The sequence below is a fragment of the Melospiza melodia genome, chromosome 6, assembly GCF_035770615.1.
Source record: "Melospiza melodia melodia isolate bMelMel2 chromosome 6, bMelMel2.pri, whole genome shotgun sequence".
NCBI lineage: Eukaryota > Metazoa > Chordata > Aves > Passeriformes > Passerellidae > Melospiza > Melospiza melodia.
Window position 1 is genome coordinate 65,180,219 of NC_086199.1, and position 142,130 is coordinate 65,322,348.

The 142,130-nt window shown below is 39.1% G+C and overlaps 2 protein-coding genes across 4 annotated transcripts; one reads left to right on the plus strand and one right to left on the minus strand.

The window, feature by feature from the left end:
* Positions 1-26,697: 26,697 nt before the first annotated feature.
* Positions 26,698-60,363, minus strand: APIP (APAF1 interacting protein). Of its 3 annotated transcripts, none has more exons than XM_063158773.1 (8): positions 60,259-60,363; positions 57,933-58,033; positions 55,035-55,083; positions 53,609-53,726; positions 52,421-52,556; positions 49,696-49,863; positions 49,039-49,161; positions 26,698-27,352 (listed from the first exon to the last, which is right to left on the minus strand). In XM_063158773.1, the coding sequence occupies exons 1-7, from the start codon at positions 60,361-60,363 to the stop codon at positions 49,062-49,064; spliced, it is 777 nt and encodes a 258-aa protein (XP_063014843.1). In that variant the 3' UTR covers positions 26,698-27,352; positions 49,039-49,061. The 3 variants fall into 3 exon arrangements, with proteins under 3 accessions (XP_063014843.1, XP_063014842.1, XP_063014841.1); XM_063158772.1 differs by lacking the exon at positions 26,698-27,352 and adding an exon at positions 38,905-39,925; XM_063158771.1 differs by lacking the exon at positions 26,698-27,352 and adding an exon at positions 47,545-47,991.
* Positions 60,364-60,710: 347 nt separating this feature from the next.
* Positions 60,711-93,842, plus strand: PDHX (pyruvate dehydrogenase complex component X). Its single transcript, XM_063158775.1, has 11 exons — positions 60,711-60,813; positions 66,831-66,914; positions 71,630-71,730; positions 76,453-76,652; positions 77,920-78,018; positions 82,706-82,877; positions 84,349-84,496; positions 86,366-86,424; positions 89,086-89,244; positions 91,390-91,454; positions 92,660-93,842. Exons 2-11 carry the CDS (start codon positions 66,854-66,856, stop codon positions 92,922-92,924), a joined length of 1,329 nt encoding a protein of 442 aa, XP_063014845.1. The 5' UTR covers positions 60,711-60,813; positions 66,831-66,853; the 3' UTR covers positions 92,925-93,842.
* The last annotated feature ends 48,288 nt before the right edge of the window (positions 93,843-142,130 follow it).

A 142,130-nucleotide genomic window follows, 5' to 3' on the forward strand; every position in this document is an offset into this window, starting at 1 on the left:
CACCAGCATGCCAGGAGGCATTTCATGGAGAAGGGCACTCTGCCTGGGGACACATGGCATACCCAGCAGCTGCCATGTAGTCACATTTGTCTTATGGACACTTTGTATTTTTTCCAGTAGGTTTGGAGGTGAAGGGTTAATAAAAGTTGTATTTACTTTCAAGAAAGTTTAGCGTTAGATGATAAAGCTAATCCAATTTTTTACTTTGCTGCCACTGTATGACACACACATGCACTTTGCCCTCCTACTTCCCCAGACTTTTCATCTGATGTAATTTTTAAACACACATACAATGAAAAGTTATGTGGTGGTGTTAAAACTTTTTTTTTACTGGTGTGTAGAAAGAATTTAATTCACTATGCATGGATAACCCATTTGTTTATACTCAAGTTAAGAACAAAGCCAGCTAATAAGCTTTGCTGTCACCTTAAATAAATGGTTTCACAAGATAATAACTCCATGCAGCTACGCCCAAGGACCATCAGCATTTTTGAAGACTCTTTATGTTTCAGAAAAAGAAGTCACACTGTAAAAGCCAGAAACACTGTGGGAGAGCTATTAAAAACTGGTATTTTGTTTGGATATCAAGTTTAAGAGTTACTGGGGACCTGTGGCCACAGAGGCTTTAAGCAGATCCCCCGCCCCACAAAGGGTGTACACCAGCAAGCCTTTCCTCAGCTTGGAGGAAGGCAAGGCTAGAAGTTGAGCTTTATCACAAACATATGTCCCAGATCATCCCCCATGTGAAACACCTTGAGCTTGATTGCAGATAATAGTCATAGCCTGTTCAAGCTGATTTGAAATCCTTCTGAAAGGGCAGCTCTGGCTCTCATGTCTTGTTTCTCTGTGCCTGTTTGTTGCCCAGTGTTTGAACCAGCGCTGCCAGATCCAGAAGTCACTCTGAAATGAAAAAGGGAAGGCTTTTTGTTAGATCTCCATATTCTGAGGCCACAGGATCATTAGTCCCAACTCAAGGGAGAAATTGGACACCTGCAGTCAGAGGAACAGGAGTGGGAGATGACTTCCTACCCCTTTAGCAACTCTTTCAGTGTAAGCCAGTTTGTGAAACCTCAAGTGATCACCTGCTTCATGGAGAGACTTCATGCGCATGTGTGTGAGAACCTAGGAAGTGTGTAAATATCTAAATTAGCAACACCTTTCTTTTAATTTTGTATGGTAATGAGATAATTTTGTGTTGTACTTTTATGATGCTGTTTCTCTGGCCTTAAGAGTGTTTTTGTGTGCTTATCAAAGCACAAATATCCAGGGACCAGTAAGACTGGGGCATGAAACTCTTTTAACACTAAATGTGGCAATCCAGGGGTATTGCAAACTTCCTCTGCTGAGCAATACAGCCAGGTTTTCTGGGGAGTCAGTAACACAGGGTACTTGTTTGAGAAAGATACCTCCTACTAGTGAGTGTCTTCACAGCATGGTGAGCAGGTCACATGAGTCACAAGGATCTCTGAAACTCTAACATCCATGCCTGAGGAGTGAGGGAAGAAAAGGAATCAAAACCACTGATAAATGGGCTTGGGATGATGTTGGTGCTTTTTATTTGTATCACCAAGATAAAGAGATAAAAGTACTGGAATATAACTTCAAAAGGAGAAACTGCAAAGATGAGCTTTGGGAATAACTTCTTGACTTGTCCTTCTGAAGGGCGGGTTGAGTAACTGGAGCTGCTTGGTCTGCAGAGCTGTTCCATGCTCACTATGCTGCAGTGCACAGTCAGAATTAAAAACTATTATAACTGTTATGACTGAAATTGCAGTGTGATGCATCAAGTCCTTTTGAACTCTGGATGCTGCATTTGCCTGTTAATATCTGAGAATAATTACTTCATCTCTCCTGAGAGAAGTGGTTGAGGCCCTGTCACTGGGCACCAGTAGGGCCTGATTTTCAAAGGCAGTGAGCAATCACCTATCCATGAAAAACCAAGATGGAAAATAAACTGCAGATAACAAACTGGTGCCAGCAGGATAGGATAGCTGTGAGCAGTTACATATTTTTTCAGTTTCAAACTTTTGGGACTGCATTATTTGTGTTCATGTGATATGCTAGTAAATATGTTGGTTTTTTTTTTTAAATACTCTGTAATCAACCCACACAGCTCAGTTCCTCTGCCAGTTCCCACACCTTCTTTCCTCAGCCCACTGAAAATTCTTGGTTGAAAAAAAACCCTAAGAAACCACAAGTGGAGGGGATCATCACACCCCTGCAAAGGCTTGGTTGCAGAAAATTAATTTCTCTTGGCTAGATTCTTCCCAGGGCTTATACATCTGCCCAAAGGAGTGAAGCAGAAAAATGCATCTGCTACCTAATGCTGAGCAGCAACTGCACATTTGGTTTTGGGTGTGGTGTCCAGGCCAGACATCTGTTCTGGGCACTCGAGCATGGGCACAGAGGTGATGTGGAGACAGCAATGCTTCTCTGCCTCAGGTGGTGGACACGGGCAGATGGGAACTGCCCTGTGAGGAATAGATGCTGCTGCTTCCTTCCAGGAAAATTAGCAAAGAAAATATGACTTTGAGGAAGTTTGTGGGTTTATTTGAAGCACGACAGCTACAAGTATCCTTTTATATCCTGCTTGAGGTAGTAAGAGGTCTATGGTCCAAATGTTTGGGGAGCAGAAGGTGAATTCCTTTACAGCTGAGGAGGCCAAGGTACTGCAGTAACAGTGCCCATCCTCCTTTTCCTGCTGTGTCCTGGTGAAAAGGCAGGTTCATGCACTGCAGTGGAAAGGGATAGCATGGAGAACTCAGGTTTTACTATCTTGAGATGTTCTGGAGTATGTTGGTTTTTATCTACCAAATGCAACAAAGCATAAATCTTAGCTATGACCTGGATCATTACCTGGATATGGAAATGTATCCATGACTCATATGTCACATGTGTTCATACATCAGTGGATTCCCAGAGAAATTGTCCTGTATATTGGAGTCCAAACTTGCCAAACACTTCAGCACATGTCCTCTCTTTTTCTCATTGGCAAAGGCTGATTTTTTTTCCTCTGGCTATTATTTTGAGATAATGGAGGCTTCATTCTTCTTTCCTTTAGTGTAATTGTAAATGTTTTTCTCCTAAATTCTGCTTTTGATAAACAGGGTGATGTGCTCATACCTCTGTGATGTGCTATGTGGTTACTTATCAAAGGACTTTGTTGTGTGCACAGGAATATGAAAAGAACTGTTTTGGTTGCAGTCACTTGGAGGGATCTTGTGGTGGGTGGTGACAACCATTCCAGACAGAGACTCTGCAGCTCATCACTGTGCCATGTCGTATCCAGACACAAATCTTTCTCAGTGCTTCAGGTGGTTGCAGCTGAAGCACAAAGCTGGCTTATGACAAATGTCTGTGTGGGAGATGCAGCTGCAACACCCATTCTTGCTGAATTATTTCTGGAGCGTGATATGTTTGAAAAGACCATTTCTGCAATGCCTTTTGCTCTACTATGCAGCTTTATTTTCTGCTCAAATGTGTGGAAAGCAAGTTTGCCACGGGGCCCCAGTATAACCTACAGATGAGACAGCTTGGGTAATGGTCTCTGGAGTTTTTTTCTCATAAATCTTTAACTCTACTTTGGGCCTGTCAGTTTTATTTCACCATGTAGAAACTATAACCGAGGTACTGAGCATGGTATGAAAGTGGAAAATTTCTGCTAGTAGGGTTTTTCTTGATGCATGACTCAGGGGAAAAAACAGGAAAGAAATACTAGGTTCTTAAATTAATCACAATGTTTTTTTGTGTTGGGTTGGTTTTATGCCTATTTTTTATCCAGAAAGCATGTTGCAGTTAAGTAAAAGCAAACATGACTTATGACTTCTAAAAATTTTAACATACTATTTTTTAAAAATATCTTGAAAGTTTTCAAAAAATATACTGCAATATATATAAAAAGCTTTTTTTTTTTGTTTGGTATCGATTTCTTCTATTTTTTCTTTTTTCTCTGTACCCATCTGACTAGTGAGAGCCTTTTGAAACTTTCCCACTGGCAATTCGGTTGGACTCCTGATCAGCATGCCCACAAAAATTAAGATCAGAAAAAAAGAAATGACACCTCAGAATGGAATGACTAAAGAATATGAACTGAATGTTTCACATCCACAGGTCTTTCCAAAATCTGTTCAAATGGTTCTTTGAGTTAACAGTGTGTTCAAAGAAGAAAATCAGAGCTATGGTAAACCGAAAATGTAAAAGCAGAAACTGTTCTGTAAAAGGGGATGGTGAGGAGAAGAGGACCAAGTCAAATGTAGGTCAGAAAGTGTAACTGTGGCTTCTCCAAAATTGCTACCCATATTCTATTTGCAAAACATGTGTAAAGCCACAATGGATTTCCAAGGACAATCCCAACCACTTTTATGCTGTGTCAGTGTGATAGGCTGACATTTCTTTATAAACAGGAAAGAGAACACATTAGGTTTACTGTGTTAGGCTTTTGACTGCTTCATAGATACTTTCATAAACAAAGCATGAAAACAGGATCCTAATGAAATTACTCTAAACTGTGCTCAAACTCATTGCAAAATTGTACTCCAGGAGTGGCTGTTAGTGATTCACTGACAAACTAAGTTGAATTAAATGTGACTCCCCTGTGATCTTTCATGGGCCAAGTACTATTCAGTATTTTCATTAATGACTTTGCTTATGAAGAAACAGAGTCAGTTTGCTGAGTTTGTAGGTCATGCCAGCCAGCCCTTTGAAGGAAAGGGTGAAAATTCAGGACAACGATGATACACTACAGAAGTGATAAGAAAATAAGTAAAAGGCCATTCCAGACAAACAAAAGCAAGAGCAATGGCTCAATATGTTGCACAAATATGCAAATTGCACAAATATGAGGTGGTAATGACTTATTGGATGGTTGTTTTGTAAAAAGAAGGAATGCAGTGTTGCAGTGGCTCACCGGTTATAAACGAGTTGGCAGTGCCATGCTGCTGTGAAAAAAGTGTATGAGAACTGGATATAAATAGGTGTGACAGCTGTGAGATAAGAACACTGCCCTTCCAGCCTACTCAGCAGAAGTGACACTAGCTTTAGGTACAGCAAGGTGTTCAGCTTTGGACACCGTACTTCTTTTAAAATTAAAAAAAATAAAAACCCAAACAAAACCAGTTACCTCGTAGTGCAGCAAGAAGGACTGGGAAGCTCATAAAGATATTTTATGAAGAAAGTTTGGAAAACCAGGGTAATTTTACAGAAGGATGGTAGCAGTCTTCAAACATGTAAAAAGTTGTGAGACAGAAAAAGATTACTCTTTCCCCATTACTAGTGAGACAAAAAAGCCAGAATTATAATGAATGAAATTTGGGTTACACGTACGCAAGAGATTTGTGATGGTGTGGATAGGAATCCCAACAGCAGACATTTGTAAGAACAAGTTAGACCAACATCTTAAGGAAGTGCAGATGATCTTTCTTTTGGGTGAGCGATGAACTGGCATCATCTTAGATCTTTTCCAGCTTGGCTTTTTATGACTTTGCAATATGTCTTCATGAATCATGTAAGCACCAATGAAACACAAATGTCTCCATGAAAAAAATATTTTTCAAAATCTTCTGACCAAGCTACATGCATTGACAGTTCATAAAGTTGGCTTTTGCTAGGATTTCACTGTTGTGTTTGGTCAATTTTTTCTATATTTTGCAAGAAATCATAGGCATTTCTTGGACGGAAGAGTAGCATGTGGACAAACCTTTTAAATGCAAATATGTGCAGTATTCAAACTGGCTGCAGAGGACAGGTGGGAGAACAGCTCACAATGACCTACTCTGAGTCATGCTTGAGCCTCACCTTTCTAAGCTGCTAGGTAATTGTTTACTGTGTACTGTTTCCCTGCAGGTGAGTGATAATGAAAGTTCAAATGTTAAAAGAAATTGAGAGGTTGTTGTTCTCATTACATTGTGGAGAGCATTAACCTAGATTGGCCTATGCTGCTACACTGGCAGCATCATGTGCTGCAGATAACTGCTGTCCTAGCTACAAAAAGATGCAACAAAAAATTTCCAGTATGCATCTAACACAATTTCATCATCCAGCCTGGTGCAGTATCCTAAAATACCTTTCAATCTTGCCTTCAAAATATTTTTGTCAGAAACAGAAGTACAGTAATCCTCACACCATTTCTATACACAAAAGAATGGCAGTTGGTGTTTTTGAGATGCTTATGTACATGCCTGTGTAGACTTGAGCTGAATCAACTTCCTCAATGACATACGAATAGATCCTGAATGCAAATGCATCTGCCAGGTACAAGCAGCTGCCCTGCTTGGGATTGTCCTTTCCTTTCATTTAGATGCCACGAAGCGCTCTCATTTCTTGTGAAATGCTTCTGCTGAAAGTGTTAGAAAATAAGGTTAAATTGGTTTTATTTATTTGTTAGAAAAAATTCTTAACCTTAAAAGATGAAAGGTAACATAGACATTTCTGGTTTGACAGAAGAGATCATCTACCAGTTAATAAGCCAGCCTAGTTGGCTTTTGTTTCATGAAAATTGAAACTTTTAGCCAATCCCATTCTTGTTGAGCAGTGGTAGACACTCAGTGAAAGGTGAATATGTGGAATTGGTTTTAAAAGAAACAGAACAAGTTAAAGGAGTTTGTGCTATTTTCTTTCCCTTTTCACATGTGGATCATCTCTTTTGCAATAGTTTCATTCTCTGGTTTCACTCTCCAGTTTTAGTCTTCAGCTGATTTCTTAACTAAAGAGAAAAGCTGAGAAATCTTACTATTGAACTTCCATATCACTATCAATAAAGCACCAAGGAAAGGAGATCTAGCTATCCAAAATGCAGCTGATAGAAACAAAACACCTTAGTGTTGATCTTCTAAGTTGAGTGATTCTTGCTCTGTAGGAAGGCAGTAACAAAAGCCTGGCTGCAGTCTACTAAGATCAATTATCTGAGGATCCTCTGTACTGAAGGAACAATTTTTGTGTTTGCGTGTGGGTTTGGGACATGCAGGATGTGCAATGCCTGTGTTGGGAGAGTCAGCAGACAAACACTGCAGGTCAGCAGCACACTCTGCACAACACTGCAGGAAGAGTAAAAATCCTATGCAAAGAAAGAGCAAGCCTATGCTGGCTGTGGTATCAGATCAGTTTGTAGCAACAACAGATAAGTGCTAATGACTAATTTACTTAGCACTACTAAGTTAATTCTATTACCTAGAACAAGGCTCTCTCTGCCTTGGCATTTGGAGAATTCCAGTGCAAAATCAAAAGAGAGATGATGGCCCAAGAGTTAACAAGAGGGAAACATCTTCCTGCACTTGCCAGACCACAGCAAAATGGATTTGGCACTTGGTTCTGTCATCCTCAGGTACATGCAATGATGTCGGGCTTGGATATATCAGTAATCAAGGACTCAGTCTCATGCTGCTATCTTCTGAGGATAACTTGCTCTCTTCCTGATGCCTAATAGGAATTGGGATATGCCTAATCAGACCAAACAAAAGATGTAGAGATTAAACTGCACCATTGGTATGCACTGGTGAGATGCCTGGAGAAGATCTCTCACATGCACCAGCTTCATTTCCATGCTTAAATTATTTACTTCTTTATTAAGTCCACTTGAATCAGCATTTCATCCCAGGAAATTAAATGTATGTGAAAGAAGAGTTGGCATCTTGACCACAAGATATGCTATAGGTGTGGATTTAAATACACAAGCCTGCAGAGTTAGATATTACTAATGAGGGAAATAGAGCAGAAAAATAATTTGCATGTGCTCACTCTTGGGAGAAAAAAAGTTACAGAAGTCCTAAAAGGTCAATGAAAAGAATTTAAAAGCTAAAAGAAAGCAGAGCTAAATATATAAATTCTCAAAGAGCTGGTAGATTTGATTTCAGCAATGTAGGAAAGGTGGCAGAATGATCTGCTTATAGTTATGATACTCACAGCTTTAAGACTCTCTGAATGTTTCCATCATTCTGAGAAAAAAATCTATAGCTTGTGAACAACTCTGTCCTCCCCTGCTCGAGACCAGAAGCAGTCATGATATTTTGGCATGAAATGTTTTATCTCCAGAAACCGCTAAGGTAAAATTGTCCTTATGATCCCCTGTAGATTTTATTATCATTTTAAAATCAGCTCCTGCCTCACCCCTTCTCAACTGCAGGATACAGGAGGAGGGCTGGAGAGATGCTGCTGGAGATGGCAGCCCTGATAGGCACCAACTTGGTGCTCCAGGGATGATGGTCCTGCATAAGCACCAAGAAGTTTCTGCTCCAGCAAGAAGTTTTAGTGATTCTTCACGTGAGCTGTGATAGTAGCTGACTGCTGCAGATGAAAGATTCCATATCACAATTACTCACTGCTCAGTTATCCAACACCCCCCAAGGTTTTAAATTTCTAATGAAAGCACATCTTGGTTCTCTGGAAAGAGGGCAATTTGTTAACCATGAATCAATACAATTGCCTCTTGCCATACCAAATAGTTCAGCCATGTTTTAAGAGCTTTGTAAAATCATTGTAGCAGAGAAACTGGGAACTTCTCTCACTGAGAGTTTTCTCTATTCTTTACAGAATCTAGGATATGATATAACCTTTCAGCCTGGATTTCAGTTGAATTTGTCAGTGAAATGAAGATGTCCGGAAAAATAAAAATTAAGAGGTGCGCCAAGTTTGTTATAGGAGAAATCTTCACAAACAGCTATTTGCATTCATATGAAGCACCTTAGATTAATATTTATTTAATTATTAGCTGATAACAGATTTACTTTGTTTTTGTAAAGTGAAGATGTAGAGGCACGTGGAGAATCAGTCATCACAACTGATGGAGAAACATTGAACCCTTCCCAGAAGATGACAAGAAGAGGTGCACAGAGATGCTGGGCAATGCCCTGGATACTTGAATTAAAAAAAACCATCCCTAAATGGGACTCATTGGTAATTGAGCGCCTCACAACCATCACAGCACCCATCACATAACTGAGCCTGGCCTAGGGAGGAGCAGCATATTTTTCTGAGGGCAGATCTGCAGGTTGGCACAGGGGAGCACTGGGGCTGTCCCAGGCCATATAGGCAGTGCCAGGATGAGGACATTCCTGTGGCTTGTTTCTGTTAATCCAATACATTTCTGTTCATCATATAGAAGAACATAGTCTAAACAAAAACCTGGCAGATGGATGAAATTTTTGAGATAGTTGAAGCAGTGGAAGAATTTTATAAATAAGCATAGGTGATCAAGTATTTGAGAGGTTTTCCCAAGAAAACACCAGCAAACAACTGCTTTTTAAAGGCTTGGAGGAAAGATTTGGGAGAGCAAGGGCAGGTCACTAGGGAGCTGCCCAGGAATAACAGTAGGATCTCTATGGCCTTTCCAATGCCTCTGAACAATATCCCAGCAGTGAGTCAGTGCCTGGTGAAGGCTGGGCACTTGCTGTTCCCATGGCAGAGTCCCTGTAGGTCACACAAACTTGTCCCTGTCCCCCAGTGTTTGCTCAGCAATGCTGTGGTTGCTGTGAATCAGGTGGCCAAAGGAGCTGCAGCTTTCTCCTGCGGTGACTTTGTTTCCCTTGGTTTACAGGCTGTAGTCATGCATGTTCCCAGGGGTGAGAGGGCACAGCTTTGGGCAGAAGGCATAGCTGATGGCTTTCTTTCTCAGCCCCTTGTTTCTGACCCTGCATTTCCTTCCATGTGAGCTGCAAAACGCTTGGCTTCTCTATTGGTGGCTGGTGGCATAACCAAATGGTTACCTTGAAATGTGGGTGTGAAGCCAAGTGCCTGGGAGGCAAAATTTGTGCCCAGGTTAAGTGTACCCTCCAGTTTCTACACAAAAAGATAATTTTATTAATGTCTAACATTTTCTTGTCTATGTTACATGTAATGATGGTAGAGCAAACTTGGTGAAGTTGCAAAAGGAGCAAGTTTATCTGATTGTATTTGTTTTCCTTCACTGTTCTTTCAAAAATAATTAGATGTGATTAGTAATATTTGCTGTAGCCTGGCAATCCATATAGCGGCAACAGATGAGATTCAATCTCAGGTGAAACCGTCATCCCCAGCTAATGTGTGTGGGAGAGGCATGCAGACAAGATTTTCAGCCCATTTATTCAGTTATGTAATGGCCTTTTAAACATTTTCCATTTATGGTCCCTATTTAGTTTACTCTAAGTTACAATGGCTTCATGTCAATCCAAGCCATAACATACACCAGACAGCCCAGCCATAAATCAGAGCAGCCTGTAAATCTCCTCTTTAATGAAAAATGTTCATTCCCTGCCCTTTAAAATGACAGTTGAGAAAATTATTAATTTTGGTTGCTACATTGAACAAACCTGTTCAAGGAGACTAAATCTTCACTTAAAACAAATGTTTCAGAATATAATAATGGTTCAGAAAAGCTTCTTTTTAAAAACATTTGAACATACCTTTTGTGTTATCTGGCTTCAATCATGATTGAAAGAACAAACATGGTGGGGAAAATCAGTCATGCAGTATAACTTCAAGCTCTCCAAAGTCAGGAGCACTGGCAGGCTCTTTTTGCAGTATTTCCATACATCTCATTAAATGAGGTTTGGATTGGTGTCTAAATTAGGATATTTATGGGGCTAAGAAAAACCCTGGCTCTAATGTAAACTAGTCACAACATGAGTTTCAGCAGTGTTTGCTTCTTTAATTATCTTCACTTTGGAGCTTCAATCTCTTCTTAACTTTTTCAACCACCATGTACCTAACACTGAGGATGTTTATTTCTTTTTATTAAATATGTCCATGGTGAATTATTTGAGCTTCAGTGTTGGGAGTCAATGCTTTTCCTTCCATTCCACCTCCCTCTGGGCCTCACCATAGGCATGAGCCAGAATGCAAACCATGAAGATGGGTCCCTAAAGAGTGTAACCCAAACCCTGTGGTACCCACCAAAGGGATGCTGTACCCCAGCATGGACTGTGCAGGGTTAAGCAGTGCAGTCAGGCCCTCTGCAAGGTGGATCTCACATATCTTCCCCAAAAATGAGAAGAAAAACTGAGGAACATGGTAATGCTGGTAAGAGCTCTGTTTTCAAGAAAATTGTTGTGATGTCCTGGGGCTCCCCTATGTCAGAGCCAACAAGTTCAGCTCAGGTGTGACTCAGGAGAGGGTGCAGTGTTGAGGTGCCCTGGGTCATCCTGAGCAGCCAGGCTGGGTACAGGCTTTTGTGGAAGCAGGGTGGCCACAAAATTAGCACAGCTGCTCTGCTGAACTGCCTGTGCACAGTGCAGCAGAAATCCATCCCCCGTGGTTTTTCACCTGCTGCCCAGGGCTGTTGTAGCTCCTTAATTAGCAGGGCTAGCCTCTTACATCATTAGGTGGATCTCTGTTTTAAGGGTGATGTTGCTTCTGGTGTTTGGACTGGCTTGCACAATTTTGCATGGTACTGCTTGTCACCCTGACAGACAAACTGAAACATCTGATCAGATCTTTTTCCTCTGCACTGGGCAATGAAAGGCACATGGACAATTATGCACCCATCTTGTCAAGGTAGACAACCCATGTGATAAGAAAACGTGCCAGGTAGGTGGGCATGCAGCTGTGTTCCATTTGGTGTGCTCAGGTACTGGTGGCACTTGAATTGTGTGTACATGGCCAGCAGCCAAACCTTCCTGGGAAATGGGATAAGCCTCTGGGCAATCAGCCCATGCAGCACTCCATGCAACCACTGCTAGGTCTCCAAGCTCTGGGGTCTGGCCCCTCTGTGCTGCCCCCTGTGTGCCTCAGGATGCACCCCCAGTGTCCTGGGTGCTCCTGGTGCTGCCTGGCAGGGCAGGCAGGAGAGGCATGGCTGTGCTGGGGCACTGCTGAGCCACCCTGGTTCAACAGCCATGGCCAGGCCTCAGCCTCTCCTGCTCTCCACCTTTTCTCTGTGGTGCACCCCACATTCTTTTTTAACCTATTTCTTCCTTGCTGCTAGGGACCCATGAAAGCACAGCAGGCCATGGGATGGATGTTAAGGCCCTGCCAGCAAACTGATTGGTAGTGTGTGTGCCTCCCTTCCAGCTGCAGGCAGAGATGGGGATAGAGGTCAGTCCCCTGCTTAAGGTCTCTGGACAGGTGCTCCCAGGAAACCAAAATGCTGCCTGCTCTGTCTGCCTGGGGGAGAGCAAGTCCCTTCCAGGGCATTTCTGAGGGATGTGAGCTCTGGTGGAAAACCACAGATCTCCAAGTTCCAAACTCCCACTATTTCAGTGTAAGAGGCTGGTCCAGCTCTCTGTTGGGTTAACAGCTGCAGAGGGAGCGTGGAACTGCTGTGCCTGTTTCTGTGCTAATAAACACAGACTGTACACTATATTTCTTCTCTGTATTGACTTTATCAGATTGAAATCTGGTGGGTCTGGTATATTTGTGAGAGCCTTGTGTGCATTGTTCTGCTGTTTGGTTTTGATAAAACGTGGTATTGTACTTGATGTTCTTTAGCTACGTCAAACCTTGCTTCATGGCTAATGCATGGCATTAGTCCATACCACAAGTTGTGCAATGTTTTACAGCAAAAATATTGATGCTTCTTGGGGATTAAGAGTGTTATTTCAGTGTAAGCTCAATTGAAGAAGGAAAGGCAGGATTGAGGGAAGAATAATTTCACTGCAAAATTAATTTTGGCAAGTTGGTTAAAGAAAAATCCCCTTTTTTCTTTACCCATTCAAGCATAATGTATTCATCTGTTTCTAAAAGCAAACTTTTTTTTTCCTTTTTGGTTTTAATTTCAAGCTGAAGCAAAAGAGTAATGATAAAAAAAGCAAAAGTTAAAGTTTTGTCTGGAGCCCTTCAGAAAGTACATCTAAGCCAGGCTGGGGGAGATAGACAATTATGTAAGATTTTACTATATCTGGTTTCTTTCCCATTCAATATTTCCTGTAAAGTCTCAAGAATTGGGAGAGTTCAAGCCAGTAATGTTTCTTGTATCTGACCAAGTTCCTATAATTCTGCTGAAGAGAATGAGATGTGAGCAGATGTGGATTTGGTCAATTCTGCACAGACCTGGCACTTGAACATAACCATTCTGGGAAGCCCTGATGGGAAGTAAACATGTATGGCCTCTGTGGTTATATCTGAGCTGCTAAATTGAACAGTGAAGCAACACTCCTTGCTTGATTGTTTATGCCATTACACTTTCACAGCATCCCTGGCACACTTTTCCAGCAGTTCCCGGCATGTTTTAGGATGGGCTGCTCCCTGCTAGAAGCGTGCATGGAGAGAGGGAGTCCGATGGTCCTGGGCACTGCAGGGTTTAGTTTGCCTGCAGGGACATGGTGGTGGGATCTGCAAACTGAATGGGCTTTGCAGTCCTACAGAAGCAGGGTGACAAAACCACCCAGCCCTTTGGCACCCCAGCTTGTTTAGCTGAGCCCTTGCTGAGCTTGCAGCACTGTGGTTTCTGCCTTTATGATGAGAATTTGAGATTCTTTTCCCCTGCCAAGTGGATAGCTCCTTGTCCTAGCAGTGCTGAATTTATGCTCCTTCTTTTTCCCAGCCAAGGAGGCCTCTGTAGTCTGGAGGGCAAGGACCAGTGTGGGTTAAATGGTCCTGCTTTACAGGAGAAATGCCACCTCCATTTCTACAGGTAGCAGCAAGATAATTCTCTCACATCCACCCTTTGGACTCTGATTCATGAGCTCTATGCATTCATGCTGGGCTGATAAAAGAGATTAGCAGCATGATGGGCTGCCACACCTGTCTGTCTGTTATTGCTCTGCAACAGGGGCAGTGAAAAGGCAGAGTGTCAGCTTCGTATGCTCTCCAGGTCATATGCTGATAGAGACAAACAAGCTGGTTTTTGCTTTTATTTTATGCTACTCTGCCTTAAAACAGTGTGTGGCAGCAGTGTGTGACACATGACCTCTCAGATAAATAAATAAATAGATTTTGAAATTTCATTTCCAGCATAAATTCTTTGAGACTTGTTCTGCCTTTTTTTTTCCTTGCAAAGCCCAGTCTCTACAAAGACTGGCAGATTGTTATTATCACTACTACTATTAACCACAGGGATAATAACAGCAGTGAATACCCACATGAACCAGATGATGAGTTTATTAGATGCCACAAACAATTTTCATCACGCAATGAAAACGTTTATGTCATATAGCTTAAATGCCTTGACTCCAGCTAAAAGCCAGACCACTGGCTTTCCTCCAGAGTATCTGTGACTATCCACAAAGTAATTTTGGGGTCAGTGTTGCACATTCAGAGCCAGGCTGTCTGAATCCACAAGTTCAGAGAAGGATGTTACGCACTTATGCAATGACTTATTCCAGCAGGATCGCTCCATCTGGCTCTAAAGCCAGCACTCATCCATATTACAGGGATCTCTCCCCACTGAAGTTTGCATGTGGTCTTTTTGCATATTAAATTCCCGAGTCCTCAGGTCATCATTTGCATCGTGTATCTTCCTCTCCTGGGCTGATGAAGTTGCAGTGTAACAACACCGAGGCTAATTGTTCCAGTGCTACAAAGATCTCTTGGAACAAAGCAGGTTTGCAGGATGATGCAGAGCAGGTGCTCTGCAGAAAACAGGATGTTCTCTTGTCCAGTGACAGGTACCACATGAAACCGCAGATGGTGTCCTTGGTATTGGCTACATTCATCTCTAGGTGTTTCAAACCTTCACAAAAAAGAGAGGCAGCATAGACAACCTCCACAAGTATCTTCCACATCTAATCCTACAAGCATAACATTAATTTATGTTTTGCATAACTATGTGTGTTTTTCTGGCAGTAGATCTGCTTCTATTTTATTTACACCGTGTTACAGCTGTTACTACATTCAAGGACATAGATTCTAAACTGCATTTAATCTCTATGGATAAGTCATATTGAACAGATGAAGGGAGGAAATCCTGCAAAGTCCAGTAAAAATATTTTCAAGTCATACATTTTTTTTTGTAAGATGTTGTAATTTACCCTAATGTTCCATGAAGAGAGATATTGCTGTAGCTGAGCTGCATAAGGGTTTTAAAGGTTTTACAGAAAGGTTAGACATTAAATTCCACAAAATTTCCATGAGGAAAATGAGAATATATGCTGTTATGGTGACTATTTTTCCTCAGGCTATAGTAAGAGAAACAAAACTTTAGCCAGTGAAAGCAGAGAAAGCTAAACATCACATGGCAGTTCCTTGCAAAATCTGTCCTTTTCTTTTAGCTGCAAGTATTAATTGGTGGCAAAGAAAAGTGAGTAAGGGGCAGTCGAGTCAGATATAGCAGTAACTTTATAAAGGGCCACTCAATTTTTAAAAGTAATTTCCATATTCATATGGCATAAAATATTTTTTTAATATAAGCTTTGTTTTGTTCCTGGAAACTTGTAAGTTTCCAGGTTGTAGTTGCAATCAAAATACAGTGAACAAACCTAGGAATATTAGAAATATTGCTATCAATTATTAATGAAATACTGACAAAAAAAAGACCTAGAAAACAACAGTAGAAATCAATATGAAGGGGGTTTTGAGGTATGATTGGAGGTTTTTTTGGTGGCTTAGTGGTCTCAAACCAAGATACTGTTCTTTGTGTTTTTTTGGTGCTTATATAAAGTATCTTCTTTTTCTTCTTCAATACGAGTAGCATAGGATAAAGGAAAACCTAACTAAAATGCAGTAATTCCAAAAGTGAACCTGGAGAAGCTGTGCTATTATTTTACCCTGAAAGAAAAACTGTTTTAAGCTAGCCTGTGAAATTTACTGTTTGATTCAGCTGGACATTCCAGGAAAATACCTTCCATAAAATACCCAAATAGTTCAACTGCAATCACACTGGCAACTGTAGCAGTATCCAATTACAGCACTCAATAGTCAAGCAACTTTGTTTTATAGCAAATACCTTTGATAGCAATTTCCTAGTGTTCGTTTTATGTTTAATTTAAAGCAGGCTCATGATAAAACATGGTTATAATGGCATGACTCCTTATAATATATATTTATATACTGTACCTCATCAGTTAAAAAAAAATCCCAGCAAACCAAGAGAAATAGTCATGCTTAGCAGAAGAAAGTGTAATAACTTTTTGTTATTAAAAAAATAACAAAAAGTCCAAATGACATGTAAATGAGCAGTTATCTCTTACCCTGCTGTGATGTCCAGATGAATAAACAAGAAGTAGTGTAAGCTTTTTTTTTTGTTAACAGATCATTCCATAGTTATATATGTTTGGTTCATTATGAGCTTGTGAGCTGTAATTAGGGATTTTCTAGGTGCTGTGCAATGATCTGGTAATTCATAGTGTTGTAGTGGCTCTCACATTAACCCCCTCACATACATGTGCTTCCAGTGCACTCAGTATTAGCAGCTAACTAATGAAGTAAATGAGCTGAAATTACTGCATGTGAAGAGTTAATTAAGAGTTTTTAATACACTTTATGATCATAATTTAGTGTGCTGCACAATTACATACCTGGGAAGAGTAGAGCTTTCAACCTGATCAGAGAATAATGTGGTGGATCATTTCTCTTTTATAAAGGCTGCTGATTTAGCATTCCTTAGAGTTGATCTCCATAAAAATAGATGGTAAGAACTAGGTAGAAATAATAACTAATTGCATAAGGCTTTTGGGATATGCATTTGCATTGCATATATTCAGGCCTACTTGCTAACTGCCATCTAAGAAATAGATGTATATATACATATGTGCCTTATGTGAATGGATGAATGGGTGATTCATGTTTTTCAGAAACTTTATAGACAGAAATTCAAATATTTATACTAGTTTTAGGAACACCACAAAGTTAGATTTCTTAATAGCTTGTTTTCTTTCTAGAGATAATGAATCACATTTTATGTTTCTTAACTACCTAGGAGTAGTTCATGAATAATCAGTCATGCAAAGCTGTCACACTTGGTTAAATAGCTCAGTCCTGTTTTTACTGCTTCAGTCCTTTATATCTTTAATTACCTTTATTTAGCTGATATGAATCACCTCAGAACACATACTCTCCTAGGCAGCCATATTTCTGCATGAATTCTGCAAAGCACTGATTGCATTTCTGGCTGAAGTGCAAAACCCAACAATGTATCTCTTTTTCTTTGGCATGGTTATGGGAATATTTTCCGTGGTTCTTAATCCTTTTATCTACAGAGAGCTTGTTCTTCCCCCTTCCACCTTCCTCCTTTCACCCCCTGCCCTCCCCTTTCTTAGACATATTTCACTGCATTGGTATTTTTGCTCAGTTGCCTTCTCATACAGATACACACATTTTTGTTTTATGCAAAGTCCCTTGTGGGAACACTTTTTCCAGCACCTTCAGTCCTGGAACAAAGTTCTTTGGATATTCAGCCCACAATGCGTTTGTGGTTCCTCTGTTTGCAGTTGACTCCGCACTCCTCTGTGCCCAAAGCACACTGACTCTAAAACCACCCCACACAGCTGGTCTGCAGCTGGCAGCATGGAACCTTGTGTTTAAGACAGCAATTCACTCAGAAGGGGCTTGATAATTTCAAACATAAACATTACTGACATAATAAATGCCTGAAAAAGCCTCTTGGCAGCCTAACCCACTGCACTGCTCGGTTCTTATAATGAAAAAGTGATGATGGGTTAAAGTCATAGCACCTAGAAAAGCCAGTTAGGGACTGCCAGAAACACTCTCAGGCTAATGTGAATGTCACTTTCCATTTATTTTTTCATAATCCTGCTGTTACAGTGGACAGACAGATTTGTTATAATGGCTAGTGTCTGGAGATTAAGCGTGATTAATTCTCCAAAATGAAAGGACTTCATCTTCATGCAAAAAGTTAATTAGGCTCTAAAAATTGTCTTGCAAATCTCCAAAGGAAAGACTGTCAAAAAACCCCAAAGAAGATAAACTAGCTGGATTATTTCAAGATGATAATTTAGTTAGATCCATTACTTCAAATTCTCTCCTCTTTTTTGAATATGTTTTAACTTCTTTTCAAGGACTGCAGCTTATTTTGTATACACGAATATAAACAAATGACTCTTCCTTGTTCATTGCAAGGGGTTGGTCTAAATGACATTTAAAGGTCCCAAGCCATTCAATGATTCTACTACTGTAGCTGAGAAGATGAGTTTAAGTGTCCAGTATTTCTGATTTTTTAACAGGCTTGTGACCAAGGACATGGTATTTCACATTTCTGTGTTTTGGACTAGGTAATGTGAGTATTCAGACAACCTTTCTCTTTCTCTTCTTCCCAGTCCCCTTGAGCTTTTATCTTGTTTTCAAAATTTTCCCTTGAAACTTCCAGCTCATGAGTAATAGGGAAACATGTATAAAAACAACACTTACTTTGAAAATACCTGCTCAGAGATGGCTGCATAATGTCAAACACATCAACAAGTCATTAGCACCCTAACCTTCTGATGCATGGTCTGACATCAGCCATGCCTGCAATCAGGCTGGCAGAGGCTGCTGTTCTGGCTGGTCCTGCTTTTTCAAATTCCTCTTTGCATATTCACTGCCAACTGCACAAAACTGATACGCCTTTTTGATGAAACAAAGGAAATATTATTGGACAAACTGCTGATAACAATGTGCTGTTATTTGCATATCTAAATGCTGGCTTGTGAGTAAGCACTGTAGATCTGGGAATGGGTGGGTTTCTGTTAGAGTGACTGAGACTGTACCTCTGCTTCAGTGAATAATACTCATCAAATGTCCTATTGTCTGTACACAGGAAGGTAGGGGCCACTCTTTCCAGTTCACCTCTCAGTACATATAGGAAAAACAGTAATTTTTTACTCTAGTGCGATTTTTCTTCTGGATGTTCCATGAATACATTGATAACTTTCATCCCAAAAAGTTACATGGAATGTTCGCAGAGGTATTTAACCACGTTTGAAGTTTCTGATCCCCACAACTGTGACTCCACTTGAGTGCAGTTTATTGATATTTCTAACAAAAATATGTTATCTTTTCCAAGCCTTGGACAATGAAGGTGATGAGATCATTTGTGCCTCAGTCTGAATGTTTTACCTCTTTAATTGGGATGTAGTTCCAATGTTTTCCCATTCTTTTTTTCATCCCTACCTACTTGCTTACCTCACTTGCCTTTTACAGTTCTGCTTCTCCACAATTTCAGTGATAGACAGCAATGTCCCCTGCAATTCCTCTTGTACTTCCAACACTTGATCTATTTTGGTAAACAAGATGCTCTCTTGCTCATTGTGCCAGGTACACCATGGCCCAGAGTGCAGGGCAGGGGTTTTATCCACCTACTGCTTATTTATTCCCTCCAAACTGAAGCATGCCCTTGGGAGCTAGCACAGATAGAACAGCTCCACATACCCACCCTTTGAAGGGAAAACCCCAGGTGAAAATCAAAATGAAACAAACTCTTTATGACCTATGGACCTGTTTCTTGTAGAACAGGTGTTTCCAACACTGGAAATTCAGGTGCTTTTTGCCCTGCTCCAGGCTCTGGAGGTGGTCCAAAGCTGCTCTTGGGAGACCCTGGTGAGGCAGGTGTATTTTGCATGCCATAAGCCAATGTGTCACTAGTCCACGGTCTCTCTGAACTCCATAATTTCCTGAAAAAAGGATCTTCCTTCCAAGTCCTTTGATGGATGAAGACCTTTCTCAAGGTACTGCAGCTTTCCACCCACAGAAGAGATTAATTTGGAAAATGCCAGCAGTGAGGCCTCACACTGGCAGCAGCTCTTCTGCCCTGCCTTTAGCTGAGCAGCAGGCGCTCCCTGTGCCCTCCCTGTGCACAGACAGGGGAACACGAGTCCTGTGGCCCTGTCACACCCACACCATGCCCCAGCTGTGGCACTGGGACATGAGGATGATAAGCAGGGGGGAGCCTGTGCCTGGGTTTCACCCTGGTGAGAGTTGTGCGTGTGTTGCACTGTCTGAAATAAGATTCAAGGGATCAAAGCCTCCCTGTCTCCCAGGTTGTATGTGCATGCTTTGCCACCAGGAAGGCTGTCCAAGTGGTGATACTGTTAAGGATTCTGGGACAGTGGGGATTGTGCTTATGGATGAAAATTCAAAGCTGTGAAGATGATATAACCTGTGGGACTTTTTAGGAAGCGCAGGAAGCAAGTAAGAAAAGGATAAATAAAGAATGGGGCTGATGGACTTTCTCCCCAATGTCTTTAGTTCATGCAACACCCAGATCTTTCAACTCTCATGTTCACTGTAAGAGCCCTTTGGAAAAATGGGAACTGGGTTGATGTTAGGAGTGCTGCACAGGAGACCCATCCATGGTGAACCTGGGAGCTGATTCCTGCCCTGGGTCTGACAAAGCTACTCATCTTATCGTGTTTTATTCAGCACTTTGTCTTTCCAAATGGTATGGGCAGTTTGGAAAAGTTGGTATGGGAGTGCTTTAACAAATAATCCCACAAAGTAGTGAAGGATGTTGATGGACAGGTCTGTTTAGTAGTGCCATTTTAAAGAATTCTCCACTCTGCTGTAACCCAACGTAGGCCATTTTCATTGTGCCCCTGCAGGACCTCCTCTGCTAGGGCTGTGGGAACGACTGGAATCTGAGTTTTTTCAGAGCTCTGCAGAAGACACTGCTACAGAGAGCAATGTAGCTTCTCTGGGCAGGGTAGGTATGACCGATCTGACCTGGTCTGCAGGCAGGATTGGGTAGCTGATGATGCCCTCTAGTGACTTCCTAAAGAGAATATGGGATGGAGCAAATAATGAGAGAATGTTTTTGAGCTGGTAAAAGACCTATGCTGATAGAGAATTCAGGGCCCCTGTCTTTATTTTTCTGTCTGACTGAATGCAATTATTGTATTTATTGCCAGCAGCATGTTAAGCTGCTCCAACGTAGTGAGGCCTTTGTGAAATATTGGGCTTTGTATAGTTTAACTCTTGACCCTTTTTGTTAAGGAATTCTGCTCTACTCAGTAGACTTTGCATAAAATAAAATCACACAGCTATACTATTCCTCTTTAAATAAGAAGATAAATTTTTATAATACAAGTGCTATGTTTTCATACAAATGTTATTACTCATACTATGTCTGTTTTCTTGCCAAGGGAAATTCAGATTAAAAAAATATAAAAACTGGATTTATTCTCTGCACTCATTTAGTGGTCCTTACTTAACTTTTGGGGATGTCTCCACAATTTCTTTATTTTTTTCCAGCTAAGTAAAATGGAATTTGAATCAGAGGTTTTACAAGAACAGTGTTAGTTTTGTGGGCAGTGCTTTCTGAATGCAGATGAGTCAGTTGTAAGGAGTGTAAGAGCAGTGGGTATAAAAGGTTGACAAGCAGCACGTTTGCATTCAAAGTACTCTGACCCACTCAGCCCCTTTGGTGTGCCCTCAGTGGTCCATGAACTGATCCTTTCTGCAGAAATGCTCTTGTTTGCTCCCACGTTCTCGTGTCTGTGCAGTTTTTCTTGTTTCCCTTGTAGCAGAACATCACAAAAGATCCTCCTCTGTGAGATCTATCACATGTACACATACTGCTTTAATTCTTGAATTACGATCAGAATTTTACTGTATCGTTTTTCTTGGAAAGAGACCTCTTTTGTGTGTGTATATGTGCATCTTCTCTTATCACTGAAAATATGTCAATGCTCAATAAAAAATTCCAAATCATTTCACATCCGAAAACTCCAGTAGTTTCCCTTGTTGTTTCACCATGGTTGTTCATGGCTTTGTTTAGCCTCAGTCTGAGGTGAGGGAGTAGGATAATGAGGAGGGGAAAATATATCCTCTTTGTGCTTGGCAAAGGAGCCACCATCCTACCCCTTCAGTGCCTACCATTTGTTCTCAGAATGTGTGAATATGGCCAAATATCTAACAAGCAAATATTGTACCAAATCTGCATCCTCTTTGTTTGCTTTACCCCTTATGTCTTCAAATACTCATCCTGCAGGATCTCCAGGATGAGGGGAGGGCTGTCCTCCTGCTCATGGGTTGTGCCCAGCCCAGCGTGGCCCTCAGCCCTCACTGTCATCTCTAGACCAGCACTGTACCAGTGGGTGGTGTGTGAGGTTGCAAGGGCTGCATGGGAAGCCTGCAGGCAAAATGAGCACCAGGTAGTATTGGTGAGCTGAAACGGGATGCAGAAAAAAGGGAGGGGACACTTAGAACAGAGGTGATGAATTGAAAAAGGTAGGGAAAGCAAAATTACGTATTTGACTTCCAATTCAACCAGGTTTTGTGTGTGTTCAAATCTTTGTGTGCCTCAATGCTCCCAAAGTCGGGGAAGCAGAGGTGCCATGTTTGTAAGAGTGACAAGGGCGACGGAGGAGGAGAGAAATACACAAAGCAAAGTGTGTTGGAAATGGCGCAGATAAAACCCAAGTAACGTGCCACAATGCGCCCCAGCCTTTTATCTTTGCTGTCACTTGCCAAGTGACCATCTGAAATAATCAGAGGCTATTAATTAGATTAGCAATAAGAATTCAGTAGGTGGAAAAGTGGGACAATCTGCTTACATTACACATGTCAGCACATATGACTTCTGTGCTAATTCAAGGTGTCTGTTTTGACAGCTCTTTCAAGCTGACAGAAAAGTGCTCTGGATGGAAAGAGGTGTACTTAATCTGTATTTCACTACTTACAGATCTCAATTAGAAGAGGGTAAAAAGTGTGTTAGACCGTGTACTAATAGGCCCTGTGTGAAAAGGGCATTATGCCTACAGAACCTCCCATCTGAGAGGATAAAGTGAGATGTGAAATAGAGGGAGGTGCCTCTATTTGTTTGGCTTTAGGAGTCCTCAAGTAAGACTGTCAATTATCGAGCTTAATCTTATTCTTTGATCACACTCTTTTTTCATGTAGTAGCTGTCCTTTTTAATGTACACAAATGCTTTAAAAAAAGAAAGCCCTACCTACTCGGCACTCTTATAATTCAAATTGTTTTCTTAGTAACTTTTGTGCACATGTTTTTATATATAGGTAATATTTTTGAAAGCTTGAGTGAGTCCATGCAGTACTGGAGGAGAAGAAAGCAAGCCTGTGCAGGTGAATTTGAAAGAGCAGGTCTCTTTAGGACATGTGATGTGCAAGCTTAGAGCTGTATGACATGGTCTTTACTGGCTGTTCTGCCTGCACTAGTGGGCATCCCTTCAGCTCTCACTCTGCCTGATTCCCTCCTATGGAAGAGTGCTCTTTAAGGGTGTGCCTGGCCATCATCACAGGACAGTTCCAATTTATTTGCTGTTTTTCCACATTAACAGTTAGTACAGATGGTGCAGGTGCAGGATGTCACACCTGTGTGCCTACATGGGGTGAGGAAGAAAATAGCTTTTCTCCTTGTCAGGCAGGGTGATGGCAAAGGAAGAAGACTTTCCTAGATATACATTAAATATTCGAGCAGGGATTGACAACGGAACAGGAGAATGCCTCACTGCTATGTCCCTTTAGTTTACCAGGGGAAAAAAAAAGAATTAATTAGTAAATTTCTTCTATTAGAAATTATTAGGGGAAGTTTTACTCATTTTCTTTATCCCAGTATAAGGGCTTATCATGGACCTGGAAAATTTATTTCTGAGTGTTTATAGTCCCTGTGTGTTGATGTATTGGGGTTTCTGGTTTTTTTTAGTATCAAGTAGTAATCTCTGAAACTGTGGTTTTTCAAGTACCTCTGTGCATGTACTCAAACCACAGGCTTCCAAGTTTATGCTTTTTCTTCATGCTGTATCTGAAAAAGCAGAATAGATAAAAGAAACTTATCACATTTTCAAGGGAATCAACACTTGGGAGTGGATGGCTCTTACATTTAAGCAAGTTGTTCTTTGCCTATTGTTGGAATATCACAGACAGACTGACAGGAATAGGTCTCTGCAGGCAGAACTGAGGGGTTTGGCTGCAAAGCCTGGATGACTGGGAAGGGTACACAGGAGGGCAAGAACCTGTGTTGTAATTGCTTAACTGACAGTTGAAAAAAGGCCGCCTTCAATTATGAACTAAAAAGTGCACAAGAAACACTGAGATAGAGATTCTTTAATCCTACACTTTCAGTCACATGATGGGACACGACCACACTTCGAGGCAATCTGATTTTCTTCCTATAGATTTAGGATTCTTCCACAATTCCCTAATTGTTGTGGAATGTTGGTAATAACAAGCAGGGCATTATCACTACATCTGAATTGTACAGCACCAGAATAGTTTGCATTTCTTTAGTCTCATTTACCATGGGGAATTTAGATGTAACCTGACTGGTGAACCTACATGATTAATATTCCTCTTTTTAGGCATGCAGAAATTGAGATGAAGTGTGCTGGTATTTTTTTTTCCTCCACACTGTACAGACTAGAAAAGCCTGAGATTGGAACACATCCTTAAAGGGTTAATTGCCTTAACCCCTAAAGTATATCTACAGCTTGCACAAAAAAATCTTCATTCTCAGCATCAGGGTCTTAGGCATAGTCCAAAGAAATTCACAGAAGGAACTTCTTTAATGGTTCTTAACTTCTGTGTTCTTTAATACAGAATAGGTTTTCTCAGGCTTTCAATATGGATTGCATTTCTAAGAAACACATTAAAAATGTATTAATACTGGGAACATGCATAATCTCCTATTCCTGGGACCTGCTTTGTGAATGGTTATTTGAGTGGTCAGATCACAGTTCTAACACTCCTTCTAGGGTCTATTTCTACAGCACACAGAATTAATACAATCTTACCTGCTGGTTTTGATTGCACTGTAAGACAGCAAAAGATTTGAACCAAGGCTTATTTGAACTAAATAAAAATTTTAATGCTTTTAAAATCTACACAGATTATTTCTAAATACCACTTCATTTTGAGCAAAATGTAGTATATCTTTTCAGTAGAAAGTGGATCTTTACTTTCTCAGAATTGACATCGGAGGAACTCTGCTCCTCTGGCAGATGAGGTTTACTAATTAAGTGAAAGTGTGTCATGCTGACTACTTTAAAATGCTTCATTATTAATATATCCTTTTTTTTTTCCTCTCAGAGGAACACATGTAAAATAACAGAGTGGTTTGGATGGTGATTACCAGACAGTGGTACACAAAGAACCAAACATATTAAAGACAGGAGGATTATGTGTGTGTGCTGGGTTTGGCTGGGATAGAGTTAATTTTCTTCAGAGTACCCAACACAGGGCTATGTTTGGATTTGTGCTGGAAACTCTGTTGGTAGCACAGGGACTGGAGCAGCTGTGTGGGGTTTAGTGCCTGGCTGGGCTTGAGTCACAACACAGTGGGTTGAACTCTCTCTGTGAAATGCTCTTACACTGTTAAAGTGCAAGTCACAAGAAGCAAAATGACAGTTTCTCCTTTCCATACAAATGTGAAAACAGCTAGATACCCTGTGTTGATAGATGGAGGAAAAAATTACATAATTTTTGGGTTTTCTGTTTTCTGCAGCATGGTTAGCAGTATGCCCAATAGCTCACTATACATTATGACCCCAAAAGTGTAAAATCAGTGTCACAGAGAAGTAGTTTTTGGTCTGATTGGTGAGATCTGGTGAGAGCTCGGGACCCTGGAGATATGGGTATTTTGTATTTCCTTCTCCCCTCATTATTATTCTGAAGGATGTGTGCTGAAATGCCCAGCCCATTGCCCAGGATCTCTCAGCCATCTGGTGACCTCTACTAGCCTTGACCAGACTGGAATGATTGTTCAGCCATTTAACTGTGGGAGATAACATTAGCCCAAGTTCTTGGCCGTAACCCCTCAGTTTCCAGGCTAGTGCATGTAGGCAAGATGAACCTATCACAGCTGTGGTTTAATGGGTAGAAACAATTAAGTAATTATAAATCAATGAGCTCTGTAACTCTGGCATTATAATAATTACATTTTAAAAGGCAGTACTTAGTTACAATTCAGGAATTATTTACAGGCAATAATTAAGGTCAAACTGACTTCCTCCTGTTACACAGAGCATTTGTATGAGCAGCATGTCAAACTATAAATAATTAAAGGCAAACCTAATTGCCTAGTGTACTGAAGTGTGTCATTATCCTAGAGATTATGCTCTTGTGTCTATCACTGGTTATATTTTAAAGATAAAATATGTCTTTTTTAATAAAAATGCAAATTGTATTAATATGTTACTTTTTGGTTAGAATGGTATAATTTCCTTCAGGGTTTTCTTACTCAACCCACAGGAAAGGGAATAAACTTACAGGAAAAAGAGTATGGCATATTCCATGTATGAAGCAATCCTATGAAGAAAGAATAGATGAGAAAAATTACTGCAATCATTTTACAGGATTATTCCCCACAGTATATTTCCCAGTGCTTTGTCTGGTCTAGTTTGCAAAGATGCAAATGATGTTGGTTTTATTGCTTCCCTTAGGGGAGATTATTCCAGTCTAATAACGCTCACAGTTAGGAAATTTTACTGATGTTCAAACTGTTTTTCTTTACCTGACTTTACCCCCATTGCTCCTAGTCATAAATTCCCACAGGCAATTCAGGATAGCTCCTCTCCTTCCTGGGTGTTCTGAGCCAAGCAACACACAAGTATTTCTTTTAATCTTCCACTGGAGTCTCTCTGCACGGTGGACACTGCAGCGTTGGAGAGCCTCCAGGCTTGGAAGCAGCCTCTGGTCCCTGCCCTGTGCCCCCACGAGGGTCAGGAGCTGGACACAGCTGTGTGCAGAGGTGGCCATTCCTGAAATGCTCACTCCACACGGGCCTGTGTCCCCATGAGGGTCAGTGCCTGGACACAGCTGTGTGCAGAGATGGCCATTCCTGAAATGCTCACCCCACACAGGCCTGTGTCCCCACCGGGGTCAGGAGCTGGACACAGCTGTGTGCAGAGGTGGCCATTCCTGAAATGCTCACTCCACACGGGCCTGTGTCCCCATGAGGGTCAGGGCCTGGACACAGCTGTGTGCAGAGGTGGCCATTCCTGCAATGCTCACCCCACACAGGCCTGTGTCCCCATGAGGGTCAGTGCCTGGACACAGCTGTGTGCAGAGATGGCCATTCCTGCAATGCTCACCCCACACAGGGCCGTCATGGTACCCACTGACCCATCAAGCATTCCCTTGCAAACAGATTTCTTTTCCAGTTAGAAGAAAAGTCACCTCCATGGTTGGTAACCTCAAGGTAAAGGAATCCATAGGATCAGCACACAGTCATAAAGGTAGGGAGGGATCCCAGGAGGTCTCTGCTCGGACCTCCATCACAGAGAATGGCAAACCATGAAAGCAGACCATGTTGTAGAAGGTTTGCCCAGATGGGTCTCAAAAGCCCTCAAAACCACACATTCCTCAGCCTTTCTCAGTGATCTGTTTGGACACTCCATTTTGTCATTGAGATACTTTTTCGTTTGCACACAGCCAGAAACTAATCTTGTCCTTGGTAGTCTCCAAGAATTCATTTTATGTTTTAGCAGAAACCGCAGTGAAAAATGGTCTCGTGAGCTTTAAAATGTAGAAGAGACTTCTCCAGGTTTGGGTCAGCAGGATGTTTTCAAGTTACCTTCCCTCTTTCTTTCCAGTCCACTCACAATTTTTTTAAATGTTAAACCTGGAAAAAAAAAAAGTCTTTGCATTAACATCTTAACAAAGCATATTTAATGCTTGTGTTAAAACACTTTGAATTTAGTCTTATAATTATGAGAGTCATTTCATAAAATGTTGCTAAGTTTCTAACAAAATACTTCACATTACATGACTATGGTTGTCACACTGTGCAGTGTTTCTGCATTATTTGTATGGAGAGTGGAACTTTCCACAGGGAATATTCTTCTCTCCTGTCATCATATCAACACCAGATGCCCTTGGTGACATCTCCTAAAGGGATTTACTTTCAGAGTCTGGTGTACAACAGAGACTCTGTCACCAAACTGCCATCCCTGTCAATGCTCCTCTGCTTTCTCTGCATTCCTACTGCTGAACAGGAACTGAGCCTTTTCCTGCTCCATCTCACCTCCTCTTTTTAATCTCCATGGCCACTGGATAATTAAGTCACTTATGGTTCCCTTCCCTGAAATATATTGCTGTATCTCAGAATTCTGGCAGACTTGATTATCACCTGGGAATTGTGCTCCTCCCAGATGGATGTGTCACTGATAAAGGGATAATACCTGTCCTTTTTGCAACTGCAAGTGTAGTGCACATTTATTTGAACTTTTTTTTTAGTCAACAATCTCTTCTTCTTGCAGTCTTTTGGAGATCCCTGCCTCTTCTTGCTCTCCTCTGTCACTTCCAGATGCCATATTTATTGAAGTGGGGTTATCAGTTCCATAGGCTCAGTATTTCAGTTGAAGTCTTACAAACACTGAGAACAGATATTTCATGTGTCTGTCGGGCTGTGCTCTGCTTCACACATCCGAGGGTGATGTCAGTCTCTCATTTTTTGGTTGTGGCTGCATAATCTTTGCTTGAGTGCAGCCTAGGCTTTGGTAGATTCCCTGCCTCCATGTACTCAAAATTATTTTTGAACAGTCAGTTTTGAATTGCCCATTCTCTTTTTTGTTGAATTGAACGTATCTGTGTAAGTGTAGCATCCTCCACCTGACCCTTTTTCAAGTTCTAATCTGTTTTTCTTCCAGTTTCTTGAATTTTCTTATTGATAACTACAACAGTCACATTGTTTTCAGAGGCTCTTCTCCATATTTTATTCTGAGTTAAGGGTTTTGTAAAATATAGTGCCCCATACACCAACAGAATAATTTGACTAAAATATAAAAGCCACAGTATTTGTAGTGGGAAAAATAGGCATTAGGTTAGGAATAGGTATATCTGTAAAGGAAACAAAATAGAATGCCTGCTTTATAAATTATTGCAAGGGAAAAATTATATGTCTTTATGATAAAAGGTTTCCAAAACTCAAGGATGATGTATTTCATACAAAGGCTGCCTAGGAAACTGTTTCAAAAATAACAAAATGAAAGAGTTATGTTCTAAAGGAAATGTGTTTATTTTTCATTTAACAAAATATCAGGTTGACAATAAGATTCTTTTGTGGAGATGTACAGATACGCATAGAATCCAAAATAATAACTTTGGGATACTGGAATAGCCTTTAGCAAAAGTATTTCAAAGGGGACAGGATTTTCAAAAACTTGGCTTTGTCTTAAGAATGAAATCAACTCAGCCTGTTCTTAAAGACTTGTGGCTCACATGGCTTTGAGCACTTCTGAAAATTTGCCTATGGAGGTGGATCCTGAGCACTTGAAAAAATTATCCTTGAGCTCTTTGGAAAATCTGGCTACATTTTAGACAAATGCCTGTTCTATGATCTCTTGCCCTTTGATATACCAAAGTTTCTCATTGCTATTTGATGAACTGCTTGCTGACAGATATTTATTAGTTTTTAGCTGACTTTAAAAAAATAAGGGGGGAGGGGAATTCTGGATTTTGTAGAGATGTGACTGAACTATAGAGGGAAAATAAAACAGCCAGCCAAGCAATCAATGGAATCTCTCAGTCTCTTGAGATGACCCAGAGGGTACAGTCCAACTGCAGGCCTGGAGAGACTTTCTTGCACTCCAGTCTTTAGTTGCTTTAGTCTTTAGAGCTTTCAAGGTTTTATTGATGCTACTGAGAAATGTTTGCATAGCCTTTTCCACCAGCAAGGGGTAAGAAAACAGAGCAACATTTTGTACTTATGCAGAGAATGGTTAGACAGTTTGGGAAGTATTTCACAGGTAAGTACCATATCTAATCCCACCACAGAATAAGTTTTTTCTGATAAAAGAAACAATAAGAGCATGTGTAGTGAGATGTATCCAATATTTCACAAAAAGCTGATTTTAAGTATCACTTACAATGGCTGTATTAATCTAATTAAGTGTAGCAGGCATTTATCAAGTTTTCTGGATAACATTCATTACATTGCATTCATGTTTTTCTGGTACACATTTTGACACAACGCATCATGCCTATTTTCCATCCTGACAGCATAAATGTTCACCTGGGCATTCTTTTCCAGCCTCCCACCCACTGAAGAGCATCTCAAGTGAATGTACAGAATACACATTCCTGTGTATTTAACTGACAATTAAAATTTTGAGGCTTCCCTGCATTTCTGAACATATATTGCACAAAATGTAATCTGGTGCAAATTCAGATTGGATCAGCAGGGATATCTTGGTTGGCCTGGAAGTGTCCTAGGTGAAACTGTAAGGTACCTGCTGTAATATACTCCCATGAGCAGAGGCTGATTCCTGCCAGACTGTCTGGAAGAACTCTGCTGAATTCTTTTTCATCCAGGTATATTGAAATGGGCCATTTTTTTTTTGAACATGCCTGTCTTGCTGTACTCACAGATGTTAAATTTACAAGAGTGGTAATTTCTGGACTAGGTGGTTAACTTGCTCTTGTTTCAACTACCAGTGTTATCCTGACTAATCAGTATTTAATTCTGCATTCCACCTCTCTATTGACCTTTGAAAATACTTTTTGCTATCAATCAGATAATAGCACATAGTAGGAATTATTTCAGATCTTATGTGGATGATTAATTCTCTGCTTTTCAGTCTGGTGAGAAGGATAGGCTTCTTCAATGCATTTCTCAAAATTACATTAAAGTAATTTCTGACTAATAGAAGTGGCAGAATTGTGCTATGGGTGCAGTGATCCAAGCTACATGATAGAAAACAACATTAATGCTTTGTTTTTAGAAGTTGTTTGCTTATTCCCCGTAGCCTCTTTTCAAAGATTATCCAAGAGATGCTTAACTACAGGAGCAAGGTAAAGATGTGATTGCATAATAGATATGGTTTAGGATGAGTTTTAATCTGTACTGAATCTTCTCACTAAATAATGAATGATATGTAGCTGATGGAAGAGATACCAGAGAGAAAGAGCAGCTGGTGTTTTGACTGATTCTATGATATTGTAATTATGTTTCTAAATATGTGCCAGGTTCTTTAACAATTCTAGCAAGGATTTATTTTATGTGGATGTAAATAAATACAGATTGTGGTTAATTTTCCTGTTTCCTGAAATAAAACTTTATAGGTGTCAGTGAAAACAATGAGATTGAGGCCTAGAAAAAAATAGGAGAATTTATTATTGGAACTGTGCAGGAAAAGTAATGGGGTGCTTGAGAGATTGACTGGGTAGAGATGGGTGATTTATAGAACATTTAGCAGGTTATTTCAGTCCACCAAAGGGTCTGATTTGTCTCATAAGCACATGAAAGCTAAAAAGTGACCAAGCTAAGGGCATGAGCCCATGGGGGCAGAAAATGACTAGATGGGTACATATTGTATGGGTAAGTCATTAATCAATTGAAAAATGCCTTGCAGATTGATGACAGAAGCTAAGCAGCAGGGAATACAGGGGGGAAAATCAAAACAAACAGATTAGATGTAATTAAAGAGCAAGGCAGAAGAGATTTGCATGCAATTTTTTTGACTCACCTGCTTGAAAGCTTGACCAGCATCATGCTTGGTTATTTACTGAATTACACCAGTACAGGGAACCAAAGCGCCAGATCTGGTCTGGGTTTAAGTAGGTGGTGAAGGGCCACTGGCTGAGTGAAAGCCCCTCACTGGCAGCAGAGAGAGGCTCCTGCCGGGGCTGAGGGGCTGATGGAAGCACAGCCAGGCCTGGAGCAGCACCCAGGGACCCTGGATCAGTGTCAGAGGGGCACAGAAGGTAAGGAAGGGTTTGCAGCTGCCAATAGCACACACTTTGTCAGTTTGAGGACATCTTAAATTATTATATTCTTAAGGGTTTAACTTGATTCAAATTTAGATACATATTTTAATGCAACATAAGTCAGATAGCATTGGTTGTCTCCACTGAAAACATAGAAATAAATGGAAAAGAAACAATCTTGTTCAACCCACTGTGGAAAAAGCTTGAGATTTTTTGTGAAATGAGGTCATATTTTCTATTTCACAAAATGGTTTTTTTGGTGGGTTGTTTTTCATTTTCTTCTTTTTTTTAATATTCTCTAAAACCATATGAGATTATAACAAATCCCATAATTTTCCATTTAAGTCTCTATGACAATGGTTATTGTGCAATTTGCATTTCAACATACAGTTATGCTCTCTGGACTTGAGCCCTACTGGAGCATGATCAACCTCAGGATAAACAACAAAGAGAGGATATAATTATATATGCTCACAGGAGATGAAAATTAAAACTGTTTTCAGTTTATAGCTGTCAAATGGGCTTGAGTCAATTAGAAAAATCATCTTTCACCATATGTTGTAGCAGTTAATTAATTTTAAAGTGAGGGATGATCACCTAGTGCAACTTCTTAAGCAGTTGTGCTTTTTTCAGCGATAGACAAAGTATTAAATCTTTTCCCTGCTGCAGTCCCTAGCAGCAGAAACCAGTCCTCGCCAAAATCATAAAATCTTATTCCTTATCCTCCTCTAAATCCCTCCTCAAAATGTTTTTCTGCTATGATGCTCATGAACCACTCCCATCAGTTAGACAAGTAGCGAGCTGCAGGGAAGTCTGTTTGCTTTACAACTGTAAAGCAGACTTTCCAATCCACTCCCACCTTGTTCATCTCTTTCATCCATTGCTTTTATCCTGCCTGATAAGAACCCTGTTAGATCTGTGATGCAGGAACTCTTTCTTATTATTGTTTGCAAAATACCTAATTAAATGGAATCCTTTCATTTGGGGTTTCTAGGTGCAACTATAATATAAACAGTAAATAGTAACTTTGGGATATTACCATTAACCCAAAAGTCTCAAAATAAGACCTCATTAGTAGGTGATGTGCAGTGCACTGGGGTGCCACAACAGAACCTCAGCACCAGACAAATCCTGCCCACTGACAAGGAGGAATGTTAATAGATATGTGGAACTGTGCCTGTGTGAGTCGGTACAGCCTGCCCTCAAAACACCATCCAGACTAGGATGTGAGAAAAAAAAAGTATTTCCATTGTAAGATATTTTGTAGTACACAGCAAAGTATTCTGTACATACTTAGGTCTGTTTTATTGGTTTTCTGGTTGACCACTTGCGCCCAAAGAGCCTCCCACAGTAACAGAGCTTAGAAATAAAGTGTAACTTGGAATTGCTCACACTGGGACCATAATAGCATATCTTGTCCTGCTGTGAAAAGTGTTTCATCCCAGAAGGTAAACCTTACAGGAGAGGTAGCTGGTGAAAGTGCTGGGTCACTTCTGTGTGACTGGGCTTTTTGCATGCCAACATGGCTGTGATATTGATAATTAAGTCAAAACTGGCAATGAAAATGAATACCCAGGGCATCACTAAGCCAAGAGGAGAACACTTTGTCTTTTGAGAAGTCTGTGTAACTGGTCATACCTGTTCTAAAATGAGTACATTCTTTGAAAAGCATTAAAGGAAACTGACCTTACCTTAGTGCCTAATCATAATAAATGACAGACTGAGTTAATTATTACTTGGCAATTCTTTATTTAAACTTTGTACTAAGATTCATTTGCAGTATATTCTTTCATGCAGAACATAAAAGATGTAATTGTGTGCAGAGTGGGAGTGGTGTTTCCCTAGGTCAAGTAAGGAATAATTCCTTTATATATTTGCCCTGTATGAAAAATACATGCAGGCTGTACATGAGTATCCCAGTTTATGGGACTGCTTCTAGTAATTGTTTGCACAAATTGAGGACAGTCACTTTCCTAATGCTTGGGTGTCACTTTTCTTCTTAGACTGTTAGAAGGGAGCAACATATTGATGTGTTTGCGCAGTGCAGCAGAAACTGGGTGAACCCTTCAACACCCAGTCTTTATCCTTGCCCACCACATGTATCAGTATTTCTGAATTAGCTGGTCTGATGACTCCATGCCACAGTCTTGTAGGACCTGGTAAAAAGTCCGGGCCCAGACTTTGCTCCCAGGCCATTGATTAGCCATCCCCTGGGATAAAACAAAGGAATTTTTGCTGAACCTTTATACTCAGTGGACTGAAGCTGGCTTCTGCCTTAAGAAACCTGTCACAGACACTGTCTCACTGGATCATTTTTTTTGGCCCAAAACGTGTGTGTAGCTTTTGTATGTGTCCCACATGTGTAGTTGTTGCACCAAGAAATTTTTGTGAATTAACAGAAGTATAGGACATGTGGAATGAAATGTAAGCAAACAGAAGCAGAAGTCAGGTTGGAAAACATTAATGTAATTTTCTGAAAATAATGCAGCATCATGAGAAAGGGGGAATACTAGCAAATAGTCTGGGGTTTTATTCTGCAAAGCAGGATTCTTCTTTTTATTTAGTCATCCTCTTTCCCCCTCCCTAGCTCTCCCACCCTCCAAATAACAAGTTTCACCTCCCTTCCTCCCCCATCCCCCCAAAATAAAAACTAAAAGACAAACCCTCTGAAAACTCCTGAACCTGACTTCCCTGGATAACCATTAGATTTCTATCAAAATCAATAGGATCCTGTTGAGATTGAGATAATTCAATGCCAAACTTGTAAATAATTCTCAGCCAGGCATGAAATATTTCTTCCAGCACATTGCTCCTCAAAACCCCTGCCTTTTCTCCCATCTTTGAGGGCTCTTCCTACAGCTCACAGCAGTATTTTGAGCTCAAAGCCCTTGGCCATTCCCTGCCTTGGGAAAGGTGGCAGGCTGGTGGCATCTCCCCGGGCTTGTTTTCAGCAGGGCATGAAGCTTGCCGTGCACGAGAAGGGTGAAGGAGCTGAGTCAACATCAACACAAAGGTTAAGAGGGAAAGTCAAACCCAACCACCTCAGTCATGGCTGGCTGATGTTTGTTAGCAGTGTCTGGGCTGGTACAGGTGAGCTAGAGAACACCAACAAAAGCCTACACTCCATTCAACTTTAGAAGTTTCCACGGAGAGGGAAAAGGAAGAAAAGTAATTGCCTTTGCTGCAGGGGATCAGGAGTGGTGTCTTAGCTGCGCTACACACACAGAAATAAGCTGTGAAAGTCATCTCTGGACATCCTGTGGGAGACTGGAACCACAAAGCTGCTAACAGACGCTTTAATTAGAGCTAAAGTTACTGGCCCTCAGGGCAGCTTCTTGTAGTAGCCTTTCTCTGGAAGTACTTTGGGTTCACCTTCTCAGCTCTCTGGGAGTCTCTGCTCTGTGGAGCTCTCATCTTAGAGGGGTCCAAGATCTGTGGCTATGTCACAGAGGAATGCAACCAATTACAGGGGAAGGAAACTTGTTTTTCCAGCGTAGGGAAAACGAATGGTGTGCCACAGAGTGCTCATTGTTTCATCACTGTTTTTTCTGTTATCAAATACTTTTATAAAGTAAATGTTTTTCTAAGCTCTACTATTTTTCTGCCCTTTAGATACTCTTGTTCTAGGTTCTTCACCCTATATGTTTCCTAGTGCTTTCTTCATGTGTGTGTTTCTTAATGTCCCCTTGGCATCTAAAGGCTTTGTTCTATTTGACTTTTTCAATAGGCTTCCTTTCCTCTTCTTTCTTTTTATTTTTTTCCTTTTTCTCTCTTCTATATTCCTCTCCCTTTCCCCCAGTATTGTATTTATTTATTAACTGTACTTAAACAGCCTCAGTTCACCACAACTGACCTTCTACCATGAGGGCATATTATACTGGTCACAATCTACAGAGCATAGCAGAAAGGAATTTTATCCTCTTTTCCCAGATAAGGAAAACATGGCTCCGGCCATTCAGTGTCTTGACCTAACCCATGAAGGAAACCAGATGCTTTTTGTGGTTGAGAGGAGGACAGGATAGAATAAGATAGCATAGAATAAAATATTATATTTCAGTTGGAAGGGACCTACAGTGATCATCCCTAGTCCAGCTGCTTGGCTACTTTCAAGGCTGACCAGAAGTTAAAACCTGTTATTAGGGAGTGTGCCTATATTATCATGGAAAGTCCCAAATGCCTCTGAAATACTGACAGGTTTGGGGCACTGACCAACTCTTTAGAAAGCCTGTTGAGCAAGGTATTTGACCACCCTCTCAGTAAAGAAATGCTTTGCAATGTCAAGTAAGGGTTTATCTCCCCTGACACAGCTTTGAACCTGCCCCAGCTGTCCTGCCACTCAGTACCAAAGAGAACAGATCAGCACCTGCCTCTCTCTTCCCCTTCTTAGGAAGCTGTGAAGACCAAGGAGGCCACAGCTCAACTTCCTTTTCTCCTCACTGGACAAAGCCAAAGACTTAGCTTCCTTGCTATAGGACATTCCTTCCAGCCTCTTCATCAGCTGTTTTGCCCTTCTCTGGATACATTCACATCCCTTCACATCCTTCTTAGATTTGGGGCCCAGAACTGCCCACAGTGAGCAAAGTGAGGTTGCACCAAAGCTGAATACAGTGGATTATCACCTCTTTTGACCATCTGGAGACGCTTTTTGATGCACCCCAGGATAGAATTTGACCTCTGGGCTGTCAGGGCGCCCTGCTGACTTCTGCTGAGCTGCTGCCAACCAGCACCCCCAGATCCCTGCTGCCACTCCTCTCCCAATTTGTACTTGTGCTCAGCGTTCCTCCATCCCAGGTGCAGAATCCAGCATTTGTACTTGATAAATCTCATCCCATTAACAGCAGCTTAATGCTCCAATCTATCCAGATGTCTCTGCAAGGCCTCTTGTCCTTCGAGCCAGTCCACAGCATCCCCCAGTTTGGTGGTGTCAGCAAACCTGCTGATGATGCATTCAGCTCCTGCATCGAGCCATTGATACAAACATGGAGCGAGACTGAGCCCAGAGCTGAGCCCTGAGCAATGCTGCTGCTGGATTGCTGCCAGGCAGGTGAAGCCCCCTTCACTACAACCCTGTGGCTTTCAGACACATCTTGTCCCAGCACACTGTGCACTTACTCACCCCACAGCTGGACAACTTGTCCGGAAGGACTCTGTGAGGGACAGTATCAAAAGCCTTAGGAAAATCCAGAAAACCCAGGTTGTTCATGAGTCCCACTGATACAAGGCTATCAGTCTTTTTTTTTTTTTTTTTTTTAAACCACACCCTCTATGTACACTTTGTTTCCTCTGTTGTAATTTTCCAGAGCGAACAGTACTCACCCCGGCCACTTTGCTGAGTGGATACATTTCCACCCATTCAGTAGCAAGGATCTCAGGTTACAGGATGTTTCATCAAATACAGAACACCTGTATTGCATAACTCAAGCAAGTTGAACAGTACACCCATCTTGAAATAACACTAGACACACAAGTTAATTGCATAGTTGCTGTGGGAAAAAAAACTCCACTAAAATTAATTATTTGGTGGTAACTATTCTGTGGCTCTATCAGCAGTGGCAATAATTTGCATGTTTAACTTAAGATAGCACGTTCAGTGTTTGCTATTTTCCAATAATCATGTAACTGACTGATATTTAAACATTTTAAAATTACATTTTGGAAGAATGCTTGCACAAAAAATCCCAAGCTAACACAGCAAGAAAATGTTACTCCCATGACCTCTCTAAACAAACTGACAACTTTTATCATAACTTATTAAAACACAAATGGAAAAAAATAGAGCGAGTATCCTTGTTTAATTTTATCCTTGTACTGCTGTAGGGCAATGGGGAAAGGTGCACAACTGGGGGAAAAGGAGGAAGAGAAGAGGTACTTGATTGACATGTATAAATGAAGATCAAACAGTCTTTTTTGGTTTTGTTGTCCTCTTGTGTGGCAAATGATTTGGTTGAAGACAGGTTTTTTGAGTTACATGGTGAAATTAATGCTCTATCTCATTTACAAAGCAAAAGGACTGTCGTCCTTTTACTCTGGGTGACATTAACTCTCCAAACCCCAACTTCTAATTCTGAGAGGTAGATAGAATCAGCTTCATTTAATTGGAGTGGAAATGACATATCCAATAAATCTAATAATTAGATTTGAAGTTTCTAAAGTGGACATAAACACTTGGCTGATAAGAGAGAAAATTTGATCTTTAGGCTCTCTAAAAACATCCTGGTTCAGGACAAAAACAATTAAGGAAAGAACCTTTTTTTTTTTTTTCAATTCTCTCAAAGGAAGTTTTGAAAGAATAGGTTTTCTCAGTGGATTTTAGCATTTATGGTTGCATGTTAACAGAAAGAGCCATGTTCCGCCTACCATTAAAAAAAAGTAGGATATGAATAAGAGGTTGTTTATTCAAAGCCTCAATGTATGCTTGTATTCCATGAAAAAGAATTATATTAAACCACTTCTTTTAGAATAGAAGACTTCACTGGTTACAATGATGCTGTTACACAAGTATTAAAAACTCCCTTCCTTTCATGCCACACAGAGGCTTCTGCTTTTATTTCAGGTGAACTTAACCCCTTTCTAGTCAGAACACTGCAGGATTTAACACTGTAACATTACTGCATTCACAAAGGCACTATGTATCTGTGTTACTGCATTACCTTGAAAGTGCATTTACTCATTTTTACACGTCAGCAGTTGAATTGGGCCTGGTATCTTTTTTTTCTGGGTGTCTGGAAGATTGGGATTCAGTGTCTTGAGTGCTAATGTAATACAGAGATCTTGCAGGAATAATTTCTAGTAGAAGCTCACAGCAGCTGTTTTTCTGTCTGTATTTTGTTAAGATGCTTCATTATTAATGGAAATTCTAAGGGAGTTGTTATCCCATATTAACACATAACAAGAGATTTCAATCTGTTATTGAGTCATAATAGCTACTGGCACAGTGTTTTTTTTTTGAGTAGTAACTGGTTGCAGAGCAACTTCTGGACATGTTCCTGCAGCAACACCCACTCTTCTAGGGAAAAGGATTATCAATGCAAATTACAGGGGTGTGTTTATTAAAGGTTACTAATTTGAAAAATGAAAAATTTGCTGAGATGAATGATTGGACCAAAGGAAGATTATAAGAAACATGGAAAGCAAAAGAGGTTTTTGTTAAAAGGGTGGCCTGGAATCTGTAATTGCTCATTTCTTTAGATTTATTCCAAAGTGCTTATTCAAACTTCCATTTCAAGATCAAGGACTTTTCTCAAGCTTCTTAAGTATTTGTATTAGAGATATCAAATCCATAGATTCTTTTCCTTGTCATCTAAATTTCTTCTGGAATTGTGTGCAATAATCAAAAGCCTTGAACAAGCAAGCACATACATCAAACTTAAACCCTTTCAGGAGCCAAAATCTTGATGTCTTTGGACGATGTGAGCACATCTGTGTCAGGCTGTGAATGAAATGTTTTTTGTAACTGACACAGAAAAGAAACTTTTAAAATTCCATTTTATATAAATGACACTCATTCAAAAATCTCCAGTATGGAGTACACTGTGATTCCTTCTGCTGCTGGAGGGTCTTCATTTCTGCATCTCCCATGACAAAAGCTTTGCTGAATGACAGTACTTTAGCTTCCTTCTGCTTACTCATCTTACCCTAGCTCAAGCTAAAACAAACAAACAAACAAACAACAAGTAGGACAGAGATGCAAGCATCTACCTATAAACTAAACCCTGAATAAAATTCAAGACTCCCCTGTCCCATGTAAATGACCTATTGGTTACTTGAGGTTTCATAGGTACCCACTGCTATCTCTTTCTGAGCCAATGAATAATTTCACAATTTCAGCCAAAAGGAATGAGAGTATTCCCACCAAATTTAGGATAACCAAAGTTTTAGCTCTTGTCCTGAGATGGGAGAAATTTAGTTGTACCTTCTTATTACAAAAGGGTACCAGGTTTTCATAATTCTAAATAACTGCCTTGGATACAACTTGATGGAACTGGTACTTCCTTCTCCCCAGGAAAAAAAAATCCCTGGTTGCATTTTATTCAAAGACAGTGCTTAGTCATCCACCTTTAGGAATGGATTCTAGGTTGGGATTTCTCAAATAGGAGGAGGCTGCTATTCCGCTCTGTTCAGTCTAACACCCAGATATGGCTCAAGATTAAAGACCTACTGTTGCTCCCATTGTCTGCTACTGGTCCCTTATTTTACTTCACATACAGCTTGCATTTTAAAAATGGAAATTTTCTTCTATCGTTGAGTACAAAATTTTTACAAGGCAGTTCATTACAGGTATCAGTATCATACCTCCTTTTTTTGGACAGCAGTTTCAAGCCATAAAATGCTTGAAAGATGCACAAAGAAGAACAAAACAGTTACAGAGCTTAGGTACATCACAGAAGAGTCAAACATCTGATACTACTTCTCTGAACAGGAATTGATTTGTACCTAACTTGGAAATCTTTGTCTTTGTGCTGGTTTTGGCTGGTTTCAGCATATAAACCTGGGGAAAGAAAGAAGGGGGATATGTTCAGAGTGATGGCATTTTTCTTAAGTCATCATCCTGGGTGATGGATTCCTGCTTTCCAAGGGATAGCTCTACACTGCCCATGCAAAGTGGTGAATTAATTCCTGGGTTTGCTTTGCTTGTGCATGTGGCTTTTGCTTTACCTATTGGACTGCCTTTATCTGAATGCTTGAATTGTGTTTTTTCCCCTCCTGATTCTCTTACCCAGCTCAGCAGGGATCATTAAGCAAGTGGCTGCGTGGGGCTTAGTCTGGGATTAAACCACAGCAGGAACTTGGAGTTCCTCTGAGAACTCAGGCGTTGAAGTTGTAGTTTGGGGAAGGATGTTGTGATTTTATACTGCTCTTGTGCTCGTGAAGCTGAATTCACTAAATATTTTAGGTAATCCCAAGAGCCTGTTAAGCTAATTCCCAAGGACATCTGCAAATTCTGAGGAAATGTTGTATCTCCTGCTCCTGAAATTGCTGTCTGTGCTCAGCCCCTCAAGGAGGGCGTGCAAGAGTTCTGCAAGGAAGTCTTCAGTTGCTACATTATTCTTTATCCTGGTGAATGAAATTATCTCTAGCCTGATCTTAGACTTTTTAATGTTTTCGTCTTTCTAGTCAATATAAAAAGCATAGAAAACAGTGATAATTTTCTCTATAGATAGAATTAGTCTGTCTAATTAATTAGTTACAGCCAAAAGTACATTTTCAGCACAGAGGTGGCAAGGTACAAAAATACAATTTATGAAACTATCCTGACTTTAACCTCTCCTGGATAACAGCATTTTAGTGATCCCTGCTTTTGTATTACTCAGATTTTCTGGGGTTTTTACACTAATTACTTATGGCTTTTAGCATGCCCCTTCCTGTTCATCTGCACCCTATTCCTCTGTTCAGAAATGTTGCGCTCATGGTGGAATTTTTTACCATATATGAATAGTCTGTATTCCTTCTTTCATACTAAAGCAGTTTTCATGTATGGGCAGTTCTTCTATGGAGAAGTCCTTGTAAAACTGACCCCTGTGTTGTTAGGATCAATTCTGGATATGATATGAGGGAAAAAAAAATCAGAGACTGGTAAAGATGGGTAAAGCAAATTGGAACCTTGCAGAGCTTTGAAGGATTTCTGGAAGTGAAGCTGTGAATGGCCTATCATTAATAACAAAGGAAATAAGCAGAGTAGTTTTGGGATATTTTTTTTTCTCCCCAGAGATTAAGCCTTCTGATAAATTTCTTCACATCAATTTCTGTATAGATTTCCAAATGCACAGAAAGATAATAAGGGAAAGCTCATGTCTTGCATAATGATGCTATATGGCATAATGCCACAATTTTGGTCTCAGTGTTTCAGCTTGGGAACCTTTATCAAGTTATGGAGAGAAATTAAATATAGCTGGGATGGCTGTCTTCAGTCTGTTGTCTCCCTATGGGAACAGCTTGCACTGTATTGTCATTTCATTGTCTTTGAGAATTTATTTTGTGCAATGTGAGTTTTGAGTTACACCGAGGGTTACACTCAGGTTACACTTATTGTCTACTGCATCAGTCTTTGTTCTCTTCTGGTTTGAATGGAATTAGTTCCTAATTTTCAGTATTGGATTGTTTTGCTTTTACCTTTTCAAAAATTTAGGAGGAATCAGTGCTGTATGAAGTACTTAAAATATCTAGACCTTCTTTTTCATATATAGAAGTCTTCCTTACTGAGGACTAGAAGTTTCAAACAGGGCAATACCTCTTAATGTAAGTTAGTACACAACTCTTTTATTAATAATATTGAAGTACTCAGGCTACTAGAGCTGTGCTGTTTTAATCATAGTTATAATAAATCATGGTACAATTTTCTAGTGGAGTGGAACTGTTTAATTGGTGTTTAAACTGAAGTGGGCAGTGATCATCATGCTATTTGTTTAACTGTGCTTATCTGCTAATGTTGCTACCACTGCTACTAGATGCTTTTTTATTTAGGTGTCTGAGACCTTAATTATAATCTCTCTTTTTGACTTTCCTACAATTAATAATCTGTTATCATAATGCTTGCTCTTTCTTCTTGTGCTGTGGCTGGAGGCTTGATAGCCTGAGCTGTCCCTGAGATGCTACTGAATGGGTTCTCCTCCCTCAGCTGCTTTTCAGAAACAGCAGGTGCCCTCTTGCTACACCTACACATCTCTTTGTATCCCCATTTGTTTTAACCATGGCAAGCAATCATGAGAGCATTGGGATTTTTTAGCTTCTTTTTTCCCCCCTGGTAATTGGATTTCTGGTTCAAATAACTTACTTATCCAAGCATAGTAAAAAATAAAAAGAAGCCAAATCTTTCAGGTATCACTACAGCACTCTAGCCATAAGCCTCTAAGCATGTTTACCTGGAGGAAGTACCAGGTGGCAAGTATGACAAATTCTTTACTTCGATAATGAGATTCTCCAAATAAAATTTCAAGCATGCACCTGAATTTAAAATGTAAATCAGGAACCTCCAGCCCTAATTATTAATCTGTTCAGAAACAGCACTGGTATGTGCCTTGATTTTTCATTGCTAATGTACTTTCTTTTGAGGCCCTTCTGCTGAACTCCTATGTGGACGCTTCTTTGTATACAAGTTTAAAAAAGTACCTGCATTAGGAATCTCATTGGTTTTGCCTCTGTTTTTCATAGTGTAGTCCTGAACCCCTGTTTCTGTGGTGCATGCAATATTTCTGAAGTTATCATAACCTGAAGGGGAGGGCATCAAATAAAATGATGACCCAAGAAGATGGTGCAGCTTGATTTTGAACACGTGACAGAAATTCATAAAAGGAATAGTTTTTTTATTGTATTAATTAAGTTGCAGGGACTGTTAAGTTAAACTTAAAATAACCCTTTTAAAAGTTGTTGAGGATAATGAATTACCCAGGAGGAGTTAGAGCCTGCTGCTGCCAACTAAAGTGCTTGGAGACTTGAGATAGAAGTGAACGATAAGAAGCAGCTTTCATGCATTCAAATAAATTACATGTTGGGCTTGGCTTAATCCTGGCAGCAGAATGATCTCAGGGGTTTTCCCTACATTATCTTGGTCTATGATTATGCAAATATCCTTTTAATGTAGCGACTCCTTAACAGGAAATTAGTCTCATACTTGCTCATATGCTCTTGCAATCAACAGACACTTGCTTGCAAAATCCTAGTGTGTCTGAGATACAAAAGACACATTAACTGTTTTAAGTACCAAAATTTTGCAAACAGACAATAACAGGACATGCCCAGATATGTCAGGGATGTAGCAGATGAATCAGGAAAGAGATGTTTGCAACACAAAAATATTCCTGGGTTTGAAAGTTCAACCAGAATGCAAATGATACTAAGTTTACATTTGGTTTCAATGATTGTAAGGAAAACACCAGAAGGAAGAAAGTCTTACAGAAAAGCAGGATTAAAACTGAATAAAGCACGGAAATGAGACAAAGCATAAAGACAAAAGAAATGGAATCATTTGTGTTAAGTGCCCAGCAACCTGCAGAGCCCAGGCAATGAGCAGTCGTCATTCACACATATTCCTTATTGCAGTGTTCTCAGGAACTGCCCTGCAATGGGGACTGTCAGGGTAACCTGCTTTGTCTGGAGAACAGGAACTAAAAAATGACATTATAAAACAGAGGTTTCATCTGGAAAGACAGAGAGCTGGTGTCCTTTGGGAAGGGAGTAATTGGAGTCACAAAAATTGTGTTGTGTTACTTTTGGTAGTCTTAATGCACATTCGAGTAAGCAGGATAGCTCAGTTCCTGATTTCTTGGGTTTGTAAATTCCTTCTAGGTGAAATCAAGTTATGTAACCTTTTTCTTAACTACAAGTTTCTAGCATGGGGAAAAAATACCAATTAGATATTTGATATCAAACTGGGACACAGCAGTGATTAAGTTGGCAGCTTGTACTCAAGGTGACCTTCTCTGGTTTTTTTCTTTCTTACTCCTGATTGAAATAAAGACAGCTACATCCTTGGAGTTAAGAGGGGAGCCTAACAAAATGAATCCCATAACTTTCCAATGGGATTTAGGGTAGTATCTGATTCATTCGAGGTCTTTTGAAACTCCCATCAAAGTGAACTGTTCAAGGCATGACCTTAAGGTAACAGTTCAATCAGCCACAAAATCTAGACATCCAGCTCTTTGTTTTAAATATAAAACCTATTCTTTCTTCTATATCCAGTGTATTCTGTTTGTAATAACCAGAAATTACCATGAGAGAAATTGAAGCTGATCTGAGGCTCATTAAGGAGACAGAATTTATGCTTAACTACTTAAATAAATTCCTGTTGATCTGGTTTCTGGAGATTAACCTGTAATTTTATCTGTCATAGATGGGAGAAATTTGCTAGTCCAACAGCACAGTCTCTTAGAGTTAAAAACCCCAACAGACATATATAAGTACAGAGTGTGTTTGTCAATGCTGCTCAGAGTATATGAATTTCCATGATTCCCATCCACACAAACATGCTCAATCCATTTTTTGTACTGAGCATTCGGCAGTCACTGGTTTTCTTTGACTACTCTAGGAAAAACTAGAAGATTCTAGATTAAGTGTGCAGACTACAGAAAAATTTAAAAAATTAATATTTGGAATTGTTTTTGATTTCAATAGATTAAAATAGAATAAAATCCTAAGAAACAGGCAATGGATGTGGTTCCACTAGAGGTTTCATCTCCAAAATAATTTTGCAATGGTGCACTCAGTATATGCTGAAACTCTGGCATTCCTATTTAGCAGAAATACAAGCCTGTGCTAATCAAGTCAGCCAAAAGCCAGATTTTATTTACCATCCATTATATGCAGCAAAACCTTTAGCGATACCAGGATAAATGCCTGAGATCTCTTTTTCAGACTTAGGGATTTAAAAATTCACTCTTAAAAATCAGGTCAGGTAGCATTCTTCTGGAGTAACATTAAGCCTTCAACATTAAGCCAACTTGAAATTTAAGCAAACATCCAGACCCATGAAGGGTCAGATTGTCAGATTAGTTGGTAGCAAAGTGCAATCACAGGCTCCTCTACCCCTGTTACAAAAGTCTGTCTCAGCTCAGAGGGCTGTCCTTGCACACAGCCTGGCTCTGTAAGGAACAACTTTTTATTGTACCTAGGAAAACAAAACAAAACCAAAGCCTGCAAGGGTTCACCTCCCCTTAGAACAAACCTGAAATACAAATACGAAGTTGCTTGAAAAATGAAGCATTTTCAGAGGTTTTTAATTATTTTGAAATCAGGAAGGATTAATATCAAACTATATATTTTCTTCTACTCCTCAGTATGGGAGTAATCCATTTAGAATGTTCCAGGGATCTTTTTCCCCATTTGCCATCTTCTGTAAAATAGCAAAAAACTGTTACAAACCTGTTTGCCAAAATGTGCGGCAAAAAAAAAAATTAGAGGAAGGCTACTGGTTTATTTGTAATGTTCCACTAGTCAGTGGGCTTTTTTAATATTAATTTTTAATTAAAATTTCAGAGTTGAAGAGGATGCCAATTGTTCAGGCATTACAGCATTTACAACAGAACGTACATTGGCAACATAACCGCTTACGGTAAGTTAAGAGTTCTATCTCTGCAACATTTCGAGATCCTGTATTCTGCAGTTTTATTTCCTTCTTGGAAAGCAAGCAGGATGTTTGCTAGGAAGTTACTTTTATTGAGAAACGTTGGAACTTACTTAGCTTTTTGGATGAGCCATTTAAATGGGAATTATGTCATTCTGCCATGAGCCTATCTGTGATACTAAACCTAGATAATCAGCTTTGGTGGAGATCAAGTCTTTGCTGCAAACACAGAAAAACACCTAGCTGGCTTAAAAGCCTAATATTCACATCAGGAAAAGAGATAGACTTAAAAATTATGTGAGTCAATAAGCTTTGAATCGTATGAGACATTTTCCTATTTTTGTTCTACATAATCAGAGCTGAACTGCCAGAGCTTTGTGAGCACTTCAGGAAACAGTAATCATTTCACAGGGTTATGAAGCCACCAGAGTTGTGAAGGCATTAATTTCTTTGATGGGGATTCATATGAGAAGACAGGAGAAGGGTGCATTTAACTAATTTCCAAATCATTAAATGGGACTCTGAGCATCTAGGAATCCTGTATGAAATAACTTAACTATTACTGTAGAAATGTGATTATTTACAGAATTTAGAAAGGCTACAGAGCAAATTGTAGCTGCATGAGAAAGTGAATATTGTAACTCACACAACCCCAGAGGAATATATTTGGCAAAAAATACCTTTCATCATGAGTGTTCTTTTATGGTTTGTCTTTACGTATGCAAAACAAAAAACCATCAAATATAAAATGTTCTTCATTCTTATAAAACATCAGTATCATGGAACAATACAATTATCACCTATTCTGAAATCATAATCAGAATACCACACAAAGTTATTTTTTGCAAAAATCAGACAGTTTAAATAAATAATTAAAGGTCACAATCAATAGGTGGCAGCTAGATTTCAAGACTAATTGGATTGTCACATGAAATGTTTTTATTAGTACATCCACAGGGAAGAAAAGCTGAGAGAATTAGTCTGCTTTCCCTTAAAGTCAGCTGCACCTCTCAAGTCTTAAACACACGTCAGAGATATTTTATGCTTAAGTGAAGCAGCCTGTCCAAAGTCACCCTCTGGTCTAAAAAATAGCATTTTCACACAAGTTCTTACTGCAATACACATACACTCAGAAGATGTGGAATGTGACAAACTATTTGCCCCTGACAAATGTCTAATAATGAAAAAATGTATCAATAAACATATAGCAAACAACCTGTAGTTACTCAGTGATAACCATTATTTACCATAACCAAGGTCCCCTTAAGGGTTAAATGTTGCACATTGCAGGTACAGAGGTACAAGAGGGAAGGGCAAACATGCCTAAGGTACACAAACACTGACCTTAATTGTCATCCCCTGGAAAAGGGGGAAGTGGTGTCTGCCATCTCTGGCATCAGCCATCTCCTCTTGCCCTGGCTCTAGGTTCTCTTTGGACCCACCTTTGACTCGATTCAGTGTTTTTATCAGTGACTTAGTAGTAGGAAATAATTGAAACAATTTTTCCCTCACTCCCACAGTACTTTTATTTTAGGCCGAAGAGTTAATTCACCTCATGGAAGCTCCAAAAAAGTGCCAGAGATGATGGAAAGGGAAGTGGTGGGAATGCACAGCCCCTAGCAGAAACCAGGGCCAGCTGGCACTTAGCCTGGCTCAGCTCACCCTTGGGACTGAGGTCTCAATACCCAATTAGAAAATTGGTCAATTGAGCTTACACTGATGCCACCAGGGGGCCAGTCCAGAAGATTTTGAAAGAAGATTCTGTCATAATTATGCGAGACTGTGTTTGAATGAGCAGGTTGATTAAATATACCTTGGGGTGGGGGCTAAGCAGAGGTCATACAAAGCTGTTATTCAAAGTAAAGGAATTTAAAAATATAAGACCCAGAGCAGTCCCTCAGTAACAACTGCAAAATACATGCTATAAAATTTCCTTCTCATTATAATGACAATAAGGAGAGTTTAAAAATACATATGCTACAGGCTTAATTTAAAAAAAGAAAAAACCCCCCGAAAACATAAACACAAACATGGTATGAAGGAATCAACAGTTCAAAAAATGCTTTAAACTTTATTAACTTCTAATTAAGGGGCTGTCGTCACTTTTTTCTGGAAGAATAAAAGCTACAATAACTTTCAGAAATGCAGACTTATTTCAAGTTAAATGATGTAGCATTAGGGCAGGATCAACAAGTGCAGGTTGTTGAAATATGAATTTTTAAGGCACAAAAGCAAAATGGGACATTAGTTCTCCAAAGTTTCTCAAAGTATTTTTGCATCTGAATTTTCAATCCTTCTACTGTGGTATTCGACAGGACTTGGAAATTGCAATGATTGTTCAGAAGTTGTTTTTTTTTTTTAACTGTCCTTTAATTCTTGGGTGCATTTAACAGTTAAAAGTTGCTGCTCTCAATTGTCAATCAGCTGAGGATCAGCACCCTCTTCTGGCTTCAGTAATATGGGGTGAAAGCTGGAACTCCCATCATCATGTAAGAAATCTGTACAGGAGAAACAAAGTAAAAGCAAAAATATTCTAAAACTTGTCAACATAAATAGGCAAAGGAATACTAGCGCCACTATAGTAGCCCAACTTATCCAATTGCAGGGGCTGAGAAGTAATTTTAGAATGGCCCTTGTGGGCCATGAGGTAGCTTTGTGCAGGAGTGGCAGCCAGCGTGTCTTCATCACTGCAGGCAGCAGCAGCGCCCTGAATGCCTGCTAAGGCAGAGGCTCTGACAGCACACCTCCTGCCCCACTGCTTTGGTCAAGAAATTCCTTTATAATCTCAGTACTGCTACCTTTAAATTTGTATTTTCCAACTCTGAAATGTTATGCTACCACTGCATTTTGCCATACCAAGCTGTACATACGTGAGAATTGTTTCAGGTATCCTTCAGGTAGAGTACCCTGATCGTATTATCTTTGGGCTTTAACTTCAAAAATTTCTTATGAAAACTTTCAAAACTGATTATTGCTATAATAGAAAACAGAAAGTTAATGTGATTTCCTACATGAGGTAAACAGCTAACACTAATCAGTGAAACTCAACCAGCCACATTGAAGGAAAAAACTAACCCCCCTAAAACCCTCAACCAACCCACCACATAAGTAATATCACTGAGATGGTCTGAAATCAAACCTGATCTTGCAAGCAGAACAAATGTGGGTGTTTAGACATCTCTGTCCATATCAGCTCACTAGGCTCTGGCCTTTTTAGTCCATTGGCTTTTCTGGAAATGCTTGATATTATTTTGTTTTAAAAAGAAATCACACTCCATGCTGTACATTGGCACTAAAGATCCACTGGACATACCTAGCTATTAATATATATATATATATATATATATATATATATATATATATATTGCTGCATTGTGTGGAAAAGGAGCACTATTTCAGGCATAGACACAACTGCAGTGGCAATGGAGCAGACTGGGGGAAGATGAGCAATACTGAAGTTTCCTGAGTGGGAAAGCAGACTGAAGTGATGATGTCATCTATAGTCTATCCCTCCAAGCAGATCAGCTTTACAGATAAATTCACACCTGAGTATAAATGTTGTTGACATTTACAAGATCCCATTTTCTCCTGCTGGATGTTTTGAAGGATCTAGCCCGTGCTGCTTCATCTGCACTGCGATATCAAACAAGTAGTCATAACATTCACACCTAAAATAAATAGGGAAAAAATGCAATGTAAGTAAAGCTCAAGCCTTATCATGTTTTATGAAAATTAGTATTTTCCTTCCTTAAGATTTTATCACCAATGTGATAGTCTGACTGGACAGCTCTATTATCGTTTATTTCCAATGCTGTGGAATGGAAAGTGCCACTTTCCTACATAATATTTATTTGCTGCATTTCCATCAGCAGATGAGGTAAATTCAAAAAATGGGACTAGGGCCGGCTACACAAACAGTATTGGCAGGTGTCACATAAAAGCAGAGACTGCCTGCATGTTTCATATGAGAAGGGATTTGTTGACTTGTCTGAAAGGAAAATGTTGGCAACCCTATCAGACAGCACTGATATGGAAGGAAAACCAAGCAATGGAATCATGGATGAATCCATTCCCAAAAGCCCCCTATACATGCAGTGAGGTCCTAATACTCTGGATCATTGTCCATGGGCTGGAAATATACATGGCATTAAGTTCATTAAGATCTTGAGGCAAGAGACAGCATATTCCTGAACTGTACTCACATAGTTTTGGCTTTTTCCCACGTCTCTCCCCATACATAAACACCGTGACGTCTGACCAGCACAGCACAAGAGTCTGGGTATTTTTCCATTGCACGTGCCATTCTCTCCTTGAGATCCTTCTCTTCTGGTGTATTCTCAATAATAGGAACCACTAGTGTATCATCATATCTAGAAAAAAAAGGACATCTTCATGTATTTAAAAAAACCCTGTGCTTGGATGTATGAAACTTTTCCCGAAGAAAGAAATTATCCTCTGACTGTGTAAAAAGTTTAGTTCTCAACACTTGATCTTATTCTCTTCTCTTGTGAGTGATGCTGTAGCACAGGAATTCTCAGGAACATCTCTCACTCCCAAACACATATTACGCTGGCAATGCCTGAGCTACACTTGAGGGACAAAAAGAAAACATCACTTAGTAATCCATTAGGTGTAGCTGTTTATTCCCATATCACTTTGTAGTTGGGTCCCTTTACAACTTTTTCAAACTTCTCATCCTGTACTGGCATCATCTACAAGTTTTACCTCAGATTAAATTATTTAAAAGAATCATATCATATAGAAGGAAATGAAGCTGTTTGTTGGAAAAAAAAACAATTTAGGTAGTCCAAAAAGCCCCTGGAAGATTGTCCTGCTAAGGCATATAAATAGAAAGTAGAGTCAACACATGAAAAATAAATTCTCTGTGATGGAGTCATTGGTGGGCTACATGTGATCTTAAGAGAGCCTGAGAACCCCAGCTCCAAAGACAAGATGATGCACGTTACTCAGTGGAACTTGCCTAAGAGTTTCTTCTGAAGGAGGACTGGGATATTTGGCATTGTTTGAACCTTAATTAACACTAGCAGAAACTTGTTTAAATAGTTTTAATAAGTCCCCAGCTCAGGTTCAGATTTATCATTGAGATCACATAGATATTTCATGAGTGGATGCTAGTAGTACTTTCTTTTGTGAAACACAGAAAGAAAGCAATGGTAAAAAACCCAACATCAACAGCTTATATTTGAAATCAAATATTCAGAAGATAAAGTCTAATCTCTTACGGTTCTCAATGCTGACACTTTCTCAAGGAAGGCTATAAAAAGAGTGAATGAAGAAAGTGAGGTGGTATTTGAAGCTCTGACTCTTATGAATTTGGAATACTAAAATTACACTTTGAGTGTTTGTTAATGAGGCCAAATGAGTTAATGGATTGGCTTCCTAGGTTCTGCTTTCTGCTTGAGCTTGGAAGCTGCTGTAAGTATCATAACTGATTCCTAACCAGGACTATAAGCTTTCTATCAAGAACTAATACCTAAAAAATGTCAAGAAGATTCTGAATGAGCTAAATACTTGGGATCTCTTTTTTTAAAAAATTGAAATATAAGCAGCCTACGTTTAGTCAAACATGGATGTAAAATACCTTGTGACAGTCTGACTTTCAAACCCGTTTACTACTGATCTAATTCTCCTTCTATGGAAATCAAAGGTAAAACTAGTGTGGCATCACTGGAGTCATATGTAGGCCAACATATACTTCTGATTATTCTATCTGTAGCATTTTCCTGGACAGCTTCCAAAAAAGATTTATGTAACTAGAAACAACACGCAATCCCTTTTTTGCAAAGCGCCATTTTGTATTTTGAATCCAAGGACCCATTTTTCCTTTGAATTCAGTGGGGAGGCTGGTGTGAGGCAAGCCAGTGGGATCAGTCTAGTGAGAATGAACACGTGCTTTTGAGCCATATAACCTGGAGCTTTGATTTCTTGGATTTTTCGGGTAAATTAATAGAATGACACAGAAAACTGGGAGGCATGGAATCCAATAAATCCAATGTTTCCTGACTAACGTTTAGGAGTGCTTAAGAGCTCAAAATGCATATAAAAATTGTTGTGGATTTTTAAAAAAACAATGTTGTTAGACAATTGAGTACAAGGGTACGCATTTTACCACATTAAAAATGCACATGCTAATGGTGACAATAAAGTAAAGTTGGCAAGTCAACCAAAATGGAATAAAATATGCCTGGGCGTAAAATCACATATGGCTTTCTCCCTTGCCAAAGGGCAATAGTTAGATACAAAAATTAACATCAAAAAGTGGAAAGAATTTAGCATTTCAATTTCTCATCTCCTTGTCACATGTTATATAAGTGTTGTTTGCAGATCCCAATTCAACACTCTGTGGGTGGAGACCTCAAAACAAGCCATCACACATAATTTGGAATAACTCAGCACTTACCTCAGAGCTCATCCTTGAAAAGTAATAACATTATCTTTAATGAGCTGTTTATTCTGAATTTTCTTTCAAACTCTGTCAAGTAGATCTGAAATCCTCTACTCTCTTAACATGCCCCAAACTAGCACAGGCAGTGATATGTGAAGTCCACCCAAATGTAGTTTGTACATGCTATCAATCCAACCTGGTGCTGGCTGGCTCCAGTTACAGCTGAATGTTGTACAGATGTGGCAACATCTCAGGATGTAGCTCTTTATTTGGCTCCTTCCTGTAGCTCAACAGACCACAGCAGCCTTGGCAGTACAAGATCTTATCTCAGATCTCTTACACAGGCTTCAGATCTTACTGAAAGCCAGTGGTGACTCATCCATTCCAGAGGTCTTTTTACTTCTTATTCTTAAGACTTTGCATTATACACTTTCAAGTATATAACTCAAATGACTTGTATTGATATTGCGGAAAACAAACGATCAAACACCACACCTCTTTTCCTAAATATAGAGAAGTACCTGTAATAGCCTCCTGAAGTACACTTCTGGATTCCTTTTATCATCTCCTGATGGGTAATAGAGAACTCACTCCCTGGGTAAAGGAGGGTAGCCATAACAGCAGCCTTGGAATGTGTATGGATCACTGCGCCTGCCCCTAGGAGCAAAAAAAGAAAATTCAGAATTAATTTTAAAATGTCTCTATTATGAAAATTTTATTCACATACTAGATTCATTTCCTTTGATTAGGCATACTAGCAAATGTTGATCTGCTGTAAGAGAGGGAAAATATACAGCAACTTAAATGAAGGTATGAGGTAAATATTCATAAGGGATAAGTATAGATTGTCTTAGGACACTTGTGTTAACTTTCAGTTAGTGACACATTCCAGGAGAAAAACTGCTTGTACAAATTCAAGCAGAAACACTACTTGTACATTTCTTTATATACTACAATGACTGACACACTCTTAATTTTATCAGAGTTCTGAGGTTATAAGGAATTTATAACCTGAACTTATTTGTTAAATGAAAGTTTAAAGCCTTTTACTTTCTTTTTATGTTTTCCCCAATTATCTGCTGATTCTCTGAAAAAAATCATCACCTTACTGTGTCATGATGGAAAGATAGGTAGACAATAATTATAATCTACTTATAAAGATGCAACGTTGTTATTCCTTGAGGACACATGTAAGCTGCTTGTGCAGGAAGACCAGAAGAGACTCCCGAAATCCTTTCTAAAATAACAGATGTAAATTTTACACATCAAAAACTCTCTATTACTATCTACCTGCAAAAGAAAAGTTTCATACTGTTTTCACCTATTCCTATTTTATAACTGTTAATCTCAGCCAACGGATGCAAAAGGATTTAAACTGTAATAGCTGAATTGGCAAAACCACTGATGTAAAACTGTTGTAATCCTGGGCTTCCCCTGCAACCTACAAATATTCTGCACTAAAATCAGTGCTGAAAACATGATCACAGGCATAGCTACAAGACAAGATTAAACTGCAAATGATACTGACAGGATGTTACTGTGGATTATATCCCACTGTGGATATACCTTTGCATATCAATTTCTTTTATAGTTTCATGTTTATTTCACTGTAACTTCTATGTATAAAGAATATGGTACTGAATAGCAATTTTGTGGATGTACATATACAGTGTTTCAGTCACTGCTGAACTGCAAACATTGCTACATACCTCTCATAGTGTAGGCATTCATAAAAAGAGGTGTGCACTGGCTTTTCTTTAGTTTCTTGTGCAGTGGAGGACCACTGATGTCCTGTTCATTCATGTCACAAACAAACATATCTTCTGGCTGTAAGAAAGAAGAAATTATTTTAATCTGGGATAGTTTTATTTGATATTTAACCTCAAATAGTTTTGTTTTCCCTCTAGGGAAACAAATATATACAAACCATATATTTAATACAGAATGTGATCTGAACTTTGTAAAAGTGCTGTAATGCTCCACATTTATTCCAGCTTCTAATAGTACTTACCAACATTGTGTAATGGAAATTAGTATTAGGTACTCTTTTTCTTCAGACTGATGCCATGCAGATACTTGTAAAACTACAATTTTCTCAGAAAGGAGATAGTGTAGCTCAGTAATAACAACTGATCAAAAGGAAAAGTAGTAACTGATTCAAAATAAGAAATGTAGATGTACTTTTCCTGCCCTACTTAAAAGAACCAACAAATGACACAAGTTAAACTTAAAAAATAATACATCTAATTTGTAGAACTATTTCTTTTTAAACTTTGCTTTTAGTAGCTTTACATTAATGTTGCCTTTGCATCAATTAGCTATTCATAATAGTACAAAGAATTATTCAGGATAGTAATAAAATTTTAATGTTATTTTAAAAATCAGCAGAAAATACAATTACAGGATATTTCCTCACTGACTGTGCTTAATCCGCTGTTACTGTGAGCACAGACCAGAGCAATGTGGTTATCTCACATACTTTTGCCTGCCTTACTTCTGCACATCCCCAGCAAACGCTGCTCTAAGACCCCAAGTTTCTAACAGAGAAGAAATTCCTTTCCCTCCTCACTGTACTTATCCTCAGATTTATGAGCTGACAAATCCTTTCCATGTATTACTCTATTCTGGGGGAGTTCCTGCTGTCATAAAATAGGTATTGTTTAGCATTCCCCCCTCCTCTTACATTTTGGGTTTTTTTTGGAAAGCAGAGAGACAAGGTCACCTTTTCATGGGGAGAGCCCAGTTATTTACTGAGAATATCAAGACAAATATTTGCAATCACTCAAATGAAAATAAACAGCAATGAGGTGTTAATGTCTATTTACACGGGTAACTTGAAACTGTAGCCAGACAGGTCTAGCCAACCAAGCCTGACAAGGAATAAAGCTGGACTGGAGTAATGCTCCACTCTCATGCTGCTTTGTGTTAATTTAAAGCAAGGAGAACATCAAGACTAATCTACACTGGCCACTGAAACACATACTGGCTTCCTATCATAGTGGAGTACTGGGAGAAATCAGCAGTTGTTTCAAATGTATAACAAGTTTGTAACTTCACATAAGGAAAAATGAAACTAAAGAAAGGCACTTTCATCCTTCTCAAGATGAGCTCTGAGGTAAAAGCAGTTTAACACACCTGTATTCTTTCCTTTTGGACTCCTGAAGGAGCGATGTAGATTTCATCCCTAGGAAAATTTGCAGATGAGAAAAATCAGTAAACACAGCTGAGCAATGACTCTTCCACCAGACAGGCGTTCGAGCTCTTGAGCCACTGAAAAGGAAATAGCAAATCTAGACCCTCACAATTAAAAAACTTTCTTATTCTTTCCATACATTGACAGGTAGATAGTTTTAAAAATAGAACCAAATTGTACAAGGGCAAATAAAACCTTTAATTTGCAGGGGTACAAAACCCTGCTTTCAATTTGACAGATATCCAAAACACAAGTAAGAAGTGCAGCCTTATTTTTCCAACAAAGAAAAACAGCCTCTCCCTGCAGTAACTCAAACTCAAATTCCTAGAATTCAGAATAAAAATAAATTAGAAATTGCAAACAGATACTGATCTGTGACAAGGCAGGGGACAAAACCACTACATAAAAATCCATAAAATATCTTTAAACAGTAATAATTATCTGCAACATTCAACATTGCAAATACTTTTTTTTTAAGTGCACAGGTTAGATTTCTAGTGCAGTTCCATGTTTATTTGTGTTGATAAACAGATAGCACTAATTCAGTGTAATTAAATGACTGAAATTTAAGAAGTGCATCACTTCTTGCAAGGACTACATGAACAAAAAACCGTAAAAACTGAAACTAAAATGATTTCAAGATGGCACTGCATTCTTTTCATTATTAACACAAAAACCCCAACTATATTCTCTCTCTGAACTGCAATCACTATTTGACTTCAGCAGTCATGTACTAAATTCAGGAGCACAGAGACATCTAGTGAATAATTAGTCAAGTTACAGACACGTTTCCTATGGACCATGGGATCTTTGTAGTTCTGGATAAGAGTATGGAGCTGGAGAAGGGTCTGGAGCACAAGTCTTGTGAGGAGCAGCTGAGGGAGCTGGGGGTATTTAGCCTGGAGAAAAGGAGGCTCAGGGGTGACCTCACTGTTCTCTACAACTGCCTGAGAGGAGGCTGTAGTCAGGTGAGGTTGCTCTCCTGCCAGGTAACCAGTGACAGGACAAGAGGAAGTTACCTCAATTTACATAAGGAGAGGTTTAAATTGGATATCAGGAAAAATTTCTTCACTGAAAGGGTTAGCAAGCATTGGAATGGGCTGCCCAGGAAAACAGGTGGCTCACCATCTCTGGAAGTTTTCAGAAGACCTTTAGGCATGGTGCTTAGGAATGTGGTTTAGTGGAGAACTTGGCAGTGGTAGGTTTATGGTTGGACACTCAATGATATAAGGATTTTTACCAGTCTAAACAATTCTATGATTTTAATTCTTCCAAAACTAAAACTCTTAAGATGATATACTATTCATAGTAGTAAAATGTCTGTGAAGCACAGAAAAATGTGGCTTTATCATATTTATAATTTTTGACATACATGATTAGCACTGCTGGCATTGCATTAATTTAGTCTTGATTCATTTGTATGAGCAAGATAAGAAATTAAGTGGTAAACTCAGTTACTTATGACAGACACACAATTTTTCTTAAACCAGATTTTTTTATTTTTTAGAACTTAACCAGAAAGAGAAAAATCTGATGATAAAATAAAGTCTTCAAAGACAAGATACCTCACAAAGAATTCTACATCCATTTTTAACATGCTATGCCAAGTCCAAATTGGCATTTGTTTTCCTTGATAGTTGATATGAACTGCACAGTGAGTAAGGCTGATTAAGATTACCTGGTAAAAACAGTTGTTATATTTGAATCAAATTTCAACTGTTCCTTTACATTTTCCTTTCTAACAATGCCAAGTAAACAAGCTATAGAACTACTAAGGAAAACTATATTAATGCATTCTCTGATAATGCCAGTTGTCTTGCCAAAACCAACAGGAGTTGCACTGGAATGACAAAGAAAATAGGCTACATTTAGGTACTGATGACAAATCAGTGCTAGAAAGGTCTTCCCACAGAATTTACCACTTTCATTCATTATTACTGTTGTGGCTTTCCATGCAAAATCAAGGAGGGAGGTGAAATGACCTGCACAAAGTCCAAACAGCATAAATATGAGCATTTAGGGTCTTTTATTCACATATATATACATATATACATACATATAATACATCTTTGAATAGCAATGCTGTTTGTGTATGCATGCAAGTGTACACCAGAAAATGAGAGGTCAGACACTCTCAAGGTCGTGTCACAGCCTGGTGACTGGGCACAGAACTGCAGGCACTGTGCAAGGCTCTTTGCACAATGAGGACTTCTTTTCAGTGGCCACTGAGAGGAGCTCTGTTCCCTCTAAAAGGATTGGAGATTATGAAGAGGTGGGAGACAGGCAAATTAAAACACAAAGTGGTGCTTGTTCGTAGGAGACACAGACCAAAAACTGTTGTTACCTGTTGTGCTTTAATTATACGTAAAGTATTTGTCTCCTCAGAAATTACCTCAGTGCAACAGCAATTTCCTTCTCAGAGGAAATATCTGGCCTGTAAAACACATCCAGGGTGAGACTGATCTTATTTAACCACAGGCATTTGAAAGCCGTGTGCCTGATGTAACCCACTCTAAATTCCATAGTCAGTGAAGTGAAAAAGGGGGAACATGTTGTTCTTTAAAGGCAATTCATCTACCTTAAAAAAGGTAGGAAAAAGGACAGGATAAGGTCACTCTCTGAAGTTGTCTCTCCCCATTGAAGGGACTGCAATGATTAATTCAGACTATTCACCTTCCCCCTATATGGTTAATTTTGGCACACTGCTCATTTCTCCCTCTAACTTCTTGCCCACTCCCAACTTGCAAACGCTTCTCATGGAGCTGAAAAGCCCTCACCAAGTACTAAACACAGCCACCTCTCTCTCACCACCACATTGCCTCTCTTTCATCATCACTTACCCATGTTTCAAGCTGATTCCTCCACCAGTTCCTGTTACCCAGCCTAAACCATAAAACAGCCTACAAAGCTCTGGGATAAGATTCCTTGGATGTAACCCATCCTAAAAAGAAAATAAATAAATAAATGAGAAACCATCAGAAACAGCTCACACCTAAGATTTCAAGCTCTCAAACTGAGTTTAAAGGATTAGTACTTTCATACTGCAGCAAAATGGTCTAATTTATGATAATGACTTTCAATTACAAAATAACTGCATGTTTACACATAGCCCTTAATGCTCTGCCAGGGACATCACACCTTGAAACAAACAAAACCTCAAATAAGGTGCAAGTCTGACTATCCTTCACAGGAAAGGTCTCACCTAAAATTTGTTTGAGTGCAGTGGCCCATAGATATTATACCAGCAGGATTATATTATGGACTATTGCACAAAGAAGAAGGGAAAACAAATGCATCTAACATTACCAACTTTTTAAAGCTTGACTAATACTTTTCCTATTAATCAGTTTTTCTGTAGGTTTATTTTGTTTGATTCACAAATTTCAGTAGAACAGACTCTATTAGTCAATACACATTTTTAAACAGCACTCAAAAATACCACAGAAAATATATGCAAATTATTTTATGAACTTTACATTCCTACATTTTTACTACATGAAGTTACTTTACATGCAGTTTAGTCAGAAAGAAAATAGCATTATTTTAATATTTCTTTAGGAGGAAAAAAATCCATCTTGCATTTTTCCCATATTCCATTGTTTATTGCATTAATATCTATATCTATATATTAACCAAAGGTATCTCTGCTGTCAGAGGTAAGGTTTCTACCTACATTACCACAGTAAAACAGCTGCTTTTATGGTGTGCTTTTATGTGGGATTCTTTTTTTTTATTGCAGCAACTAGAAGCTTTAAAAGTTTTTCTAAAGTGACAAATGGTTAGCTGCTCTACTGCTCACGCTAGTCATTAATGCCCATCAAAACCATTTCCAAGAAAAATATTTTGTTTAGCAGCAAGAATCCACCTTGGGGGGGGAGTATTTTGTCAACACCAACAGAATAGAGTGACCCAAAGCAAAAGCAGCACACAGCAAAAACGGCAGGCAGTGGTTATTGATGCCAATACCTCTGCTGAGATGTTTAGAAAGAAATGCTTCCACGTGGGGTTGGACTTGCACAGCTAAGCGTGGGCATGGAACAGGAGCATGAGGCAGAGGCAGTGGAGAGTGGGAAGGTGAATTCCTGGAGATGGCAGCCTGGGGCACGTTTGACAGTGTTTGGAATCTCCTTCCTACTCCAACCTCATCTTTACAACCTGCAGTGACAGTGAGATTTGCTCTCTCTTACCAAGGATGATGGACATGCAGGAGATGGTCTTCCCTCTCACCTACACTGTGACAATGTTTCATGTATTACAACAACTCAGTCTACTGTCTTTTTTTTTGCTTTGCTTTGTGCACTGGATTCTTTCCCACTTTCCTGGCAGGCCACATTATCTAGGCTGCTGATACCTCTCATCTCCCTGCTGTCACTTCTGGCTGGTTCTGAAGCTTGGGCTGGTCTCTCCACCAGTGTCACACACAAACTGGAGAGGTGTCTGAGCCTTGTCCAGGCAATGCCTCCACATGCTCAGTGTTTGATGAAACACAGCACTGTCAGCTCATCTTCTGGTTGTGATGATACATAAAACCCCAATCAAAGACCAATTCAAAAAAACCAAAAAACCCAAAAGAAAACCAAATTACAAAACAAACCTAAACAACTCCAGTTAACACAAAAACAACCATGAGTCCTGTAGAAGCCAGACTGACAGCTGATAACATTCTGGAAATTGGACTAAATTTTACAACACGTTTATATAGGTGCACAGAATAGCCAGGGTTGGAAGAGACTTTTGGGGACAATTCCGTGCAATCCCCGGGCCAAGGCAGGTGACACATGAAAGCCTCCAGCTGGCTTTTGAATGTTTCCAGGGAGGGAGACTCCCGGACTCCCTCGGGCAGCCTATTCAGAGCTCTGCCCGCCTCAGCGTAAAGAAGTTCATGCCCGCGTTGAGGTGGAACTCGTGTTTTAGCTTATGATCACTGTTCCTGGAGTGCCGGACACTGGCTCTGCCTGGATCTCGCTGCCTGAATTTCCTCCCGGCCGCCAGGGCACGCTGCCCGCTCACAGTCAACTGGCCATCCACTAGTACTCCCAGGGGCTCCCTCCTAATCAGCAGCTGCGAGGCTGCTGGCCAGTTGGCGAGGCTCAGGAGCAGCCCAGCCCCGCGCTGCCGGGGCTCTCGGAGCGGTGGCGCGGCCCCGCCGCCCCCCGGCCCCGTTACCTGCTCCGCGTCCCCGCCGGAGGCCGCCATGGCGCGGCCAGCGCGGGGTCCTTGCTCGGGGGCCTCTTTGGGGCGCCGCGCGGGCGCCTGCGGAGCGCTGGGCATGGCCCGGCCGCGGGCAGCGAGCCGAGCCGCGGAGGGCGGGATGGAGAGGTCGCTGCTCTCCCCCCGGGCCGGGAGCCGGCAGGGACCAGAGGCGAGGCGGGTGTGCCCCGGGGACGACCTGCCAGGCTGGGCGCGGGTGTCCGCGCGATTGGATTCGCCCGTGCCTGGGGCGATCGAGGCGGCCAATGCCACGGCAGGTGCCGCGGGCGGGGCGCGGGGGCTCGCTGAGGCCGCCCTCCGGCGCCGGGGGCGTGCCCGGTTATTTCTGCTCAGGCAGGCAGCGGGACAGCCCCGGCGCGGTCGGGGGGCGGGGGAAGATGGCGGCGTCCTTGTGGCTGAGGGGTGGCGGGGAGCGGCTGCTGCGGGCCGGGCGCTCGGCGCTGGGCGCGGGGCTCTCCCTGCCCGCCCGGCCAGGATGGAGGCACCTGCACGGCACCTGGGAGCTGCTGGGTGAGTGGCGGGCTGGTGCCCTGCTCTGGGTGTGTCTGCGAGGAGAGAAGGTTGAGAGCGGGTGGCTGCGGCGGGTTGACCCTGGCTGGATGTCAGGCACTCAGCGGAGCTCCTCCACAGCTCTCTCCGCGAATGGGCAGGGAGAGAAAATACAGCAGGAGGTTCAGGTGCTGTGATAAGGACAGCGAGACACCACTACTCCATGACTGTCGTGGGTAGAGCAGACTCGATTTGGGGATATTGAGTTTACTGCCAATCAGAATCAGAGCAGGATAGTGCAAAGGGGGGAAGAAAAACCCAAAACACCTTTCCTTCACCCTGCCCTGCCTCCTCCCTGCCGGCTGCGCAAGGAGACGGGAACGAGGGTTACGGTCGGTTCATCCCGTACTTGTAGTGCCGCTGCTCGGGGAGCGGAGCCGGAGCCCCTGCCCTGTTCCAGTGTGGGCTCCCTCCCGTGTGACACAGCCCTCCGTGAGCTGCTCCAGCCCGGGCTCCCTCCCCGGGACACAGCCCTCCGTGAGCTGCTCCAGCGTGGGCTCCCTCCCCGGGACACAGCCCTCCGTGAGCTGCTCCAGCGTGGGCTCCCTCCCGTGTGACACAGCTCTCCGTGAGCTGCTCCAGCGTGGGCTCCCTCCCGTGTGACACAGCCCTCCGTGAGCTGCTCCAGCGTGGGCGCCCTCCCCGGGACACAAACCTCTGCCCGTGAGCTGGGCAGGGGCACGGGGAGCTGCGGTGCCCGGGGGTTCCCGGGGTGGGGAGGCGAGCGGGGCCCGCGGTGTGCTGGGCACAGCTGGGCACAGCTGGGCAGGAGCCCCGGGAGCTGCGTGAGCCGCCCAGCACGGGGCTGTGTTTGCCTCGGTCTCTGGAGGCACTGAAAGCACATTGGGATGTGTAGGAGGTGAGCTGGTAGGAGAACTCGGAGAGACCTGTGAGAGTTGTTAAAGGTCTAGAAAAGGAAGAAAGTGAAATCTACAGAGGAAAATAAAATTAAGCCTTCAAATATGAAAATATTTTGTTGTGGATAAGGAAAAGTTCTCACCATTGAAAACAGTAATGCTTCTAAGTGGATGTATAGCTAAGCACTGAAAAAGAAAGTTTTTTTCTATTTGGTTATTTTGGTCCATGTTTGGTAATTCCACTACATTTTAGTCATCTTATTCTCCTGGTAATGTTTCAGGTAACTGGAGAAGGGTGTGTGATGTATTTTTTATGCAATTCTATTTGGTTTTTTAAGGGAAAAACAGAATTTATTGATTGCATGTCTGGCATCCTTTCCTACACAGAAGTCTAAGTGTGAGGTTATGACAACACCCTTTCAAGATGTATTTTTCAGGATATCAGGCAGATCATTTACATCCACATTTTCCTCTGTCTCTAAGAGACGTGGGAAGAGTTATGCATCCTTAAATGAAATTTGATCTTTCCCTACTTGCTCTGTAAGTTACAACTTGTAAACATTTAAACAGTGATCGAGTGCATTGTCATGAGGTCCTGGTGTGATGCTGAGCATGAAGAGCCTGAACTCTTTGAGGTTTAAGTGCACTTACAAAACAGTGAGCTTTCATTAAACTTGTGTAATAGAACTCAGTGGTAGTTCAGAGACAGTTTCATCACCTTGACATCCTCTTCTTTCCAGCACTGTTGCCTTTGCTACTTTGCAGTATGAAAATCTTTTCCTTTGTAAAACCTGCTGTGTGTGATACAGGGAAGTCTATCCCTTTCTTGAAATAAATGTTATTTATTTCCAGTTTTTATTAGAAAAAGCTTGCTTCTTTCTACATAAAATAGTATGCAAATATAATATAATGCATGATAAACTGCTTCTGAATTGGTCTTATTATTTAACTCCTTAAAGAACTTTGTCTACAGTTCTCCCAGACAATCTGTTGTGTTTTTTATGTTGAGACTACTTAATATATAGCGGGAATTAAATTTCTAAATTTGGATAGGCAAGTGACTAATATCTTTTAATTCCTTACAGTAAGCTTTAAAGTGTTAGGGTGGGCAGATCACAGCTTTAACTCATTCAGGCTTTCCTCATTCAACTCTTCTTAGTGTACTTACAGCTTTCCAAGGTAGTGTGTATTTTAGTGATACCATTTTTCTTAACTTCATTGTTGCTTCTAAAATTAAAGATGAGAAGTCATAAATTCCCTGGTAAAATACAACTCATTTGGACATAAAATTCACCCTTGGTTCCTAGTTTGACAATGTAAGTTTAAGTAAATTTTATTTTAGCATTGCTTTTATTTCTCTGCTTTTCTGTTTCTGAAAAAGTCACTATTTGAACCACTATTGGTTCATGTGGATCTAGTTTATCAAGTCACATGAATTTTTTTGTCTCTTTCTGTGTTTCTGTCCTTGCTTGTGGTGCTGGTCAAGGAAAAGTTGTTTTGCATAATTAAAACAATTAATTCGGAATGTAATTCCTAGTTGCTGGTCACAGAGAAATAGGAAAAAGAGAAGATAGAATAGCGTGACCTCTTTATGTTAAAGTCTGTCAATTTTTCTTTATTTTTAATGTTTCATAATCTTATCATTGGTGTTAAGTTACTGTACATTTTTCAACTCTCTACTGACTGCAGAATGTGTGTAGGAAGTTATGAAATATCCTTCTGGTGGGACAGGTTAAATTTGCATTGAATGCCTTCATGGAGAGGGAAGGCAGCAGAAATGTTGCCAGACTCCCCAGATAAAATGTGTCACCAGGAACAAATTCTCTTCGATGCACAGAGAGATGTCTTTAAAATAGCAATCTCTTGTTTCTGTGGAGTTTGTTTGGGTTCTTTTTGAGTCTTCCTCCTTTTATATTCACATTTTTGAAGTGTAATAACACAGCTGCAGTTGATAGAGTAAAAATCAGTGGGTGGTGACTGGAAGTTCAGAAGTTTTACTTGCTTATGTTTTTAAATTCTGATCTGCCAATGAGCTTAGCCTTTGAGATTCTGTGCAAATTGCCAGAACTTTTTGCTGACCCACAGTTGCAAAGCAGCAACATTTACTTCCCAAGGTGCTTGTAAGGGCTGCCTGTACAGTGCAACTAACTTATGTAAATGCAGCGATTGCTTTCACTATCCCTTTTTTTAATTTAATGAAGACAAATAATATTTGGTGGAGGTAGCTCGACATTGTAAGGTTGCTTTTCTTTGAGGAGGCACAGTGAAGCCTGGTTTGTGTATGATCCTTAACTCAAAGGTAACTAAAACAGCTCTTAATTGCAACAGCACTGAACTTCTCTGAGCATGGGCCTCTCTGGAATAAGCATTAGATGGGTGCACAAGGTCCTGTCTTCTACTTTGTATCCAGCTTTATTTATCTGTCAGTTTCATGGCTAGGTGCTGCTGGAGTTCCTCTTCTGACTCTATGAAAGGACCAGAATGGATTGTATATTTTGTGGTACTTGCTCATAACATTGAAGGGAAAATGTTATTGTGGCACAAATTTGTTGCTCAGTTTTTGCATTTGTGCCAAAGTACGAAGCATATTCTGGGAAATGAATCAAGTAGCTCTTCATGGAAGAGAAATGTGAACCACTGTTTTTAAAAATTAATTTTTCCTCATTAAAAATGACTTTTTAAAATGAGGTCTGTCCACTAGTTCTCAGTAAACCTAGATATTTGTGGGATATGAGTTCAAAATAATGTTTTGATTGTCAGAGTCAGACTTGTCAAGTTAGACTAATGAAACTGAGAACACTTTGCATCCTATAATGTGTCATGTAATGTATAATGTTTCCTACATGTTGTTATTGAGAAATATTATTTTTGGGTAAATATGTATAGTACAAAACAATTGTTAACTCATACTTTAATTTGTCAATCATACTTCAAATGTTTATTTGGGAAATTAACACAGGTATGCATTCACATACATAACACAGTTCATTTTTCTGTTTGTTAGTCCTACATGAGAAATTGCTGGAAACTTTTTAAAGAAAGTGCATGGAGGTAATTCAGATGGAAATTGTGAGTGTTACAAGGAACATTGTCTGGATACATTTCTAAGCATGGCCGTCATGAGTAAAATTAAACTGAAATTACTGTGGAAAGACTGAGAAAAAAAAAGTGCATTTACTCATGCAGTCTTCTGGGAACATCAACCATGCAACTGAGCTCATTTCCACAAAACTCAAGTGGTTTTGATAGCATTATCCTGATTGTGTTGCTGTCTTGGGGACTTTAGGGAATAACTAACTTTCTGCTCCTGGTGCATTTTAAAATGTCAGGATCATTGATGGCTGCTTAGGTCAGTAGAGGTTTGGTACAATGTTTCCATGTCACATTTAAAAAAAATTATGAAGTGGTTTGGATTGGAAGAGACCTTTAAAAGTCATCTAGTCCATCTCTCCTGCAATGAGCAGGGACATTTCAAATAGACCAGGATGTTCAGAGCCCCATCCAACCTCCCAGTGATGGGGCATCCACCACCACTCTGGGCAGCCTGTTTCTATGTTTCATCTCTGTCATTGTAAATATCTTCCTTACAGCCAGTCTAAAATTCAAGCCACTACCCCTTGCTCCATTGCTGTGGGCTCAATTAAGAAGTCTGTCCCCATCTGTCTTAAAAACCCCTTTAGTAACTATTGAAAGACTGCAGTAAGGTCTCCCTGGAACCTTCTCCAGGCTGAACAACCTTGATGTCCTGGGTTGACTATACAATGCTTGACTTTCTTGATGTTTTTTTTTCATATAAGAGGGGCTTCTTCCCTCATTTTTGTGGCTGTCCTCTGGACCCCCTCCAACACATCCATGCCTTTTCTGTGCTGAGGATTCAGGAGCTGGCTGCATTTCCCCAGGTGGGATCCCAGCAGAGCAGAGAGGCAGAACCACTGCCCTTGACCTGCTATCCACACTGATTTTTGTGTCCCAGGCTATATTTGCCTTCTGGGCTGTGAGCCGCAACCTGCCACATCACAGCTTTTCATGTGCCAGTACCTTTAACAGATTTGTCACCAGTGTCCATGGGACCATTGAGATGATGACCACTACCTTGTAGATCCAACCCATTCCTCACCCACAGAACAGTCCACCCATCAAATCCTTATTTCATCAATTTACAGAGAACAATGCTGTAGGTCCAGAGAGGTGACATCCATAGCCCTTCTTTGTGCACTGGTGCAGTCATTCTATCCTATGAAGCCACTAGTTTGGTCAGGCAGGACTTGCCCTTGGTGAAGCTGTTCTGGCTGTCCTGAATCCCCTCCCTGTTCTTCATGTGCCTTAGCACAGCTTTTGGAAAAAAAAAAAGGGGGCAAGGAAAAAAAAAAAACTTAGAAGAATTTTGAGCTGAAAAGCAGATAATAAGGAAAAACCTGAAAAATTATTAATTTCTAAGTTTGTTTTTTTTTAGCTGTTTCTGACTACTCCAAGCAATACAGCAACTAGGAGAAATGTGGTGTTGTTTCCTATAGAATGATAACAATCCTTAATGCTGGGTATTAGAGGAAAGGGAATATGAAACAGAAATAAGCCTTGCCATTGTATACAATGTACCTTCTGTGTGTCTATTTCTGTTCTGTAACACAAGTTCAGACATAATGGTTCAAGAAAGAGCCTCAAAAATCAGGTACTGGAAAGCTGCTTTTACAAAATGGATCTAGAAACATTCTTTTTTTTTTTTTTTCATAAGTATATCTAAAAGTTCAGAAAAGTACTCTCCCTCATATTAATGTCCTCTTTGGTGTAGAGGATCAGGTGACAAGACGTGTAATTTCCTGTGAAGCCAAGCTCTGTGCTGTATCCTGCGCTCTGCTCTCAGAAGAATCCCACTAACATGGCACACAGTTGCTCTTACACAGTGCTGCTTCTGCAAATGAGTTTACTGAGCCAAGACAAAATCACTGAAACTTGAAATCAAGCAATTTCTACAAAGTAGATATAATTTTATAATAAAAAGGATAAATAAACATTAACAAACTTCATCAGTGAAAGAGATGTGTCATCAGCATCCGCAGTTAACTGAGGAAAGAATTATACTGAGAAAGTACCTGTTGAGATAACCACATGCTTGTTTTGCAGGTACACCTGGTATCAAAGTTCTTATGCCTGCACTCTCTCCAACAATGGAAGAAGGAAACATCGTGAAATGGTTAAAAAAGGAAGGTAAGATAGCATTTTCTGTGGTCACATTTCTTTGTAATTTTTCAGCTATGTAAATCTACTCTGTGAAAATAAGATAATTCTTAATAAAGAAGACAAAAATAAGAGAAATAAAAAATAAGATAATTCTTCCTGGTTATAGATCAGTATAGTGCTCTATAGTATAGATCAGTATTTTGAAGCAAAGTATTTGGTGTGGGGATGCTGTCATCATGAACTATACCTGCTTTGAAATTGTTCATTCTTGAAATGTTTTTTTGCTTCATTGTCTTCCAAAAGGTTGCATTGATCCTATTTTTGAAAAATTTCCATTAGGCTCCTCCAGGGTGTGAGTGTGTGTGTGTGTGCTGTTTTTACTTCCCAGTTTTGTCATGCTGCTCAGTAGCTTTGGAAGTCTGAGAGCCATTGACTTTGGGGAGGGTCTCTTTCATTATTCTGCTGTGTTATGGAATACCATGAAAGATATGCTATTTTTGGAATATCTTTTCTAATATCTTAATTATAGTCTACAGTTAAAATTGAGAGAAATTGAGATTCCTTTCATAACCCTAATACCAAATGGGGAAATTTTTCCTAAAAGAACCCAAACTGAAAGCCAACCTCCTCATCCAAAAGAAGCCTGAACTTTGTGCTCTGACAACTATGTGCTTCTGCTAAAATATTTTGGAGCAACTGTATAAAAAGTCTGGATAAAAGTCAAGTTTTGCCTTCACGTAGGTTGTATGTAAATAAAAAATGATCTGTAGAAGAATCAGCAGTTCCTGTTCTGTCAGGAGACCTTTGTCCTGTTTACTCCTGCCCTGTCCCTTCTTCAATTTAGTATCAAACCTGAATTTTGACTTTAGTTTTGGGTTCCAGATAGGTATTGTTCATTGTGCATTGTAGGCTTTTAGATAGCAGTAGGAATGTATCTTGTTCACAGGCATTTTTAGATTTCCTGAAAAGATGAATACATCTGGAGAAAAGAAAATATGTTAAAGCTTATTATCTTTGACAGACACAATTTGGATAGCTAAAATGTTTTGACTATTGTGCCTAGATAAACCTTTTCCTTTGGCTTATCCTTGCAGGTGTTGGTACAGCTCCCATTGTTGTGTTACTGGAGAGCATTGCTTTCCTACATTTTGAATACCTTTTGAGAGGTAGCTGGAAGACAGCTTCTTGCTCCAGTAGTGGACTTGGCCTTTTGCTCATGAAACTTTTATAAGAATTTTGCAGAATTTACTGGGAACAATTCAGAAGTTTATGTCAATAAAAAAAATTGCACCAGTGTTCTTGAAGCTTTAGTTAATAAAGTCCAAGATGATGCAGAGAGGAAAGAATGATCCAAAGTCCTTTTTATATTTGTTAGTTGTCAGTAGTTGTAAAATTTAAATATCAACAATAGCTTGTTTTACAGTAATTATAGCATTCAAAATTGCAAGAGAAAACAAAGAAAGCATGGCAGGAGTTGAAGTAAATTCCAGATTGCTCCCAACATGAATGAGTCCACTTTTCTCATTAAAAAAGTGTTACAATGTAAAAGCTATACAATTTTTTTCTCAGTCTTTCCACTAGCCTTCCACCCTAACGCAAAAGAAAAAAAAGCTTCACACCTATTTTAATTAAATTGCAACCAAGTCTTAATTGATTATTAGACTTTGAAAGAAAACTATGTTAGTATTTTTATTGCTTGATTTTCTATTTAGAAAGAAGACCAAACCCAAATAGAGTATTTTGTCTTACTGGCCACATCTATAATTAATATAATTACACCATAATTAATTCCTATCAATACTTTTGTTTCCTCTAACAGTCTAGAGAATAAACATAAAGACATAATTAAGATGAATTTTGAAGAAAATAGTGATTTAATGTTTACATTTAAGGAATGCTCTTAACTACTTAATTCTCTAGAGTGTTTGCCATGTAAAAGCAGTGTTAATGCTATGAATGTTTGACAATCTGATGTCCAAGAAAATAAATATTTTTAAGCAGTTGACAGAAGCAAGCTGCTCGCATACAAAATGTTTTTCCCACTGTATAACCAGAAGGGGTCAGTATAATACTACGTTGATAGTCTTTCTGTTCTTTGTGTAAGTCTCAGATGTTTTCATTTCATGGTTTCACAGGATGGACAGATAATTTCACTACTACAGAAGGGAGGGCACTGAATTTAATTGATAGCTTTACTTTTCCTCCTCATTGTTAATGCAGTTTCATGTTGATTCCTGTGGGTAATAAAGTCATTCTCACAATGATAAAACTGTTTTTAAAAACTTGTATTTATTATGTATGAATTTAACGTTGATGAAAGCTGGTAGACTGACAGCCCAGGAGACCAAAATCCTCTTGTTAATGTGGGCAGAAAACAGAATATACAACAGTGCTGGCAGCATCCACATGCAGTGCAACTCTGCTACCTTTTGAGACATCAGCTCCAGGGACTTCAGTATCTATTCAGTCAACTCTGATTTTATTTGCAACATTAAGAAATGCTGTTTGTATCTTGTGATTTGGATGCTTGTCTGTCAGTAGTTCAACAGAGCACCAAGGCTACTGGATGCCAATTGGATTTCTTGGAAGGAAACTCTGCTTCAGTAGAGATCCTAACCATTCAGGTTAGCTATGGGAATTCAGTCATTAAAACCAAATCGCAAACAAATGAAGAAACAAAAAAACCCCCAAAAACCCAAATAAACAGAAAACCTGAACCCCACACAAAATTTTTCAAGGGCTTTGTATATATAATTTCAGAGAGCTTTGGTTCAGGCAACTTCTGTTGCAAACACTGCTTGGTTTAAAGTGTAAAGGCAAAGATATGGTTTGCAAAAGTGTTCTTTCAAATCCTAATTATTGGGAAAGCTGATTTGTAATTGACATGAACCTGGGCATTGATTAGGAGCTATCACAAATATTGTAATCTCTAATGAAAGTAACTGTGATCCTATCTATTGCACTTGGGTGCTGAAACAGGACTTGAAGGCTGCTCTGAAGTAGATTCTTACCCTGCATTTATTCAATTGCCTTTCAATTTTGAGGTAACTTTGTCTGCAGCAATGAAAGGAAAATTTAGACAAAGGTAGTGGAAAAGTGGTTTATCCAGTTCTCAGAAGACTTCCTTGCCCTCCCTGTGCAAGATGAAGTTAGTTTTCCAGGAACAGCTTCAGGTACCCAAGTTGAGGTGTGACATGTGACAAACACACGGATGAAGGTATTTGCTTGGCTGACCCTGCTGGAGATACTGCTGTTGGTCTCTGAGAACTGAGATTTCTTTTTAATGGTGCGAAACACTTAGAGTCTGATGGCAGATTAAGATACAGAGTTAACTTCCTTTCTGCTTGCCAATCTTAGCTCTGTAAATTAGAGAATTTGCCCAACAATTTGATTTAACAACTGAGAAGTACTTGCCTAATGATCTGATATATGGCCTACTTGAATTAATGATCCAGTGAAATTAAAACACTCGTATAGAGCCTAGAGTTTTGATTTCCTCTTATAAACTGTTCATGCTCTAGTTATTGCAAAGTGGAATGGGGCTGTTAGAGTATTACATTAAAAAGATGAAGTATATTTCTCTACCAATTTCTGTAATAGGAACGTTTATGACTTAAAAACTTTGTAGGTAACTGAGCTTTTGATGTTTTTATTCAGCACCTCATTTTCCTTTTCTAATTCATGCAGTCCTGAAACAGGAGATGTTTTTTTTTTTTATAGTGTTGTTTCTTACCTAAATGTAGGTGGTAACCTGCACTAGGTTTTAATTCTGCTTCTGAAGCACAATGGAGTGATATCTGCAGTTCAGCTAAATGCTTAGACAGGTAATGCTGTTGTAGTGTTTCTGGTAATGGGGAAATATTAGAATTTTACTTTATGTGGAATTGTAGGCGTGCTTTAGGCTTGTATGTCTCTATAAGGAAAAAAGCTGGTTTTTGTTGGAAGGCAAAACATACAACTACCTACCAGTTTTTAATGTAATATCAGTTTTAGTGTTGGACATCTAGTCAGTATTGATTTGTTGAAATAATCCAGACACATAATATCTTTATCATCTGCTAGCAGATACAGATATTCTTCAAAAGCAGAGGAAAACTATGCTTCAGAATTAATCTTGGATTTGTGTAATGTAGCAAAAGCAATTTCTAGCATTTGTGCATATTTTTATTTCACTCAGTAAGTATGAATGAATGCTTGAAAAGACCTTTCTGAACTGTATAGGAGATTAAGCAAGCTTCCAGCTGTGCTTTCCCAAAGACATTAAAATTCCTGAGGTTTATTTGAATTTTTTTAACAGTGTAGACACCAGTTACTGAACTATGATACCATTGTCCTAAGCAGTTTTAGATAGCGTGCTCTGACTGGTGTCTAGCAGTGAATATGGAAGGCTCAGTATTTTATTCATGGCAGTGCTACTGAGTATGGGGTTCTGAAAATAAATTTTGGGGTGGTGATTACTTATTGAAAAGATTGTACTTCCCCTTGGAAAGTCTGCTGAAAACATCAGTACTGGGAACATGTCAGTGTTCTGTCACAGCAGCTTGTGATTCTTGAATCTTAGTGATTTTATTTGGAAAGGAGAGATACAATATGATAAGTTTTGATGGGGGATCAACTAGCTATAAAACTTACTAAGGAATACAAAATAACTGTATTCTATGGTGAATATCTATCTTCCATGGTTAAACAAATCTGAAAGGAAGTTTAGGGTAAGTATTCTTAAGTTCTGTTGTATTTTGCAGGTGACACAGTGAATGTTGGAGATGCATTGTGTGAAATTGAAACGGACAAAGCAGTGGTTACCATGGAATCAAGTGATGATGGCATATTGGCTAAAATACTGGTAGGAATCCTGGATTTCTCACTAGGGTGTTATAACTTCAGACTGTTGTTTAGCATATTGCCTCAAAAACTAGTTTAGATGGCTGAATTTCTGCTCAGCCTTCAGAAATATGCACTTGCTTGTATTCCTGGGGAGAAATAATTGCCCCATTTGTGCCATGTGTGTACCAGACTATTGGTACATGATTCTGTATATATTTAATGGATTTTCACTTAAGCTGTTGTTTTGTATGTTTTACACCTGGTGAATTATGTCCACAAAATGTTGTAGTTTATGACACCTCTTACTCTGAGTTATAGGAAAACAGTTAACAATCAGTAGGAATATAGAATTTTGGGTGGTGCTTTACCCAGGATGTGTCATCTCTCTGCTAGGTTGTCTTGTGCTAGTCATTCAAGGTGGCATGTTATACAACATGGGCTGACCCAGAGAACAGTTTTTGGAGTTAATAATTTCCTCTATCAAAATTAGTTTGATTAAGCTTAATAGAAAGAACAAGAACTGGGATGAGTAGGAAATTTTCTGAAGCAGTCTCAGCTGGTGGTGTCTTGCAGCTGTTTCTTCTCTCCCTCCACAATAATTAAACAACATGGTGAATTGCAAGAATTTGGGAAAAAATGAATAAAAATGAGAGATGAGTATTTCAGTAAATATTATGTCATCTGGTTAGGGAGGTCTCATCTAGGGCACATCTATCCATGAGGTGTGGATCACATAATCGTACAAATTAGGCATGCTGGTATTAATTACAGTCCAGCTACTTAGGAAACAGCGGAATGGGAACAGGTACAAACTGGTTCCTGGAACCATGAGAAAATTCTACCCTATGCTCAGTCAGACATGTGTTTGGGCTGCTATTACAAGAGCTTTTTGGATTGGTATATTTGACTTCCAATCTCTGCTACAGCTGCATTTTCTTACATCAGCATGTATTTGCACAGTTATCCTTTGCAAAAACAGAAAAGGGAGAGTAGTTTCCTCTGTGGCAGCATTTGAAAAGTGATGTTCTGTTTGGTATCTTCCTATTTTTGTATAAGCAAAGGCAACATCCTTTGCAAAAGTGAAAGTCTTGAGATAGATAGGGGACTGAGATAGAGGGAGGAGAGGGGATGTAAGATAGAACTCAGCTGGAAATGAAGTCTATCAGGGCTTACAAAAACTCATTAGTCTTGAATTCTGCAGGATAACTTGTATTTAAGCACTACTGTATTTAAAACAAAAGTTTTTAAAATACTTTTCCTTCTTTTAATTGTGTTGCTAAATTTGTTTTCAACTATGGAAGAACACATTTACTAGGTTTCAGAGGATCTGTTCTGCCATGCCAGGATGAAGTCTCACATCAGACATATTTTTTTCATCTGTGTTTAGTCTCCATGTAGTTATTTAAATAATTGCTGGGCAATGCTTTCACTTTTTTTAAATCTCTCTCCTTCAGTTTTGAATGTTTCTGAAAATCAGTTTGCCTCTGCATTTGCAGTCACTGCTTTGTTAGATAGTGTGAGGGGAAGATACAGGGATTCTCTCTGTCAAAAGTATTAAAGACTTAATCCTAGAGAGATTAAATTGAAGTTTGCTTAGTTTCTTTGATAGTAATCCATGATGGCTACAAGTAACATTAGTATTTCAGAAGCTGTGGGGGTTTTTTGTTTCCTGTCTTGTATTTCAAATGCATTGCAAATTTCAAAATTTCTCTGTGCATTGCTCTTGTGGCACATTTTTGATAGATCAAAGCCAGACTCTGCAGCAGCTAGATGATATCAGTGTCATGGAGCAGTGACATTCAGCCTTAGTTATATCTATATGATCCAGTAACAATCCAATGCCAAGAGCTGAACCTGAGAAGGAGATGCCAGGAGGTAGAAATAACTATAACATCTTTCAGAATAAGGGAAGAGAGGCAGCTTTGTTGGAGTAACATGAACAGATCATTATGCAAACCCAGTTTTTAATGGATTCTTTTAATCCCTGGAATCTAGAAATGGTGGGCCTAAGAGTGAGAGTACAGGATAGACAGGCTCTTATTCCAGTCTCCTAAAAAGTACAGAGAAAACCTGATGTTTCAGAAACTAAAATAACTAGAGAGCAATAAGGTCAGAAATTTTCAGACTTTTTTTTTCTCCAGTGTGTGATCCTTGGTTGTCTTTCTGCACTATCTGTGGATATTTCTGCTCTGTATTAGGTGTTCAGTAGATGTTTGTGTAAGGCTTATAAAATGAGCTGTGCCAGGTTTGTGGATGGGGTGATGATTACTTATTGAAAAGACTGTGCTTCCAAGGGCCACTCAGAAGTTTCACACGTGATGTAGTTAATGGGAATTTAAAAATGTTTTGTACCTCTGAGCTATCATCTGGCTGGATTTCACTCACTTCCTAAAGAAATGAGACAAAAGTGTGTGCCTTTGATGGCAGCTACAATTCTGAACCATCCTGACAGAGTTCAGTATGGCAAACTTGGGTCAGATGAGCACACTGTCTGCTTAATGCTTTGGGTTTTGCATTTAAAGATAGGAGGTTCATTAGGTTAAATTAATTCAACTTCTGTAACCCTTCTTGGTTTTTCTTGACTGTATAATCTGTGTATGGTTTAGGAAGAACAGGCTAACAGTAAAATAGAAACTCATGCATATATATTTCTTCTCTGTCTGAATAGGTCTTCTAATGATCACATCTGATTCAGTGTAAAATGCAGTAAAAGATTAAATAACTGAATGAAATATTAGAAGGGTAATTTCAGAATGATGACTATTCAGTTGAGTTGCTTCTTAAATTAACACTGATTTTTTTTTCCTAAAATATGGTTCAATTTGGAACATAACAGATGATGAATGATTGTTTAAGAACTGTAATTAATTGTTGAGGAATAGACTTCGAGCAGGTACTGGGTGTGCAGCTGCAGGTTTTTCCCTGGGTGGGGAATGTGGTGGGGACACCAGAAAAGGGGCTTTTACTGGGTGCTGATCCTTTGCACAGCAAAGGGCACAGGGACCTGTGGCACCAGCCAGGGGAATGGACACTGGGACACAGCAGGAGCCAAGGACTCAGTAGGAAGACCCCAGACTGAAGGTATGAAAGCATGAGAATTCCTTTTTTTGTGATCCCTCCCCAGAGGAACCAGCTTGAGCTGGTTTTGTGATACTGGGCCACAATTGAAATTGCTTTAGGGATCCAGGTGTCTGAGATTCTGCTGTGGAAAACCCAGGTCAATCTGGTGAGGAAGACCTGTTTGAATGTGGGAGCAGGGTTTGCAGGGAGCCCGGTCAGGCACCCATGGGGTTACTGGAGCCACCCACTTTGAAGGGGCTTTGGTCCCTCCTCATGTGGTGAGACTGACTGCCAGAATGGCTCCTGGATGGTCAGACAGGGAAGTTTCCCTAACATTAGTATCTGTTACCATTTTCTCATTCATGACCTAAATAAGAATTGGTATGGAAAATACTTTGTATAAAAATTCCACTGCAGAATGAGCCAGTGCAAGTTCAGTCTCTTTTTCTTCCAGTGGAGGAAATAAACTTTTACTTCAGTGTATATTTGTTAGTGACTAAGGCACTATGGTGCAGTGGCAGAAGCCCCAAGGGAATTTTACTTCTCTGTTCACTTTATCTCCTATTTTTTCTCCCTGTCCTGGTCACCTGTGCTTTGTTGGTTTGGTAGCAAAGCTAAGATTTTTTTGACTCTTCTTGGCTACATAGAATCATTGAATGTTTTAGCTTGTAAGAGTCCTTAAAAATCATCTTGTGCCAGGGATGCCATTCACTAGATCAGGTTGTGCAGGGCCCCATCCAACCTGGCTCTGAACGCTTCCAGGAATGGGGCATCCGCCACCTTCACAGGCAACCTGCTTTTCCACCTTTGAGTGAAGCATTTCTTTCTAATCTAAACCTCTCTGGTTGTAAAACCATTGCCCCTTGTCCTGCCTGTATAAAAAGACCCTCTCCCTCCTTTTTATAAGACCCTCTAAAGCACTGGAAGGTTGCTGGAATGTCTCTCCAAAGCCTTCTCTTCTCCAGGCTCAGCAAGCCCATCTCCCTCAGCCTGTCTTTGTAGGAGAGGTGCTTCAGCCTTCTGGTTATCTTTGTGGCCTCCTCTGGACCCACTCTGAACAGGTCCATGGGTTGTTGAAGACCCCAGACCTGGACACAGCACTCCAGGTGGGCCCTCACAAAAATGGAGTAGAGGGGCAGAATCATCTCCCTCACCCTGCTGGCCAAAGTCCTGCGTTTGCCTTTCTGGGCTGCTAATCCACACTGTTAGCTTGTGTCCAGCCTCTCATCCCAGAACCCTAGAGTCCTTCTATTTATTTCAGCTCTTTCTACATCTGAGGTTCTAGGTTTCATTGAGGTTTATGCAGAGGTTTTCTTATTGTGAGTAACAAAAATGTAGCAGTGACTCAAAAATCCAGGAGATGAAAAGTTAAGCAAAATTGTAACAATTTTTCTTTTTCTATTCTAGTTCTGAGCTGCAAAGGCTGTGTGTATAAAAAGTTACTTTGATTTCTGAGTGCTAACTTTAGGTGTATGAGGTTTGGGGCATACTTTAATGTTCTTCTCCTTATAACAGCAATTATAATTAATTTCAGTCTTGAAATATCTTATTATTAGTAGCAATAAAATAGGATATATCTTACTGATGAATTGTTGTTAATATGCCTGAAACTTTGAAGTCTAATGGTTTTAGTTAAATCAGAGCAGACAGTGTAATATGTAACTTCATGTTCTTAATTTAGGTGGAAGAAGGAAGCAAAAATGTTCGCTTGGGCTCACTAATTGGTCTGCTGGTAGAGGAAGGCCAGGACTGGAAGCAAGTTGAAATACCAGCTGATGCTGGAAGTCCACCTTCTGTGGCTCCACCAGCACCTGCCTCAGCTCCTGCAGCTCCTTCAGTTTCAGCCCCTCCTAAACTGCAGCATCAACCCGGGAAATTGCAGTAAGTTTCTATGTTTGTTGTGACATGGAACTCTTCATTAGATCAGAAGAACCGAACCAAGAAATACTTTTTGTCCCTTTTTACCTAGTAGCTGTTATTTTGAGAGTGTTTCAGTATGAGTGAGAAGATAAACCTCGCAGGCCTAGACTATTTCTTTGCTCATAAGCCCAGTAAGTCAATTCAAACAGCATAATGCTAATAGAATTAAATGTACTTATATTCTGTCCTGCAGTTAAATTATGAAGGATACTAAGCTTACAGTTTGGAAAGAAGTTGTGCTAATACAGGATGGACAATAATGCTTATGCATCAGATGCCAGGTGTACCTGTGACTTGTTTTCTATTTATTTGAGGAGAAAAAATAAAGAAATGGCACACTCCAAAGTCCTTACAAGCTCTTGCATTTTTGATATTGGAAAAATATTATTCTAATATTTTCATAACAGTGGAGCGCAAAAAACTTAAACCAGTCAGTTTATGTGCTCTTTGTTAGTTTGGTTTGGATCTGTTGGTATTCTAAGCATTGCAAACACCTTGGAGGAGGGGTCAGTTCCAGGGTGTTAGTCCGGTAGCAATAATCTATAATCACTTTGTGTCCCAGGATATGTCCTGTTTGGAGGTATCACTCCTTATTTGTGCTTATTTATTTTTTTCTCCCAAACCTCATTAGCTTTTCTGTCTGCTGATTTGCTGTGTTCTAAATGCTGCCAACATCTAGGCTTTTCTCATGCAGGTGGATGGCAGCTGAGGTCATTGCCCAGGTATTACCTGCAGCAGGAGGATGATCCACAAAAGGATCCTTGGAAGGATTATGTCTTTCATTTTAGTACCAAAGAACAGAAGTGCTGTTTCACTGCAACTCTTAGAGATGTATCAGCATGTTTGGAACCAAATGATCACTTATGACATGGGGTTTTTTTGGCAAGGGCTTAATGGACTATTCTTAAAATTCAATGAGGTGCAAATATAGTCTCCTTTGGGAAATAATGAATAGGGGATTTTTGTGGAAAGACTTGAAACCAAGTATTTATTCTTTTACCAGTGTGTTGTTGTTTTGTATTTAAGAATTCTAAAACATTTTCTCTACATGTTGGCTTTTCTCCTCATTTCAGGAAGCAAATCATATTAAGATGCACTGGTTACTCTGTACCAGTGTGCTGTGCTTTGTAGCTGACCAGAGAGAAATGTAGTTTCTCGTGATGTACATCAAGGAAATAAGCTAATCTTGCTATTTAAATAATTTAAATTTTCCCCCTTATTTCTTCAGGGTTCGCTTGAGTCCCGCAGCTCGCAACATTCTGGAGACACACGGACTAGATCCAAGCAATGTTACACCTACTGGGCCTCGAGGAATCTTCACTAAAGAGTATGTAGAGAATTTGGTAAACCTACAACTTTTGATATTAGAGTAACCTCCATAAGATGAAAGCTTGCTTATTAAAAAAGCCATGTCTTTGTTCCATTTTTTGCTGTGGACAGGTATAGTTAAACTTGAAAAAAATCTGTTGAAAAGATAGGGAGAATGGATTCGGCAGTATTTGAAGAAGGCCTTAATTAGAAAAAAAACCAAAACACATATGTGTATTTTTTAAGTTCCATCTTAGCTGTGTGGTACTGCTGTCACATTTCCTGCAGCTCAGCCTAATGGTGCCTATTGCCTCCTAAGCAGCACTATTAGCTACCACTGTGGAGCTCAAGAATTTTACTTCCCAAGATGCACACAGAGCCCAAATAAAAGCCAGTTTTCTGGTATTTTTTTCAACTCCTTTTCTTGAGGGAGTTCAGATCTTTTTTTTTTTTTTTTTTTTTTTTCTGTAGTTCTGTTCTGAAATCTGTCAGAATTTTAATTTTTTTTCCTATTTTTATTAGGCTGGGGAAAGCAATGAAGTGTAATGATAAGAAATTCCAGAATTCTGTTTTTCTCCCATTTTTCTTTCCTCACTATGTTTTAAAACATGTTTGTTTACCAAGGTGTGGTTTGTTATGAACTAGTAGTTTTTTATACCTTTTTGAGTATTGCAATATAATGATTGGCACTCAAGCCTTTGAGTGGGGAAATTGAGTACAAAAACATGTGGTAGATTTGGTGCATTTAGCCTTGAAATGATGCATTCTCTTCACATGGCTATGTATGTTATTGACAGTGAGGATTTTGGCAGAAATAAATATTTTTGTTCTCAGGAAAATTATTTCTTTTGACAAATACCATCATTCACTTACACAGACTTTGCTGGCTACTGTTATTTTAGTTCCATTCAGAGACAACCAGGACCAGGTCAGTGTAACTTGAAACTGGAGCCAGAAAAGTGGCTGACAGTTTTTCAAAACCTTTTTTTCCTTATGACCTTTGGCTGAATTGAGATATAATAAGGAATTGAATAGGTAGAATATGCTATGTAACAGCAAATCATCAGAGAGAGTTCTTTCTTAGTTATGTAAGTGTAATGGTAATTTATGATGTGTAATGAGGCTATGGCAGGTGGAAACCCTCTAGGACTTTGAGCTAACAAATTAACACTTCCTAGTTGTCATGGAGATCTAGCAAAGATTTTTCTGTAGTTATGAGAATTGTCTAGCAAAATAATTTCTTTTTAAAACTGTTTTTTTCATGCAAAAGATTTGACTATGAAATGTCAGTTTAAGATGAACAATGTCTGGGGTTTTTTAACCATTCTTTTGAAATGGGGTTAATTTTTCAGATGCCTACAGACTGTTATTATATTCAGTTTGCAATGAAATGTGCAGATTTTTGTAGAGAGCTGCTGTAGATATTCAGGGAAATATTTCCTTTGCTGCACTCACCAGACTACAAGAAAGAAAGATAGCAAGTTACATAAGCAATCAAGATTCTTTCTCCCAACTTTCTGTCTTTAAATTTAGTTCACTGTAAAACTCGCAACAGCAGTTGGAACTTCCACTCTACTGGTGTTCTCTGTCATGACCCTCTCACTTAGTAGGCCAATACTTTATTTTATTAGATCTGGATACTTTTGTTTATATTTCTCTTATGTGTCTGTTCAAGGTTGAATTACTGTTGTTTTTTTCCTGCCTGTTTTGTTGTTGGTTTTGTGTGTGATTTCTTTTTTTTTCAGGAATGCCAGAGGTTTTTTATTTGTTATTTCTAATATCCTCATATATCACTTAATATAATTTTCTTCAAAAATGTCCTAGAAATGTCCTAGAAAATTGGTGTGCCAGTACAAAGTAACTCAGATATTCTGTCTAAGATTATACCATGTTTCTACTCATCAGCTCAGACACTGTTTGGGAGGGCTGTATTAAAATGGATTGTTTCAGCTACCACTGCCCTTTCCCATTCTATTTCATAGTGGTCTAGAGATTTATAAATGTAGCCATGAAGAGGCTGATTATTGAGAACTGTGCTTTTCTGAGGCCCTGTTGCTCCCAGCTGTTAAGTCAGAGTGTCTTGGGATCTCTGAGCTGCTCAGGCATTTTCAGCTTGCAGAGAACGCACAGCACACCCATGGAGTGCTGTTTTTTCTGGAGATGAAATCCATGTGTATGTATGGAGTATGAACTGACCCTGGGATTTCTGCTGTGTGCAATTTGTTACCTGCTATATGGGAGGAATGAGTTCCTTCTACAATGATAGTGCAGTAAATGTGATACCTGGAGGTGTCTGATGTGCTCTGAATCTCTGCTACCCATTTGCCTTCTTGCAGGGAATCTATGAATGAGTAAACAGGCATAAACACGTGGAAAGGGAATATGAAAGATTGGAAAGGGGTTGGGTGCAATTTAGTAACAGTAACTGCCACCACAGGAAGCTTGTGTCAATCCAGGCATCTCTTGTTGCACTGTTGGATCCTCAGTGATTCTTAGGTGTCTGTAACCTAACTTGTATCAAGAAAAGTATTTGAACACAAAATACTCAGTTTGCTTTCACCATTCCTTGGGTTTTGGGTAACATGAAGTAAAAAGACTACATGCTTCTGTAGTAGTGGTAAACTGAAGTCTAACAAAGTTGCCAGAATCTGCATATTTCTAATAATAACAGTTTGGTAAGCATATTTTGGTTTAATAAATGTTTACTAAACTTTCATCTTTTCTGCAAAGTAGGCTGCTCTTTGATGTTGCCTTTCTTCTCTTCCTCTGTTACTGACCCATGTTGATAGAAGTTCATAGAGTTGTTGGAAAGATGTGACCAACCCTTCCTTTTCCAGTTGTAATAAAATATCTACTTACCTGACTTTAACTTAAAGCTCTTTAATTTTATATGCTTAGATGCCTCTTCTAACTCTGCTTATATTCTGCTTATATGCAGTGTTGCAACCATGACAGTCATAACACTGCTGTACCTGTTTTTCTTAACCCCTTAAATAATTTGGAATTGATGGAGGATCTCTATTCATATGTATGTATAACAAATAGATGTGAACTTTGATTTTTATATATGTGCCTTTTGTACAAGTTAGTTTCAGAAAGTATTGAGCAAATCTTTTAATCTAAAAATAAGCTTAATTTTGGCAATACGTTTTCCAATTAACACACTAAAAACCACCAAAACCAGATGGTCTCTCCTATGACTGCCAAGTGCAAGCCCTTAACAAATTTTTGGTAGCTTCTAAATGTTAACCAAAAAGCTTGCATTATGTCATGCAGTTACTTTTTATGGCTCAAATTGTCATGCTATGGAATGATTTTCATTCTATCCAATCTGATATTTTTCCCTGATAAAGTAGTTGTGTCAAATAATAAAAACTTAATTTTAAAACAAATCTTGGTGAGCATATTAATCTGGGAAAACAAGTAACTACTTTTAATTAGGAAAAAATTTGTCTTGAACTCATTTCCTTTTTTTGTTTTCAATATTGTTTGTTGAAGTATGCATTGAAGGTAAAAATAAATTGAAGCAAGTCAGCAATGGTAAGAGGCATTCTGCAGAGGTTTTCAATTTTTAATTCTTGTTTCTGGAGTACTACTTTTTAGGAGGAATGGAGAATGCATAATGTTCTGAGATTTTGTTCTTTCTATAAAGATTTAATAACAAACTCTTGGCTGTCACTCAAGAATAGTCTCTCAAGCAGTACTGAAATTAGAGTAGCTTTGTTTAGTATTTATGGCTTATGTTTCAAAACCTTGAAAGTGTTGTAAGGAGTCTGATTTTTAATTTATTTTCATTTCCTCTGCCAATTTGTGGAAATGAACTTTTGTGTACATGCTGTGTCTTGGTGAAATCATAGAAATTTGTCTAGGGTATATTATGCAGGCATTTGTTAGCAGATGTGGAGAATAAAGAGTGGAGATCTACAATTGACTTGCCTTGCCGTTGGCAGGGGTGGTGGAAATGCAGTTATTGCTGTTCAGCCTCGTAGGTGCTGGTCTTTAGCTTGTTGCTTTATGAGTGCAGTGCACCTGGAGCAGACACAGTGTCATGGCTCGGAGATGGGAGTCTCTCCTCTCTGTCATAGTGTGCCCACAACAGGAAAATTTTGTCTTGGTAGCTGTATCAGTAAAGAATCCTTGCAGAACACTTTGGGTTGTATCTCCAGTGTGGTGTTAGGAAGTATGGGTCTGTACAACATCTGCGCCTCACTCTGCAAATTTGTCAGAAAGGTGCACAGAAATGAGTGATAAATGTATTACTCAGTTTCCTCTTAGCACTAAGTAATTACATTAAATTCAGATTATTACAAATACAAGAAGAAATAGCTTTTACTTTAGACTTTGTAGCCTGAATAAATGTACTGTTTCATTTAGAAGAATTGTCAGTGCATTTCAAAAATCACTTTGCATGCTTACAGTTAGTGATGATGATTGTTATGCTTCTCTAAGACAAATGTTTTCTGTTACTGCATATTCAGGCCCTTTTATTCATAGAAATTAATGAGAATTTACTAAAAAGATACCACAAAGGCAGCACAAAATTAATATCTTCTAATAATAATCACCTTCTTAATGTTTGGTTTGGCAGCAGAAATTTAAATGTACGGAAGTGGCTAATTAAATAGAATAAGTGATGGAATAGTAGTACTCAGGTAATTGTTAAATAGTTTCTTTGTTGTCAGTATTTCACTGTGTTTAATCCCCAGGGATGCTCTCAAACTTCTGCAAGAGAAGCAGAAAGGTAAACCCAGTGAATTGAAACCTGTGGTTTCTCCAGCTCCTGCTGCAGTGCCTTCTCCTTCACAAGCACCAGCCGTGACTTCTTATCCAAGGCCAGCAATTCCACCAATTTCCAAACCAGGACAACCTGCTGCACTGGTAACACTTCTGCTAAGATTTCAGTATTGCTACAGCTGAACAGTGCAAAAGCTGCTTCAGTAGCTCTGAGACTTCTAGATCTAGAGAGAGGAAGGAAACTAAGGCCACCCATATGCCCAGCTCAGGGGTTTGCAGTTTTTAGTATGTCTCAGTGATTCTAAGGCAATGTAATTAAAACTGTGAAATCCTTGAAATGGTGGTCTGCATACTATTTTGTGAAGCTTGCAAATTAAAGTGATGGAAAAATTTATGTTGCAGGCCTTGGAGAAACTAGAATGATGATTTATTTTTACTGTATTTAATTAGTTTGCTTTCCTGCAAGATGTAAGTGTCCATTAATGAGTTGTCAAGAAGTGAGGAAGGAAAAGGCTTCTTGGTGGTTGCCTTGGAGAGTAATTCTGCAAACTCTAGAACCTAAGTAAGTTTCTATGTTAAATTGAAATGTTGGAAATATCAGAAGATATTTTTTCAAAGAATAAATGCCTTTGCTGCAATAGACATCAGTAGAAATTGAAAAGCTTTTGTGAAAAACATTTTGTGGCTCTAGAACTAAATTAGATTTATCTTTTTAGTCTGAAGTTTACAATGTAGCTACAATTCATAATATTCAGAAAATGCTGCCCTTTTTTTGCACTTTACAAAGAGCCAAACAGCTCAAAAGTTCAGACTTAGATCCATTACAGAATAAAATGTTTTTATGATTGCATCAGAACATACATATTGCAATTACTTGTGTGTTGAGTACTATTGAATATGTACTAAGGATTCTATGAATCGTTATATGTTCAAGGGATATGTGCTAAAGATTAAGTATACAGAATAATGTCTTACAGAATCAATTATCTTCTTGCCTTCTGTAGTCACTAATATTTTAAGAGATTTCTTGCAAGTTGACCTGCTTCTAGGAAGAAGTTGGCAATTGAAACATTATTGGATATATCTGGAAGGAGAGAGAAGAATAACAGAAAAGATGCAATAAAGCCTGTCTTAAGGAATTACACAGGGAATTAAAAAAGCAGTAGCTTACTGAGGAGGTGTTCTTTTTATAATTTAAATGGAGAAAAGCATAATCTGAGCAATATGCCAAGTCTGGAAGATGGAACAGTGCCTTTGTACTCTGGCTGAAAATAAATGCCTCAATATTTGGATTATTTTTTTTAAGCAAGGGTAATTCTATACAATATGGAATTGTCCATTCTATACAATGGAATTGTTATGTCAAACCTGTTGTGTTGATCCCAGTTAGTAGGAATAGACTAGAACACTCAATGGTCTTTGTCATATTAATTTCAGTAATTGGAATGTATCACTTTTGGATACATTACCTGGGGGATAACATTGGATACATACCTAGGGGATAGTTGACATGGGCAAGAGTCACTGATGCTAATGCATAAATGCTGGAGTACTTTCAGCAAAGGGGAACTGATTGCTGTCCTGGTATTTAATATGCATCATGTGATTTCTTTAGGGCACGTTCACAGAAATCCCAGCTAGCAACATCCGAAGAGTTATTGCTAAGAGATTAACAGAATCTAAAACCACCATACCTCATGCATATGCTGCTGCTGACTGTGCCATTGATGCTGTTTTGAAATTAAGAAAAGAATTGGCCAAAGGTTAGTAGTCTGATTCACTTTAACATGTGGTAATACTAATTTGGTTATACTATGATTTAATTTTTCCTGTTCACATAAACTTCCCCAGGAGGTGGAGATTTTGTCTGGGTAGACCACTATGCATTCAAATAGGGGTTTTTTCAGTATGTTGGACTCAAGCTGTAGTTCCTGGCAGTTGTTGAATTGGACAGCTTGTCAGGATACAGGGAGACAGAGGTGTTACTTTGCCAACTCACACATCACTCTGAAGTCTTATTTTCCACAATTACCAGGCTGCATAAGCACTAGTGATGCTCTGTTTGGTGATGGAGACATGCACCTCCTAGACTGGTACTAAGTCTGTGACTTGGGTAAAATAATTTTAGGTCTAAGGCACTTCAAATGTTGATCTAAAGCTTCAGGGTTACTGCCATGGTTTGAAAGCTTATCGGTTCAAATAGTAGCTTTCCTAAGCCATGTGAGCTCTCATTCAGAATAATGCAGCAGAATATTTTAATTTACATTTTTATTGCTCTGCTGATTGAGAAACTGAGGCCAACTGTTCTGTACAGTGACTAGCCCATGCTTATTTATCTGTTTGTGTGGTCTAAAATTAAATTTGACAGATATATTCAGGTTTTCTAGATGATGGTACAGGAGCTGCTTTTCTTTCTACTGGAGTTTTGAGTGACTAATTTTTAATGCAACAGTACCCAGGTGATTTTTCTACCTGTTATTTTTCCTGATGGTATCTTATTCACAAATGGATGTCAAAGACATTTTCTGATGTTGATATTTTCTTTAAGCAGCAGCAGTTCATAAGGAATGAACCAAAAAAGGAACTTAGTTAGGAAGACTCACTTGAAATTTTTCACACCTCTCCTGCTGTTGTTGATTCTTAATGAGTATTTCCTTTAAATGCAGAGATGGAAAAGCCATATGTCTTTGCATGAAATTGAATTACAGAGCTTGTCCTGGTAGATTTTTTTTCCTCTGAAGGAAATTGTGGGGTTTTCTACTATTATAAACTTCAGTGATGCAGGGTAAAATATTACCAGACGTGGATCATTTAACTGTATTCCTGCTCTACTACCAGACAGTGACATTTTTGCCAAGGGTTAGGAATGTAGCATGTAAACAGAAACCAGTGTATGTTTGATGATGAAGGTACAGGTCTGTCTGATGTGAAATTCTGTCAGTGCAGCATAGAATTGAAAGTTCCATTATGTTCTGTTGGAATGCTGTCTCTCTTCTTACACATAGATTACTAATCATGGCAAATGTTGCAGGCCAGTTATGTGGTAAGTGAATACTTGGTTCACTCCTCTAAATTTATGATGACTTAAGAATGTTTCACTTGATATAATTATTTATAAATTATTTTCCCTTGCAAAAATATTTTAAAAGATGTGTATGTTATATGCCATAAACCAGATTTGAAAATTAGGCAGTTTGTCTACTTGATCAGTTTTGCTGAGAGTGGTGATGGTGGTGGAAGTGTAATGTAGTTTTTTTGTATTGTGAGAATGATGAGTTTAATATTGTGGAAATGTCATGCATTTCAAGGTAATTTTATGACCTAATCTGCTTTGTATCTCTTATCCCTGCTTCTGATGCCACTCCTGATTTTAGTTACCAGTTTTAGTCTCCTGAAACTCTCCTGAGTGTCTTTGCATGAGATTTTTCTTGATGGATATGCCTTTTGTCCCAAGGGGGGAAAAGTTTTCCCTCTTTTATTATTGGATTTTGAAGATAAGTGACTTTCTGTTAATGCTTCTAAGAAATAAATCTGCTGAATCACTAGAATCTTGTCATCACACAAATGCTGATAAAGCAAATCTTACAAACAATAATTATCTTTTAAAAAAATTTTTCTATTTCCCTTTGCAGATGACGTTAAAGTATCTGTAAATGATTTTATTATCAAGGCAACAGCAGTTACTCTGAAGGTAAGCAAATAATTGACTTTAAAAATATATTTTAGTAGTAAACTCCCAAGGAGACAAGCAAAGCATTTTGTGAGTATATGGAGATATGAGTGGGGTCACAGTAAAGCTGGTAATTCTGTATTACTTATTGCCAGGTTTTTTTAGGTTTCCAGGTTTCACTGGATACGCTGTGAACTATAAAAATGAGAACTTCTTAGTGGAGATCCACTTAGTGCAGTTAACATCTGCAAATCATAGTAGTTGTTTAGTCAGCAGACTACAGCCATTGCCAAGATCATTAATTTAATCTTAGGTACATCTTATTTCTTTTAGTTATAAGCAAGTCTTTATCTAAGTCTTACATAAACCTTGTTATTACCTCAGGTGTATTCTGATGGCACATTGAATGATACCTGCTTGGAAGTAAAAATTCTTCTGGCAACCACTCTGCTCATTGCTAGGAATTCTCATGGCCTGGATTACCTCACAATAATATAAAAACATTGGAAAGGATGTGAGAGCTGGTTTTCTCATTTGTGAGGATAATTCAAACTGTTTAAAGGTTGAGAGGAATTTATGTTTAAGTTGGAGGAGTGTTCCTATGCCTATGGATGTATGGAATTGAGAGAACACTGGACTGGAAAAGACTTAACAGATTTCTAGCTGAACATGTACTAAATATTAATGTATAATTTGAAGAGGTATAGCTCAATGTATAATTTGGACAGGAAATAGAGAGGGTTCTAAACAGTTTCATAAGCAAGTGCCTGAGAGAAATTTCAGGCCTTATTTAGACTGGGAAAAAACCTCTGCAAGTTAATACCAAAACCAAAAGGAGGGGCTAAATATGTGTGCTGTGCTTTTGTTAGATTTGTACATAACAAGAAGCTTTTTTAGTGGTATAATGAAACCTTTTGTGAGGAAATAGTGATACCCAAAGTTTACCATAAACTGCTGGGAGTGTTGGATAACTTATCTCTGCACCAGAGAGCAGGTAAAAGGAACAGGAGACAGAGAGCAAGAGGTTTTGTGTTTTGTCTTCTGAGGGGGCTGTTAGCTTTTGAGCTGATAATAATATTGTGTTGATATGGAAGTAATCAATAAAATTCTTCTATCCTCTTGCTTTGTTAGAAATCTATGCTAGCATTTGTTTGACTATTAAAATAATACATTAAACAAGACCCAACAGATTTAACTCAGTATATCAGGAAACAAGTTCATGATCAAGCTCACATCTCATCTACTTTCTGTCAGTATTTTAGGGAAAGATGTGGGCAACTACTTTAAAATGAAAACCCACTTCCACCTGTACCTCTGCTCCCTGAAGCTGGGTGGTGTGAATACATCTTCAAGTTTAAATTCAAGAAAGTTTCATTGACTCTTTTCTGAGTGATCTTCAGGGAATATTTTGTTACTACTTTATTTCTGAACAATGAAAAATGTGTTGTTCTAGCTCTAACGAGCTGACTGCAGCTGGTTTGACAGTTTGACACACCTCAAGGTACTGCTCGTATTGGTTCTTGAACATGCTAAATTTCTCCTTCACTTAGGATATCACAACTTCAGTTATGGCTTCTGTGTTTCAGCTTGGTCTAGATATTTGACAGGCAAGATTGTATGAATGTGCCAGTGGGCTCACCAGGTGACTGCCCAGTAGAACCATTCTTCTTTCTGGTACAAGGAGGGAGAAGGGTGCAGAAAGGAAGTAAAACTTCCAGGCTGATATCCTCAAGTGGCTGGGCTTTGTAGCAACACCTCCTATAGCAGCTGTCCTTTCATTTATGAAGTGACAAATTCTGTCCCTACAGTCTCTTTTGAATACCTTTTTATATAAAGAGTTTGAGTTGCACAGCACCTGCTTGAGAGCATCTTAAAACTATCTAAACCTTAGGACTTCTAGAAGTTTATGTAGCTTGCAAAGAAGAATACTACATACTTTTTTCTTCTTTTCTCTCTGTCCTTCTGTTTTTTTTTTTTCCCCCACTGTACATGCTGGTGTTGAAGAATAGAAACACAGAGTACTGTCATACCACTTCTTCCTAGGAGTGCAGTTACTTTAGATAGACAGTCACTTTTGATATTGTGTCCCTCCTGTAATTTTTCTGGAATATCTTCTTCATTTCATTAAACTCAAAAAACTAAATGAAATTATCAGTGAAAATCTGAATTTTAACTTAGTCCACCCACAAAAATAATCTGATGCATTTTAGGAGAACATCTGAATAACAGTGAGTGTACCTGCAACATAAATTATTTGTTGGGAATCATGCTTGAGAAATCAGTGAAAAACATGTGGGTATAGTAGGATGTCCATTTCCATGCTTTAAGATCCAGCATCCTGTGATTTATTTTGTGGGAGAAGTTGCATTGCTTTGAGGGTTTACATGCTGGCCATCATAAGGTGGTATCAGTGAGGAAATTTACATTGCATTTGAAGTAATGTGGGGTTTTTTTCCTAGCAATACCAAACAAACTTCTGTCTGTCCTGCCATTTTTAGTTTCTGGTGCATAAATTTCCTTCTTTTTGATGAAGTAAAAATTAATAAAATCAGCAAGCTAATTCGCTTGGCGGATGCCTGTAGGTAGCTATGTGTCTTAAAGCAATTTCCTTTTTCTTAATAACTGATTGCACTGTTATTGTTCTAACAGCTGTCTTTTTTTTATTGTCTGTCTGTGTTTTAGCAAATGCCAGATGTGAATGTAACGTGGGATGGGGAAGCCTGCAGGCGGCTGCAGTCCATTGACATCTCCATTGCCGTGGCAACGGACCGAGGGCTCATTACGCCAATCATAAAAGATGTTGCTGCCAAGGGAATAAAGGAAATTGCTGCCTCTGCAAAGGTGGGTCTGAAATGTGCAGCAGGCTGAGGAATGGAGCAGCTGTATGGTTTTCTGTAGCAGAAAATGTAGCGTGACCCAGATACACATCAGTAATAACAAAGGCAGTGGAACTAAAGCGGTTTCAGCGTTACTTACACTTCAAAATTCTTATTAATTTTGCAACTGCATTTTTCATCAACAATAATATTGTGTTATTTATTTGAATGGTGGCTAGACTGCTTGAAAAATAAACCTGTACAGACTTTTGCAATTTAATATAATTGAAATTCTTTAATCCTCAAGAGAATGCTACTTAATGCTAGTTTCATTAGTATTTCCAGTCTTGGGGTTTGAGATTTTGGTTTTTTGTGTTTTTTCCCTTTCCCAGAAAATTTCTTGTGTCTGCGTTTTCTACTCTTTACAGTTATATTATGGAACATATTTCTATCTGCATTTTTTTTCCAATATGCAGTTCAGTTAAGGATGTAACATTAAACTCCTCAGACTAATGAGCAGTATTTTGCATAGACCAGGTGCCAGTCAGAGTGATATGTGGCAGTTGTTGCCAGATAAAGGAGTGGTTTTTGGCAGGCAAAAGTAGAATGAATGATGAAATGTCCCAAGACAGGCCATTTTTTGTCATTTAACGAGTGCTAATCAAAGACCTACAGCATCTGAGGAATGCAGTCCTAGGACATAAAAGTGTCCCCAAACTAGACAGTACTGCACTTCATAAATTTTTGCCTTTTGTGTGAAACTATAGAAGCCATAATAGTCTGTGTTGATGGAGGGGAACAGCCAAAAAGTTGTGGCAGAAAAAGATGGGTTATACCACAAAGCATTCATCAATGGGTGTCTTTAAGATTTTTTTTCCAGTCCATATTGCTTACTTTATGCTGAATGTGTTGTGAAAGCAATTCCTTACACTAGTATCCAGTTGAGGAGGAAGGTCAGCTGAGGTTGTTGTGGGGTTAGTGATAGAATGACAGGAAGAGAAGCATTGTTCAGTGTTGTGCTTTCATTATAATCCCCAATACCTGTAATAGTGTGCAGTATTGCAAACCTCTCTTACCACAGATCAATGTCCTGCAGTTCCCATGATGGAAATGCAGCTTGTGTTACTTTCAATGGGGCCATGATAGTGAGCGTTCCCCTTGCCTTTCAAGTGGAATGCGTGTGACATAGGTGTCCACACTGACATCATTTTACTTTTCAGCTTCCTCACTGAATTACTGAAATAAACACGTACCTGATGTGCACACACCGGAACTGCAGCTGCTTCTCTGTCAGTCTCCCTTGTAGTTTGGCAGGCACTGTCTTTGTCTAATTGCTTATCTGTCCCCTTCTGCTGCATGTTAATGTTGACTTCTTTCCAGGTCATGTGCATCCTGGCACTGGATTGTCATCATTCAAATAATGCAATTGCACAAACGCATCACGCTTCTATTGATCCTGTTGTGTGAATACTGTTCCCATGGCTATTGTCTTCACCTATTATTCAGAGATGAGAAAAAGCCTAAACTAAAGCTTAGTGTATCTTTGTAACTTTTACATGCTTATTATGAATTTTAGAATTTTGTACAGCTCTGTGATCGTATCTTGGAACATAGTAGGAACTTGGGCTGTATTTGAAGCTTTCTTCTGTTGAATTTTAAAGTAAAGTCTCACAAATGAAATGGAGATCACAGAAGGAGTGACCTTAAAGGCACCCTTCTAAAGGTGGTTGAATGTTTAGCTGGGAGAAATATATTCATTTAGTCTGGTAGAAAGTTCTGAAATGGTACACGTCAGTTTCTTTAAACAAATATGTTAGGAATACTATTAATTTATCTCATCAGTATTTTGCTAGATAATCTAAAACCACCAGAGAGAATGGTGATATCATTGTAAAAACTGGAACAATATTTGGAAGGTGAGAGAACAGCTTTTATTGAACAGCCAATATTGGTGGGAAAATGAACTTTTGTGTCCTAGTCTCTTTGCCAAATCATTGCAGATAGAACAACAGTGTTGCTGAGGTGCTTCTCTAAATCCAAAAGCAAGTGACTTTGCTTACCTAATGTCTCTGTGGTACTTAAAAATGTCTTACTGAAATAAAAAGAATTAGTCTATTACAACACACTAATGTTTTTCTTTTCTCTGCCTGTTTTCTTTCATTTTCTGTAGGCTCTAGCAAAGAAGGCCAGAGATGGAAAGTTGTTACCAGAAGAGTACCAGGGAGGATCCTTTAGGTAAAACTCTAGCAGCATTTAATACATGCACCATAGGTTCAGAACTGTTTTATCCTCAGCTATTCCACTGTCTTTTAATGCATTGCTTTTAAAATCTTGCTCTGTTTAGATTGAAACCCCTTGTGATGGTTCTGAGGGTCAAACCTAGACTGAGTGTCTTGTATCAGGGGGAAACAATTACCCTGCTACAGGTTCATTTCATCTGTACTTGGCACTGGTGAGGCCACACCTTGAGACCTGTGTTCAGTTTTGGTTCCATCCCCACAAGAAAGACATTGAGGTCCTGGAGTGTGTCCAGAGTAGGGCAGTGGAGCTGGTGAAGGGTCTGGAGCACAAATCTTGTGAGGAAGAGCTGAAGGAACTGGGATTGTTAAATCAGGAGGGACCATACCACTCTTCACTCTTTCTGCCTAAAAGGAGTGTAGTTGTAGTGTGGTGTGGGTTGGCCTCTTCTCCCAGGTAGTAACAGGAAGAGAGGAAATGGCCTCAAGTTGCACCAAGGGAAGTTTAGATTGGATGTTAGGAAAAAATTCTTCATGAAATGGATTGTCAAGCATTGTAACAGGTTGTCCAGGGAAGTGGTTGAATCATCATCCCTGGAAGTGTTCAAAAAGCAGGTGGATGTGACACTTCAGGACTTGGTGTGTGGTGAACATGGCAGTGGTAACCGTAACCAGAAAGGAGGAGATGGTGGGCCAGCTTTCTCCATAGACAACTTGTCACAGAAGAATTCAAGCCTTTCCTAATGTACCACTTGACAGGTGGTGACCCAGGCAGAAATGTTTTCATGTGATACTTGTGATACCTAGATGCCCAAATTTTATTGCTTAGTGGATACCAGCAGCCATTGTAACCTGCAGTTGTGATGCTCAGTCTAAAAGACATTTGGCTTGGAACAGAGACAGGCAAAATATATTTAAAGACATTGCTTTGCTGGCTTACTTTCTGGCTTCATTGTGTGCAGTGCAAGAATCCATTGCTGTAAAGAAATGAGACTTTTTAGAAGGTGCATAATTTTTAATTGCAAAAATTCCAAACCCTTGAGAGTCTGCGTGTGCTCAACTGAAAACAGTTCAGATCTATTTTTAACTTAATGGGTTTTGCCTTGGAGGAAATTTAAATTATAGCAGTTCTTGTATATAGATTATTTCAGGAGGTGATGTGTAATTTCTGATGTTACTGAAACTCCTTTCTGTTTTATTCAGTATCTCCAATCTGGGCATGTTTGGCATCAGTGATTTCACAGCAGTCATAAACCCTCCTCAGGCCTGCATCCTCGCTGTGGGCCGAGCCAGACCAGCGCTCAAGATTGTGGAGGATGAAGAAGGGAATGAGAAACTTGAGCAGCATCAGCTCATGACAGTGACTCTCTCGAGTGATGGTCGGGTGGTGGATGATGAACTGGCTTCAAAGTTTCTGGAGACCTTGAAAGCCAATATAGAGAATCCAATGCGACTGGCCTTAAATTAAACTCGGTGAAGATTGCTTCCTGTTTTGGCAACATAGATAACTATTATATACTTAGGGTTGTTTTTCTGTACAGAGGAGTAAATAGCTGAAGACGGACAGTTAAAAATATTTAATTTATTAATTAATGTGAAACACTCATGATTTTAGTCTTCTATAATAACCAGGTTTCATACTGTAGAGCTAAAAGACTTTGAAGTTAACATACCACATTTCTTTAAACACATAGTACCAATGGCACATGTTGCATAGGAGAGTCAATCTCATCTGTAAAAAAAAACTCAATAAAACTTCATGAAATATAAAAGGGAATAATAGAATAATTTGGGTTGCAAGAAACTTTTAAAAGTTGTCTAGTCCAGCTTCTCCTACAATGACCAGAGATGCCTTCTGAGCCCCACCCACCCTGACCTTGAATGTTTCCAGAGATAAGGGATCTTCTGCCTCTCTGGGCAACCTGTACTGTCTTTTACCACCCTTGCTGTAAAAATCTTCCTTATATCTAGTTTGAATCTACCTGCTTTCAGTTTAAAACTATCACCCCTTCTCCTATTGCAACAGGCCCTGCTAAAAATTTGTTCCAGTCTTTCTTAAAAGCCTCCTTTAAGAATTGAAAAAAACAGAACTTAATTGTGCAGTATTCTCAGAGAGGTCCCAGTATGAAAGGTCAAATTTTGCACACTGAATAGTTGCTGATTAATGCTGTTCTTTGCATGGATGGAATGTAGATGTAAGTAGAAAGTGTTTCATCATCAGTGTATATTGAAATGTAACTTGGAGGCTCAAGTGCAGCGGCCTGATCTTTAACAGAATTAGATTGGTATCTTTCTTACATATAAATATGGAACCACATATTGCATGTAAATGTTATGAAATAACTGTGTTTACAGGACCTCATGAGAATATAAATTGTCAATAGAATTATGGGAGTTTGTCTTATTTTGGTTTGTGCAATTGCTTTTTCCTAATGATTTGTAGGAATTAATTATGGCAGCAACTCAACAAGTAAACAGCTACTTGCAAGACAGCCTTTACTTTAAACTGACATGAGAGTTTTTGATAAATGAGTTTGCTTCTTTAGCTTCTTCTTCTGTCATAAATTTCACAAACTATTAGTTTGACTGGAGAGATTTTTGATTACTAGATATAGTTTACTGTACAGGAATGGACATAGCCATTCTTTATTTCCAAGAGTTTTTTACTGATAAACCATATTAAAATTGGTTCCTGAGGATTATTTTGCAATTTGAAACTATTGACTTCCAAATTTTCCAAAGCTGTTTATTAACCTCGTATTACTGTGGGGGGGCGGGGGAAAGGATCAATTTCTATATTGTCTTTAATGTACAAGAAGATCTCATTATTTGCTGAATCAGCTCTGCTCAGATTTTTCAGGCCGATCATAAATCTGATTTCCTGCTTTTCGCTCGTGCACGCGTTGCTGCAGGGGTGCTGTGTTTCCCCTGCACCCCAGGTGGTGCTCCTGCAGGTGAGGGCTGCATGGCTGCTCCGTGTCGCTGCAGTTCTGCATGTTCTGCGATCCCTTCTTGCGAGCCAGGGCTTTTCCTGCGCCCTCGGAGCCGCTGGAAGGCGCTGTTGCATGCAAGGATGGCATGGGATGGGATTTGTGTCCCGTCTCACCCGCATGGCTGCTCTCACCCGCTGTGCCGTCCCAGCAGGCAGGGCAGCTTCTGCAGGCTAAATCAACCTTTGGAGCTTCGGAACCGGGCAAGGCTCACACAAGGTTGAATTGCAGTTTCTTTGCAACTGCCTGCTTTTCATTGTTATTTGAAGCAGATATAATGTGTCAGTCATCAGCCTGTGAAGGAAATGTGTGGAGTTCAGATGGGTGGTAGCAGTCAGATCTCCTTAATTCAGAGGAAATGTATCCTTTGGCAACATCTAGCCCTTCAGAAGCGAGGCAATAAATATGTGCCTATATGGATTAAATATTCAGTACCTTCTTGATGATTTGGGATAGGAACAATGGGTAAATTGCCAGAAAGTGAATAATTGGTAATGGGTATGCTTGCTTTTGAAGCAAATTTTCCTCAAAGTAAAATTTTTCAGATGAGAAATGTAGCTTTCTGTATTTTATTCTTTCAAATGTCTTCTGACAGCCTATTCTTTACATACCAAAGCAAGAAATACAATGAAGATATCTATTTTCGTGAGTAATGTTTTAAAAAAATATAAAAATGGAGTATATTAATATGTGCTGGAAATGTGTGCCTTTAGGATACATACTATCTTTGTATCATTTTCCATTGCAGGAGGCATGATTGAGGAAAAAAAAGCTATTTTATACTTTGTGATTGTTGGCAAATATTGAATTGTGTGTCACACTTTAATCCCTAATTGCAATATCACAATATTTGACTTTTGGGCATTTTTTTTTTCCTGCAATCTACTCAAAATAAAATCTCTCTAATTCCTGCTTGATGCTGTATCCTGCACCTCGGGATACAGTTGGCTCTACTGGCTGCCAGGGCCCACTGCTGACTCATATGCAGTGATGTTCTATTCTGTTTATCCCAAAAATGTTGAAGGCATAGAGAGCAGATTCCTCTAAGCCAGTATAGCAGTTGCATCCATAATAGATTAAACAGGGAAAAAAACTGATAAGCTGAAAGTATCTTTCAGCATGTTCTTTAGTTAAGCATAACGTTTGAACTTTAAACTTAGGATTTCTTTCTGTGTAGTCATGCTTGAGTGAATCAGGAGGATGTTCATGGTAGCAGATGTGTAGAAACATGTCCAAGAAACACAGAAACTTAGGATCTGAGTGAAATCACGTGTTGATTGAACTGGGGTGACAATCACTCACTGGAAGCTACAGGCTGCTCTGCATGTTTACTTTACAAAATCTGCATCTTTCATCTTTATCAGTGAAAAACCATCACTGTTTGCCTGAACTCTGTTTGTGCTCCTTCACTTTTACGTCAATTTTGTTTCAACTTGTAGGTGTTGTGGTACATAATTATTCAGCTACAATAACCATACTGTTCTTCCCTTTCTCCATAATAATGGCCCTACCTGGCAAGTTAAACATTTGTGTCATTATGAGACAATAAGTAGCTGGAAAATGACAGACATTTCTGTTTGTTCTGTACCTGTATTAAGGAAAGTGATTCATGTGACGTTAATGAATGCCACTATTTATCTCCTTCAAAGATAAGAGAACAAGAGAAGATAACCTTTTATACTTTGGAAGTTTTTCTTGAGTCCTAGACCTAGACAGGAAGAAAGGGCAGCCGTGAGCATTTTTATTTCTGCTCACTGTTGTATGAAGAGTGAAGTGAATTGTTAAAGCAACAGTTCTCTCCTGCAGTTCAATGATTTTTTCATTGTCTGTGTGACGTGTATTACAGCACACTCTTCAATTTGCAGGAATCTGATGAAGGATACTCTCCATCAACCTAGGCATCAATTAATCCCTGTTTCAGTTTCCTATTTTAAGAAATAGTTATGTTTCATTTTGCAGCTTTGGTACACTTTTAATTTCTTCTCTGCCAAATATATTATAAGCTTACATATCTGAGGAGGCTATTTGTTTGTGCAGATGCTTACACTTGCTGTGTCATGTCCCAGTCTGCGTTAGCAGCATGGAGGTTTCTACAGACAGCATCATGCTGTTTCCTTCTCCTTTCCTGGAGAACAGGAACTGATTCCTGGGTTGGTCAGAAAAAGAACTCTTCTTACACTCTTCTGAAGTTTGAAACTTTTGACTTACAGTGTGAATTTCAATCCAATATTGTGCAATATGTTACTTGCTCATTCTAGGATAGTAGGAAAGAATTCTACAGCACCTTTACTATTCTTTTAAAATACAAACAATGCACTGATTCAAATGAAAGTAACATTCAAATTCCACCCCCACCCCCAAGAGTATTTAGAGAGTGAACTAATTTGCAGTTATTGTGGAGTCAATTCAGAAGTTAATTGGCTGGGCCCAGGGAAATTCATCAGATGTTTTAATACCTTGCATTTATCTGTTGATAAATAGAGAGGAATTACAGCTTTTTCAGGTGGGTTTGGAGTCTTTTCTCTGTCCATTCCTATTTTGAACCTACTATAGCTATCACAGTCTTCAACACAGGTGGTGTCTTACTCAAGCTGATAACGAGGGCTAATGATTCTGAGTGACTCCCAAGCTGGAGCAGAAGAAACATTTCTGGATATGTGGAGTTATCTGAAACAATGCTCTAAGGTACCTCCTTGGCTGCTATCCATATGCATTTCTGTGCTCTCTGGCAGCTGCAGACAGAGGCCACAGAGGGTTGAGGCCCTCTTACTGAAGTGGATAATACTCATAGAAGTGATTATTGAAATTCACCTGTCAAGGCTGTCTCAAATATTCAAATGACTTAAATTTTAAGTGTAGTCTGAGCTGAGAGAGGCACTTTAGCCAAAGACTAGATTTAAGCAGTTGCAGGAAGACATCTGTAATTTTGAAGACCATCCCTATTGTGGAGGGTAGAAGAGATGAAAGAAAGTCAGAAGAAAGGAGTCTTTTTCACCTGCATTTGAATAGCATTCTTTGTGTAGCATTATCTCTATTTTATTCATTATCAAGGAGTGCCTGGATTTCTTTAAGCCATAAAGTATAAGCAGGTGATCTCTGACTGTGTAATTCTCATAGGCAAACTCTAAAGGAAATAATGCTTTAAAACTTTAATATTCCTTAATGCATTTAGAAAGGGAATTTTACTTCTTGGACCTCCTTTTAAAGGAAATGCATAATTCCTGTGTGTGTGAGTGCCCATGTACAATCTCTGCATGTGCAGAGACAGACAGGTAAAGACCATCTGCTGCTTTTTCAACCATGTTTGTTAAAGCCTTTCAGATTTCGGCTGCAGGATGAACAGGGGCAGGCTTCTGAATTCCCCTGCTGAGACTTCAACATTTCTGCTTTAATGTTGGTGTTTCGATGTGTGTGTACAGGTACAACACTGGGGGAGGCCTGAGAGAAACCTGCCCTGATTGCATTTGAAGAGAGTAATTGCAACATTGCATCTGTTGCTCAAACAGGAGTGATGAGACAGGTGCAATGATAGCTGGGAGCAAATACTCTTGGCTAAGAGAGACACCCTGAAGAATCTGTGAAGCAATCTTTGAGTGAGAAAGCAGCCTTCCCGTGTACCTACCTCACCACAGTATTTTGGAGCTGTGGAAGGATGAAGAGTTGTCTTTTGTGAGAATAATTTGTCCAATTGAAGAGGTTTTAAACTTTTTTTTTTTTTGTTAAATAATAGAAAGGCGTTTAACCAAGTAAAACGTGGAATAGTTGTGTAATACTCAACTTGCAGATAAATCTATCATATCTCATCTAAGAAAACACATGGTATAGGGACTGCTTTAGGCATAGGCTAAGCCATTATTTTTCTCTGTGCTTTTCTAAGCATGAGTCCAGTTTAGTTTTTAAGCTGCCTAATGTGGTAATTGTCCTCCTGTGGGTGTGCACTATGTCCAGCTCAGTAGTGTGTGTCTGTGTGTACCATTCAAATCAAACTGGACATGGATGATGATTGATAATTTACTTTTAACTTCAGAATTGTGACATCAATACCAAAGGAAATGACATCTCTAAAATAGCAACAAGCAAAACAAACAAAAAACCAACCAACCAAAACCCGCCTCGTGAATAGCTATAATGCTCCACTGAGACAAGAGTTTTAACTCTTGTTAACTCTGTTTTAACTTTGTTTTAACTCTGTTCTGGTGGCAGAAAGTGACATTAGGACAGGAAAAAAGTAACTCTGTGGAGAACTCAGTGACATAAGAACTCTGGATTCTTGCATACCTAAACACTGAGAGGGTGGGGAGTGTTTGTTTTGAGGGTTTTTATTTTTTTTTTTCAGTTTTTAGATTAATTAAATACAGAAAGATGTGGCTTTGTTGTAAGTGACAATTTTTTTCCCATAGCAACCACAAGTTCTAATTAAAAGTTCTAGAATGCGTTCTTTTGACTCTGGAAGTTTTAGGGATTTCTTCTGAAGTTCTTGTGGTATTAAAAATAATTGTTTTCATGTGGTTTGCCATTATTTTTGTGGTAATTTAGAATGCTTGGCTGGAGTTTCATAAGTGAAGAAGAGATTAAACAACTAGAGATTGCAATTTTCTTTGCTTGAAGTATGTAGCTGCTAGGTAAGTTTTCTGGAGTAGGTGCCCCTGTCAATAACAGCAGGAAATGTAAAGATGGCCTTTTTGCAGGCTTTCAGCCATGTGAGAACAATATCTAATTTCTTCTTGCTCAATTTCCTTTTTTTTTCCCAGTTAAAATTAGTTTCAATATACTGAAAGTAGTAGTGACCTAGTTTACCAAAACATTTATAAACACAATGATGTTTTTACAAAATTTTGAATTATATCTGCACATAAAAACGTTTTCATTAGAATTCTGAAGGACATTCCAAAGATGCTCAATTGCACAAGTTTTGTTTCAGATATAGATTTATGTCAGCAGCAAAGTGTATGCATAAAGATTATTTTAGTAATGACCACCACTTTTAAATTAAGAGGTCATTTTAGTAGGAGGTTATTTATGTGTCAGCTGTTTAAATAATTTGAAGAATTTCTTATCTGGCAATGTGTAATCAGTTTTTACGACAATCCCAGAAAACCTTGACTCACCTCACTATGAAGTCCTAAGAATTTGTGTTATCTCTGAAATCCTTGTACAAACAGACCTTTTTACAATAGAAGCATATTTGGACTTGAAAGAAATCTTCAACTGTTTTTGAAGGCTGTGAGGAGTCAACTTTCTCAGGTAGAGTTAAGTTTTTGTGAGTTTCTGTCTATCCTTTTAGCAACTGTTTTCTTGCTAGTATGCAGAGAATCTAGATTTCTGAAATAAAAATAGTGCTGGGACTGCCCACAGAGGTGCCAAGAGACTAAAAAGATTAGAATAGCAGCTCCAACTACATCTTAAAAAGCTGCCTTTGGCTTCCAGTGATAATGTGAAATATCAGAGAGGAAGCCCTTTGTTGTTCATGTGTCTCAGGTCTCTTGGGGCTGCCTCACATCTTTCAAGTAATCAAACTGTGAGAAGGCGCAGACAACAACTGACCACACAGCAGAAAGCTGAAGCATCTCTCAAATGTTTACTAGCAGTCCTGGCTAAACAGGGAGGTCTCTGCTGGCTGGAATTCTACAAAAGTGTCACCCATCTACAGAATGGGTTGGAAGGAGGATTTGGGGAACCACAGGTCTGTCAGCCTGCCCTCAGTGCCAGGGAAGGTCATGGAGCAGATTGTCCTGAGTGAGATCACACAGCAGGAACAGGGCAGCCAGGGGATAGCCCAGCCAGCACGGATTGGGAAAGGGAGGTTCTGTTTCAGCAACCTCATCTCCTATGACAAAATGACATGTTCAGTGGATGAGGGAAAGGTTGTGGATGTTGTCTACCTTGACTGTGGTAAAGGTTTTAACAGCATTTCTCATTTTCAGCATTTTCTCCAGCATCCTCCTGGAGAAGCAGGCTGCCCATGGCTTGGAGAGGTGTTTACTGGGTAAACACTGACTGGATGGCTGAGCCTGGGGATGGTGTGACTGGAGTTATCTGTGCTGTCAGCCATTGGAACAGGCTGCCCAGGGCAATGATTGAGTCACCATCCCTGGAGGTATTAACAGACATATAGATGTGGCACTCAGGGACATGGTTTAGTGCTGGACCTGGCAGTGGTAGGTTTACATTTGGACTTCATCTTGAGAATCTTTTCCAACTAAATGATTCTATGATCTGGTTCAGCTACTTGGGGACATTTTAAAGATTCCAGAAATTAGGGTGAGAGATATTTTACCAGAGAGCTAGATTTCTGTTTTCCTTGTCCTGATTTTAACAGACATAACATAATTGTTAAATAATAATTTCTCCATCACCAGAAGTGCAAAGTCTCAGTGTTCCTGGGGCTGAGGTCATTCTGTTTGTGATGGAGATGATCTAGAGGCACTTGGTTTATGTTTGTTAGATGTAGTTCTCAAAATTTCAGGCAGTTTGTGAATCTTATGGCAAAAACCTCACAGCCCTGCTGCTTCCCTCTCTTGAAGCCCAGGCTCCTGTCCCTTCTCCATCATTAGGTCCACTTTCCATGGCTCTGGATAATCCTTGCTCGTGCTGTTTCTCCCTGAAGATATCTCCTGTGCTTAGCAGCACTGTGGCACAAACTGGTTGATATTTATCTTCACAGTTCTGCAAAAGGAGTAAAGCAGTGGCTTTAATTAAGAATTGGTGATTATTTTCTATATATATTCGTGTGTGTGTGCGCTGTTGTATTCATTTGCCTAGCCAGAAAACTCTTTGAATGGTTTGTTTTGAGCTAAGTACTGAAAGCCTGTGAAGCAGGGAGAAATATTAAGATTACTTTATTTCCTCCTTTGTAAGCTGTTCATGTAATCCAGCAGAATTTGCCACTCCTTCTAAAGAATTCTTTTGTCTATCCATAAACTGGTTTAATTCTTTCAGATTCACTAAAGCAGGACTCCTTAATGACAAAATGTGTTTTACATTTTAGAGGAGGGTACCTCTGACTGTTACCAAATCACTTTACTAGAGACTCTTCACTGACTGATATATAAAATACATTGTTGAAGCTAGCATTGTTTATAATTTTATTTTACTGGGTTTTTTTCTTTACCTCTCAAGCCACGTTGTGATTGTCGTGGCCCTTTACATCTGATTTTTAAAAAAGAAAAAAAAAAGCTACAGGAATAGGGGACAATAGTTGCTTTTCAGCAGTGGTGCCTGGAGACCAGATGGGATATCCAAAGGTGTGTAAAATAACACTGAGGCTTGCATGTAAACAACAAACTCGTATCTGAGTTGCATCACTAAGCACAGAGAGAAACCACTGCTAGGTTTGGACTTGCCATTCCTTGTTTCCCTAGATAATAAGCTTGAATGATTTTTTTCAATTGAATTTTTTTTTTTGATAGGACCTTTGTACTTTCACTGTAAAAGGTAAGAAGTCATTTTGAGTGCTGTTCTCAACTAGATAACAAAGGATTTGCTGGGAAACAGCTTGATTTTATTATTGTTCTGGTAGGTTTCAGATTTTCATAGCAGTGAACTGAATTTCAATGGAATAAAACAGGAGACACTTTCGTCTTCACTTTTGATTAAATCTCATCCAATTTTCAGCATCAGCTGCTGTTATCTTTAGCTTGGAGATTTGGATCATGACCTGAAGGGGAGGAAAGCTCTGTCTAGTGAGCCCTGGCACAAAATTAACTGTGTACAAATGACTGTTGAGTTTTAATTTTAGGTGCCCAGGAAACTCCTAACTTCACACGTAGTATCACCCCAGATTTCCAAGGACTGCCTGCTCACCAGGTGCTTACCAGATGATTTACATATGAAAGAAAACACAGAAATTTTTGAAAATCAGGAACTGAAACATATGTAGCTGCTACTAAAACTGTATAAGGTATGTGCAAAAATAAATTAAAACCATGCTCTGATTTCATATTGAACACATCCAGCCAAGAAGACAATCATCTTCTTTTTTGAGTATTTAGATGTAATAACAGTTAAAATTTAATAGTTCTCCTCAGCATACATAAATTAATGTGAAATATAGTTACTACTTCTCTACAAATTTTATTTTCTTAAATCCCTAAACCTAGACATAAAAAAGACAAAAATCTCACTAAAAGTAAACAGGCATTTTGCAGCATACATTACTTTCCAACGCCTAAGGATAATTAGCTAGGCATCTCTTAAATATTTTGCTTGTACAATAAAACATTTCTTTAGTGAATAGTAGGCTGACACTGGGGCGGGAGAACAGCAGGGGAAGAAAGCAAGAGATGCATGTACATGTTGGTGCTGATTACAACACACCAGCTTTGTTGTCTTAAACCAAGAACATCATCAAACCAATGCCTTTGTGTTTAAACACCAAAGCAAATTAATTGCTATAAAATGCCACAAAAAGGATTTTTTTCCACTGCCATTTCAGCTGATTATATGGAATAAGAATTAACAATTAATTAGCATTATTGTAATTCAAAGTTAGGTAATTAAGTCTATAATTAGGCCTGATTTTTAGAACAGATGAGAATGCAATTCCAACTGTATTCCAAGGAAGATAAGTTGTCTGGAGGGGGAGTACATGCTGGCAGTTGAGATAGAAGGTTCCAGAAAGAGACTTGCTAAGAGAGTTATTTCCAAGAAAAAAGCATATTCCAGAAACTAGAGATGAATATCAAAAATGGAGCTGCAGGTGACATGGCTGGCACTGCAGGAAGCAGAGCAGGTCTGGGGAGCCAAAGAAGAAGTTTGCCTTAGAGTTGTTCACTGTCCCCTTATGTATTCTCCATGAGAACACTGTGCTTCAAAGATTTTCTGCCTTTACCTTCTCCAGCCACGTTATTAAATTCTGACATGTCAGAGAGTCAAATCTTTTATCCACATATCAACACCTTGCATGGCAGATTCTTTTATAAAATTGTTCTTGCTCTTTAGCTGGGAAAAAAACATAATCTAGATTGTACACAGAAGAAAATCTTACCAGAATTATTAACAGTAGTGTGGGTACTTGTGAAGGAAGGAGTTTCTCTATAATAACTAAATGCCTGATATGGTATGTCATCCCTAAGGTAGAATGGTTCATCTCCAGTGGAGGTATCATTCATTCTTTCTGGAACTTTGGAAATGGTTGTAACTTTCCAGGCTGCATTTCAACAGTGTACTGTTTATCATTAACCTGCAGGAATTTGACGCAGGCATATCCTTGTGTTCTGATTCTGCACCTATTTCACCAAGCAAGTTCAGTTTAATCTATTATAAAGTAAGCTCTGTTTTCTGGAATGCACCAAAGGATGTGGAAAACTGTCTAAATATGCCTGCACTAGAGACAGAAGACAGAATTACATAGGAGGAAGAGAATTGCTGATACCTAAGACAAGTTAAAAAATCCACCTACTAACTTCCTGCATTACCTTATAACAGCTGGATCGATACAGAGAAGGATGTCTGGAAAATAAGTCATTTGCAATTAAGTATGGACATAGATACATCACTCATAAGTTTTCGATTTCTAGTATGGAGAGAAAGAATCAGGAATCAAAGCCTGTAATGCATCTGTCCCCTAGATTTGGAAGAAACTTGCTTCTTCTTGTGACCTGAATTTTCCACAGGTTTTTTTAATCTTCAGCCTATAATAGAATAAAACATTTACTATCTTAAACTTTAAGAATGTCACCATTTCCATCCCTGACATTTAGATCCACTGCCAAACCACCAAAGTAACTGCTGTTATCCTTAAAACAGCAGATTAATTTCTATGGCAGTAAATAAGCTAAGGAAATGACAGCAGTGTATTAGAGAGAGTCAGCACTGCTGTGTCTTCTTGAGAAAAGTTCCATTGTGCTTCATAAATAAGAAGCTTCATCTCTAATGTTTACTACAGAGTTACTGCATCTTACTGATTCATTATTTGCAGTCTGTTTCTGAGAAAGAAAAGTGCTGTCATTGCTCATCTGTCTGAGCAGCAGAATTGTTATAATATGCCAACGTGTTTCTAACAGCACAAATGCACTATGACCTGTGAATGCCAGATCCTCTCTGCAGTTTTCACAGACTCCAGAAAAAACAGAATCTTTGCGGTGCTGATAAACTTCTGGTGATCAACCATGGCTGTGACTGATGGCTGCAACTGAAATAAGGTGCAAGCTATCAACTCAATCTTCCACTCAGGGGTCATTGAGGTCAGGCGTAGATAGCCAGAACAAGGGGCACATTTCTGCTCAATGCAACCAGAAAATGGTTCTTTGGTAGCTAATGTTTTCTTTGTATGGGAGTAGCCATAAGGGCTCTGTTTGCAGATTGCTTTGCACAGTCGACCTGTCCTACCTGTTGCCAACCTTTCAAGTTCCAGCAAGCTGTGTGCACCCACTGTTTTATTTTCCAGACTGCCTCATCTTCTTCTCTTATATCTCTTTCCTTCTTCCCTTGAGGCAGTTTTCTTCCTTTGCTCTGTTTTGGCATCTGTAAGTATTTTGCTGTATGGGTCTTATGCTTATGTGATGACACAGTACCAGCAAGGGAACCATGGTAAATGATAAATGCAATACTGCTGAAACCCTCAGAGGGCTTCAACAAAAGACATCATCTTTATAAATTTGTGTAGAAGAAAACTCTTAAGGAAAACCACCCTTTTCAGAGTGCATAAATGAATTTCTGAGGGTGTACACTGCCTTGTAACAGCCTCAGGCTGACCCAGAAGTCAGTACAGAGAAAAGATGAAGAAAATAAACTTGAGCATGTTACTTGCAGCAAAGTCCATTCTGGAGAAATAGCTCAAGAAGGATTTAAATTTCTCATGAAGCTTCTCAGACTGCAGAAAGGAATTTGTTAAGAAAAGCAAATTACAGACATTGGACCCTGGCTGTCGGTAGCTTATCTCCTGGAACAGACCTTTTGTACATAGATGTACTTACTTTTAATCATGGATTTTGAAATGAAAATGTGAAAATGGCAGTCCCAAAGTTCAGGCCTACATTCTCCTCCTTCTCTTGAGCCCATTAGCAGATGCAAGACAAGTTTTTTCAGCTTGCTGTGGGTGCAGCTGCCTTGATGATGGCCAAAGGAACCCTAGGACATCTCCAGGGGTTCTCCTGCCTGGCTGTCCATGCAAGTCTGTGGTTGCTGTTTCATGCTCTCTCCACTAGCTCCTTTTCTGACAACTGGGCCTATTTTCAGTGACTGCAAAGCTGTTTTCATTCAAAGCTCTTTTTTCCCAGTGCTGATCCAGGGAATGTTTGGCAGCCTTGCCCTGTGCACAGCTCACCCATGGGGCAGGTAAAAGCCTGATGCAGTGATCTGCCTGCTGGCAGTTCTGTGGATTCATCCAAACCTGTGGGTGACCTGCACCTACAGGAATCTATACCACTCTTCCGTCTACTTTCTTCTGTGGCTCCCAGTCTCTGTGTATAGAGGCAAATTAAGTTATCTCTGAGCACAGAAATAGTCAGGTGCACAGAGCTTAGGTGCACTAGAGCAGGAGCTCCAGTCACTTGTTTTGGTCTAGCAATTCAGTCTGGGAGATAACAGCTCACTTCTGCATGCTGTTCTCTGCAGTGTGGTATGACAGATGAGCTAAAGTAAAACAGGAACGAGACACATGAGGAATCTATTCAAAGTTATACATAGAGGTGGGGAGAGGGAGGGAATTTTCCGGTGATTACACCCTGGCTCATGAGACTTAATTATCCAGAACAGTCTGATAACTAATGAAATTTGTTTGCATAGCTAACCCCCCAATTAGTTCTGAGGAGGTGTGTGTCTTTCTTTCCACTTCAGGGAATTTCTTGTGTAAATTTCTTCTGAAGGTGACAAATATCTTATTTCCCTAAATGCAGCAGACTCTGAGAAATAAACTCTGAGAATCAAGCTCTGCATTCAGAGACTGAATTTTCAATTTCTTATTGTTTGATAGTTTCATCTGCTCAGAAGTTTCTTTCTCCTTTTCAGTACATACCTTGTACACATTATTAGCTCACACTTCAGCCTATATAATATCTTTAAATATTTTTCAGAGTAAACCTTTTTCAGAGTAAGCCTATTCAACTGTGACACTCTTTCCATAATTTATCTATTCAAATTTCTGACATTGTATAAGGAAAGACAGAATTATCACAACCACTAGTTTAAATGGCAAAGCATCTTTGGAACACCAACCTTTTTGTCCAAAACTTAATTGGATTGTCATCTAGATCTGGGTTTGCTTTTTAATAGATCAGCAAATTGTAATGTTCATGCATGGTGATCTGTAAATTGTTCAGTACACAGAGCAGGTGATCTCTGGACAAAACCAAACTCTGCAGGTCAATTAGTGTGAGATCTCTTTGATAAAGTAATTTTTAAGACCTTCTATTTTGTTGTTTGTTTTGCTCATCTAAACACATTTCTGGACACCTAATGGAAGAATTTTTTTTCCTTCTGAAAGTCAAGGCCTCAGCCTGGCATAGCAAACTGAGTGAAATCAATAAGAAAAAATTAGTAGTAGTTACTCTTTATGCTTGTCACGTCTCCTTTGAAAGTAACATTTGAAATGTTGACTGCAGCTCAGTATTAACATGGGGACAGAAATAGAGATGAGTTAATCCTCCCACTGACTTCATGTCATGCTGAACTAACTGCATTTTAACAAACAGAAGTCATGTTTTCAGGATGAAATGTGCTGCCTCAGTTCACCTACTTTCCAGACATGGTTGTTTGCTAGTTCAGACAATGCAACATTTGCTGCTGTCTGTGTGCTCAGATGTTGTGTTTTCTGCTGTCTTAACAGAGCTATGGGATCATAATCAGGAGAGCACACTCTAGTGATGTTGTTTGACTTCTCACCTGAAATTGCCACTAATTGTGGATATAGAAGAAGGAAAGAAATATTGCATGAAAGCTGACAAAGCTCAGAAAGGCTTTTTTTCCCTCTCAAAGGCATAAAGAGGAAGACTCCACTCATCATGAGAACAGGATGCAATGCTCCTCAGACTGGGATCAGAGGTGCATGCAAGGAGGCTTCTCATTCCAATGAAATGAAATCTTGTGGGGTAAATGTTAGCTACGCATGAAGGAAGAATACAGGCTTTTGTCATGCTTTTGTTATGACTGTAATGGTCTTGCCTGGTGAACTTTGCATGCAGAAGTTGATTTTTTTCTTGCCATTCAGCATCTGAACATTGTGAAGGGGCAAATGAGACAGCCCTGACTTTCAACACTCTGCTTTACAGATTTTGAGAGAATATATGCTGCCAAACAAGGTAATCAATTCACTGCTTCTTTCAGAATGAAGAGACTTTGGTACATGCTTTTATAAGAGATTTTCCCACATATATTTTGCACACAGCTGTACCAGTACTAACAATTATATTCCTAATTTATGCCCTAGGATTTCTTAGTCTCTCGGGCTGTCAAAATTACTGAAAATCTTGGAAGCTAATTAGAGAAGTCTAAGTCTCAGATAAAAAAGGAACATCTGGACATTAAGCATCATGCAATGCATGGACAATTGGACTAGAAGTTAGTCTGGTTGTTTAAGACAGAATAAAAGAGGACAAGAGAAGTAATTGTTAAATCTGGCCTTTTTATCTGTGTTTGGAATTCTACCCTAGTCATTCCTTGAAATTCCTGGTTAGAAATCCCATTCTGGAGTTCAGAGGCCCATTTGCCCTTTCAGTCAGGATTCTGGCTCAGTGGAGAGGAGTTTTTAGCATGCATTCCTCTGAAGGGAAATCTGACATAGACTTGCTCAGGAGTAAGCCTATGCCTTATTAGTTATTACTTCCTCTAAAGAAAAATTCTCTTACTGTTCAGTTTTGGTTGAAAAGTAAAAGTGGTATTTCCCATCAATGGTAAGAAATCTGATCACACTTTTAACTCTTGTGATCTTGGTGAATTTTGTAATTGGACTTTCTGAGCATATTCAGTAGCAGGAACAAAAAATCATTTAAAGGACACAAGCCATAGATCTAATCTCTCTCAAATCTGAAATTAGATTGTTGGCAATCACAACCTTCAGCTGAGATCTCCCTGAATCCTTCCTGGTTTGTGAGAGTCTGTTTTGATCTGGTTCTTTGTAGGCACACATTTCTTGGGTTTGCTGTCTAATGGTGAATTGGTGCTCTGTCATTTCAGGTCTTAGAGAAAAGAAGAGCCAAACATTTATCAGAGAAAATAGACATAATCCTCCTGCCTGCAGCCTAGTTTTCAGTGAGAAGTGATGTCTCCTGCAAAAGAAAGGTGGAAATATCTTATATTCTTCCTTTCAGTCATAATACTTGATGGGAGAAGGTGGAAATGTTGTCTTCTTAATGACTGACACCAGCCTCTACAGGTGTTTCTTTGTTAAGTGCAGCATCAGAGAAGTAAACATTTGAAAGTGCCAAAGGAATTGCAGCACACTGTGGCTTCACTATCAGTCTTTCTGGGTGGAATAATCCTGGCCAAAGATGACGTGTGTGTCAGCAAAGGAATTTGTCAAATTCTGAGTGTGGTAGCTCACAGCAAGAGGAGCCAAGGGAAGCCTTGGACTGTGAGCAGCTAGACTGAGCTGACAGCAAAGCCTGCGTGCATGGGTTACATGAGGGTGATTATCCCCCTGCCACAAAGTTTTCCATGATTGTACTACATAGCTACAATCCACGCAAACCTTGCCCTGCTATAGCAACATGACTCATTTGTTCTTTTAAAGATATTTTTATTGCATCAGGGAGACAATTTTTGGAAATCTGATAATTTTCACTGAGTCATTTAACTGTCTTGTCTTTTCCAGATGTGTCTGGTTATCTTCTGAGTAAGCTTGGAGAATGTGAGGCTGAAGGGCAGTTGTTGGGATCTGTCTGTCTACTGGCAGAAAATACCCTGAGTAAATACCTGGCTTGTATGACGTGCTGGAATTATTCATGCACATACTAACTAAGAAAGAGAACAATTTAGCAAACCAGTAAATTTTTTCTTAGTAATTTGAATGACCTTTAGGGAAGAGAGAATTCCACTTTCTCAAAGTGGAATTTTTCCAGGTTGTTTGTGCTTGGAAAATATATTTTAAATTGGTACAGAATAACTTCATAACAAAAGTTCAAGTATTCTTTGTGTTATACAAACTGCACTTTATGGAAAAGTAATTTTGTATCACAACAGATAAATCATAGGTAGTAAGATTTAAGGAATTTAAATGTTGATATAATAAAAATATGAGGTTGTTTATTATCATGTTGTCTATTTCAAATTTTTTTTTATGAAGTATACAGTCCAGGGTATTTTCTCTGAATTTTTTGAAATTTCTTAATAAAGTTTTTTTTACCTGAAGTCATCAAAAGAATTTAGTTTTATATAAATTTCTATGCATGGAGAAGTTTATAATAGAAAGCTATCTATATGAGAGTACACTGATGTGTGTGCTATTCAACAGAAAAGACAGATTTTCTTGTTTATGAAGCATTAAGCCTGCAGTAAGCATTTGATATAAATCTGAGTAAGCAAACAGATAAACAAGTCCCACTGAGTAAATTGAAAACAGTTCTGCCTGCATGCTGCCCATAAGACTGGTGTGTAAATGGACAATGATATACCCTTGTAACTGAAAAATATAAAAATTAGAGTGAGGCAAGGCTTTTTATTTTTAAAGAAATTGTTTTCTTAAAATGACTGTAAGGAGAATATAAGCACTGATTTTTAAATACTACTGTTGTTGTATTGTTTCACTGACATAACTGTTCTGCAACAAAAAGAAATAATTGTGTGCTCAAGAGGAATTCAGGGAGTGCTGTTTGTAATTCTCAGTCCCAGGTAAATCTCAGCCCAAGCACTTGTGGAATGGCTCGTGTCTGTCTCGGAGCTGGTAAGAGTGACAGCATGGAAAGGGAACAGCAGGGGTGCTTGGTGACTTAGAAACGCTGATTCCCCTAATTTAAATTGCTTAGAAAGTGTCTCCTCCATCTCTGGAGAGCTGGGTTATGCAGGCTTGGAGCCAGCAGACCACTGCTGTCCCGGGGTGCTCTGATGTGCTCCTGTGACTGAGTCTGGAGCTACAAGCAGGAGCTTTGCTCAGCATCACAGCAGGCAGGAGCAGCTGAATTAATAACTGCTCAGCTATTAATGCTGCTCTCACAGCATCACCAGAACCAGCTCCTAAGAAATAACATGCCTCAGCTTGCTGGGCTGCCTTTAGTTTTACTTTCCTGCATGCAAAGGCAGCTCTTGCTGCAGCAAACAGCAGCATTTGGGGCTTTAGTTTAATCTCAAAATACATGTAAACTTTTTAATGAAACTATTCTTTCAAAATCTTACTTTATTCTAGGACCTTCTTTTAAATTTTTTTCATATCCTTTTCTGTTTGCTTTTATACAAAATCAGATGAACCAAACACCTGTGAAACCTGGAACAGAAGTTGCCACTGCATTTATATGGTGTCTGCCTGGCATTTAACTGCAGGTAGGTCAGGATCAAAAATAACAACAGAGAGCTCCTAATTAACACATAGGTGCTGTTTCTGCATCCAGGAGCTCTTAAAATATGAATTCACTGGATAAAGCTCTCTCAAATCTTGTCTCCCCTGTACTCCAACTTTATATGAAAGGCACATCTGCAATTTGTTTTCTGCATTAATTCAAATTTTCTTTAAAATGTAATATGTCTAGTACCTCCACAAAATTTTGCATGCAAATCACTTAAGATTTGATTTTTATAGGCATTTATTGGTCACATTTAGCTGACTATGGGGAGACTACCACAAGCTTTAGTCCTGCTGATGCAAGCAAAAACCAAGCAAGCCTACAAGAGGACACAGGAAGCACCTGGAAAAAAATAGCACAGGGAGTGCAGGTACTAAAATGTCTATGCATATGTCTGGGGGCTGATTTTGTGTTTCTTCAAAGCAAATGTTGTTCTAAAATATTTTGCTGTGGAAAAAGACCAGTTAGGATCTTTAACACTTGAGAAAACAATCACTTGTTTTCTACGTATTTTCTTTTTTTTTTTTTTCCACGCAATGAATCATAAACTTGTTTTGGAAATTTTTATTTTTTTAATCATTACGGGAATGGGCCAGAAAGAAGCAATAATTATATAATGCATTACAAAATAAGGTACTGTTGAAACCAGGAAAGCAGCAAAGCAACCTGCTTGTGGTTTATTTCCTGGGTGAGAAAAACAGCTTAGGGTGTGACTGGGAAGAGGAGGCTTTTGCCATGGAAGTGTAGCAATCACCACCCATGAATAAGGAGCTGTTGAATAATGGACAGTGAAATTTTGGGGTGCAGATGACTAACATCTTATTTCATTATTGGACCTTATTTCATTCTCTGCATCCTGCCCATGGCTTGGAGAAGGGTTCTCCATATTTTCTGCCCATCTGGCTGTGCGTTTTGTTTCAGCCAGGATGAAATCAGCTGCACACAAAGTGCTGATGATTAACTTGCTATGGCTATACAACGAACATTTCTTTGCATTTAAGAGCAGGACCCAGAATTCTGATCAGATTCAAGTCACCATGTTCTTCCTCCTTAAATTCTAACACATATTCATCTAAAATAAACAATTGTCAAAACGTGCTTTCAATCAGCTGTTGTATTGCAGTGGCAAATTTATCCTCAAATGAAGCCTGCATTTAGAGTAGATTGATTATGATGGACTGCCAAATAAGTAGCAATTATTGTCCATTATAACTACCCATAAAATAAATGTTGACTAGATATTGCTGTGTGAAACTTGTGGACGGAGAAAATTAAATTGATGTGGTTTGTATTTTACTTGGTAGTTTTAATGCTGAGATGTGAATTATCTGTTATAAATGCCAAACAGCATCTTAAGTTAGTTTACTTCATGCCAGTCAAAAGGTAACAGCAAAATCCCATGATCCATTAGTACAAAATATGAAGGACACTAAAATAAAGTTGAGGTCTCCTAAAGAGATAAACCTGGTGGTTCTTGGAAGGTAGTGATCAGGAAATTAAAAAAAAAAAAAAAAAGAAAAAAGAAATATTACTAGAATAGAAAGTAAACCTAATAGCAAAATGAACTTCACTATTAGAGGCTACTACGTTAATTAAATTTCTGATGAATAATGCTGGATTGGCAGCTTGGAATGCAAAGAGATTTTTAATTAAAAAAAGAAATCCTGCTCACTTAATAGTACTTTAGAAATGGAATTAGATGAGTAGTCTTGAGCTCTATAAGTAGAACACATAAATAGCTGGATTGCTTGATTCTTGGTACTTGAAAGAATATATGTTTTCAGGTCTTCTTCTCTTCCCTATTAGACCGCCACATTTTGCTCACTTAGGATATTACATTAGATGGTCCTTTAACTTAATTCCTTCATTCCTTTAAAACTTTAGCCCTGCAGGATTTTTTTTTAAAGTCCACGTGTATGTGAATCATAGGAGTCTTTACTAGTTCATGTTTTGGGCAGTTGTCACCCATTTGTAAATTGATTGATCTGCCTTTAGTGGATGCTAATTAAGGGGAAAAACATTTAAAACACCTTCAGAACCCCGGATTTTCCCAGTTTTGTGTAATTTCCCAATGTCAACTTAAGATAATTCTGTTACAATCTGCTGTAGTAGCAAGCAGCTGGTGTGCAATCAGATAAAATTTTTATTAATAGCCCACAGAGCCTCCCTCAGTTTCTCTCTCTGTTTCTCTCTTGGCACATGTGATCTGCTGTCTCTGTCTCCTTGTGACTCCCTAAGATTAAACTTTCTGCTAATTGTATCAGGACATTCCCCAGTTAATAGGGGATCTTGGGACTGGAAAATACCCACTGCAGAGCAGGAGAAGAAAATCTTCCACAGTGAGGCATGGGTTTATTTATTTGTCAAGGATTTCCTCCCTCTGAGCAGTACAGGAGGAATATGTTTACTGTATTTATTTTTTGAAGAGCCCAGATACTGTCTAAAAATACTGTAGCTGAGGTATTAAAGTGGCATTTTCATTTGAATGGGCCTCTGCTGCTCTGCCCTGCAGTGGTGCCTCACTGTGAAATTGGTGTTTGGAGGAATAAATGGAGAAGAATTTTCTAGGCTTGCTTGGAGATGGGTGTGTGCAGGCAGAGCAGTTTTAGCCCCATAGCAAGAGGCTACACTTTATTCTAGATGAAAGAAATAAAGATTTTCTTGCTGAGAGATGCTCCAATGTGTGAAAGTTGTGTCCATTAAATTCTGTCTTGTCAGTAGAGGCTCTGAGAGGGCACAGCCAGTTTGACTGCAATAGGTTCTTTTGCTTAAATGTCAGCTTGGTAAATAATTCAGAAACTCCAGGGAAAATGGGGGATTTGGGAGGTGTTCTTTATTAATCTCTCTCCTTACTAATCATATGTGAATATTCACATGTCAACAGCTTAAAACTCATAGCTCTCTTAGCGGTTGCTTATTTCTGGTTTCCCCACTGTCACTGTCTTCAGCCTGGCAATAGATGGTCCAAGGTGCCCCACTAAGTATCCCAAGGAAACCATTTCAAATTAACTAGAAAAGGAAATAAGCTGATAATTATAGACATGAAGTTTGAAGAGAACATTAAGACAGCCCCAATGGCAAACATTGGGAAGCAGCAGGAAATAGCAGAAACAGGTTTATCTGTGCTTCCATTTTTGTAGCTTCTTTCTACATCTGATTACAATTCTCTTTTTCAATGCATATCACATGCTTCCTTCTCTCCTAACCCTCCCAGGACCTCAGGGATGCTTGCTGCATGACACACACAGTGCTGCTCACTTAACAAGCATCTTTTCAGAATTTTGCTTATGCCTCATTTTTCTATGATTGGTGTTTAGATGACCAAGAAGTGCTTTTAGATGACTTGTGCTTTTCTATAGTGCCTGAATGCTTCAAAAGCAGTTTTTCTTCACAAAGGCCCCTGAGACAAGCAAATCTTATCACCTCCAGGAGGTTTTATGATTAAAAGAAACAATTAGCTTGATTTGAGAGAGTGTAGTTCTGACAAATCTGAAACATGCAGGAAATCTTGTTTAAGGATGTGTAGGAGTAAACTGAATTTCATACTTTCAAAGTATAGCACTGTCAAACTTCACTTGCAGCTGTGAGCCAATGAGATTAGTTCTTTACTGGAGCTGCAGCTGCAGTTCAGATACCCAGAAATTAACATGCAGACTTCACTTGTTTTAAAAAATAAAATATTAGATCAAGCCACTTCTCCAGTTTCAGGCAGAAAATATGAGGCAGAGAGAGGAATTCAGTTTAACATTTAATTCTCAATGCTGAGCACACCTTTTTCTCCTGCAGGCCCTCAGTCTAACTGCTGCATGCCTCCCAGTCTCTGTGAGGATTATGGTGCTACCAACACAGTAATCACTTTTACTTCAGAGCTTCCCTGCCTTCCCAGCGTGTTTTGTAGCATGCATGCTGAATGAAGTGTTAATTGTGAAATTGTGAAGGTGGTTTCTTTATGCATATAAGGAACAAATGCATCAAGAGTGATTCATGAACATACACCGATGAATGCTGGTATTTCCTCGTTTTCATAGAATCATAGAAAGGCTTGAGTTGGAGGGGAACTTAAAGATCATCTAATTCTGACACCCAGCCATGTGCAGAGACACCTTTCACTGGACCAGGTTGCTCAGACCCTAACCAACTTTGCCTCGAACATAGTCCAGAACTTTTCTGGACAACCAGTTCCAGTGCATCAACACCTTCTGAGTTAAGAATCTGTTCCTAATAACTCATCCAAATCTCTCCTCTTTTAGTTCCAAACCATTTTCCTAACTATCTGCCTGGGTAAAGTGTCACTTCCTATTTTTATAAACCCCCTTTAAGTACTGGAATGCATCTAAGGGGTCCCCCTGGAACCTTTCCTTCTCCAGCTGAGTTGTTATCACAGTCCTTGCATTAACAGGACTGTTTATCTGTGGTAATGCTTGTAACCAGACCATCACTAGAGGGAAAGTGAGGGAGTGGTACCTGACAGTGAGGCTGTACTGTAGAGGAACCATATTTCTGGAAGGCATTTACTCTACATCCAGTGGGACACCACTTCTGGCAGGAGAGAAAGGGCACGAGTGTGGACACAGCCGCAATATTCATTTATTTCAACACAGAGATGAGCCTTTCTATTCCTCCTGCTCTACGCTGTGATTTCCCTCTTGTTTTCTGCCCTTCCCCCTTACTGAGCCAGCCCAGATTTTCTCTCCCTGCCAGGTCTTTCCACATGCTTCCTTTTGCAGTCCACTTGCATATAGGTCAACTCTTGTCCTCCCCTTAGCTCTGGCAGCCTCTTTATTTCCCCGGAGTTTGTGTGGCTGTGTGGATTTCAGCAGTTTCAGGGATAGCTGTGCTTAGGCCTGTGCTCGCCCTGTGGAGATGGAATATTTGGTAGTCATGGCTGCAAAGAGCCATGGGGTGTATATGGGATTCAGCTACTCTTAGAATTTGAGCAGCACTCAGAGGATTGGAATAAGACATACTCCTGATGCAACAACCACTGTGTAAAACTGTGAAGTATGTGGATGTTAGAAGAATTGGGGAAAAAAACAAACATGTCAAAAATAAGGATATTTGAATAAAACACTAGATTTTTCAAATGTTATGATCTGAAATAAAACCCCAGCTATTTTGGTTGAAATTTTCCAAAACCTATAGTAACTTTACACTGTAAACACACAGAAAAAAATTTCATTTCAAATCTTAGCCTAGGCCTTTAAAATAGATAGTTACATAACTTTAATAGGTAGAGCTCTACCTATGGTAGCTACTAAGCCACCAGCACATGGAACTATGCCTCTATCTACATGAGATTGACCAGGAACCCAAGCAATAATGTAAAATTATAGGACCAAGCATTTTATTTCCAACCTCTGAGCCTTAAAATGTTTTTATTTCAGGATTTTATTTCCTCACTAGAAGGCAGTTCCCAACACAGCCAGTCTTGTCTCTCCCTCTTTTCTTCCCCTTTCCTTACTGTAATAAACTGTTTTACTTGATCTAGAGTATTGAAATGAGATTGAGTACTGTCAGGCATCCTTCAAAAACAGAGATGTAGGAAGATACTGGAGCTATTTGTTAAACCTCATATAAAGAATTTTTCATTCTCTTTTAGCTATGCTTTGTCATTTTCTTAGTGCTTTTATTCTTGGTAATAACATGACCTAAAAGAACTTTGCAAAGGAAAAAAACCCCCAACAACTAGACGCTTGATTCTTAAATGGAGGAAGAGAAAGGAAATATTCTTGCAGAGTTCTGAAACATACAGGCAGAGGACATGAACCAGATTTCATTCTCCTTTGGTAGATTTTGTTTCAAAGTGGCGAGCAAAGATAAAAAAAGAGTCTTGGAATTTCTCCAGGTTTCTTAGGGTTTCTGTGAGCAGCCAGTGTTTCCTTTGGATTGCCTGAAATATTTTTTATACCAAATACGTCAAATACCAATTTAATACCAAAATAAGTCAAATATACAATATACAACAGTGCTCATAATGCATAGTTCTGGTATCTGTTGCACAGTTATTTGTACCTAAAGGTACTCCAGTGTTAAAAGTTGCTGAAAAGATTTTATACTTTCTCCCCTTGATTTCTTTTTTCGCCCTTCTCTTATTCTTCTACATTTCTTCTTTTTTATTTTTTCTCTTTCTCTTTTCCACAACTGTCTATCACCTTTCTACTACTCATTTTATTGCTCACATCAAACCATGGATAAGATTAGATTAGATTATTGAGCTTCCATGTCATTACTTGTAAGTCAAAAGAGCACCTCTTTGTTAAAAAAAAAAAAGGAAAAACCCCAACTCTCCATCATGTAGAAATTCCCTGTAGAGCTTTTGAAGAATTTCTAATCCCTTCTATCCCATTCACAGAGAGGCTCATACAACGTCTGTTTTCATGTCCATGAGGGAAAAGATGGACTGAGGAAAATGAATTCTTCTGTTTGGAAGAAAATAAATTCAAAATGCTATATTTATATTTTCACAGCTGGTGACCATACACTTAATGGTGAGTATATTAGAATGTGACTTCCAGGTCTTGGGTGCACAGTAATAGAACTGCAAGGAAATTCATAACAAAAAATGCTGTGTGAGAAAAGGATAATGACTGCCTTTCTAACATTCTCTCTCCCAATGCCTCTGAAAAGGAAAATTAATTGCTATTTTTAGTCTTTTTTTTCTGAGATTAAGAAACTTGGAAAATTTCATCTGCAAATGAGCACTGCAGTTGGAAGTTAATGCAAATCCATAGGCTCCCTTTTTCTGAGGCAAATGGTCTTTGTCAAATGCTGCTAAAGCAAATTTCTCTCACCAGTGTTGACTTTTCATTAAGATATCTAATATTTGTTTGAGCCGTCATTATTATAATTATTTAGAACTTCATGATAAGAACAACCTTTGAGATTTGAAGCGCAGATTTAGAAACCTTGGATAATGGCACTGTAACAAACTGTTCAAGATTCTTTGTACTGATGTAAGTACCAAACCACATTTCGTACCTTTTTCCATGTCAAGGAGTTGAAAATAAATGAACTCAAGAAAAAAGAGAAATCGGTGTTTTGTTTTCTAGATTTATACAAGATATTGTGCTGTGGCCATTGTTAGGTTCTTTTCTGATTAATGTTTGTGGTCCCCCTAATGTATCAAGGAGTCATTTTATCATGTATGACACAGAGAAAATCATAGAAAAAGATCTTTCCTCATCCCCAAAAGGTTCACTGCAGTGTAAGAAAGAAAGCATGACTAAAGCTGGGAGAAAAAATCAAGCAGAACTTTAGTCAGTTGTTGGCATGAAGAGTATTACAATTCTATGGCCTTGTTCAGTAATGAGGCTGTAAATCATAAATATGACAGAGGAAAAAATCAGCATTACTTATAAATAGTGCATGCTTGCATAATGCATTATAATTATTATGCATTTTTGCATAATAAACTGCAAAATCCTAGAGTAAGGCATTGCAGCAAAATTATTATTGTCTGGACTTGGAAGGAAAAAGTGAAAGGACAGCTCAGAGGGAATAGTGACAAGAGTCTGCAAAAAGCCGAAGGATATTAATGTCAAAGAAGGAGAAGAATTTACTATGATGTAGAGGAAGTACTACAAGAATTAATAACCTGAAAAATTTGGAGGAAGTATAACTATGAGACTGCAAAATGCTCTAAAATAGACTTTAAAAATAAGACTGGGCGCATGTCTAAAAATTATAGTGCAGGAACCAGCCTGAATGTCAGAGCTGAAGATTTTACAGTCATATCTGAGCCTTGTAGACTTCCTGCCACCGCAGCATTTTTCTGCCAGTAACCTCAACAATCACAGAGAACTGATATGTTGCCCTTCTGCCTGTTATATTAATAATCATGAACTGTTCTGTGATAGGCCATGTAAAAAGAGATAAAAACCTAAAGACTGACCTACTAATAATAATCTTTAATCCAATACCAGGAGAAATCTTTGCAATGATAGTGAGAAAGATGAACTTTAAACTGAGGGAGAAATAAAGACTTGTGTGATCTCAAGGCTCAATATTTACTCACCAAGAGCCTAAATCAAGTGAATACCTAAACAACAAAATGCAAAGGAGTATGACCAGTGGACAGCAAAGGGAATATGCAGATGAAAACATGGAACAGTATAGGTACTGAAGAAACTACATGTCATCTCAGAGACTGGGTGTAGTCAGTGAGAAACCAAATATTTATACACCAACACCACAGCATAGTAACACAAGGGAGGAAGCTGAGCTGGAGGGGGAAATGAAACTAGACGAGTGGAGGACGAGAGGAACGTGGTGGAGTAAGAGTCATGTTGGTACCAGTTGTTGGTACTGAGATGTGTGCCATATGCAAACCCCATTCTTTACACACGGTTAAGGCAGATGGAGAGTGCAGCACACTCACAATGTGATCAGAAATAACAAACAAAAAAGAAGTAATGTGGCTTTAGTGGAATAGGTTTGAGTCAAAAGTAAGTCCATTTTAAAACAGTAAATAAGTTATTGTGTGCCAATACTATAATTTGTATAGATTTTTTTTTATTTTTAACGGTGTTAGGAAATACACTTGGAAATTGCTTTTTTGATATTTTTGCTTTTGCTGATAAGGTTGGAAAATAGGTCTTACTTACAACCATGAGCCTTAGAAATTCTGAGATTTTGTAGTTAACACATCTTGTCACATACCTGAATTAGAAAAGGATGATGTTATTTAGCTTGTTTGGGTGCATAATAAAACATTCTACAAATATACCATAGAGGAGTTGGTCACAGAATTTACTTGTGACTTGAATTATGTCAGCTTGATCTGCTGTAAATCAAGGGAAAGATAAAAAAAGATCTTTGAATAAGGCCTTCAGTTTTAAGAGAGAGAAAATGGAATAATTTTCTTGTATGAATCAGTGGGGATTAATTAGTCAAGTTACTTGAGCAGGAAAGCTGAGAATCTTGCATGAAGACAGTACTGATGCTTGCTTAATTAGAATATTGTGGAGCCATCAGGAATTCCCATGTGTGAGGAAAAACTTGAGTAACTCTGTACCTAACTAGATTATAGGTACCTCCAGAGAGATATTACCCTCAGTAGAGCTGGGAAAGAATGGAAAATGGCCTGCTTGCCAAAAATACCCCATATCTTAGACAGGAACTTTATAGCTACAGAAAGAATCAACAGAAAGCCAGCTGAGACAGACCTTGTTAAGGGCAGGGCAGATTTCAACAGATCTTTCAGCCATATGAACTGAAAAGTTTATAGTGAAAAATGTTCAATGCAGTGAAGATGTGGTCAGGAGTACAGCTATTTCTCTATTATGATTCAAAACCTAAATCAGTGCCCAAACTTTCACAGATTTCCAAATTGGCCAGCATGCAAAAAATTGTGAGGCTGAGTTGCTTTGTTTTATTATACAATGGTCAGGTTAACATTAAAGACACACATATGTTTTTATCAGCACTTACAGAGGAAGGGGTATTATCTGCATATCTGTAGGTGCATTAGTTTAACTTGGAATACAAAAAAGCCTTTAAGAGCAAGTTTGGAGGACAAGATTACTCAAAGATTGAGAACAAGGAAGCATACAAACAGTGATTTTGCAAACAAACAGGTGAACCACATAAATCTTTTATCTCTCTCTAGAAGATTAGGGAACTATTTGGCAGTGGAGACAATCTGATTTATTTGAATTAAATGCAACATATATAGAACCACATTAGAGGCTATCCCTGAAGAAGAGAATGTGTGCAAAATTTCAAGTGGAGAAGAAGCTGGTAAAGGAGGGATAAAGGAGCACCTTGGGAGTGAAGAGATGGACAGATAATGACAAAGGTCTTAATCTTGTCATTACACTTACACAGGTAGGCTTGATTTCATTGGGTACTGGAGCAATAGAAATGAGATCAAATTCAACAGTACAGTAGAGAGAAGCACTTCATGGAGAGACTAAGCACAAAACAACTCTGAGGTGGCACTGCCACAGGGGTAGTGGGCAATTAGGGCAGCTTAGAAAGATTAATTTAGGTGAGAGAATGGACAGCTATCAGTTGCTGACAAGATATACAAACTTAGGAAAAGACAAAAGCCTTGGGAGTTATCATTGAGAGCATTGCTAGTAATGATGGAGAGTATTTGAACAACTGATGGAAGCTGGAAGAGGTGCAATTAAGGACACAACAGTTGCTTAAGGGAATGGAGACAATCAGGAGAAATTTGCATTCTTTGGCTTAGAAAGACCAAGAGGAAAAGGGGATATTGCTCTCTGCACATGAATGATGAGGATAACCAGTACCAAGAGATGACATCTTACCCCAAGGAACACATGATCAAACAGATAGAGGTGCTTTGTCTATATGGAATCTGAAAATGAGAACAAGAAGGCTCTGGAGGAGCCCTTCATTAGAAATAGTCTAGATACTTATGGGATTTCTAAGACAAAGATCAGAATAATATGAAAAATCACTTTTGTGCCTATGTGACTGTTTGAACAGGAAATTGCTCTGAGTGAGCTTGGAAAATCTTTCTAAACTTGCAGTGTAAACGTGCATTCAATCATTTGTGAATAGTTAGTCTCTGATTCCCCTCTCCAGTTCCCTTAGTCTACAATGCAGGAACTGTTTAGTTCTTCCATGTAAACACATTTCTCAGTAAATATTTCCCAAGATTATCCTTGTTAACACAACAATGAACTTATTCATAAATGTAGTGGGTTAAGTAGCATTTCCTCTAGTAGACAAGGAGAAAAAAAAACTACTCTTTTTTCACATCTATCAATGCTATGGAAAATCCTGCAGGTAAAAAAACCCAAACCCTTTCATTTTGCTTTATTTGAATGGCCTGTCATCATTTTAATGACACCAAAATACTGTCTCCTCAGAGAACTGCTGGCCTGCTGATTCTGATGAATTGCACTGGTCAAAGTCTGAGAAAGGGGGCAACATGCAAATTTCATCCTGCTGAGATTATTTAAATTACAACCAAAAAATGCCCCTCTTAAATATTAATTGGGTATTTATTTTATACTACTCTTCAGTTAATCACCTCTTTTCCCCCTCCTCCCTCCAGTTTAGTAATTGTAAACATTGTTTTACCCCTGCAAGAAGTCCGTATGTGGCACAGGACATCACCATGTGTAATTGCACAGGTGAGAAATTATTTGCTTTGCTACACCAGCAGAGCTGTTCTGAGTGGCTGAAGTGAATAGAAATTATGTGCCAAACTCTTGCCTTCAACAGGGAAGAGTTTAGTACATAATGCTCTCTCTCACCCTGTTCATGTATTTATCTTGCTAGTGCAGGTATGTACAATATCACAGATGTGGTGTTTGGGGTTCCAAGGGCAGCCAGAGTCCTGCTTGCTGGCAGCTTTGGTTTGGGAGAAAAATCCAGCAAAGTTTATGATTTAGGAGGTGGCACCCCACTGCTGGCCACATATGACTGGACACGAACTGTGGCCATTTTCCTTGGGAAAAAAGCCTCATTCCCCCAGTGCCTCAGGCTCAGTTCAGAGCTGGTGTTTGGGACTGCAAGGGCAGTCAGGGCCTTGGTTGGTGGCAGCTTTGGTTTGGGAGGAATCCAGCAAAGTTCATGATTCTAGGAGGTGGCATCCCACTGTTGGCCACGTGCGACTGGACGTGAACGGCGGCCACTTTCCACGGGGAAAAACCTCCCACCCCCAGTGCCTGGGGCTCAGCTCAGAGCTGGCACCTGGGGCTCCAAGGGCAGTTTGCCACTCTTAGCGTCTGAGTTAATGGCATACCCAGAGTGGCTACGTTGGCCAGGAATTTTTATGTGTAAATAGTGCATAAAATGATGTACCCATAGGAAACGATACAATACAAGCACTGTTGATCTGGTAAAGTAAATATTGCATTATTGCTCATTATTGTTCATCAGTTCACTTTAGAAAAGTCTTGCAGAAGATTTCAGTTGGTCAATGCATTACATTGTCAGGAAGTGGACATGCATTTATAGCCACAATTTAGTTTTGCTGTGCTGGATGTTGAATAAGAGAGACAATTGTGGCTGACAGAAAACAAGAAAGGGGTGGAATTGCACTGAACTATCTAATCCCTTCAATGTAGGAAAGTCATAATCAAAGGGAAACACTCTAGGATGGTTGTGGAGAGGCTTGAAAAATGCAGAATACATAAAGGGAAGGGAGTACAGAACAATGTACTTGGTCTCAACTGCTTTGAAATATCTCTTCATGTATCCTAGCCTAGCAAGAGATTGAATAATTTCACTGGCAATGTCTTCATCTAAATGTTCAAACCCTAAGTTAGAAAAAAAATCTTCATTTCTACAAGGCATTTTATTTCTGCAAAAGCAACATTTAATGCTTATTTCATAAAGAGTATGAGTTGCCATAAAACTTGCTTTTTTTCGCTGAAATTGAAAACCCTGAGATTCCTCAGGTTCAGTGTAATAAATTTTATTCAGAAGAAGTAACTAAATTTGTATGTTTCAGAAGAGAAAAGCTGTGTCAGAAATTCAATAATTTTTCATCTATCTGGTGAAAACATTCTGGAAACCATTTTAGAGGTTTTGAATGATAAAGCTAAGCCATGAACATTCTGCTCAGGGGAATATTCCCCATAGGCATTGTGCATAGTATCAACTAAAATGATGTAATTCTTTTCTGGAAGGAACACATTAAGGTCAACATATAAAGCCCACAAAGTAATTTTTTACATGGTGATTTGCTTTTGTAGATACAAGTCCTGATGTGATGGTATTCCTAAGTGACAGGTGATGATTAAACTAGAGTGGAAGAAGTAAAAGGCAACAACAAAAAAGTGTTTCCATTTCTTTGTCTCTGACTGCCATTCTAGTAAGTGATCCAGGGGTAAGACCACATGATGATTCCATAGAGGTGTGGCAAAAACTGAGGAATGAAAAACTGAAGTTCTTGTAGATGATGTATCTGATTCTCTCAGATTTTTGTAAGCAGAGGAGGTTTAATGCAGTAAGAATGATTTCTAGCCTGATTATATTTCTCTTCATGAAAATTTTTTTTGTTTTCTGGGAAACCTCCTCAACTCAGTTGTTTTTAGTACTTAGGCAGGTTGATTTCATTGAGAGCAAGCAGTGAGAGGGACACAAAAATAAATTAAATGTTCTTGTGATCATACAAGTTATCATTTCAGCGAGTTTATGTTTATAAATAGTGCCTAAATTCTTTGCATGAATCTGCATAGCAGTAGGATTTGATCATACTTTCAGCTGCTGCATTCAGACATGATTATTTGTTTTGTTTCCAAGTGGTTGCTTTACTATTCTGTAGTACAAGTAAAATCTGTGGTTTAAAACTGACCTTCAGTCACTCTCTCAGGTCCAGAAGAAGAGTTGATAGAACTGTTTATTATACATTTTTGGTAGAATTTCCCCATATCCCTTCTGGCCCATTTATGTCATATGAACCTGTTTCTAAACATGGTTTTAAATGTACCTTGGTTGAGTGCCATCTGATCACAGATTATATTTGTGTAAATTTGGACTTCTGCATGGACAGTGAGTGTTTTCTAGGTTATTTGACATAGGACAATCAAGCATAATCCACACTGAGGCTCATGTCTGAGTTGGTATCCTACAAGACTTTGCACTTCTGGTGTTTTTTAGAAACCTGGTTGAGTCTGGAATAGATCTCTTGAGATTATGTAGTCCACCTGCCTTGCTCTCCTAAAATATCAGTGATGGTGTGTATTTGCATATAAAGAGATGGCATGAAGGGCCAGGCACGAGGTTTAACATATCAAGGATTGCCAGCTGGGTGCAGAGCAGTGAGGGTGAGCCAGGCATGCCTTGCTCCTCAATCCCACTGCCAGGCATGCCTCACTCCTCAATCCCACTGCCTGCTGCAGCCTTGCCTACACCTGGAATGCCTGTACTATCACCTGCAGCTTCCTGCTGGGGACAAACCTGATTGCTCTACTTTGAGAGTCCTACTTCCCAGAAGTGATGGAGTGCAAGCACAGGGTGGAATACACAGGCAACAGAATCCTTGAAGGAAGCTGGCAGTGGAGGCATCACCAAAACACAGCAGAAGAGACTGAGTAAAACACAAAGCTAGTTCTACTTCCTGCTGCTTACCAGCCTGAAATCAGCCTGGAATAACTCAAAAGGTGCAGCAGTGGACATGAGCCAGAAGTGATAGTGGTTTCTGGTTTCCAGACTATGCTCCTGTATAGTTGTTAAGGGAGAACTTTCTAGTCTTCACCTGTAGTCATTTCTAATATAATTTATTCAAAGGAGTTTTACATGCGAACCTTGCTGCTTCATTTTTGCTTTGCTTTTTTCCCCCTAGTTGCAGTAATTTTTGAAAGAACTTTTTGGTGTACTATTGAATACTATTTGGAATACTATTCATTAGAATTCAAAGCGTATCTGAATTCTGGAAGTTTCCCCACTAGTCCAACAGATGTGGTAAGCAATTATTAGATGCTAAAAATTCTACCCTTAACCTTAACCCTCTGTTGTTTCTGGGTGGGTTTTTGGACAGAGGACAACATTTTTTTATTTTAATTCAACCATGGCAAAAAACTTCTGATCTGTTGCCAGAACATTATAGTGTGTTCCTCCTCAGGATAGTAATCCTTTAGGTTTTATAGCTTTTATTTTTGCATAAACAATTTGTAGTTGCAGAAGTGCACAAGCATAGTCATTAAAGTCTGGTTAATAAGGGGCAATAGAAGTGTGAGGCTCAGACAGCTTGTGGTTACAGAAGAGATAATATAAATTGTTCCTATAGATTGTACTATACAAATAGAAATGTGGCATAAAGCTTTATTTTTTCCTTTGTCAGCTTCTTAGTAACCTAATCCCATTTAATCAGACCTGGTAGAGACAGCAACATTTTTCACCAATAATTTTCAACTAGGAACAAACTCTGCATGTTTTTTCTGTGCCTGAACTAAATAGAAGAATACAATGTGAAGATTCAGGGTTTCCTGGGTAGCACGCGGGAGGTCAGTCATGTGGTGAAGGAGAGATTTAGCATCAGTATTTTGGTCCAATCCACTGAAGGTCAAACCCATGAATTACTTTCTTCCTTGGCACAGCACCAGTACAATGAACAGCTCTTTCATGCATTTGTGGAGTGAAAACAAAAAGACTACTGAGAGGATGCAGGAGCATTCTCTGTCTTCATTGGAACATTGTCTGCCATTAGCTAAATCTCAGCTGCATCTCTGTGCTCCTGTCAGGGCTCCATGGCAAAGGTACTTGGTAGCTCCCAGCGTGGCAAGGACTGCAGTGGCATGGTTCTGATGATTACACATCTACTGCATTTCCTCCTGGAAATCTGGGAGAAAGCCATTGCTCTTCAGGTGTCACTATTGTTTTGCCTTCTGTAGGCAATTTTAAGTTTCTTCTAAGATTTTAAATCAAATAGAAACATGAATTCTAGAGCTGAATGATCTAGAGCTTTGGTGTAGAGGCATGAGAAGGGTGATTGGAGCTGTACCCCGCATGTCAAGAATCAACCTTTTCCTCTGTTAGCTCTAAAAAGCCTTTGGTTGCTATGGCAAGGTAGTTTCCTCAGGAAACCTCACAAGTTCATTGCCTCCCTAGCCTGGTGTTCTTTATAGTGGGAGCAAATAGTCTTTTACGTCATCCAGCTTCTTTTTGCTCGGTTCTTTCTGTTCAGCCTTACAAACCACGGAAATGGGAAGTCCAAAATCTGAGAGCAATTTGTTGAAGATAAGAGTTTTCTGTAAGATCATGTTAAACATAAATACACAGAGTAAAGCAAACCATCTGAATTATATCCCCAAATGTGTAATGTACTAAGTTTGACATTTCTTGCAATAAATTTTTGGTGAATTCAAAAACTGAAGAGAATAAATAAGAAAAAGGGAAGGAAAGGAAGGGGAACCGAAACACAGAAATCAGTCAAAGAGAAAAGTTTTAGTTAAATAATCCCTGTTGTAGCTGAATAGATGAATTGTATGAATGAAGTAGCTTGCTTTAATAGCTGGCAGGAAAAAAGCTGATCTACATTACTTTCTCATAAAGAGTATTTAAGGACAATTTAATTGAGAACTTGCTGAAGGCCTAGCAGATAAAAGCAGTCAAAATTAGTTTGAAAATGTTCTTAATCTAGATTATCACAATGTTTTAATAAAGAGGCAGTGTTGATTTTCATACTGAATTCTCAATCCCTTTGATAAGATTTTAATACAACCTTTACTAACATTTTTTCAGTGACTTTTAGAGTTAAAGAATCTGCTACATTTTCCACAGATTCCTAATGAGCATGGGAGCGAGCTGCTACCATCCGGCTCTTATATTAGCACATGGTAAAGTTTTGGCAATAGCAAGAACAGCAAAAAAGCACACAGAGTTGAGATCTGTAGGAACCACTTCAGTGAAACTTGGGAGAAAATGAATGGAAGAGATCTCACAGAAGCAGCACATGTGTGAAACAAAATCTGACTAATTGAGGTATCAGAGAGAAGTAACTGTAAAAAGAGAACCAATCGAACATGGAAAAGTTTCTAGAGAATTCTTTCCTGTTTTGGCTCAGTTGTTTGTTAATATTTTCCTTTTTAATGACTATTAGGATATAAAGCCATTTCCAATCAAGTTTATGGAAAAGAGGGTGCACTAAAAAAATGGTCAGACAGGTCCATTGTACAGAGTCCATTACAGTTCACATGGTTGGTCTGTACCTCATATTTTAGTACAGCTTCATGTGATATTTTAGAACTGTGAGCAAAGAACAGTTTACTACACAGGAAGCCAAATCCCACAAACAGCAAACAGCAATGTGCATTTCTCTTTTTTTATGATTGATGGCTAACTGGAAATGAGATTGTGGTATAATTTTTGCCTCAGTCCACACCTACATCTGAACTATTATTCTCTTTTCCTGTTTTTCCTCCTCCTATTGATTTGATATTAGGATCTTCTAAACAAAAAATCCACACAGTGACATTTGAATTGTTTCCTCTTTCCAAATGTAAATAATTTTTTTTTCCCTTCCCGTTTCAACACTACATTATTCCAGACTGATTCAGCTGTTTCATTTTGCTCAAAGTCTTGCTCAATTAAGTATTAGCTTTACTTCTAATGCAAAATCATCACTTTTTTAGAAGTGAGTCTGTAACTTTCCATAATAAGGGCTGAAAGATTAAATTTTTTCCCTAATTGCTCGCAAAAGCAAGACCAAAAACTTAGTAGCTTTTAAAGACAGTCTCCTACTAATTGTGGGAGGTGCTTGGTGCCCTGTTTGGCAGTCCAGGTAGCAAAAAATTAGGCTGACCTTTAGACCACATAACATTTTCTCCAGGAACTGCAACAGAAACAAAAAAATGAAAATGATGAGCAGCCTGGGTAAATGAGAGAGTAATGTGCCCTTGTGTCGTGGTTTAAAGCCCAGCGGGCAATTAAATCCACCAGCTGTTTGCTCAGTCACCCTGCCCCCCACCCCCTGGTGGAAGGGAGAGGAGAATCCAAAGGCTTGCAGGTTGAGCTAGGAACAGTTTGATAACTTAAACAAAAATAATAATTAAAAAAACCCACAAAACAAAACAAAAAAACCCCAACCTTGATGCACAATACAATTGCTTATCACCCACTGACCGGTGCCAGACCCTGCTCCTGAACCCAAAGGCCTGTCCTTCCTCCCAGGCCTTCATTCCAGGTCACTCCCCCAGTTTATGTCCTGGCCATGACATTCTGTGGTGTGGAACATTCCTTTGCCGAGTTCAAGTCACCCTTCCTGCCTATGCTCCCTCCCAGTTTCTTTCCTTGGTGAACCTTTCTTTCCTTGGTGAACCTTTCTTTCCTTGGTGTACCTCCTCACTGGCAGAGCATGAGACACGTACAATCAAAATAAATCCTTGACTTCAGATAAACACAACTTAGCAAAGTCCAAACCTTCAGTTTATTATCAACATTATCATCATTTTGAACCCAAAATACAGTGCTGTACCAGCTACTGGGAAGGAATTAACTCCATCCAGCTGAAACCAGGACACCTTCCTGCAAAGAAGGTAATGATGTTGTGGGCTGCATCAGGCAAAGAATTGCCAGCAGATCAAGTGAGGCAATCCTCCCCTCTGCTCAGCACTGGTGAGGCCACAACTGCTGTGCTGTGCAGTATTTAATTCAGTGACAATTAAAGCTGAACAAACTTTTATCTAATATATGTCCTCCCAGACCAACAGATATAATTAATGATGGACAGAAAATCAGCACTGATACATCAGGACCGAGGAGCAATACATCATTTTCAATTCACTTGAAATGGAGTGATGTGAAAATAAATAAGGTAGCATAAACTAATCTGAAGAAGAAGTATAGAAATCCTGGAATCAAGCATGTAAGTAGATTAATTTAGTTTGTACTGTTTTAAATTTCAAATAGAAAGATCCTAATACTCCCCTGAGATCTGCTGTTAGAGTGGCTAAAGAAAGCCTTATAGATAATCTGTTTAACTGGTAATATGGGCTTTCAAATTACTTCAGTTTACCATACTGAAAGCAAATATGATGTAATTGCTGCAACTGGTTAAACTCATACCTTTAATAATGTTCTGGGAAAAGGAATGTATCAGTATCACGCACAAGCATTATTTATATTGAACAAGAATGCCAAACAAACATCATAGAAAAGCAAAAATGTGGCCATATAAACTATGAGAGCTGCTTTGAAGCAGTGGTTCTGCTGCTCCTGCTTTTGACTAAAACCTTACAAAGCTTTGATTCTTCAATTTAAGAGCCCAAATGGATGTATACATTAAAAGGGAGTTTTTCTGGGTGGCAGCCAATTTATTTCTGAGAGCAAAACATGTGTGATGGGATTCGTGCAAACATTGGATTTCCCTATAAAACCTATTATTTTTGGCTTAAGCAAATTTTTGTGGGCTTGTTTTTTGTTTTTTCCTGAAATGAATATAAGAAAGGCTATCAGTGGCTTCAGTGGATGACATACTGGATTTTTAAATCATTACCGACTCTTGTTATTTAGAAAAATACCAAGGACATCTTACTGTGGAAAAACCAGGTTTGTTCCTGAGACTTTTCAAAACAATGGTTGCATTCTCGGTCACTGAAATAATTTAGTTTTGCTTAATGCAAGTTGGTAGAAAAAAAGTATGAAGATTGTCAAATTATCATTTGCATTAGTATTTATATAAATAATATCATCTGTTTATAAACCCCTGATCTCCTCTGACCCTGTAGAAATAATTTTCTTCATTACCATAGAGGTAAATACGCACAAACTGGCAAAATTCCTGCAAGAATTGCAGTGCATCTTCAGATTTTTTCAGCAAAGTCATCTATTTTAGGTCTTTTTTAAATTGGACATCTCTGCATGTCACCAAAACAATGTGGCTTAAACATGCAAATTAATCTGTTGATCCTGGCAAAGAAGAATATTTTCAATATTTTGTGTTACCCACTTCTTTGCTGGGCCCTATTACTATTGTCATTCCCTTTGCCACTGATTGTGTAAAAATTTTTTTCTCAAATGTTGTGAAATTATTGTCACTATGTGCACTCCCCCTCAAGCCAATGGGGCCACATACAGCAGCATAGAGCACAAAATAATTTATTTACTCCTCTTTAAAAGTGCTGTGAAGGATTTTTGCAATAGTGACCCATCCCAAGTTATTTCTAGTCACAGTAGAATATAATTTCCTTTCTCTGGCCATCATAGTAAGAGAGAGCTGATGAATAAATAATTTAACTACATCTCTTCAAATCAGAAAATCTATTTTGGAGGAATGGTTTTGTTTGCATTACACAGATGAATATCTAGGCCTACCCTTTGAAGGAGAAACTATTAGGCTCAACAATAACATTTCTGCACTGATTATCACTGCTTTGCTTTCCTGTTTAATAATTTCTTTCATAAAGATCTGAATATTCATAAATGGGAAGTTAAATGTAAATGCATATTCTTATAAACATAAAATCAATTCAATTTCTATGTCAGAATTGCAAAATTCCTTAAAATACAGAGTTTTAATTTGAGAGATCCCTGGGAGGGATTTATATTCACTTTGCTTAAAGTGCTCAGGGAAATAGATATTCTATGCTCAAGTTTTGCGTTTTAAGCCAGAAGAATTGGGAAAATAATAAAATAAAAAGAAAGAATGTTGTAAGTAATGGAAAAGGAAATTCTTTCATTATGGTTGTGATCTCATGGGTGGTGGAAAAGCTGCAGTCATTGCTGCTTTGGGAGTACACGTCTTACAGTCTGCTAAATGAGGGGAGAAATAATCCCATCACCATCAGTAACTCCCTCTCTGACCATGTATTCTGTGCAAACACAGTAAATGGGTATGCCCTGAAGTGCTGTGAGAAAATAAAGTGGGGAAAAAATTGTCTTTGTAAAAAATTATTTTGACCATGGTGATAAAGGAGGGATCCTGTTTTATACTATTCAATATTTACAAGTGTCCCAAATCATGAAGATACATTCTTGTGTATACATCTAAAGAAAAGTGAGGGCATGCAAGAAGTTTCTTTGTTTTAATTTTTACTTAATCAGGAAGATAAAAGCGCAACAGACTGGGCAGAATGTTTCTCTGAACTAACATGTTAATGCAGCTTCTCTTTTTTTCTCTTTTGACATAATTCTCCTTAATCCAGTGAGTAAATCAGAATAGTAAAGAATTGTGCCATTGTTGAATGACTGAAAGTACAGGCAGGAGTAACAGTACCTTCTTGAAAAGGTGATATTATGAAAGGTAGCAAAGAATAATGTTTCAGAGATTCTTTAGCAGGTAAACAATTGTCTTTCTCTTTGGGAATTTCTTTTTGTCTTGAGCAGTTTTATTTGAATAATGTGTGCAGTCATCAAGGGTTTCTCAGCAGCAGTTACAAATAAATGCAGCTGCCTGGAGTGTGAAATAGGCACTTGATGAGCCAGGATCATGAGCCATTGATGACTGTACAGGAATACAGGAAATTGCCCTCCATGGGGAATGTGACAGAACATGTCTCTGTATCCAGTACCTGCAATGTGCTACCAGTCACTGCAGATAGCTTGAGCATTACCACATGCTGAAGTGGGGTTGCTCACCATGTGGAAACACCAGAGAATATGGGTAGCTCACTGTTGAACACATCTTCTCTTAAAAATTGTAACGAATTTTTCAAAGAGAATTTTATATGGGCTCAATTCTTAACCTAACTTCCTGTCAGGAAAAAAAAAAAAAGTTTAACACAAGTTTGGTAAAGCCTAAATAAAGACTGAAAAATTATGACCCACTGACTTCTTAAATCTAGGTAAGAATGTTGGGTACTTTTTGTGATGGCAGTGATGAGATTACTCTTACTTGTCGAGGGAGTAGAAAGGGGAAATTCAAAAATTAAAATAATGAGGTGTCAGAAGTTTCTTCAGTGAGTTGTTATGAGGAGTCGCTAGACAAGAATGCAGATTTTAGACCTTTTAGACAAAAGGAAAAATAAGCTCCAAACATGTGCTTCTGTGTAGTTTGTATGGCTACTGTGGCACTAAAGATTCTAGTGAGACACAGGACACAGGGACATTCTCTGTGCTTCCCACTGCACTAAACACTTTCTGACAGCAGAAAAATGCAGCAATGTGGTCTTGTGAAAGGAAAACTTATTTTACTGTATTTTGAGTCAGTGGCAGAAATAAAGGCTTAATCATTATAATTCCTTGAGCTATACAGGTTTAGAAACTAAGGGGGTTCTACTCTGAACCTTGTGACTCAACAACAGGGTCTCCCTTATCCTTTTGAATCTTTTGTCTTTGTGTAAATCATTTTAATCAATGCTAAATCAATTTTCCTTTCCATGATTCATCCATATAGTAAACAATAGATGGAACCTTGTCATCAAACATTGTTAAGTTGCATTTTTATAAATTTCCGTTAAAATCTCTTTTGCTAATACCTTTGATAGTGGTTCTTTGAGCAACTCTAAACACCCTTTCATGACAAATTGGCAAAGTTGGCAAGATCCTAAATGGGGATTCACAACTGATTCAGAGGAGTGTTTCCTTGATTTGGGTTAATGCTGGATTCTAATTAAGTCCTTCAGGATTTTCATGCATTTTTGCTCTTTCTGCTTTTCTTGGAGTTTTGCTCTTTAAATAGGTGAACCAAATCTATTTCTGTTATAGTTTCTCTCCTTTTAAAAGAAATGTCTCCACAGAAGTGAAGCACCATTAATAGTTGCACAGGAATTCAAACAGCACAGCAACTGTGCTATGAGCACAGAGAAATACAGAGCAATATTTAAAACAGCCAATCCTTGAATGCCACTCTGGCCCTCTCTGTAATCTACTTGCATAGCTGAGACTCTTGTCTCCCTTAAGAGGATGCTGAGAATTTCTTCAAGTTTAAAGTAAATTGTAACTAAAAGCCACCCAAATAAGCAAGCAAACAAACAAAAACCTAACTAAAAAAAAAGGCAAAAAAACCAAAAAATCCCCAAACCTGGTGTAACACACTGTTCTGCAGCTTCTCATCTGATGTGCAATTTGTTGACTGTAATTGAGAGAACTCATTGCAAAATACCTGGCATGTTATTTATGACTTTCCTTTACTCTTCATGTAGCCACATGCTGAAGCAAGAAATTATTGGACTAAGGTGGAAGTTGAGAAATAGGTATTTGTTCCTTTGGAAACTGGAGTTTATTTATAAACCCCATACATAGCTTCTAATTCCAATTCAAAAACTTTAAAAAATAATTAGGCAAATGTGTTTGATGCTGAATTAAAAAATAAAATTAATAATTGAAGTTTTGTTTATCCAAAATTAGGGTAGGTAGGAGGTGGTTACATGCAAATGACTACTGATTGAGACAACACTGGCTTAATTGCTGGGTGGAAATGAGTTCCCTGTCCATATCGTGGTTTTTGTCTCCTTTCTGGAGCTTGAGATGTTGTGACTTGTAGCAGGTTTCTGAATTCTCTCCAGGCTCCTCTTTTCTCTGCTCTGCACATCTCCTTTGGTTTGCGCCTCTTTCCACCCCATAGCAATCACCTGAGATGCAAAATCACTCGTGTCTTGATTTAACAGAGAAGGCAAGCTGAGATTTATAGTAACTCTTTAGACTTTCGGATTTATTTTCCCCTCTAAAGTCTGTCAGGTTTTAGGGCATACATAGGGAGAAAAGTCAACATAGCATCTGGCCTAGTGAAGCAGATGTGTTTACTGAGCATAATTCTACATTTGTAAGTGTTCAGCCTTAGGCATAGGTTTCAAGTCCTAAACAAAGAAACTGAAAACAGTTGTAAATGGGGAAAACAACCTCCTTGATTTTAATACTTCCAGCATGGAACCAAACTTCTAAGACTTTAATTGGTATCTTATTCTCCTTTTATTGTTATGTTTGAGGTCATTGACAGATACAACTGCTTGCCTTTTGGGTTGGTCATAATTTTTGAAGATGGGCTGAACATCTGAATTCAGACTGCTTTCCATGCTTGAAGACTGGCTGACAGACAGTACCCAGGTCTCAAAATGCTGAAAGGGTTCAAAGTGCCAAAAATGGTGGTGTTTCTCCTGGAAAAAAAGGTATTTTACACCGATATGGAAAAGGAATCTTTACTCAAACCAAAAATTACTTTTCTAGCTCTAAGAAGACAAATCTCTCTTGAAGTTTTTACATTCAGGAGCCAAAGCCTAAACATAGATAGGATCAAATTCTGGTTCATTTTGGGACTATGTAGAAATAGGGAAGGCACAGGCTGGAACAAAAAATCTGGTGAGTTTGAGTCTCTGCCTGCAGGAAAGAAGGGCTGAGGACAGTATTGCTGGGTAAGCCTGTGGTCTACCTCAAGAAAAAGGAGCAACCATCATGTGAACTTCTGTAATTCTCCCTTTTTTCCCCCCTGTTTTCTATAACTTCTCTTGTGACTCCCAGATGCTTCAGTGTTGCTTGTATGAGTAGTATTGCCTGGCTGAAACTGTTCATGAATGACCCTTGTCAAGAGTCATCTGAAGAACATTATATAAGTACATTTTGTTTCAGATCTCTGTTTCTCTAGAGTTCATATTTTTAATGACAGCATATCTCCTGACAGATCTTTTACTTTTTCCTTACTCTAATACCATACTTATAGCAAGAGATCATTATATATTTCATGTTTCTGAGCTGCAGCTCAGAAGGGATTCACTGACCTCAGTAGAATAATGCTAATAAGAAAAGAATGTGTTCAGCCCAGTCCTCATTCCCTCGTTTCAAATCCTGTGTGCCTCTCATTTATAATTTCTCTCCCTCTCTAGCACTCCACTCACAGGTATTTCTGAAACGAGTCAGAGCTGCACAGTTATTAATTCCAATATTCCTTTAGCACTGCCTGCATTCTAAAAAGCAAATATTATTTGCAAGGTAATAGCTCAGCATGCAAAGCACTGGCAAATGTGTAATAATAGCACAGCAATGAGAGTGTACCTGAGCTAGGAGATCACTATATGTGTCTATGAGAACTCTTTTTTGTACAAATGTTTTTCTTTAAAAGGCCTGTGTCTTGAACCCTCCATTCAGCCATGCACCAACCCACATGTTTTCTCTGTGGTAGAAGCAATTACTGAATCTTTGAGGGAGTAGAAATTATTCTGAGATCTTGATCCTGTGAGGTTCTAATGGCATTGCAGAGCCCAGAGCATAATGCCCACTTTCCATAAGAATGGCACTGAGTGGAGCAAAGTGAAAATAAGTTTGTGTTTCTGTTGGAGTAAAAAAGTAAGAGATGATTAAAAATGAATCTTATAAATTCATACACAGATTATTCCTAATTTTTCAGTCAGTAATTTGCTACATACTAACAATATCTAGTCAGGGATGTTAAATGGATAACTGAGAAATGTAAAAGTAGGGTGTCTGTGCAATGGTTAATAACACAAATAAAGAAGAGATGAGTTAAAATACAAATGTCCCTTCCCATAAAATAATTTACCTGAGTTTCAAGAAACAGAAAAAGCTACTAGCTGAGTTTTAGTCTGAAAGCTGGATGACTGAAAGCACCCCTTGTCTGCAGCAAAGTCTCTGAGGAGATGCTACCATGGTGTGATTAATTCCTAGTACTGGTTTCAGTGACTGCTCAGATGTTCCAAGTACAGCACTTGAGGTGTGGGATCCTCTTAAGTGAATCAGAGTCATAGTTAAAAAGGTCTAGTCATTTCATCTATTCCTCTGCAGGGGTGAGCATATTCTCAAAAGCTATTCCACTATGGAGCTGGTCTCAGAACAGGACCTTTCTAATGTTCAGATTTATTTCTTTCCTGTCTGAATTTTACCACTTACTCCAGTTAAGCCTCAGGAGAAATTTTTCCTAGTCTTGCTTGGCTTCCTAGACTTGCTTCCTGCTTGGCAAAGAATTTATTTGGCAAGACCAAAATCTGTTACTGAATAGGCTTTAAAATCTGTTGACTTTAGGCTTTAAATCTGTTACTGATTTTGGCTTCAGTCGAAATCCATATCTCTGAAATCCTGCAGATCCTTTCCAAAGAAAAAGAGTGGGGAGGTGGGGAAAGCACAGACAGCTCCTTTCATACAGTCTTTCTTATCTGACAGGTCACAAGCTATCTCACGGGTGACTTGGGACTAAATTCTGCAATGAGATGTTCTTTAGGTAAGCTCACCTCAAGGGGTGAGGGCCATGAGTTCAGTTTGCAGTAGAAGAGGGCGAAGAGCTGTACCCAGCTGGTGCTTCCACAGCTGTAATTACCAGGTATGCAAAGACAGGAGTTCCTGAAAGCCATAGATCTCTAGCAGAGTGTAGCTGGTCCCAGCTAGTTAGGCTTATCTGCAAGGCTAATTAGCTCACCAGCAATGTCAAACAAGTGAGGCTACAATGTTTTCAGCTCTGAGGCTGGCTCGGCTGACAGCAGGCTAGAGCTGCCTTTGCTATGCAGATGTGCAAATTCATGCTAAGCTGCCTACTCCCTGAAGGAAGGAGCATCTGGATTCTCACACAAGAGTGTCAAACAAAGCCATCAGACACAGGTTCGGTTTCTCTCTCTGGCCTAATATTTCTCTGTTTAAGCAAAATGGAGCAACTTCAACGTGACTGCTCAGGAGACACCCAGGGGACCAAACATGCCATGGCAGCTGTGCCTGAAATGTTTGCAGCAGGTAAAGGCAGCCTCAGCCTCCTTGGGCATCCAGTAAGGGCTTCTGGCTGCCTGTGACTAGCACTGTGTGCTGTATTTTACACTCTCATTTCTCAGGTTTCTATGAGTGCTTCAGTTAGTTCTCTAAAGCTGGAAAAAAGTGTAAAGTATTCTGGACCTGCTAAGTTCAGGAAGGACTGGGTCATGTGAACTGTACTTCAGATATATCTGTCTGTACAGAACTGTGTGATTAAGAAGAGAGGAAAAACTAGCTAGACTGGGATTGAAGAACCAAATTTGAATAGGGAGTTAAAAAGGAATCCTTAAATAGTTGAGATAAGCTTCAGTATCCTTATATCTGTATTTGAACTAGACTCTTGAACATTCATAGCCTATCTCCCATCTGTGCCCCTTGAGATATGCCTTGTATAATTCATCACTTAGGGACTAATATATTTGTTAGAGATCATGTTGATGTTGATGCAGATCTGTGCTTCCAGGGCCAGCTAATACCAAGCAGTGACTCTCCTCCTGCTTATGGGAAAGAATCTTTGCAGAAGTGCATTCAACACATTCCATTTTGTCTCAAGACTCTCAAAAAACTGTGTAGCATGATTCACTTTCTGTGGTCTTGTCTAGCAGTTCCTGCTTGCTAGATCAGGGGTGTGTGGAGTTTATTATAGTACCAGATCTATCAGACAAACAGAACAGTTTTTTATTCCTTCTATTATCTCTGCCTCTCTACCCATTCCCCTAGGGAAAATTTTCATTAAATTATTGCAACAATTATGGAAGGGTTGCTTATAGAAAACAAAGTGAGGGGAGTATGAACCTCAGATAAATCTTCATGTGTACAAACTTCTTTATCTTAATGTGTCTTGCAAAGGGGGGGAAGAGGGACTTTGCACTGCTGAGACTTTGGGTACAATGGATAGCAGATAAACTACAGATTCTCTTGCTAGTTTTCATATCTATTTGTCTATCACTGAATTTGGTCTCATATCATGTATCTTTGAAATATCTGGTGACTCAGACAGAGATAATTTCTTGTAAATTCAGTGCAAGTTGGCTGAAGCTTTAACATCTGAAGGAGTCTTAATAGCTTTCCAGATCTGACTTGTTCAAAAAGCTGTTCAGACATGACCTGCTTAATTCTTCCAACTCTTCAGTAAAATATTTAGACAATAAAAGTAATGTTTTAGAGGTGAACTAATAGCTTATAATGTATTTATTGCCAGTTGTATTTCTGCAAACAAAATGGTTGTGAACACCTTGCAAATATTTTAGACAAGCACTATTCTGAAGAATTGATGAATTAATGACCAAATATTTTCTTTATCAGTGAAATTATTGGGAAAGGAGTTTCAAAAGGAGTTTTCAGGAGCCAAAAGATGATACGGAGTTGTTTAGCTACGATGATCATGTCATACTATGTAATTTGATGATTACTGTATTTTGATAAATCACCAGCATAATGAGAATTTTGTAATGTACAATTTTATAAAGCACTGAATTTCTTTTTCTCTTTTCTATACAGAATTTCTGTCTGGCTAATATCTGTTGCTGATAGATCCTGTCAAACATCCCTCAAAAGGTAACCCAAAAGGACTGCAAGTGAATGCAAGTATATTTTCAAAATCATATTGAAAATAATATTTTTTCTTAAATTTAGTTAGTTATTGTCACTCAATATTACTGAAGAAAAGAAAAAAAATAAACCAAATTTTGGTCTGTAAGAAATGTACATTTTCAAACACAGCTGTGTTGTTCTAGGTATGAATTTCTTGCTAATGAGAGAAATTTAATCCATAACTGAACTTTTACCAAATATGTAATAATATCCCAAATGAATGTTTATTTTTAGTTTCTAAAATGTTGGCTTTCATTGTTACTTAAGCCAAGTTGTTGAGTAGGCAATGAACGTGCAGTCTAGTGTGACAATTACCAGTTCCAAGAAAAACTCATTGTCTGGTAATAGCACTCAGCTCCTCCCTTACCTATTTCTATAGCAGAAATTCAGGCACATGAAAATGTGCAAAACCAGAGTTTCTGCCTCACTAATTTGATGAATTCTATTTTGTGTGCCTCTGTCCCAGCCTCACACAAATCTCCTGCCTTCAGACACCCCAAATCACCTTCTTTTGCTTGTTTACACTACAGAGAAGGGAACTTCCCTCAGAAGTCCTAGGATTTTCTACTTGACAATTCCAACACACCTTATGTAGAGCTCAGAAATAAGACTCCAAGGGGAAAAGCTGGGAGGAGTTTCCTGCCTTGTGCATTCTCCATCCATGGAGGGCACCAAGTGCTCCTTAGGCTCCCTGTCTTCCAGCTGAGCACAGGGACACAGCACTCCTGGCTTTGTCTGGGGACATCCAGGTGGAAAGGACCAAACCTTAGGACACAGGCTGCTGCTGCTGTTGCACCAGTTCATTGACTCCTGGCTATGTTCAACCTGCGCAGCTTACAGGGTTCAGGGGGAACGCTGCTGGTGTCTGCACATGCAACAAGGCAAAAGGACTGCCCATTTAAGGAAGAAGGTGCCACTGCTGGAGGAATACATTCCTAAAAGTACATCAGGGCCAGACTGCTTTGTGTGTATTCTAGCCAGCGAGTTCAGCATTTCCAAGCCTAGCACTGCTGTGCCTGTCAGCCTCCTCGCCCTCTTCCTGCTACGATGTGTGCACACCTGCACCTTCCCTCCTAGAGCCACGCTGGAAACAGCTGGAACCCTTGCCTCTGAAAACAAACATGCTTATTATGGTCTAAAATTAAGATGCTTTTCCTTCCCTTCCACCTTTCAAAGGAATCATAAAACTGACTAACAGAGAGACTACTGAAATTTAGTAAGTTTCTGTTTATATACACACGGGGTCTGGTTTTAGCACACTTTTTAAATGAAAAAGATAGGCTTAGCTGCTCATTCCCACACTGCTATGTTTAAGACATAGTCTAAATGTGGATATGTTTTGTGTGGCTATGGCAAGAGTGGCACAAACAAATCTGGTGTGAACAGAAATTGTTCCAGCTAAAATTTGTAGTTTACTTTCATTAGATAGGAAAATATTTCATCTGTGCCTATAATCTGATATAACCCTTCTATCCTAATATATATATGGAGATATATACATATACATATACATATACATATATATATATATATATATATATATATATATATATATATATATATATATATATATACGCACAGGGGAAACACAAAATGCAATAGGCAGATTTATCATAATACAGATACTGGGACTGAACTGAACGCTGTTTGCAGCTGCCTTGATTCAATATTTCTCAAAATAAATGGAAAACCTTCCATGACTTTGAATGGTTTTGGTCAGGTTTGTATTAGTCACAAAGGCCCCCAAGCATTTCTCTATATATAACAGTTAACAGTTTGGTTATGCAAATATGAAGTGTTTCCTGAGTTTCCTGAATGTTTGCCTTTTGTAAAGCTCACCTGCTCTTCTGGGGTTTTAAAGGTTTGATTTAATAATTCCAATATGTTGTATGAAACAAAGAATGGATGAAAAAGAATGGGGGCTAAGAAAAAGGAAAAGTTAGTGGGGATGACAGAGAGAAGTCAAGGTAGAAGTCATGAAGTAAAATAAAGTAGAAGAAAATGGAAAGACAGCAGGGACAAACGAGTACATCCAGGAAGTGGCTTAGTATAAGCTTGATTCACCTCTTGTATAACTGCAAACAAAAGAAATGAAAGTGGGAATGCAGAATGCTGAGCACAAAGAGGGCAGCTCATGATCAGCGTCCTGCATTCCCACTTTCATTTCTTTTGCTTGGATGCATCACTTCCAGGCACTTCTTGCTCAGTGTGTACTGGGAAGGCCAGCCAGGGGAAGGAGGGGCAGAGGCAGACAGAAATCACCTACAGGGAGCCAGAGTGTGCCCTTCTCCCCTCGGTTTCCCCCGTGTTCCCCCACGCCCAGCTCCGCGGCTGCTGCTGACTCAGTGGGTCACTAATGTGCTCTGTGTCCCTGGGACAGCTGGTGGCCCTGCTGGGGGCACTTCCCAGCTCCATCCCCACCAACAGCCGAGGGGGAACAGTGGTGCTGGAGCTGTCTGTGGGGCCTGGGTGTGATTTGTTGCCTGTGCAGTGCTGGCACACGAGGGACAGCCAGGGACGGCGTGCGCTGCTGCGGTGGTGCTGGGAACAGGAACGATGGTGGGGCCACATGGTCTGACAGAATTCCTTAAAGGCAGCTCAGGCTCTGGAGGCTTCTGCCTGCCTTGGATTAGTGAGTTGTTTAGGGATCTGGGGCAAACCAGTAAAACAGGCTGATGAATCCACACGGTAGGTGCCAATCTGGGTTGCTGCTTTTTTCAGGAGTAAACAACTAGGAGCCATTGTTCATCTTCCTAACTCTCTGCAGGACACAGGCTGTAAATTACATCCAGGAACAAAAGCTCCATGGGAGTAGAACCAGGCGCTCAACTTCCCAAGGGAGTGCTTTGCCCTGCAGCCACAAGAGCAGCTTTTCTTGCTTCAACCAGCACAGGCTCTTCTTCTGCCTTCCCATCAGCACTCAGAGCCCAGGAAAACTGTGCAGTTCAAGATTTGCCACACTGGAGCATTTGCAACTGTTGCCATTACAAAACCCGTTTTCAGGATTGATAATGAAAATTAAATCTACTCTGAAATTGAATCCAGTCTGAAATGCAGGAAACTGGATTGCAGTCTAGGGACATGGAGGAAATCTTATTAAAAATAGCATATTTTATTGATATTACAGATAAGTGGGCATGAAATCCTCCCTACTCCCCCAAATCTGATTTTCAGCCAGTCTCACAGATCACTGTGTATTCTACGCAAAATATAGACAGCCATGACCAGAACTACCTAATGGCATTTGTGCTTTCTATATTCACTAAGACCAGTTGCTGTTTAACTCCCCATAACAAGCTTGAAATAGTCACAAAATTATGCTCAGAAAATTATTTTAATTAAAAAAACAGTGTTTCTGCTGATAATAGAAAAAAATTAAAATTAGGAGCTGTGTTTTTTTAGAAATTTTAGAAATTTGTCTTTCAGAAGACAAATGCCAGCTATTTTCACAGAAACAGTGTTCCATTCTACCCTTCTTTCAATTTCTCCCATTCAGTAGTGATATCAGTCTCCATTGATACCTTTTTTTTTTTGCCATCAGAAGTACAGGTTCATTCAGGTACATCCATTTTCTTGTCTGTCCACAAAACAAAATCAAAATATTCATTTTAGGGA

Coding starts and splice junctions, on each gene's coding strand:
- APIP (XM_063158773.1), bottom strand. CDS start 60,363: ATGCCCAGCGCTCCGCAGGCGCCCGCGCGGCGCCCCAAAGAGGCCCCC. Junction 58,034..60,258: donor CCGGCGGGGACGCGGAGCAG/GTAACGGGGCCG, acceptor TTTTCTTTTTAG/GATGGGTTACATCCAAGGAA. Junction 52,557..53,608: donor GAATGCCTACACTATGAGAG/GTATGTAGCAAT, acceptor TTTTGCTCCTAG/GGGCAGGCGCAGTGATCCAT.
- PDHX (XM_063158775.1), top strand. CDS start 66,854: ATGCCTGCACTCTCTCCAACAATGGAAGAAGGAAACATCGTGAAATGG. Junction 84,497..86,365: donor AAGAAAAGAATTGGCCAAAG/GTTAGTAGTCTG, acceptor TTCCCTTTGCAG/ATGACGTTAAAGTATCTGTA. Junction 89,245..91,389: donor AAATTGCTGCCTCTGCAAAG/GTGGGTCTGAAA, acceptor CATTTTCTGTAG/GCTCTAGCAAAGAAGGCCAG.